The sequence below is a fragment of the Abrus precatorius genome, unplaced genomic scaffold (genome assembly GCF_003935025.1).
Source record: "Abrus precatorius isolate BTA unplaced genomic scaffold, Abrus_2018 Scaffold2, whole genome shotgun sequence".
Classification (NCBI taxonomy): Eukaryota; Viridiplantae; Streptophyta; class Magnoliopsida; order Fabales; family Fabaceae; genus Abrus; species Abrus precatorius.
In genome coordinates this window covers 1,763,716-1,888,234 of record NW_020874362.1, presented here as the reverse complement: position 1 = coordinate 1,888,234, position 124,519 = coordinate 1,763,716, and the positions used below count along the sequence as shown (strand labels likewise).

At 30.0% G+C, this 124,519-nt stretch overlaps 7 protein-coding genes across 14 annotated transcripts; 2 read left to right on the top strand and 5 right to left on the bottom strand.

Annotated features, from left to right (window-relative positions):
- Positions 1-7,764: 7,764 nt before the first annotated feature.
- LOC113858282 (probable LRR receptor-like serine/threonine-protein kinase At4g37250) lies at positions 7,765-11,026 on the bottom strand. Of its 2 annotated transcripts, XM_027490842.1 has the most exons (3): positions 9,418-10,903; positions 9,040-9,369; positions 7,902-8,590 (listed from the first exon to the last, which is right to left on the bottom strand). In XM_027490842.1, exons 1-3 carry the CDS (start codon positions 10,679-10,681, stop codon positions 7,911-7,913), a joined length of 2,274 nt encoding a protein of 757 aa, XP_027346643.1. In that variant the 5' UTR covers positions 10,682-10,903; the 3' UTR covers positions 7,902-7,910. The 2 variants fall into 2 exon arrangements, with proteins under 2 accessions (XP_027346642.1, XP_027346643.1); XM_027490841.1 differs by having other exon boundaries at positions 7,765-8,590; positions 9,040-11,026.
- A 4,173-nt stretch (positions 11,027-15,199) lies between these two features.
- On the bottom strand, positions 15,200-16,845 carry LOC113858869 (putative oxidoreductase TDA3). Its single transcript, XM_027491654.1, is given in 2 exon segments — positions 15,200-15,871; positions 15,962-16,845. Coding segments are annotated over 2 exon segments (1,227 nt in total). The 5' UTR covers positions 16,809-16,845; the 3' UTR covers positions 15,200-15,491.
- A 31,630-nt stretch (positions 16,846-48,475) lies between these two features.
- On the top strand, positions 48,476-49,704 carry LOC113857766 (transcription factor MYB44-like). The gene has a single exon (XM_027489952.1). The coding sequence runs from the start codon at positions 48,562-48,564 to the stop codon at positions 49,435-49,437; it is 876 nt and encodes a 291-aa protein (XP_027345753.1). The 5' UTR covers positions 48,476-48,561; the 3' UTR covers positions 49,438-49,704.
- Positions 49,705-66,543: 16,839 nt separating this feature from the next.
- On the bottom strand, positions 66,544-84,246 carry LOC113858806 (probable cadmium/zinc-transporting ATPase HMA1, chloroplastic). 5 transcript variants are annotated; one of them, XR_003503444.1, is made up of 15 exons: positions 83,435-84,183; positions 83,195-83,345; positions 82,912-83,096; positions 81,801-81,947; positions 80,525-80,720; positions 79,419-79,531; positions 78,570-78,811; positions 71,118-71,223; positions 68,992-69,156; positions 68,524-68,740; positions 67,772-67,959; positions 67,608-67,694; positions 67,383-67,469; positions 67,071-67,184; positions 66,880-66,914 (listed from the first exon to the last, which is right to left on the bottom strand). XR_003503444.1 is itself a non-coding variant. In XM_027491562.1 (14 exons), the coding sequence occupies exons 1-14, from the start codon at positions 83,939-83,941 to the stop codon at positions 66,897-66,899; spliced, it is 2,430 nt and encodes an 809-aa protein (XP_027347363.1). In that variant the 5' UTR covers positions 83,942-84,225; the 3' UTR covers positions 66,600-66,896. The 5 variants fall into 5 exon arrangements, 4 of the variants coding, with proteins under 4 accessions (XP_027347362.1, XP_027347363.1, XP_027347364.1 ...); XM_027491562.1 differs by lacking the exon at positions 67,383-67,469 and having other exon boundaries at positions 66,600-66,914; positions 67,071-67,178; positions 83,435-84,225; XM_027491561.1 differs by lacking the exon at positions 67,383-67,469 and having other exon boundaries at positions 66,544-67,178; positions 83,435-84,246.
- Positions 84,147-97,459, bottom strand: LOC113858807 (protein MRG1). Of its 3 annotated transcripts, XM_027491567.1 has the most exons (12): positions 97,203-97,424; positions 96,251-96,304; positions 96,005-96,018; positions 95,444-95,589; positions 94,460-94,495; positions 93,064-93,104; positions 92,600-92,701; positions 86,930-87,009; positions 86,678-86,847; positions 86,132-86,216; positions 85,995-86,044; positions 84,767-85,160 (listed from the first exon to the last, which is right to left on the bottom strand). In XM_027491567.1, exons 1-11 carry the CDS (start codon positions 97,338-97,340, stop codon positions 86,014-86,016), a joined length of 897 nt encoding a protein of 298 aa, XP_027347368.1. In that variant the 5' UTR covers positions 97,341-97,424; the 3' UTR covers positions 84,767-85,160; positions 85,995-86,013. The 3 variants fall into 3 exon arrangements, with proteins under 3 accessions (XP_027347366.1, XP_027347367.1, XP_027347368.1); XM_027491565.1 differs by lacking the exon at positions 85,995-86,044 and having other exon boundaries at positions 84,147-85,160; positions 97,203-97,459; XM_027491566.1 differs by lacking the exon at positions 85,995-86,044 and having other exon boundaries at positions 84,147-85,160; positions 92,600-92,698.
- A 14,974-nt stretch (positions 97,460-112,433) lies between these two features.
- Positions 112,434-112,772, bottom strand: LOC113860105 (PAMP-induced secreted peptide 2). Its single transcript, XM_027492757.1, has one exon. It carries the CDS (start codon positions 112,770-112,772, stop codon positions 112,434-112,436), a length of 339 nt encoding a protein of 112 aa, XP_027348558.1.
- Positions 112,773-116,076: 3,304 nt separating this feature from the next.
- LOC113858167 (UDP-glycosyltransferase 84B2-like) lies at positions 116,077-123,331 on the top strand. Its single transcript, XM_027490666.1, has 2 exons — positions 116,077-116,090; positions 121,945-123,331. The coding sequence occupies exons 1-2, from the start codon at positions 116,077-116,079 to the stop codon at positions 123,329-123,331; spliced, it is 1,401 nt and encodes a 466-aa protein (XP_027346467.1).
- Positions 123,332-124,519: the final 1,188 nt, after the last annotated feature.

Below are 124,519 nucleotides of genomic sequence, written 5' to 3'. Positions count from 1 at the left end.
TCTACCTACAATGGATATGCATATCAAGATGAATGCAACGGCATTTCATTTTAAGTCGAAAAGCTAATCATGCAAGTTCGAAATATGGACCACTTAGAAGAAGCAAATTGCGTATACATAGTATACTGATCTCACTCAGCATCTTATGGAGCCCATCTCTGGCTTCGGAAATTTCTATCTCTATCATTACTATCTTACTCAAAGACAACACCTTTTCTATCATGAAAATAGTGTCTCCACAATGATCGAATAAAACTGGGAAGAAAACAGATCACCGTAGTCTACTTGTTTCTTCTGTAAAATATGTAGCCATAATTTTACTCACAAACCTATATATAATAGTTATACATAATAGCAGAAAGTACATGTTTACTGGCAAAAGCTAAAATACTTAGCGAAAATACACAACTACATCCCTAATATTAAGGGTTGAGGCCCATAAATCACAAGTTGTACCTTGTCCTATCCTCCCACATCTCAGACAATGAAGCTGACACCTTGTACTCCGTAGTTTCTACGTTGAAGCCTGCTTCAGACCAGTTTGTTTTCTTAAACCCTCTCTCAAGCACAAAGCAGCCTTAGGAAGAGTTTATCTCAACTTATGAAAATATGTTAATACGTAAGTAATAGAAGTAGTAATATTTGCCTTACACGAGAATGAAAATTTTAAATAAAAGTGTAATAATATTTAAGTTATAAAGATAAATAATTTTTTCACACTTGAAGTTAAAAAAGTTATATAAATTATATTACTGTTTAAATTATAAAATAAATATTACATAATAAAAAGGAGGTAAAAACTTTATATAAAAGTGTATTAATTTATGAATTCTGTGGATAAATATGTAATCATAAAAAATTGAAATTTTACATAATATAAATTAATAATTAAATAATATAACATATCTATATTGCATAACTGAAATTATTTTAAAAGCATATCAATATAGATATTAAAAAATAACATTTTTACTTTCTATAAATTAGTTATATAAAAATAATTTCTACTATATACAATCTGCATGATTATCAACGGATGGCCTTGGCTACTCTAACATGAATTATATTCTAATATTAGTCCATTAAATTTCTAATATATTGGTACGCATAATTTTTTAAAGTTCTTGTCTACATTAAATTACTCTTTTTGGTACCACTTTAGTCTTTTATAAATATTAATATGATAAATTTTAGATTTGTTTAAAGATTTAATTTATGATTAAGTTAAACCCTTTTTTCAAACACTTTTAAGAATTAATACAATGACATTTAGATGTTTTTATGAACTAGTTTGTTGATAAATTAAAAGACTAATTTTTTTTAAAAAGATTAATGCAACAACAGTTTAAATCATTAAAGACTAATTTAGTGGTTCAAATCATTAAATATCAAGTCAATAATATCTTCTTTTTTTTTACCCCCTCTCAAACAAAATTAGCGAGGCCAGCCCTTGGGGAAGTGAAAATGGAGGTTGAATTCACATAGAATGTTTGTAAGAAGTGGTTCTCCGTACGATGCTTCCCCACAAACCCACCATTCTGTTGTGTCCTACGAGTTACGATGATTTACAAAATTATCTGTCTTGATTATTTAACCAAAGTACCAAATGAAGTACAAGGAATGGAATCCTTGTTAGATACATATACTTGGTCAACATATATCATCAATTACGCTTCTTGTTAAAAATTAATGAGAGGCAAACTAAGAAATAAACAAGTTTTCACAGTGGCTGTTTTTGTTTCCATATGGGAACACGTACACTTCAAATTTCTCACAGCCTTTTCCTTTTGGATTTGGAACTCATCCAAAAGCAATAAAACGAACTAGGCAATTATGGTCCTTGTAAATTCTTTGCATCTATAATTGTGACCATTTACAATGCACACTGAGAGACAGAAACGAGACAGGATGGCAAGATAAGATTTTTGTACTGCTCTAGAAACTTATTTTGAACTTTTGTTCTTAGTTATTCGTTGTTTCCAACATGAGATTTCTTGCAAATTATCCCAGATACATTGGTAAGAAATTGTTTCAAAAACAAAGAAGAGCAACTTGGGGATAGAATCAACCGCAAACACACGCAGATCAGGTGCTTATAAACTTATTTATTTTGTAGTATTTTTAAAAAAAATTAAAGATTTTTTTAAATTATCAATTTTTTAAACATGTTCCTTAAACTATTAATATTAATAATCATCCTCTCTTAATATTATACTCATATTTTGGCCAACACCACCTTTCAGATGCAAATTACTTTACTGACCCAAGTTTCATATACTGCTGACCTAGAGATGAGGCTATTGAATGCATGTTTGGTTTAGATTAATTTTAGAAAAATAATAACATTTTTTTATTTTTCTTAAGAAATTAATAAAAATAATTAATTAATTCTTGAAAGAAAACTAAATTAAATATGCAATAAGTTTGTAATTTAACTAATCGAGCGTCAACTTTGATCAACCAAACTATAAATGACTTGGACAATCCAAACACATATGTTGAAAAAGCTTCCACATAACATCTAGCAAACAAGACAAAAACTCATTTTCAAATGGATAAAGATAACTCTCACAGATCATTATAAATACCTATTAGCTAATCACCACCTCCTCCTATTAATATATGTGCATCAGTGGTGAAAGACGTCTTTTCTTTCTTTGTATTAAACATAAATTTATTATTAACTTAAATACCAAAGTGTTTTGTTTTAATTTCTAGGTCTTTCTCTACATAAAAGACCTCTCTTTAATCGGTGTTCTAATATTTCTAAATTGGTGACGAAACCTCTCCTTTGATAGAGGGTGAAATATCTTATTTGCTCCCCCAATATACTTTTTAATTTAGATTCTTTGCGGTCAATTCTTCATCAGTCCCTCTATAGCAAAAAGCAACTAATCATATGCTAACATGTCTTATTTAATTTTTCAATCACAATTTTGTTTTATTTTTACCAATCTTAACCATTCAATATAAAAATTAAGTTGCAAGATTTCTCTGAAAAGAAGATGGAGAGATTTCTGTTGGAGAGGATCATTTGCATACTTTTTACATCCATAGTGAAAGGTATTCACTTCTTTTTGTTTTGAAAATTTTTGGTCGTTATTCTACTATCAATTTGAAAATTTTTGGTCGTTATTCTACTATCAATTTGGGTGCCCAAAATTTTCATTTATTTTGTAAGCCCCTTTTACATAGTGGATTACAACCACCAAGTCCAATGGACTTGGATTCCTTGCAATATATTGGCCCTACAATCATGATCCCTGGTCTCAATATGTTGACCATTTTTTGTTGTTGCTTTTTTAATAAAACAGGTGGAGAATTGAAGATACAGTAAACGGTTTAGCAAGTCATAAGAGGTGACCCGCTACAGCGAAACATGGGATATGTGAAAGCTTTTGCATCGGAGGCAAAGCTGTTATGCCAGCAGCATCATAATTGCTTTTCCTGCCAACCAAAAAAAGAAACAGAAAATCACAGCCTTAGCACAGCGTTCCATTTAGATGATGATGATGATGGAACATTTAGAGTTATATCGGTTTAATTGGTGCAACAACCCCAAGCATAATGACCATTATTATTGCTGATATAATCTAGTTGTTATGGGATTACTTTTTCATTGGTCAAACACAACAAATAAAATAGGTGTTTTCTGCGGATGGTTCCCAAGTGTTCTTTTCAATCTATGGAATTTGGTAATGTCCCTCCCTTTTTTCAAGTTGAAACCCCGTTATTTCTCAATGTTATAAATGGATAATTTCAACCCCGTGATTTGCAATGACTTCATTTTGTTTTAGGGTTTTGATTTCGCGTTTCATCACTACTAATTATACTTTTTATGTTAATTTGACATTTATTAATTTTTTAATCGGGAACCGAAACATATATTACAATTAGAACCCGTTATTCTATCCTACTAGAGTAATATAATTACTGTTCCAAGAATATAACTGAGTTAGATGAGAAAATAAATGATAACAATTATCTTTCTAAAATATTTTTAATTTATTTTATTTCTTCTCTTATTTTTATCATCTCTATTTTTATATGTTTTTAAAAATATAATAAAAAATTTAAAAATATATTAATTTTTTTTTTAAAAAAATAATATTTTCAATTGTTTATATATTTTTTTTATAAATTTAAAATAAATAATTAAAACAAAGTAAATAAAATAAAATTTAATTTCGTAAATATAAAAAAAAGTAATTTTATTATTTTTTATATTCATATCATATTTTTTTATTAAAATTATATCAAATATTAAATATGAAAAAAAATTATCATTCTTTTATCATATGTTACTCTTATTCTATTTTTATCTTATCTTATCTTGATTGCCAAACGTACCTTTATTTGCTTTTCAGCTAACTTAAATCAAAACTGCATAAAATTTTCTTCTTCCCTCGCATGCATACAGCTAAAATGTGTAATAGGATAAAAGGATAGTGAAAAAAAAAATGACTTACAAAGCTGCATCTTAAAAATTTGTGCTCTTGGATGAAGATTAATTTTTATATATTACCTTTAGAAATAATATGTATAAAAATATGATATTTTTTTAAAAATTATAAATATAAAGTTTAAAAATTATCAATGACAATTTTTGGTCTAGGTACAAAATTTTAGAAATAAAAGAACGTAAAAAATGTAATTTAAAGAAAATTTGTATAAGAAATTTAAAGTTACATATCTTTAATTTATATTATTTTAAAATATTTGTTTAGATAGAATAATTAATTTTTTAATTTAAAGTTATTTAACTTAAAAGTTATTTAACAGAATTGGGCTTATGCTTTATCTTTGAGTCAAATAATCAAAATTCTAACGTGAGGAATGACGATTAAAAGTTATTTAACTTACATTTTGATCCAAATTGGTAAACCCAGATATAGTTTGAAATATGATTTATGTATAAAGAATAGAATATCTCATAACTTTATATTACGACAAAAAAATGCACATAATTTTTATTGGGAGCTGCAATTGATTAAAAATGAAGCAAAGCTATTTTTATTAAAAAATGTATTCAAAATTATTGAGGATGTGTTAAACATTTAGAGTAAGAACTTTATCGTATTGTTTTTTTATTTAAATAAAATGTCTTTCAGCTTGTAGTTTTTTTTATAAATAAATGACATATTTATATTTAAATATTAATTTTATGCAAATATTACAAATAATCATGAACTGTATATAATTAAGTCATATGGTCACTCTGTTAGTTAAAATAATAGAAATATAAATTATTAGGAATTTAATATTTCAATGACTAAACAACTAATTATCATTTTTAAAAAAATTAATAAAAAATAACATTAGGATATTAATATGAAGTGATCATCTGCATCATATACGTTAATACGAAGAGGATGTTTTTAATCAGTACTCTCCATTTTTTATGTTTTGTTATTTTAACATTTTAATTTTATCTCAAAAGTTTTGTTATTTTGTATTTTCAAGATTTATTTAATTTTCTTTTTCATCTGTGCTCATATTTAATGATCATGGATGGATTTTAATTTAACTAATCATCTCATTTTTCTTACCTTTTTCTTCTTTTACCATTATATGAAGATATTTTAATCAAAATTTCCTCGTCTATTATATTAATTAAAACCTTCTTAATATGTACAAAACTTTAAACAACAACTAAGGAATAAAAGGAATGATAGTGTAATTTTATAATAAACATTTTTTAAGGGAGTGTTATTCTTCGATTAAAATCATAGTTTCATTTTAATAATTAAATACGTAATCAATCGAGATGCTCATTATTCATTAATATTAAAAAATTTAACGATGAATAACTTTAAAAGTATAAGGGTTTTTATAACAGATTCAATTACAATTATCCCATATATTAACCCATGATCTTGCTTAGAATAACAAAATCATAATTGTGCACATTACTCCTGTGTTAATAAAAAACACATGAATTGAGATTATGCTTAATTTAAAAATAACAATTAAAGGTTTAACTTGCGCTTTGATCAAAATTGGTAAAGTCAAATAAAAATTTAAAAAATGATTTGTGTAAAAGAAAAAAAAAAGGAAAATCTCATAATTATTGATTACCAAAAAAACAAAAAATAAAAAATTGTGTACAAGTACTATTGAGAGCTGAATCAATAAAAATGAAGAAAAACAATTTATTAAAATTTGATATTTAAAAGTTTTATCTCACATTCAAATACTTAAATGACTGGGTGTTTAAATTTGTAAACTGACTTTATGTAATATAAAATGTAACGTAATATTATGAATTGAATGTTTTTGCAGTGTATAATATTTGAGTATAATGAAGTTATATGGCGGCTCAATTAGGTTAAAATGAATAGAAATGTAAATTTTTTAGAATTTAATATTTCAAAGACTAAACACCTAATTATCATTTTTTATAAAATTTATAAAAACGACATTAGTGTACTAATATGAAGTGATCATTTATATTCATGCATTAATGTGAAGTGCATTTCTTTAATTAGTATTTCCGCTGTTCATCATGTTTTTTTATTTTAATGTTTTAGTTGGGTTAGAAAAGTTTTGTTATTTTATATTTTCAATACTTATTTGTTTTTTTCACTTGTACCTTTATTGATTGTGGATGAATAGTCATCTCATACTATCACTCACTTTTTCTTCACTCTTAACATTCAATGAAGATATTTTAGTTAATCCTTTCGCACTTACTATATTCTTAATTTATGTGCAAAAACCTTGAACAAGAATGAATGGAGAGAATAGTATAATAATTTTTTAATGAATCTTTTTTTAAAAAAGAAGTGGCATTGTCTAATTAAAATTAAAATTTTATTTTAATAGTTGAATACACAAGAAAAATTATAATGATTTTTATAACCGATTCAATTACAATTCTCTCAGATTTTAACCCATGGTTTAGCCTAAAATAACAAAATCATGATTATGCACATTAATCCTATGTTAATAAAAGGACATGGGTGGGAGATGGGGAAAGGATCTTTAGGATCATCTTCACACGTCAAGGATTTTGGCATAGAATTGAAATTGTGCTTGGTTTTTTAATGAGATGACTAAAATTTTAATGTGAACAATAATAATTAATTAAGGTTTTATTTAAGAGATAATTTTAAAAGAGAAAGAGAATGATAAAGTTTGTTTTATAAAAATTTGTCTTTGATTTTTAAAAAAATTAATGTGAGTTTTTATAAACTCTAGTTTATACTTTAGTTTTTTTAATTAATTCTCATTCTTCTTTCTTTTTTCTCTCCTTGCTTATCTTTACTGTCAAATTTCTAAACAAATTCTAAAGGTTTAACTTGTATTTTGATCAAAATTGATAAACTTATAAAAATAATAATAGAAAATTTCAGTGAAGTACAAAAAAATAAATTTCATTTTATTTAAATATATTAATAGTATAATTTTTTTCATTTTTGCATTCAATCATAAAATGTTATATGAAGAAGAATAATTAATTTTATAATAATTAATAGAAAAATTACATCAATAATATAATTTAATTAGTAGTGCATTAAAAGTTAAAATCTAAAAAATTTAGTTGATTTTGAAAAAAAATTTCCTCGTTTTATTAGAAGGTGTCTCACTTTTTCTTTGGGTGGATATTAACATATGGAGACTGGGATGATTCAATCCTTAAAAGCTACGATCATATGTTGGGAAAATTATGGTTCCAATATCTATCATAAGAAGATAAATAAAAAAATAAAATGATTTCAATAGGAGGTATCGGAAGGAATCAGGATAGAATCTATTCCTTGAAAATTAGCAAATGAATTAACAAAGAGAAAGTCAATGGACTTTGCACCATTACATCACACGACATTGAATCAAACACAAAAGCCTATTAGTCAATATAAATACAATTTTTTTTTCTTTCTACAAAACGAGGGTGGCAAATCACAGCTTCAGAGGCTATAATAATACGAGGATAACGATGAGGATGAGACCTTTTCAAGAGCTTGTAGTACCTCTTTCATTGGGGGCCTTTTCGTTGGAACACTAGACACACAACTATACCCTAACTTGAAGTAAGCCAACAAGGCCTCCTCCTTACCCTCCATGTCAGCACGAATAGCCACGTCAACCATCCGCAAGGCCCGGTTCTTATCCTCAACCAAAAGCCCAGGCCCTTGGCCCACGTCATCCAAAATCACAATCTTCCCCGTGAGAAGCTCAAGAAACATGACCCCGAAAGAGTAGACATCCCACTTGGGGTGAGGCTTCAGGTTCCTGAGCGACTCCGGAGCATGGTAAGGAGATACACCACTTATTGAGCTGGGGCTCGGGCTTGGGCTGGGCCCAAATGTAATATCTTGGAAACTATCTCTTGAGGCGGTGGATCTCTTGCTCCCAAAAATACGCGCTGATCCTCCAGCCTTATAACTAGTATCCCCCGTCACAATTCTCTCGAGCCCGAAGTCTCCAATCTTGGGCTCCATGTCGTTCCCCAACAGAACATTGCTAGGCTTCAAATTTCCATGCACGTGCTTCTTCTCGTGGAGATACGCAAGGCCACGTGCCACCCCTTTCGCTATCTTGAGCCTAATTTCCCACGGTAAATGACTCGGCGAGGAGCCCACCTTCCCTGACAGTCCCAGCACAAAAAATTTTACTTTATCATCGTCACAGAACCATTGACCAAAGATAAAAAGAAATAAAAAAAAAGTTTTTCTTTTCTACATAAAAATGCTCAAAGAACAGTTATTTGGTGTAAAATAATGGCAGGGATATAACTAATAGAGCAGAGGAGGGTTCAACATGAAATGGTCCTATTTTGAGTTTGAATTGATGAGAGGGAGAAACGATGTGAGTATGGTTAATGGGCACGCCTATCGCTATCAGAAAGCCATGGGACGACCCACGGCACTGCGTCTCGACATCGTTGACTAGAGATTCATCATTAAAATAAAGGGTTCGGTTGCAACTACTCCACCGTCAACGTCATACATTATGAGCACGGCGCATTCTAGTGAAAAGAAAGGCAGTGTGCTAACGTGCACAAGAACAATGAAAGAGAGAGGAAGAGAAACTTACTGTAACGAACATTGGCAAGGCAACCATTTGGAACGAAATCATAGATGATGAGTTTCTCGTCAAGTCCCCAATAGAATCCACGAACGCGAACCAGGTTGGGGTGGACCAGTTTAGCTATGACCCGAACCTGGTTTTCGAAGTCCTTGAATCGCTCCACGCCACTCTCCCCGATTCTCCGAACCGCCAACGAAGTTCCATCCTCGAGCACAGCCTTGTACATTATGCTGGAGCCAGTGGCACCCAGTATATACGCCGAAGCCTTAAGAAGCGTTTCCACTTCAAGCTCTCGTTCACCATCAACAGTAACCAAAGTTCCCGTTTTGTCTTGTCCTTGTCTTTGATTTTCGTTGCCCTTCTCGTTTTGCCCCTCATGTGCACCACCTTCTACATCACTGTCAGAAGAGTTTGTTGATTCTGAGAATTCTTCTTCTTCAGCTCTTTTTCTCAGACACGACCACCTCGTAAATCCTCTTGACTCTGAGGTTGAAGATGAACTTTCACTCTTTGCTATGGCTGCTTCGTGTTTTATTTCACTCTCTACGTCCTTCTTTCTCTTCAACCTGTAAACGTACACGAAGATGGTAGCTAAAATTCCAATGCCAACAATATCTCCCACCACGATGCCGATAACCGTTCCTCGTCTGAGACCACTTTGTTTTTGCTTCGAAGATCCATTTGGTGCCATTGGAGAATCAAACGTCTTTGGCATAGCAGCAATTGCAGGAGGAGAAGACGCTTTAGGTTCAGATGACGGCGAAGAAGGAATGGGACACGGATTCTTAGTTGCTTCTCCACATAGATCAGCGTTACCGGTGAAGGACTTGGGATTCTGATTCAACAGCACAGCAGAATCGGGAACCTGGCCGGTGAGGTTATTGAAGGAGATGTCAACAGTGGCATTGCTGGGAATTTTCTCCGCGAATTCCGGTGGAATTTTCCCAAAAAATCTGTTGTAAGAGATGTTCAAGTAAAGCATGATATCACCACCGAAATCTAGAGGCAGAGTCCCGTTCAGCAAGTTCGAAGACAGATCCAAAAACTGCAATCTTCGCAGCCCGCTGGGAAGAAAACCGGACAAGTAATTGTTCTTCAATGATGCAACAGTTAGGTTTTGCATGTTCGACAAATTATCAGGTACTTTTCCCGCCAAGGCATTGTCGGAGAGATTAAGAAACCCAAGATTCCGAAGCTGCGTTAAGGATTCCGGAACCTCCCCTGTAATCAAGTTGTTAGACAGGTTCAGGAACCGAAGCTGGGACGCTTGGGAAAGCGAAGAAGGAAGAGACCCATTGAGAGAGTTGTTAGAAAGGTCGAGAATTTCAAGGTGCTCAATGGAACCCAGATCGGAAGGAATCGAACCCAGAAGCTGAGAATTCGGTAGCGACAACGAAGTCACGCGATTTTGGGTACCATTGGTTTCACCTGCAACGGTTGAACATGAAACTCCCCTCCAGGAACACGGAGTTTCGTCGCTGTAGTTCCAATTTGCAAGCGTGTAAAGAGGGTCGTTCAGCACTGCGTACTTGAAAGAAAGCAACAGAACACCGTCTCTGCTTAAGCCATTGCATTTGTTAACAGTGAGGAGAAGAGCGAACGCAATAATCAGAGGTTGAAAGAGGAGACCAACGCTGTGGTGGCTCATGATTTTACACAGTGATGCAACATTTCTGAGGGTAAGAACGGAGCGAGAAAGAGGGGTAACGGGGATTTATTGTGATGGGACACAGGGCCATGTGGATGGAATAATAATATTAATATAGAGATATGGTGAAATAAACAATATATGAGGGGAACAAGAAAATTGAAGAAAATAAAAGGCTGCAAGACATAAACAGCTCACCAAAAACCCAACCTCTTACAAATATGCTCTGTGCATCTACGCTGCTATAATTTATGGTTGAGCTCGAAATAGTTAATTACTTAATTGCTTGTATTCTCTCTCTTCCTATTGAAAAGTGATGTGGGCAATGGGTATAGCATCTTTTTCTACTGCTACTAGACATGCAGGTGGAGTTGGAAGATTTGTAATGCAACTCTGGGTGATTGACTTCACAAACTCTCTAATGATCGAATTCCTGTGTGAAAAATAATTATTTAATACGACTCTTAAAAGCTTTGTGTGTAAAGAATTGGCCACTTTATTGTAGGTATATGGACAAGCTGTCATTTGTTTTTTTCCACTTTCCTCTTAATTAAGGATGGAAAATCAATAAAATTCTACGGCAAATCGAGCTTCCCCGTCTGTAATTGGATACCATAATTTTCACGAACAGGGAAGGGAAGAGATTGAGAACACACGGGGAAATGTTTTTTAAAAGAGAAACAAAAATAATCACAGTATTTATTTCTTCTATGTAATAATTTATGAATCGGCATAGCATATAGTAGTAGTACCATTATTGAAGAGGGTCCCAAAACGTAATACTACTACCCCGTCGCAACGTCATTATTGGAGAAATTAATTGAAATGAAAAGAAAAATATGATCTGAATTCAATGTTCCCAATTTCCAATTTGACTGGCGGTCACTAATAATCGGGCTGTGCCCTTCCATGTATGAACATGTTAAGGACCAACCCACATTGAATTTCCTTAGCGCGAGAAGATATGGACCCATTAATTGGCAAGGGAGACAATAACTACATAGTACCATATCTAATCACCGTGGTATTCACCTTGTTTTTTCTTATAGTTGTCGATGAACTCAAGTCCACAACCTTGATGAAGTTGGCTCAAAAACAATTCTATAGTACAATTATTCTGTGCAAAAAAGGCGTCCTTATTTTGACGGTGGACAAAAACCAAACGGACCCCTATATCTGTCTGTTTACATCTTTTATGAAACATAAACAGATACTGTAGATTCGCCATTAGATTATTCACAATCACAACGTAGCACCAATCCAAATTTTGTGCAATAGTTTTTGTCTTGCATAGTACAGAGCAGCTATATTTCAGACTTGAGGAACTAAGCATTCAGCATTCAGATCACACATGGAAACGCATGATGATTTGCATCATCATCTTATTTTTTATTTATTAGTTTGGCTCTTTCATTTTTAATATTTGGTGGCAGCTTTACTTACCCCTTATTTAAAAATCTTAAAGGTAAGAAAGTAGGCAATTCCCTTTTTAAAAAATTGATCAAACCCAAGATTCAAAAGGTTCAGTACCTGCTTTATAAAGTGGAAAATTCACTTGGCAAACATGATCCAGGCTAAAGTTTATTTAACTTTTACTTTCTGGCTCTATTAATAGTAAAAGTTGCTTTAATTCCTTTTCATTAAGATCAACCCTTTTATTCTTTGCTAGGGATAAAAGGTTTAAAAGGCTCTTAAAGCATATACATCATCTTGCTTTTCTTTAATACAAATATTCTCTTCCCTCATAAAAATATGCCAAGAGCTACTAGAAAGGAGAAGGTTGGGGCCATGGCTGTTTGAGGAAGATGACCAAAAAAGTAGCTTCAAGAAAGGTTAGACTATGGACGTCCTATGGATGATCTAAGACACACCAAACCAACGGTTAAGATTGTGACTGCATGTTAACTAAAACTTGAGCCCATAATACTCTTACTGAACTTTGAAAGTAACATATGCATATATGCTTAAGCCCAACCAACCCCCATCCAAGCGGGGAAATTTAAAACAAGGACTAGTAAACATTAATACTAGCCAACTCCACAGCAATAGCAAAAGCGAAAACAAAAGATGTAAAAGGGACATGCAAATTACATAATTTTAGAGGTTGATTTAGTGATGTCTATGTCATTGCTTAATTCTTTCATTTAAGACCTTTTGTAGGTGATCTCAAACTTTGTGAAAAGATTCTGCGCCCAATGCCTTTAAGTTGGTGTACAATGATTAAGGGCCAAAAGGAAATTTGACTATTCATTGAGCCAATGTAACACTTTGCTCTGTGGCGCCTAGCAACATTATGCTTGTTTTTATCTTTTCTATTACCAACATTGAACAGAACAGAATGTGGCTGTCCCTTTGAACTCACAAGCCTTTTACAAATTTGCTACCCCCAATAAACGGATCGTGTTTGAAAATTATCCCTTTCTTCTCCAATAAGTTAAACCATGGAATCTTTAAATTTCTTGACATTTTGCTCGGTTGATCATCAACCAAGTATTTTTAACAGATAAGGTACAGAGACAGAGAGAGAAATGGTGAAGACTAATTAGTTAATTTGACTAAGCCAAAGAGAACGAAAATCAATGGGGAAAGTAGGCTGAAAAACTTGTCAACAAAGCTAAGGATCAGTTGAATTGAAGCAATGAATGGGTGGTTTCAGCAGTTGAGCTTCGGTAAGCGGAGTCGACCCCGTGAATGGTAAGGCATGGCATAACTTTGTCCAAAGTCTAACAAATATTAAACAATTTGTCTCATGGGACACTTGGATTCAACACCTTAGTGGCTGCTTCTATACACCAGGCTCATTAAGGTTTGTTTCTCATCACTGGCATTTTGTCTTGTGCTTTGTCTAACGTTAATTCAGATTTGTACAACTTGATCCACACATGCATGCACAATCTAAGTTGAGAATATATGTATATTTTACTTCAGATCATGTTTTAAATAAAAGATACGGGTCATTGGATTATTAAAAAAAAAGAAACACTAATCCCAAATTGTTGTAAGATGTAAAGTGATCTTAGTTTGATTATGAACAACGTTATGGTTAATTAGTTCCAATGACCTAATAATTAAATAATAGTGATAATTTGTAACTCCCAGAATTCCGACACTGATGCTTACACATGAAGCCAGCACATGGTCGACTGGGCGGGCATCGGAATAATGTTAACGACATCTTCACTTCATTAATCACCACCGTGTGATTCATCAATTTTATATTTGGGATTTTACTCAGTTACATGTAATTGTTAAGACTCAAGAATCAATATGCTCCCGAGTGGAATGCTCCTAAAAATAGTATTAGTGTGCCAATAACGACTTCTGCTCTCACAGTATTAGAGAAAATAGTAAATTTGTATTCTTTTCTGAAACTCATATCTACGTTTATTTTTCTTACAAGTTTTTTATGGAGACTAAAAAATTAAAGGTAATTCAAAAAAGTATATTTTTTTAAAAATGCAACTTCTCCTTTCTGTTCTTTGATAAATAGACAAAAATTCAAATGAATACATTTTCTGTTCTTTGATAAACAGACCAAAATTCAAATGAATACAATAATGTGCTATGGCTGATCATGACCCTCACATGCCACAAGTAATTTAAGTTTAATTCAATTTTACTTTTTATCTCTAAAATTTAGATAAGTACTATGGTGAGTTAAAAATCAAGAGGTTATTTTATGCTCGTGAAACAATTATTATTATTATTAATTTTATATTAATAAATAATATAATTCATAATTTATTTTAAAAAATATAAATATTTTTTAATTTCTAAAATATTAAAAAAATCACACCCATCAATTCAAAGAGAGAACAATAATTTTAGTTTCATACTTTTTAAAGTAAATTATGTTATTACATTTTTAAAATTTAACAAATTTCGTGTCTCATTGATTTCTTTTTCTACCTAAAATTTTCAAACTCTCGTGCTCTATTCAAAGTGCTTATAAATTCAATTGATTAGACTGTTTTTTTAAACAAATCTCACCAACCGTAATAAAAAATTTCACCAAAAATAAAATAAAAAGTCAAAATTTTGTATAATTATAAAAATAAATAAACTCAATTAACTCAAAAAATAATTTTTAAGAGACAAAAATCACACACAATCTAAACAGAGGAGCAAAAATAAAATTGAACCAATAATGTACCATCAAATAATTCAAATGCATGCTTTCTAATACTTTTTCATAGGATGCAATAAATTATTCTTTTGCTATATGTAAATGAAATCATGTTATGCTTTATTTGAAATGTTTTTTACGTTATTTTAAATCAACCTAATCAGTCATCAATTTAGTTCAGGATACATATAAAATTATGACTAAACCACCAGATCTTTGAAAGATGATGCACTCTATTGAGAAGCTAAAAATCACCCAGCATGTGTTTGATCCAGCCAACATGTATCCAATGAAATAATTGGAGAATTCAAAGCTATTTTGCTAGCAATATCTCCGCTTTCACGGCCTTAAATTATTTTACAGTCATCCACACATGATCACAATAACCTGCTTGTTTTTGAAACTTGTAAAGGGGGCACTTTTATCGTACAAAATTGGTCATAAAAATGATGGGACGCAAATGCAGGTCTCAGCAAATCAGGAAAAGAGTGTTTTGAATGGGACTCCAACTACACGAATGACCTTGGCCGAGTAGTTACTATACTTTTGTCTACTGATCCCATAATTATTTGAGACTCATTAAAAAGTGACGACTCACAGAATGCAGCTCAAATTACCAATTAATTAATCATTCCTCCTCTGTACAATGTTTGAACATAGCATGCAACAGTGTCTTCAGTCATGCTACTTGCCATGGCGAACGAATCTAGCAGGACTAAACCGCTTAAGATCAACAATGGTGGAATGGCCATCGACTACAAGCTCAGCCAAGGCAGCTCCAGTGGCAGGACCATTGAGAATACCCCAACAATTGTGCCCAGTGGCCACATAACAGCCCTTCACCCCAGGAACCTCTCCTATTACAGGCACCCCATCATCTGTACAAGGCAAGAAGCACGCTTGCTCTGCCTTCACACGTGCCTCTCCTTCCCCTTCCCCAAGATGGCTTGACACAGTCTTAGCCACTCTCTTCAGCATCCCAATCGATTCAGGGTTACCCCTTATCTCCTCAGGATCATTCGGTACCTCTTCCTCCTTCGACATCCCACACACATACACCTCCCCTGAAAATTCAACCAACAAACAACAAAACTCTTAACTCTGCAAATCAAACATCAACCTCTTAATTATATTCCTAATTTTAATTTCCATACCTGTGGGCCGAGGATACACTTCTGGGTCCAGAGGTGTTCCTCGTTTGGACGTATAGTAACTCAGAAACAAAGCATGTGGGGTTATGGCACTGGGCTCTCTGGGCTCCAAAACAACACTATGGGCCTTAAGCCCATAAACTCTAAAAAACGATGACAACAACCTTAACTTACTGGACCAAGGGCCCAATGCTAAAACAACAGCATCAGCGTCCAAAACTTCCCCTCCTTCGAGAACTACCGATCCAACTCTCCCTTCTTCAACATTCAACCGTTCCAACTACGCAATCACGAGCTTCACCCCATGCTTCTCCACGGCTCTATCAATGAGGGTACGAGTGAAGAGCTGCGGGTGGACCTGCGCCGTCGTTTCAAATGTTCCAATGGTTCTGGCACTACGAGCTGGTCCATCCACCCAAGACGGCAAGGTGGAGGAGTTAGCAGCAGAGCCTTCGAATTACGAAACCGTGAGGCTCAGAGTGGTTAGAGCTCTGTAACCGTAGGATTGAGGACCGTTCAGTTCTTGAGAGAGTGAACGGTGGAGATTGAAGCTCGCCCGAGCCAACGCCTCCAACGGCCCTCCGTCGCACCAATCCAGGGCGAGGAAGCCGCCGGCTTTTCCGGAAGCGGCGCATGCCACGTCGGACATCTCGATGAGTGTGACGGCGGCGCCCTTCTTCGCGAGGAAATAAGCGGTGCACACTCCTATCACTCCGCCGCCACAGACAACCACGTGCTTCGACTGTTCCATCGGCGATGATGACTCAACTAACTTCGTAGAAGGGATAGGAATTCTGTGTGGCTGAAATGTGATTAGCGGTTGCTGTGGAAACCCAATCACTTGGTTCATACTGACCCCTTTTTTTAAAAGAAATTATTTTTTCAATCGACACGTGTCTGCTACATTGGTTCTTCACGTTCTGTAATTTACGAATCTTCTATTTTTTTGTTTGGTGCATTATGGGCCATTTCAATAGAACATGTTCATGTTAATAAGTCCAGTCCAGTTAGCCTTACTGGGCCTACGCAATTAATAACTCCTGATGTTTGGGGCGTGGCTTTAGCTCTAAAGTATCTCTTTGACCAAAAACAAAAAAAACTCTTAAGTATCTACATCAAGTTTGAATTCTTGCAGGGTTCATAAGGTCTGTTAACATGGTTGGAGGAACTTATTTCAAAGAGAATAATTTTCAATTTTTTAAAAATAAGTTATTAAGTTTTTGGGATGAGTTAAAATCAAATACATACTATCTACACGGTCTCAATTTTCAGTACACACTACATAAAATTTGTCCCTTTAAACCCTCGTATGGTTCAGTAAGAAAATTAGATAAAACTAATGAACAATAAAATAATCGAACAACAGGTAGTAAAATGACACCTTTTATGATCTTGTAGAATTATTTGAATTTTTTTGTAAACTTAAGAATTTTTAATGTAATAGTTTGATTAATAAAATTTGATGTTTATAAAATAAGTCTTAAGTAGTATTCTTAGGACATTAATTAAGGAAGCAATAAATTATAATTTTTTAATAAAAATTACTTGTGAATGTATTACAAATTACAAGAGTAAATATAATAAATGTTTTTTTAAATAAACAAGTAGTTTTAATTTCTTAACTAGTATTCTAAAAATAGAAAAATTGATTCAATATCACATTTTATCAATCATACTTCGAGCTTCGAGCTAAAGTTGTGAGCACGAGTATTGTTTTTCTTAATTATAAACCTAAAATCGCGACCGTTGTTTTGGTTATGGGCAAGGGCATACAGCCATAGCTTGAGTGTTATTTTCAATAGTAAATTCCTTATCTTAAAATTATGGTTGGGCATGACCTTTTCACTAACTTGATCAACATTTTCATGATATAAATCATATAAATCAAGTAAGAGCTGTTTAATAATTTCAAAAACTCTCTCACTTCAAAAAAAAAAAAAGTTTGATATAAAACTAGATTACTAAAAACTAGTGATGACTTAGTTAGATTTACAACTAAAACTTAATGAAAATTTATCAACGAGAATTTCTCCTAGTTGAATTATATCAATCATATAAATTTTCACATTTTGAGGATAATAATTATCACTTAAAATATGATACATTTTATTCACAAGTGAGGATAAAAATTATAAACAACATTAGAACTCTCATTTGTTGTAGTTTAGAATATACATCAAATAATTTGTGATCATTTATACAAACTAAAGAAGAAGATTCAAAGATTATTCATCTATAAAACATTGATATATCTTATGATAAATGAAAATTCTCCGCAAATAAAGAGAAATAGATAAGAGAAGAAAAATAATATACATGCACGGAGAATGATGATAGTAACCGATAACAGTGAACGATAATGATAAATAATGATAATGAATGACGACACTGAAAAGAAAGTGGCGCACAGGGATGATTCTTTATGCTTTATCCATGGAGAACTTTCAAATTTAGGGTCTTGTAATTTTCAAAATGATCATGAATTAAAATTTTAATATTTTGATAGATGTATTTTTCTCTAGTTTCATTTTACGGGTAACTTCTCATGAAGTTAAATTTCAAAAAAAAAATTCAAAAACTTTTTTTAAGGCTTTATTTAAGAGTTTAAAGGGAGAAAGAAGAAAATAATTTAAAAGATAAGAGAGAAGAAGAGAAAGGAAAAAGAAAAGAGTTAATATAAAACTCTTTATATTAGAGGAACTTAAAAATATAAGATTAGAAAGGTTTTGGAAGGTTTATAAACATTTTTCTCTCATCTAAAAACTCTCTAACATGATTAAACATTACATGAGCCTTCCATTCTTTTTAAAAACTAATTTTCAGACAAAAAATAAAAGAACTTCTAAAAGTTTTTGTACAAATCATAAATTATTTTAATAAATTATGTAAACAGTATTTTTAAATTGTAGAAGAACTTATGTTAGATTATTTTAATAATCCTATTATAGTGACTTATATAACTTATAGCATGACTTTAATTAATGATTTAATGTGATGGTGGTCAAATATAAAATATAGAGTCATTGAGGGTATAATTATAAATACAATTATAAAGAAACCCTTCCCTCTCCCTTCAGATAAAAATAAAAGAGCGGTTACGATATTCTCTATTCTCTATCACTTTCACGGTCTCTAAGTGTGCTCACGTTAATCGCAAGAAAGAAACTTTCTCTCAACCATCCGAGAGGAGTTAAAGGAGGAAGGAAGAGTTAGGAAAAATACAAAGGGATAAACGATATCAAAGAGAGAGTTAACATTAAGAAACAATAGATTTAGGTTAGTACTCTCTAAACCATTAATTGTGTGACTACCATGTGTTGTATTGTGAGAACAACATAATTCAAGATCATATGAGAAATGGTAATTTCATAATAACTGTATTGAATAGAAATTACATAATGAAATAAGAAAAATCTAACAGTTGGTATCAGAGAATTGATTGTGAATTTCGTTGATTCTCCATAAAAGATTAGTTTTCCATTAAAGTTTTTCCCAAATTATGTCAAATTTGATGTTAAATAATTATTTTGGATTCAATAATTGAAAACTCTAAGTTTTGGAAGCTAGAAACGTTAAGTTTTGAATCTATAATACGAGCAAGGCCATGTATCAAGAAGCAGGGTAACGCATCAAGAACAAGCACGACCATGCATCAATTATAAGTACGGCCGTGCATCAGGAAGTACGACCATGCTTCAGGAAGCAGGGGCATGCATAAGAAATGAGCATGGCCTTGCTTCATCGAAGCACGACCATGCATCAAGTAAAAGTACAACCGTGCATAGTGATTTCACAACAGAATGAGAAACATAGTTTATAAAAGTTATAGATTGTTTTAGAGTTATATCAAAGTGGATTTTACTCATCAAAGTAATTAAATTATCAAATTAATTAATTCTAAATTGTATGATCATAATGGAAACCTCACAATTTAGTGCTTATTTTGAAAGGTAGCTTGTTAGTCACCAAAGTGGCCTGTCTTTAAAAGTTTGTTTAAGCATTTAATTTTGTATTGTAAATTGTTCAAAATTGTTTGATGCTATGTGGTAACATAAAGGGTGAACAATTTAGCTCATTAATTATAATGCTAGGTAATCACCCAAAAGTGGATTCTTGTATATGATTAATGACATTAAGGAGACATGTAAGCACTTCATAATATGTTTGTATATCCAAAGATGACTTGTATATTGGTTTGAGTGACTGGTTGTCAATTAAAGTTGTTTATTTATTTAGCATCATTATAGATAAATTGTGTATTTAGGCATTACCCAAAGGTAAACTTAGATACATAATTGATGATGGTTGGCTATCTGAATCCATCAAGTTTATTCAAAGCATAAATATTTAAGCATGTGTTAAATATTTCAGTCCCTATGAATACGTATGGCATGAGCAATGGCGTAGTCAAGTTCAATGGGCTCAATTATGATGATTGGGCTGAACAAGTTCGATTCCAACTAGGTGTTATGGACTTAGACCTAGCAATTATTATAGAACAAGAGCCTACAGCCATCACAGAGACCAGTACTGAAGAGGAAAAGACTCTTCGTGAAGCTTGGGAGAGGTCGAACAGGCTGAGCTTGAGCTTGCTGAAAATGTGAAGCCATCAATGCCAAAAACTGAAAATGCTAGGAAATTTATGGCAAAGGTAAAAGAGTATGCACAGTCGAACATTACTAACAAGTTTGTGTCAGGTACCCTATTGACTAAGCTGACTACTAAGAAGTTTGATTGGTTATGGCCCATGATCAATCAAGCAGTAAAGTTGAAATCAATGGGCATGGAGGTGAAGGAATTCTTTCTAGTACAGTTCATTCTGAACTCACTCGCTCCGGAGTTTAGTCAATTCCAGGTGAATTACAACACCGTTAAGGATAAATGGAACATATAGGAAATTAAGGCCATGCTGGTTCAGGAGGAAGGGAGGCTGAAGAAGTTGAAAGAACACTCCGTCCATCTCATATTTCATGAAGGAGCTAGTAGTAGCAAGGGTAAGTCAGGTAAGAAGGACAATAAGGACAAGAAGGATAAAGCCTTATTAAAGGTTTGTGAAGGCCGAATCCAGAAGGGCCAGAAGTGCTTCTTCTACAAAAAGACTGGTCAATTCAAGAAAGATTGTCCAAAGAAAAAGGTTTAGTTCGAAAGGAAAGTGATTTTTTTCGATTCATTCCATAAGCAGAACTGAAAAGTTCTTGTACATGAGGAACAAAATAAAGGCATACTGGTTGCTGCATAGATCTAGAAAAATGTCTTTATGTTCCTGAATATGCTAGAAATTTGATTTTTGTTACAAAGTTGGACGAATTTGGTTTTAATTTTAAGATTGGAAACAGTACTTTTTCTTTGTATAAATACTCGTACTATTTTGGATCTGGTACATTAATTGATAGTTTATATCGTTTCAATCTTAATGTTAAATTTGTTGAATCTCTGTTTCATGTTGAGAATGTTATTAGTAGTAGTTTGAATATGCGTAATGAATGCTCTGCTTTCTTGTGGCATCAAAGGTGAGGTCACATATCTAAAAAAAGGATGATGATGTTAATGAAAAGTGAAATTTTACCTCAATTGAATTTTGTTGACTGGGATGTATGTGTGGATTGTATTAAAGAAAAATAAACTATACACACATCAAAGAATCCAGCCACAAGAAGTAGTCAACTCTTAGAGTTGATACACATTGATATTTGTGGTCTGTTTGACATCCCATCTTGGGGTGGTAAAAGATATTTCATTACCTTTATTGATGACTACTCATGTTATTATTATCTGTATGTGTTGCATGAAAAATTTCAATCAGTGGATGTCTTACAGGTATTCATTGATGAGGTAAAAAGACAACTAGATAGAAAGGTAAAGGTTGTGAGGTCAAATAGAGGTGATGAATATTATGAAAAATCTGATGAAAGTGGACAATGTACAGGTCCATTTGTGAAACTTCTAGAAAGTTGAGACATATGTGCACAATATATGTCTGGTACACCACAACAAAATGGTGTGGCTGAAAGGCAGAATCGTACTATCATGAAAATAGTTAGGAGTATATTGAGTTACAGTTCTGTACCTATGTCTTTGTGGATATACGCATTAAAGACCGCTGTGTATCTGCTTAATAGAGTTCCTAGTAAGGCAGTTCAAAAGACTCATTATGAACTGTGGACAGAAAAGAAACATAATTTAAGACATCTGCATGTCTGTGATTGTCTAGCAGAAGTAAGAGTTTATAATCCACATGAAAAAAAGCTTAATGTTAGAACCATTAGTGGCTATTTCATCGGCTATCCTGAGAAATCAAAAAGGTACAGATTCTACTGTCCTAACCATAGTATGAGAATAATTGAGTCTGGAAATGCAAGATTCATTGAAAATGGTCAGTTTAGTGGGAGTGGTGAAATACCAAAGGTGGAGATTAAAGAGACGTATGCAGAAACTCCTGTAGTTAGTGTCTCTTCTCAAGTTGTTGTTCTTTTTGTTGTATCACGGTCACATAACATAAGGAGACAATAAGTTAATGTTTCAAAGCCACAAAAATAACATATAGAGAATGAACCAGCTGACAATGCACAAGTCACAAATGAGCAAAAGGAAGGTGAATCCCACGAGATAGCATTGAGAAGGTCTATAAGGCAGAAAAGACCTGCTATTTCAAATGATTATGTAGTTTACTCACTTGAGCATGAATGTGACTTGAATATTGATGAGGATCCAATCTCATTCAAGCAAGCCATGGAATGTAGCAATTCTGAAAAGTGGTTGAATGCCATGAAAGAAGAGTTAAAATCAATGAGTAACAACAAGGTATGAGATCTAGTTGAGTTGCCTAAGAGTTTAAAACAAGTCAGTTGCAAGTGAGTATTTAAGACCAAACGTGACTCAAAAGGCAATATTGAGAGATACAAGGTTAGACTTGTTGCTAAAGGATACACTTAAAAGGATGGCATAGACTATAAAGAGACCTTCTCTTTGGTTTCAAAGAATGACTCTTTAAGAATTGTTATGACTTTGGTGGCTCATTATGACTTAGAGCTTCGCCAAATGGATGTAAGACCGTCTTTCTTAATGGTGACTTGAAAGAGAAAGTTTATATGGATTAGTCAGATGACTTCTTGACCACAGGTAAAGAAAGTCTAGTGTGTAAGTTAAAGAAATCAATATATGGGTTAAAACAGGCTTCCAGACAATGGTATCTTAAGTTCAATGATACCATCACGTCATATGATTTTGTAGAGAACACCGTTGACCGGTGTATCTATATAAAGGTCAGTGGGAGCAAGTTCATCATTTTAGTCCTATATGTTGATGGCATTCTTCTTACTACTAATGATGTTGGGTTGTTGCATGATGTAAAGGAGTTTCTCTCTAAGAACTTTGAGATGAAAGATATAGATGAGACTTCCTATGTGATTGGAATAGAAATATTCCGTAATAGATCACAAAGATTACTGTGATTGTCTCAAAAAGGCTACATCAACAAAGTATTAGAGAGATTCAAAATGCAAAAGTGCTCATCAGGGGTAGTTCCAATTCAAAAAGGAGATAAGTTTAGTGAAGTGCAATGTACCAAGAATGAGTTGAAACAGAAAGCAATGAAATCCATTCCCTATGCATCAGTGGTCGAGAGTTTAATGTATGCTCAAATATGCACTCGGCCTGATGTCGCAATCGGGCTGTCGCAACGGTACAACAAAAAATGTTTTCAAATATATCAAAGGAGTCGCCACCAAAATTTATTTTAAGAAAAAAAACATTGGAAAAACTTAAATATAATACGATCTTTGAAACTAAAAATGAGTTCGGGAGTCATTTACGTGTAGGGAAAGTATTAGCACCCTACAACATCCGTTTAAAAATGGTTACCTAAAATTAATTGTGCAAATTCATTCTAATTTTGAAAAATATTTATTTAACCCCCAAACATTAATTATTTTATTTTAGAAGAAGAAAAACTATTTATTGAAATATTATTTGGGTTATTTTAAAAATTATTTTTGACTTGACGGATTCGGTTCCCGCTCCTACGTATCCCCAGGTGCAATGGGGAACTCAAAGCCATGTAGTTCTATCTAACAATTATGAAATTAGTTGATTATAATTAAGTTTAGTAAAAGAAAAATTTATTTTAAAATTAAAATCATTTTCGTAAAATTATAATGTTTAGGATACAAGATAATGCAGTTGTACATGTACCCTACGAGAAAACAATACAAAAAGTGAAGGAAGATCACACAACTATACTGCAAATCGTTAAGAAATATTTTATTCGTAAATGGAGTATTTTAATTTTAATTTTGATTATGATTAATATTGAAAGAAATTTAAGATAGCGTAAGCTATACATAAACCTCTTATAATTTATTAGACTATCAAAGGCAATGTAAATTACACATCAATATTATAAAAATTTATAAAATGAAGAAATTATAGTAATTTAATTTATCAAAATTTGAAATATGACTTAAGAAAATTTAAAATATGAAATTAATTCTATTTTAATAAAAAATAATTTTATTTGAATTGATTAAAGAAGATACTTATTTAATAAAAATATTAAAAATTTTATTTGATAGATTTATATTATATAAAACCTAAGGTAACGTTGGTACACATTGATTTTGATAATTTGTAACGCATAAAAGTAGAGTCGCTACACATTAGCATTATAAATTGTTTCTTAATAAAACAATTTAGATTTAAATTAGTTGATTGATTTGTAAGTTAGTATTTAGAAAAGAAATACATCTTGCATTATTATTAAAGTGGTTAACTAATTAATTAATAACAATATGTGATAAATTAATATTGCATAAAGTATTGGTAACGTAGGTACACATAAACTTTATCAATTTATAATACATGACGATAGAGAAGCTATACGTTAGTATTATAAATTGATACAATTATATTATTATTTATTAATTAATTATACAAAAAAAATAAGTAATTTAGTATTCACAATATAAGATAAAGTAATCATAAATATAAAATTAAATCGCATTAATATGATACAAATATATAATAAATAAAATAAAAGATAACAATCCTAAAAAGTAAGATATAAATAATGAAATATAAAAAAGGAAATAATTTATTGTTAATGTTAAATTGAGATAAAAAAAACTAACTCAAATATGATATTGTAAAGTAAACGGTATCAAGAGATTTTAAATAAATAAAATAAAATAAAATAAAATAATTTAAACAAGGTTAACATAAAAAAATAAAAATAAATAATAAGAACTCATTCATTAAATAAATTAATAATTATCATAATAACAAATAATAATGATGATGAATAAATAAATAAAACTAAAACAATAAATTATATGTTGAACTAAATAATGATAAAAATAAAATAAATAAAAAATTCAGACAAAAAAACAATAAAAAATAAAAAAAAGGGTAAAATAGTCCCAAATTTTAAATTTTTAGATTTGAGAGGGAAGGACTTTAGGGTTGGGGGGTGTGCTTTTCTCTAAGAAAAACAAAAAAGTTATGAAAGGGTGGAGGTGAGGTTAATGGAGGCCATGGTTTTGAGTGGTGAAGGTTATTGAGAGCAAAAGAAAGAGGAATGAGACAAGGTAAGAAAAGAGTTTTTTATGGTGAGTTTTGTTTTTGTAGATGATGATAGATGGAGGAATGGGTGGAGAGGTGGTGAGACATGGATGTTTGAAGTGGTGGTTTGAAACTTTTTTTTGTCATTTGTGATTGATTTGATATAGGAAATGTTTATTCAAAATATAAATATGTATGAAGAAGAAAAATGTATAAAATGTATGATGAACCTTACTTGATGTTCTTAAAAATTTTTGCTTGCCTCTTGTTCTTCCTCCTTTCCACTAACCTTCCTTTCTCTATATTTTCTCTTTTTCTCTCCAAGTTTAAGAATGCCTCCTCTCAAAATTTTTTTTAGCCTCCTTTGATCCATGATTCTTTTTTCTTTTATTGCTAGGGTTTTCACAAAAGGCCAAAAATTCTGAATTTTTTCCTTTTTATGTATAAAGTAGCATTGGTTCAAGAGTTTGATTATTTGTCATGTTCTATTTTCCTTTTAAAAATTAATTCTGAAATTTTCCTATTTTATTAAGACAAATTTTTGTTTTTTTCTTTAAAACCTTTTGATTCCATTCTTCTTTTGTAATATTAGAATTCAGATTTTTTTTAAATAAAAAATTTTAAATCAAAATTTTGGTGTTTACACCTGATATCAATTTTGCTGTTGGAATGTTAGATTGATATCAAAGTAATCCCAGAATGGACCACCGGAAGGCTGCAAAGAAAGTCCTTAGGTATTTACAAGGCACCAAGGACTATATACTTACTTATAGGAGATTTAGTCACCTAGAAGTGATTGGCTACTCGGATTCAGACTATGCTGGATGTGTAGACTCAAGGAAATCAACCTTTGGCTACATCTTCTTGTTGGCTGGAGGTGCGATTTCATGGAAGAGCGAAAAGGAATCCATTATTGTTATGTCTACCATGGAAGCAGAATTTGTGATATGCTTTGTGGCTGCGAAACTTTGTCTTAGAACTTGCTATTGTTGATAGTATAGAAAAGCTACTAAGAATGTATTGTGATAATTCTGCAGTCGTTTTCTTCTTTAAGAATGATAAGTATTTAAAGAGAGCAAAACATATGGACTTAAAATACTTATCAGTGAAAGAAGAAGTGCGGAAACAAAAGGTGTCTATTAAGCATATTGGTACTGATTTGATGATAGCGGATTCGCTAACTAAGGGATTGCTCCCTAAAACATTTTCTGGCCATGTTGAAAGAATGGACACTATAGACAAGTCATTGTTAGCATGATTGTGTGATTCATATATGTGTATAGATTGTTTTGCTCATATTATTATAGACATTTTGGGAATTCAATAAAAGTATTGTTTCTGTTTCTTTACTTGTTATTTGAATTGTGTTAATGTACATGTATGGTTTATGTTTGATAACAGGTTGAGTGTTAAAAATACATCAGAGTTACAGTATGTAGTATGACTGATTAAAGCTATTATAGGTTAAGTGGGAGATTGTTAAATTATTTTAATAATCCTATTATAGTGGCCTACATAACTTATAGCATGACTCTAATTAATGATTTAATATAATAGTGATAAAATTTATGGTTTATGTTTGATAATAGGTTGAGTGTTAAAAATACATCAGAGTTATAGTATGTAGTATGACTGATTAAAGCTATTATAGGTTAAGTGGGAGATTGTTAAATTATTTTAATAATCACAGTGGCCTACATAACTTATAGCATGAGTCTAATTAATGATTTAATATAATAGTGATAAAATATAAAATATAGAGTCATTAAGGATATAATTGTAAATACAATTATAAGGAAACACTATTCTCTTTCTTTAGATAAAAATAAAAGAGCAGTTACCAAATAGAAGTTACGCATTCTCTATTTTCTATCACTTTCACGGTCTCTAAGTGTGCTCATGGTAATGGCAAGAAAGAAACTTTCTCTCAATCATCCGAGAGAAGATAAAGGAAGAGTTGGAGAAAATACAAATGGATCAATAACATCAAAAAGGAATGTAATATCAAGAAACGATAGATTTAGATTAGTACTTACTAAACCCTTAATTGAGTAAGCACCATGTATTATATTATGAGAATAACGTAATTCAAGATCATATGAAAATTAGAAAGCTTTCTCATTGTATCTAAACATGCTCTGGATCAAATTGCTTTGAGCCATAATCTTTGCATTTTCTTTTCTCTTTTCTTCATTCGCACTCTTAATCCACGATTGATGTTCTTCCAGGTTCTTTTCTTTTATTATCTCTTTCTTGCACAATTTATTTTATTTACTTTGCTTTCAATTAATTTTATGTTTCTATCAATCGAGGCCACTGTGGATTTTACATTTGTTTTCCAATCTCGGCCATTAAAGCAGACTATATAGGCACAGTGTCAACAAACTCAACTCACTGCATTTGAGTGATTTTTCAATTTATAAATTGCTATTACATGCATTATGTTTTTTTTTCTCTAGTTTCTATTCCAATTTGGTATTAAATGAGAAGTATTAAAATGTCATAAGTTCAAATTGTCCTGGTTCTGTTATTGCCTATGAGTTCAAATTTGTTTTTATATCCATTGGTGACTTAAAATTGATTTACATCGTTATATAACGTTTTTGTATTTTATCCTCGACTAGATTCAAGAAGACTGAAGTATCTTTTTCTCTGTGTTAACTTCTTTTATATCTTCAGGTACCAATTTTTTTCTATCTAAATGGTGAAAGTGGTATACAGGTTGGAATTTGTTCTTAAGCTAAATTCTGATCTACCTGTAGTATGGAATTAATAATAAACAGAAAACATAGAATGCCATTTCTTCAGGCCACATTAAGCTTTTATTTTGAATCCTAAATTAGCAATGACCAAGAGAAAGATAAATTCACACAATCCATGGGCCTGTTCTAGCGGGTTGATTTCAGGAGCCTGATAAAATAAACAATTAGGCTATGATTAATTAGAAGTAAGCTAATAATTATTAATACTAATGAATTTAATTTTCTTTCTTGCTTTTTATTTTTTTGCCGAATAAACGAGACCACAGGGCTAGGTTTCGGGTTTGAGAAAATCAATGCTTATTCTAAAGATTGTGTATTGTTTTGGAACAAATATATCAATGATAAAGTATGCCAAAAGTGTGGCAAGTCAAGCAGAAAATTTTATTTTCATGTTTTTTAAATTTGAAGTCTTATTCTTTATATATATAACTTAAACAACAACAACAAAAATTCTTTGAACTAATCTATCAGATTTTTCCTTTTTTTACTTTGTTGCACCCCAAGCCAAACTAAAACATATTATACGAACATTGTTTTGATTTAGTAAAAATAAAAATTCAAACTAATCGATCCAAATTTTATTTCTAATTTTCAGAAGTAAAAAATATATTTTAAATTGGATAAACTAAACTAAATTCACTCAGTTTATTTATACTTAAAAAGATTATATCATATCTGCAGAACTCATGTACTATTCACATAAGCATTGAACACTTTTGAAATGTATAATTCACCTTGCCGTTACCAGTCAACTTGTTAGATTGATGAGTAAACTGAGTTAATTGAGAGCAACAGACAGTTACAGATTTTATATGATTATTTAAAGGAAACGGCACTGTTGGTTGGAAAGATGTCAATTGATGTTTAGACTTAATTAGTCTAAATAAATCCAATGATCTTATCTTTAAAGTTTGGACCAATTACTCTTTGACTCCAAAAGAGCAAAAGGAAAACACTTTTACTCGGTCAAGCTTGGTGGAACCAATCAAACTTCCCTGGCTGGGCTAAGCAAGTGACAAAAACAATGTGAAATTTAACAGTTAGTAGTCGTTATCATGAGTAAGAACACGACCACATCAAAGGCAAATACTATATTTATCAATATTCATACGAAAAATGCTTTTAACAATTCTCAAACACTCTTTTAAGAAATAAACAAAATATGTAATACAAAATAAGAATTCTTAAATTTTTAATATACTTTAAATGCTTAATTTTTATTTAATTTTTTAACAAATTTCCTTAAAAATATTTTCCATGAAAATTTTAATTTATATTATAAATTTGAGTCCTTTATAGTACACAAAAGAGTTTTTAAGAATTATTTAATTTTTTATTAACTCATGCAATTTTTTATACTAAACTTTTATTTTATTTTTCATTTGTAATCTCAATTTTAAAATTTGAATTTTCACATAGTATGTCAACAAAAATGATATACTATTAGCATAATTTTAAAAAACTTATTTATTTATTTTGATTTAACGTAACAAAATATTTATTAATAATGATACAAATATCCCTTCCGTTACTTTGTATTTATAAACTTTAATTGAATATAAAATACTTGTATATATCATACAGGAATATTTGTTGATTACTTATTATATAATTAACAAATTATATTAGTAATTACAAGGTCGAGGGAGCGACAAGAAAGAGCCAGGCTAAGCAAACCGACATTTGAATTAAACCCTCCATTCTTAACAAAAACAAAGAAAGAAGACTAAGAAGAACCGAAAGTTAATCTTTGCATTCACACTGTGCTCTGTTCCACCAAACTAACTGTCCAATAAGTGAACGTTGAAAAATTAGAAGCCATTTCTCAGTTGGACGGCTTCATTGGGTTGTTGGTATATCCCTTTATGCTTGGTTGATAGGAGGAAGGAAAATGAAACTTTATATGATTTTTTTTTTTCAATTTAAAACTTTGAATGATTATCAATTGGTATAAACTTATTACTTATTCGTTAACTTTAAAACTCTGTCGATCGTTTGGGTCAAATCATTTTGGCAATGTGAAATTATTTTCATCAAGTGGTCACTAAACCGCTACAAGAGTTTGGATAGGATTTGTTTCCAAAAGAGAAGTCATGGTAATCATATTATTCAGAAATTTGAATCTTATCTAAATTCTTGTGACTGCTTTTTGTTTATGTTTTGTGGTTTGTGTTAACAGCTTGATATAGAACTGTATAATGACCAACTAAGCTCCAGAAAACGAAGGATGGTGACCCTCCACTAAACATTGGCACCTTAAGTGGGGATCGTTGGGCTCCACACCCTAACGAAAAAACCCATATTATTGCAGGCGCTTAATGTCTTCAAGATGAGTTTTTTAAAATCATCCTGTTTATTAGTGCTTTAAGAATGTTACTTTTAAAAAATCAATACATAGAAATATTTTATTTAAAATTATGTTGCAAATATATTTATATTTTTTATAAAATTCAATTTTGAAATTATACTTAATTATTTAAATATATTAAGTTTAAAGTTTATAAACTTAATGTTAATAACTTGTATATGTGTGTATTAATTACTTAAAGAGCTGTGATTTTGTCTATACATTTAAATGAAACAATCAACATCCTTAAAATTTCACGATCTCCATTATTGAAATTTTTTATATTTTACTCTTGAGTCTTTTTTATCAATGAAAATTTATAGTTTATTTTTCCTTTATTTTTTAGTATAAATATGCCTAGTGAATACTGAACTAATAAGCTATAAATACGTTAAATTTAAGTTTCCTATTAAAAAAAATTAATTCCAACCTTTAAATTTTATTTATTTTAAGAAATGAGCAATGCTTAAGTAATATAGTTTTTTTCCCAAGTTAAATTTTAACTACTTTATGTATTCCATCGGTTTGACTTTTCTACAACCCATCAATTTTAGTGTACGAAAGAAAGTATTCTTTTGGGGCAACGAAAATAAAATCATTTACCTAGTAAAAAAGATATTTTAAATTTTAAATACTTTTGCTTAATTTATAATTTATATTTAAATTTATTAACTTGTGTTAATTAATTTATATAAGGATAAATGCTTGAAAACCTTTTAACAAAGTCGTCCTTTAAACTTCAACTATGAAGATTTTTTATATTATTTTTAAATGGATTTAAAATTTACCTAGTGGCGTGAAGATTCTGGGTAGTATTCAATGATTTATTTTGGAGAGTAAAAAAGAAACAGAGGAAGAGAAATTAAAATGAACTAAACTAATCTTTTTTTTCCCCTAAGAGCAAGACTAGTAATACTTATTCAGCTAATAGGATTACTAGAGTAAAATATACTTTCCTAAGAAAATAGGCTAGTAACAATTATTCAAGCAATGTTTTTAAGTTGAAAAAATCATGTAAATATTATTAGATTGGTATTTACAGGATTCTTGGTGGTAAGCACTTGTTTCCTCTTTTCAGAGAAGAAATTTCCACTGCACCACTATAGAATCCCTTAGACCTTAGGATACATTTTACCCAAAGATGAAGTCATAGGAGACAAGAAACCTCCTCACCCCTCACAAGGAATAAATTAACTATTTAGAGCAAATTTATGCCGAACAGAGTGTAACAAAGAACAAAATCAAAAATAAATTTAGAAAAGAACCCAAATATTTTAAAAGAGTGGTCTCTTTTTTGTTGAAATAATATAACAATTTTAATAGATGCTATTATTTACAAATAAACACGGTCTTTTTTTCTCAATCGGCTGATTAAAAAATTGTTGATTTATAATTAGCTGATTTTCAAACTACAGTAATCAAATTATTGCTGATTTATTAAGTGGGTACTAGGCAGGAAAAAAACAAAAGACAAAAGTCCTATTCTTATTTTTATATAGATCGTTTTAGTTCGATCCAGCCCATGATTGTCCCTCATCCTTGAGCAATGATGAGAAATTTTTAGGTTTCCGTCCCCTACTTATGATAGAGTAATAGACTTCTTGAAGAGGGTGAGAATCAAACTTCCTTCTTTGAAAAAGTAGATGGATTTTAAATATTCAAAGAAAAATCAATAATTTAATATATATAATTAATTAATGAAGGTATAAAGCATCAATCATAGTCAATTTTTATAAATTACGATCCTCTGTTTTAGATTGAAGTGAATTTGTTAAGTTTTTTTTTTTTAACAAAAATCAATGTTGACTTTTTTTCTTTGTCACTTAAACTTTCTCTGTTTTCCAACAAAGAAAAACAATACAAAAGTTTTTCATCGATACTAAATTCAATTATGTGAAATCTTGATTATTTTTTTTAGTTGAACATTGTCTTTATAAGGGTTTATATTTTTAAAAAGCATTACTTAAGAACTCAAAATTCAAAATGGTGAGGCTTATGAGGTATTTGAATTAAATCTAGGAAAGATCTTCTAGCTTTATTGGTATCACATGATTAAAATGTGAACACTGCTTTCATGATAAAAAAAAAGGTGGAAATTGATATTTTGAGGAGCATACCTTTGGGGCAAGAAAACAAACATGCTTCAATTTGTTAAGGGAGTTTATTTTAGTTGACAGAAATGCACAAATAATTGAAACAATTCTTACTCATGGAAGGTTAGTTGGGATGTTTTGGTAACAATTTGTAATAGAAGACAGCGGTATTTGGAAGATGTACTGTGCCCTAAATTTGTGTGTGAGATGTGTGGAATTGTTTCTTCTAGAGGAGAGAAATATATTTAAAATAGTTTAACGTGCATGTTAGTTTAAGAATAATTTTGTATAATTATTATTTATTTATTTATTTTGTTTGAATTCTATGCTGAAGAGAGAAAAGAAAGAGAAGGAAAGAATTATTAATAATTAATTTTTATTTAAAAGTTAATTAAATATAAAAAAGAGTTAAAGATAAATTTTCACGCTCTATTAATTTTCTTTTTTCTTTTTTATGAATTTTAGGACTCTAGAGGTTATTATTTATATTTTTATTTATTAAATTAAATATATAGTATAGTCTAGAATTTGAATATCAACAAAATAAAAAATATTAGTTTAGAGTAAGAATTTTTTTTAAATTATGAAAATAAAAATTTTAAATATTATTAATTTTTTTAAAAAAATATTTATTTTTTATATTTTTAAAAAATTACAAAATATATAAGTAAAAAATTTAAACAGATAATAATATCATTTATATTAAATCTTCAATTGTCATTTTTTTTAATATTAAACATTGAACTAAAGAAGGAGAGATTTATCCCTCTAAACTCTTTAAACCATTTTTTTTTCTCTAATATCTCAAACAAAACTTAAATGTGTATTTTTATGAAATAAAATTAAGTTGAGTGAGATTTTTTTTTTCTTTTTCTTACTTTTATTTTTAAAATTACACCAAATATATAAAATTATAAAAATTCCTTTTCTTTCCTTCACTTCTTTTTCACTAAAATAAAAAAACATAACATGATAGTTTTGTTTTATCTTATTTTATTTTTTGTAGTTTTTGAACGATCACATATGATAGTTTATCTCGTTGAATCATTTTATCTTATTATCATAATTTAAATTTTTAACATGAGAGAATGATGGGTTAAAAAATCATAGAATAAAAAATATATTTTTCTATTAAATTATTGTTAATACTTTATAATATTTTATATTTTATAAAAATATGATTATTTAAAATATATAATTTTAATATTTTTGCTAAAAGAAAGTTTATATGAACATTTTTAATATTTGTTAAAAAACATTTTACTCATTTTATAAAATATAATTTTTTTAATTATATTTTATCATAAAAAATAATTTTTTTAGTTGTGAAAAATTAAACAATTATTATAAATTAATATTTTTATATTATATGTAATAAAAAAATACATGTAAAATTTAATATATTTTTATTAAAAAGTGAAAATTTTAAATTAAAAAAATTATATTAATATTGTTAAAAGGGTTATATTTAAATATATTTATATTCAAATATTTTTTTATCTCAGATATTAAATATAATAATATAATATTATATTTTTTACTATCTTAAAGGATAAGAATTTATCCTTTTATTATTATATTTTATTTTTGTTTAACTTATATATCTTATTATTTTTTTATCTTATCATATTCACTAAATAAGGAGTGGGATGTAATAGATAGATTTTTTTACTTTACAAATTAAGAGACAAAAATCAAAATTTAATATATTTACATGATGTGAAACACAAAAAAAAAAATTAAAATGAGCTGAAGATCATCAGACACGTTAATAATTAATAGATATATTACAACGGAGAGACAAACTAAAACTCAGACTTCAAATATATTGAAGTAAAACTTTAATATACCTGTAAATAATGCACATATATTTTATTAATAAGTGTATAAAAATATTAGTTAAATAAATCAATAAAAAATATTTTTATTAGAAACTACAATAAAAATATATAATAATTAAAAAATATATTTTTTTATAAATAATTTTTACTTTTAATTTTTTTAATTAATACTTTTTGAACATTGATTAATATACTTCGTTTTATACACACATATAGTCAATATATGTGTGATTTTAGTTTTTATTTATTATTTTGTTAATAATTTTCTTAATTAATTAAAATTTTTATTCCAGAATTTTATTTAATAATAATAAATATAACAATATTTGACATATTATTGATTCATAAAAATTAAAAAATATAAAATAATTAAATAAAATACAAGGCTCTTATAATATTTTAACCATTTTATTTATTCAAATATTTTATATTTTTTGTAAACTATTAAATAAAATATGGAGGTGAATAAATAAAGCTTAGGGTCTTACCTATCTTTCTATTCATTTGACAAAATCATGGGAAAAAGCTGTCCTAAAAGATGCTTTTTTTACTACATCATTTTAACTTTAAGAAAGCGATATTTCTCAATGTCATACCCAATGCCGTATACATCCATATGAATTATTAGATGACAATTCATGGGAATGCTACCATACAGTAATAATCATACGTAGCAGCTAGCTGCAATTATTGGCATATCAATCATAATGACCGTAACTTTCAGCACGTTTTTTAATCTAATTAAACCTTAAAAAGTTTCAGGGTTATACTCCATTAATATAAGTCTGGAAGTTAACTCATTTTGATCTAAAATGCGCCAACTTGTAAAAGGTAGCAGTTATATATACAGCGGAATATGACCATAGAACAAAATAAGATGCAATTAGCACTATTCGGGGCTACTTGGGGGGCCCTCTTCTGTTAACGTTATCAATGACACCTATTCTGTTGCATAAACACTTATTTAGGTATCTAAAGACCTGTGTGGAACGCTCCACTTTTGAATGGTAAATATAGGGATAACGAATAAAACAAAGAAATCAATCGGTTGGGCCAATTTCCGAAGAACTTGGGTAATTGTTCAAACACATATGTGAGAGAAGAAAAATATGTCCACAAAGTTAAAAACTACTATTGTCTTCACTTGCCATTAACCTTGGAGTTTTGGGCACTGCATAGTAGTAGTAACATACAACATAAAGCTCGTGCTAAATATGAGCCACAATCTGAACAGTTAGGAATATATTTAATTTTCCATGACGAGATTCTCAACACAAAAAACAGGAAGAAAAAGTCAAGGAAAGGAAAACAATTATGTGCCATGTATTACCTCCGGGAAATAAAAAAAAAACGAAAAGGTGGTGAGGAGAAAAATGCAGCGGAAAATAAAGAAATTAAAAAAAGAAAAGAAAAGATGGAAACAAAAGTGATAAAGATGGAAACAGGAGAGAGTAAAGATTGGGTGGTTGGACAAAATCAAACTCCTCTATCTCCCGTGTCTTGTATTAATCCAAGGGATTCCAATGTTCTTAATTTTGGTAGCAATCTGTTGGGAGATCGCAGTTTTAAATTAGAACACGGCTTCATTGAACAGTTCCTTAGCACTACTAATAATTTGACAATAAATTAATTAAAGTAATCAACCTCTGTTCAGTTTGTTCCGTTACTTTTACATATAAATAATATGCACCATTGGTGTTAAACTAAACCAACGTCACATCTCACCTAACCTATGCAAACACATCAATTATTAAGATAATCAAAGGGAATAAAGTCAATATACGCTTTAAAGTTCTAACCATTATCATATGCACATATACATCCCCTCCTCGTGGGGGAAACGGCATTTTTTCTTTGTTGATGAAACTGAGCTTACGTTAGATATTTCAATCAACAAAATTAAAAAAGTGCACACATATGAAAAGAAAGGTTGTTCTTCTTCATAAAGCACGATCTAGTGCAAGCCCTTTATGGTAAGAAAGTTGGGCAAGCAACTGAAGCTGGAGCCATAATCACTTTATCAATAAACCTGAGGAATTTGTTGGACAAATAAAATAATAAACAAAGAGCATAATGTGTAGTGTAGTACTAATACAAATAAAGAGAAAGGGGACAGAAAAGGAAGGGTTATGTATATAGTCTTAGTCCTTAAGCAGGAGAAAAGTAGAAAAGCGACGTCGTAAATATCAGAAGGAAAAGCAATTGAAGAGATGGAGAGTAGAGTGGAGACCACCCCAAAACGGTGCCGCGCGGATGGCTTTACAACAGCGAGAATCATGGGATTGGGATATGAATGAATCAGTGTCACTGACCATCAGCTATTTTGCGAATCCCGAAGCGGAAAACGTAAACTAAAAATTAACCAAGTAGGAAAAAAGAGTAAAAATAATGCGTTATAGCTGGCAAAAGTGGCCCATGACGCAGACTCCCCATTACCTTTTATTTTATCAAATTCACCATTGACGGTTCCGAAGGAAACACCAACAGTTTTCGCCACACAAAACCAAGCCCACGTTTCATAACTGTTTCTTCAAACACTTCTCAACTTTTATAAATAATCATTTCACCATGTCTTATTTAGTAATTCTCTTATAAATTTAAATATAAAAACTGTTTTTAACAATTAAGCAACATAGAACAATTTTTCACGTTTTTTATTTTATTTTCAGGAACAAATTAGAAAGATGCAGAATCTGATTTATCCTTTCTCTTGTCACTTGCGTATAATCTGCATTGTATTATGTTTCAACAATCTTTTCCAATTTTTGTTCTACAAAATAACTCTCTAAAACAATTATAGAAAATAAAATAAAAAATCAAATAAATCTCAACTCTCTCTTATAGGGAAATAAAAACAAGAAAAATAGATGTATATACTCCTGAGAGAAATAATAATTAAAAAATAAAGTGAAAAATTTATTGGGTGTGTACTATAACAAGAAAAAAGAAATAAAAAAGTATTAAAAAAAGAGATAAAAAATAGTTAAAATAACGATTTCTTTTTAAAAATTTTTTTATCACCATATTTAATTGATAAAAAATATTGATTTTTAAAACAATTTTAACACATTAAAAACACATTTTTATTTAATGTTATCCTTTTAAGGAATTTATGGATACATAAAAACTTATAAGAGAATATATTATTATTTTCAAGGACTTACTAATTAGTATTCTTTAAATATTACTTAAAATTAATACATAATTTTTATTTAAAATTATTTTAAGAAACCGTTAAAATCATGACAATAGTTTATTAATATTATATTTAATAAAAACATTTTTTTATTTTTTATTCTTTAACAAGTACACTCACGACTTTGGTCAGCGTTGATCATACTTTAAAACAAACCACTTTATTACAAAGTTAGATATTGATAATCAAGACTCTTAAGAGATAATTGATTTATGTGATACGTGTTTGATTCTTTGTAAGGTGAACTTTTGGAATTGAATTTTAGGTGTAGAAAAAAAATGTTAAGACACGTATGTCATAAGTTAAAAAATAAAATAAAATAATTTAATTATATTTATTTCTTTTAATTTAAATTACACGTGATCTGACTTCTTAAAATTTATTTAATAAAATTATTTATATATCTAATTAAAATATATTAAATAGTTATAAGATTTATATAATATTAATATTAACATTAACTAAAAAAGCTTTTTAATATATCATCATTATCCATTGAAAGTGTGTGAGGTCTAAAGAGGTTTGCTGAGAAAAATAGATTTAACTTTTTAGCCTAAAATAATTTATACAATAATACTTTGGATATAAGGTTGTTGTATTTATATTCAAACCGGCTAATTAATAAAATCTTAAGCGTCATGTTGCGGATAGTCATTGTGTGGTTAATTAGTGAAAGTCATAAATAATTTTAGTATATTAGTAAATCGATTTTCTTACTTATATTTTATTTGATAAAATAAATAAAAGTTATAAACATATAATTGAAAACTTATCACAACAAGTAATTTATAAAATTAAAATTATTTGACTAGTTAAATATAAAATTAATTGATTTATATTATTATATTAATATAATATTAAAATGGTGAATCATTTGCTGCTCTAAAAATTGAAGGATCAGCTAATACTTCTTTTAGCTGGACCAATAATAAAAAAAGTTTAATAATTTTTTATTTTTTGAAAAATTATAAAAAAAATCTTATAAGTTTAGAATAAATAAAATCCGAATATTTTATACGTACGCGGCGTCGCCATCAAGTAGATATGATAGTTGTCAATAGATTTCATCTACTTCCTCATAGATTATCCTTCCCTCTAATGGTGCACGATGTTTTAGGTTTCTCTTACATCATGGAGGACCTTACAAAACGGATTTATGGTGTGAAAACTAAATATGAACCTTTTGGACAGACTACAGTTGTTGTTTGTGTAGAATATTTGATTTTTTACTTTGTAAACTTGCAAAATCATTTCAACCTATCATCGCTCATCCTCGACGTCTTATGATCTGGGGCAGTTTCATTGAAAACTCCTCCAAAATTACACTACGTGGTAGGACTGGGCAACGAGCAAATTTGGGGGGTTTCAGACTACAAAATTCAAACTTGAAAGAATCAAGTTGACGAGAATTTAACACTGCTTTTGTCCGAATTTTCTCTTAGGTTTAGCAGGTAACAGGTTGAACAAGTTGTGAGTTTAACATGTGGATTCAAATGGATCAAAATTAAATACTGGTTCTGCAATTGATAAATCAAAAACTAGAGTACAAAGCTTTAAAATATAAATTGCACAAAAGAGAGAACTAAAAAAGAGAACTTAACTTTTACACAATAAAATAAGTATACGTAGTTCGTTCTCATTATACGTTATCTGTTGGTGAAGCTTCTATGCTTCTTGACTAATTTTAGTCTAGCCGCAAATTCCTTATTTTCAGTCTTTGATTAGAGGAAGAGATCGAAAGAAGGCCGGACGAAATTAGTTCTATTAAGCATCCCAAAGTAACCTTACCATCTGAACCTTTTCTAGAACATTTTTTCTTTATTTTCTATTTATGACATGTCAAGTCACTATTTTTTTTTTTCTCTTAACATCAATTTTAAGCAATATTGTGATTCGTTATGTTTTTTCATTTCCTCAAGGCTCAAGATAGCCATGATGCAGCAAGGAAATAGTCAATGAGAAAAAGGCCCTTATTCATTAGAATAAAAGCTCATTTAATTTTAATTCAAGTTTATTAAAATGTGTTTCATAAAGACTTCGGTCGGGTTTGGATTTTGATGAATTTAAAATCATAAAGCTACTGTAGATGATCAAATAAATATATTTTTAACCGATTTTTTTTTGGACTAATTGACTCACTATTTATCTAAACTAATTTTAAACTTATTTTTCATTCATTAGATATATGATAGTTTTGATCGGTTAGCTTTCTTTTACTTACTGCTACTATGTGATACTTGTTTTGAATCTTACGATTTAAGGTGAAACTTGTAACATTTATTTAAGATGCAAGCTTTGGATTTATAAATACATAAAATTTTAATAAGCCTTTAAATATAAATATACTTAGAAAGAGTTTTGCATACCTATCAATTCATACGGTGCTATAAATTTTACCTATTAAAATTAGATATCACTTAATTTATTTGTTTACTATAAATTAATTAATTAAATAAATATATAAAAAATCAAATTTTTCTTCATATATATTTTGAACATGAAATATTATAAGCTATATATATTTTTAATATAAAATACGTTTGAAGAGAAGATATAAGAGAGTAGAAGAAACAAAAAGTGTCTTGAAGGTGAGGAAAATGATTAGATTAACATATGTATATTAGATTTTAATTGTAGGAAGATAAGTTATTTGAAAAATAAATAAAAAGTAAAAATATATTAGAAATGTTAATAGCTAATTCTCAAAGACTAGACACTTCTTTAAATAATTTTTGAAGAGTTGATTTTAAAAAATGCAAATTTCTTTCGTTTTTTATTTTATAAACACTTTTACAAATTTCTTTCAATAAGTTAGAAGTTATTAAATATACTACAAATTTTCTTTACCAAATGTAATCTTAACTAACATTGAGTGTTTATTATAGTATTACTCCCACGTAAAATTTATGCAAATAGAGAAAGTTATAGATAGCATTTTGCCTTGGTTTTCTAGATGTCCTTATAAAAGGCATAGAATGTTTTAGATCCTAAATTCTATTTTAAATTTAAATGTAAGAATATGAGTTTTAAATTACAGTAAATAACGTTTGGTAATTTATATTTTTTAAGCTTAAAAGTTACATTTAATTTGAAATTGTTGAGTAATTTATTCTTGAATCTTCAAACTTGGAGTAAAGTTTTTTTCCCAAAAATTACTTATCTAAAAAACATTTTGATATTTAATCTACTAAAATAAATTACTTTTAGAAGAAACATTTGAAAGAGTACACAAAATTTATTTAAATTTATGAAATTAATTTACAATCATTATAAAATTTTAACTATTTTATTAAGTAATTTTAAGTAAAATTTATTAAAATAAGTTTTTTAAAATAAAGCGTAGGATACATTTTTCATATGATAAAAACATATCAAATAAATGCTTAATCAACTACTTTATTCAAATATTTTACACAAGTGTGTTTACCATGCCCCCTTTAAGGGAAAAAAAAGTGAAAAGATAAGCTCAAAATAAATTAGGTTAAATATTATCATAATAAGATGAGTGATATTTTATATAAAAATTGCATTACTATTAATATTAACTATATTGTTATTTTTTAAAATATCAATAATAAATATTTCTTTTATGACCTGAATCGATAATTTTACGCACTTTAAAGTTGAACTAGGCTTGCTAAAAGAAATAAAAATATATATATATTGAAGATCGTATTCTAAATCTATATATTATTTTAATTTGATAATTTTATTAATTTATTTGACGCGATATGAGTATTTATTTCAATCAAGAAATGAATAATAATTTAATTTAAATAAATTTTAAAGTGTAACTTTTGTAAATAAAGAAACATTGAAAGAATTTTATTCTTATAATAAATAAATCAACTTCAGCTCAAATTAATTAGACTAAATGTGAATTTTTGGTATAATTTATGAGGTCAAAAGAAATAGTATTATTCTCGTGTAGCATTATTCATTTCGCAAACTGTTGTTTTCCACGTGCCTTAAATACAATAAATAATCGATTTTTTTATTTGTTCATAACTCTTTTTATCAGTACGTCTTTACAGCTTGTCTGTTACTTTCCTACTTTGCGGTGCAGATGACTCCCAGATCAAAATTTTCTCCATCCAACATGTTTCTTCTCTTTGTCGTATATTCATGCTTTCTTTTTCTTGATCATTAAAAATTTATTATATTACAAGTTTCTAATTTATTCTTAATTTAATTATTTTTTAAATTCAAACCAAGTCCGCAAGGAACCAATTTGATATTTTTTTAAAAAAAATGAACCCAAATTTACATGAAATATCTATGTGCACAAACGGTGAAAAAAAAATATAGTTGAAATCACACAACTATCAAATTTAAGAAATTTGAAGTGAAGAATGTGTTTCGATAATCAATTCTAAGGTTATTACTAAAAAAATAATAAATAATAAATTTTTACTATAAATTACTTTAAATTAAATTTATAATTATAAAAGTGAATAATGTAGTGGTTATTATTTTTCAAAAAGTATAAGTAGAAACCATCGTAACATCAAAATAAAAACCAATACGATGGATTGCAAAAGAAAAATAAATCCCACAAAGAAAATATGGAAATGAGGCAAAAAGGCGTGGCATCCGAACCCTCGATCAAATAAAGTAAGTTAGTCATCAATGAAGCAGCAAACCAATTGAAATTGTTATGATCAGTTCATATCCACTAATGTGTTATGCAATCTTGTTAGATATTGCATGAAACATGGGCATATCGAATTATCGATTAAAACTTAATCTTATTTCTTACTATTGCATGAAACTTGAACTTGTTTATTAAATGATACCTTGTTTCTTACTGACATATTTTATCATTTTTCATATGATATATCAAACCGAAAAGATTAAAAATGGTTTTAGGATTTGAAATTATATCAATCAGGATGATTTAATTTTGTAAATTAAAGATTATATGAATATAGGGATAAGCAACTAATAATGATAATTTTTTGTTAAAAAAATATTTAATGTATTTTTATAACTTTAATATAATGTGTGTTTTTTTTTATAAAAATTTTCTATTTATAGATATTTAAATTCAAGTTGACAAAACCTATTTAAGATCAATTAATGTATTTTAAAGAAGAACCAATTATGAAATTATACCGTGATGTAGGTTAAAATGTGAATTGTTATTGCAATTTGCGTATGAATTATATATTTAAAGGATGAATGCATTGCTTCGATATTAAAATTTACTTGATTCAAGGGTAAATATACTTTATGGTGGTTTAGGATCATTAATATAGATAAGTTCTTAGCTATCTCAAAAATGATTCAAGGTTAAATATTCGTGACTGTAATATTATGTGTGTTTATTCATTGGAGATGTTTTATACTATGAACAAACTATAATCTCAGTTAATGTAAGATCCTTCCATATGCTAAACCAGTATCACAAAACTTATTTCATCATGTTAACTATCTGTCATATGCTTATTATTTAACTTAATTAATTAAGCTTTGTGTTTTATTGTTTTATCTTTAGTATTTTTTAGAATTCCATATGCCAACTTTTCTTGACGATAGAATTCATCAAGAGCAAAAGAAATAGTGTGCATATTTGTACTATAGATATTTAAAAGACATATTAAGCACAATAGATTCGTAGTGTTTTTTTATGAGACTTAGACAATTTTCTTTCAAGGCATTAGACAAAAAGTGTATATATGAGATTATTTTTTTCTTGACAATGTAAACTCTATGATTATAATATGTACAAATGCAAGACATTAAGTCTTCAACGTTACATTTGATTTGTAATTGAATAATGTAATGTGCAATTACTTTAAAATTATGGTATATTAGACTCTGTTTGTAATTTCTATTCTGATTGTACTGGTTATGAATACTGCATGGTTTATTAGGAATGTTAAAATTTAAAATATTAACAGTTTTATTAAATAAATTAAATTTTTTTTCTTAACTTTGGAGAGCAGTTCACAAACAACCGCTACTTCTGAGAACAGTCTTAAGTGTACTTCTGAGAGCGGTTCACTCATTAATCACTCTCAAAAGTACATTTAAGAGAGCAGTTATGGGTGAACCACTCTCAGAAGTGAACTTTGCAGCGGTTACAAAGGATCACTCTCATAAGTTTAAGATTAGAGATCAGTTAGTTCTAAATCGTTCTCTTTTGTCCATCTTCCGTGAGTAATTTCATGTGGAACTATTTTCTAATATTACATTTTGAGAGCAGTTCCACATGAAATTGCTCTCCAAAGTGTCGTATATAGAGAGCAGTTACGTGGTTAACTATTTTTTAAGTATACTTCTAAGAACGATTAAATACAGAACCGTTCTTTAAAACAAATATTTGAGAGTAGTTATTTAACCGATCTCTTAAATTTAAGACATTACATTGCGTGAAATTTTATAGTACTTATAACTGTTCTTTATATTCAACCGGAACCAGTCTAACATTTCATTTTTGATGTAGTAATTTTAGAAGAAATTAATTTTAATTGATGTGAGCAAATTAGCTAACATCAACATAATTGTGCAACTTATAAAACTTGAACAAATTCACGTCTATGTGAAGAAAAAAGTGTTGAGTCTCAAGAATGTTATCTTTGCTTACTATAACTCTACCAATATCTAAACTAATGAAGCAAATAAATTATATGACAAATTATATTTTGATATTAATGAAAAAGAGTTAAAAGGAGTAAATAAATAATAAATACTTCTATTAAAGAGGAGATAATCTTGGTGATAAAATTCTCATGATGACATAATAAAAAAAATTAATGAGAGAAATAAAGAAATAATCATATTATAAAATAGGTAGTCCTGATGAAAATTTTAAAACGAAAAAATCTGGGTCTCTCAAATAGGATTTGACTCTCAAAGTTTAAGAATAAGCTTAGATTATATTTTTTTAGATAATTAATTACTTATCCAAATTATCTTATTATGTTATGTTGAAGTTTAGGAAATTACATGGATTTAAAGTGGAGAACACGTTAAAAATCGTAGCAAATTTTTAATGTATACTTGCATTTATTAATGTTATTTTGTTAAGGATAAATTATGCTGATAGGTTCTGAAATTTAGTTCATTTGCATTTCATTATTTTAAAAGCTGTTCTCAGTTTTTTTAGAAATTCAATCATCGTTATACTTTTGTTCCCTTTAACTGAGGTGATTACAGTTACATTCCAGTATTAATTAAAAAGATATTAAATATTACTTTAAGAATAATATATTAAAAAAATAATTTTTTATAAAAATATGATTACCTTTACTTCTTTAATAAATATTTTAAAATTACGGATTTACATTTATTTTATTTTGTTTAATTCTTTAATAAATATTTTAATAAGAAATATTTTAATAAATATTTTAATAAGAAAAATTTTAATAAATATTTTAATAAGAAATATTTTAATAAATATTTCTTATTGTTTAATTCGTTGCGTTTATAAGATGACATGCACGTGCATTTACACAGGGCAATTGTGAATATCTTATATAAGTGAATTTTATAGCCTAAAATAGAATAATTTTTCTTGTCTATTAAAAAATAATTTTCTTGGAAACAAAAGTTGTAAAGAAGGATGAGGATGAGTAACATTGGCAAAGCATCACGTGACGTGAGAGAGGGAGCTATGAAATGAAATTATTCAGCTTCCGTACCTCGTCATCGTCCGGTATTAGACCGTTTTGTTTTCCACTAAAACCAAGACAACGATGAATCGACAACACGTCGTCAGATTCAACGGTTTTAGACTGGACTCATTTGATAAAAACGCACCGCCACCATGGGCACTTTCGTAATTCACCAGTGGAAACCAAGCTTTTGCTGCCGCTTCAAGGGGAGCAAGTGCCACGTGTGTCTGCTTTGCGCGACGCTAGTCACGTGATCGAGCAACCAGCCCACGTGACTGCTGGAATGCGGATATGATTCGAAAGGATTTTTTTTTTAATTAACCACGAGCTCTTAATACTAAAATTAAAAAATATTGCAAAAAAGGGAAATTAAAAATAGAATAAAAATTGCTTCCAAATTATAAAGTAGACAAACATTTACATATTAAAACTATTTATTTAAACGGTTGAAATAGTTAAATTAAGAGCTATATAAGAATTGGTCTGCGAGGCAATTGTTAATAACTTTTATTTTTGTTTTTTAAAAGAGAGTGAATCAGACTGTCGTCTTAATAATTACAATACAGCTGTCCCGGCCCAACGGTTTCAATAGTGCAAAAGTACAATTCTCCGTATCCTTTTCCTTGTTTTGGGAAATGCTATGCCGAGTCGAGTGAAAAACTGCTTTTTGAAAACCCATCTCTTAAAGCATTACTATCGTCACGGTTTCCCTTGTGTGAATACAGCTGCAAAATGCCAATTCAAAATGATGGTTACTGTAATTGTACACATCACTTTCATTTTGCTGTCCACTACTGATTCTACCGCTCCTTCTGTACAAATATCTATCCATATATTTTATAATCCCCGTAATTTTAAGACAGATATGGTGGTTAAGGTTTTTCTTTCCTAAAATAGTAATTTTAAAATTTAAACCTATGACATTACAAGTAAAATTCAGTTTATAATCTACTGTTTATTCATTTTTGTGAGGTGAAGCTCGAGTGACAGACATAGCCTGTTAATCACGCTTATAATCCGATGATTATTGCATACATTGCATAATGACATAACTTTGATATGTTAATAGTACTTTTAGTTTGAATAATTGATTTTTAAAATAGTTATGTCAGAATGTCTACATCCGATTTTGATTTAGAATGACATTATTATAACGTCCCTGTTGTTCATGTTATAATGTAAAGAAATGTGAATTTAAATGTATTTTAAACTAAAAAGAAGTATAGAGGGACACTAAAAAAGAAAAGAAATGTTTCAATAAAGATAAAGAAAAAGGAAAATATTACGGTGCATGGAGACGGAAGCAGTAGGTAGTAGGTAGGAGGTACAAGTAACAGAAAGGGATTGGATACGGATCTGTTGGATCATACATTTAGCATTTGAATAGTGAGTACCATACCCCCATCCTACCCGACAACTTTCTCCCTCGCCCTTTCCGTATACCTTGCTTCAATTATACATCCCCTAATCCCACACTTTCTACTTGTTAATTCATTGTTGTTTAATGCTAGTCCTTTAATTATTGGTAAATGTTATAGCACTTCTTAAAAAAGAAAGATGTTAGCTTTAGCTTTTCAAATTAAGTTTAAGAAATTTTTATTAATTAAAATAACAATTATGATAACTTCATGTTTTTAATCAATTTGATTAGTTTTAATTCTTAAAAGTGATTTTAAAAAGTAAATTACATAAAAGAGTGTATAATTATATGAATTGTGAATAAAATAATAGATTTAAACTAGTTGTTAACAAGATATAACTGACACAAGAGACATAAATAGTAAAGAAACAAGAAGCGTTTGAAAACAGGGGATATAAGCAGGAAGGGTTGAAGAGGAAGATGCGAGGAAGTGACCGACAGGTGTGTGTGGAGGAAGACGATGGAGGCAGGTAAAGAATACAGGCTGGACTGACAGGAAAGCAGTAATGATTCGCGCTCCGATTCGGCTACCGATCTTGTCGTTTTGTGCCACATCACCACACTGGTGGGACCCTTTTCTCCTATTTTTTCCTAAGAAAGGGACCAAACTTCAAAAATTAAAATATCCCAACACCAAATGCTCTACAGCCTGGAATAGTCCTCAGTCAAACTCAAGCAAGCAAGGAACCTCACCCATCATCACCCAACCGTTATCATCGTTATCTCTCTTTTTTCCTTCCTTTCCGTTTTTTCTTCTATCTTTTCCTTTTTAATATTTTATTATTATTTTAACCTCTGATTTCTGGTTCTCAGCGTCTTCTTTGTCCACATTAACTTCCAGAACTGTTCCATTCACGTCCACATCCCCAACTCGCCCCTAACGCCTCAATTTCACTTTCCCTTTCCTCCAAAAACACTTCTAAAGCCCAAACAAATTCTTAAATATACATTACACCACCCCTCTAGAAAATCGCAAAATATACACACACATGTCAAAAGTGAATTTCAAAATTGGAGGCCATAATTCAGTGGAGCGTTGCGTCTGCAGTGGACGCGCTGTTGCATGAAGTGCAGTCCGCAGTCCGCAGTCCGCAGTCCGCAGTCAGCAGTGCAGTTAAAGATTACTACTAAAAATATCAATAAATTTAAATCATATAATATTTTACATATTTATATGTTGCTGTTGTATTTTTTACTGAATATATTTATTTTAAGGTTTTATTAATTAATATCATAAAAATTTATAAATACATTTGCGTCATAAATTATGTTAAAACGCATTAAAACTTATAATAAAGATATAATAATTTTATTTAATAATATTATTTTTATTAATATTTATCTTTATTTATAATTTCAAATTTTACGGACAGCAGTTAATATAATAGGAATCATTACGTTTGTTTTAATTTTGAGTTAAAATAAAAAAGATAATTTGAGAGGATAAATGAGGAGAGGAAGAGAAGGGATGACTTGCGTAAAGGGGAGCAGCTGAGAAGCGACGCGTGTCCAATTACAGCTGTATCCCAAAACCGAAGGCAACCGCTTCCCGGGTACAACCGGTACCAATAACACAACGACCGACGCTGAGACCCCTAAAAGCATAACCTCCTAAACCGGTTCCCTCATGCCCCATCCCACACAGATATAAGAAAATGCAAGCATGATCGAAAGAGCCAATGCTCCACCACAATAACTCAATTACCAGTCCTCCTCCATTTCATTCCCTTCATCCACCATAACTAACACAAACATCGCAGAAAGAGAAGCATGATGGCCATAACCCGAAAGGACATGGATCGGATCAAGGGCCCATGGAGCCCGGAAGAGGACGAGGCCCTGCAGAAACTGGTGGAGAGGCACGGGCCCAGAAACTGGACGTTAATCAGCAGGTCCATTCCGGGACGGTCCGGGAAATCCTGCAGGCTCCGATGGTGCAACCAGCTATCTCCTCAGGTGGAGCACCGGGCCTTCACGCCCGAAGAAGACGACACAATAATCCGGGCCCATGCCCGCTTCGGCAACAAGTGGGCCACCATAGCTCGCCTTCTCTCGGGCCGAACCGATAACGCCATAAAAAACCACTGGAACTCCACCCTCAAGCGCAAGTGCGCTTCCATCGTCATCGCAGACGATCCAACCACCGCCGCTGCCGGTGGTTTCAGCCCGCAGCCGCTCAAAAGGTCTGTCAGCGCCGGCGCAGCGGTGCCGCCGGGAAGCCCCTCCGGATCCGATGTTAGTGATTCCAGCGCTCCCGGAGCGGTGTCTCCGTCGTACGTGTTCCGGCCCGTGCCGGTTCGGCCGGCTGTGGAAACGACGTCGTCTTGCGACGACGGACCTCCAACCTCGCTGTCGCTGTCTCTTCCCGGCGTGGACTCATCGGAAGTGTCGAATCGGGCGACGGCGGTGCCGGCAAATCCCTTGCCGGTGATGCCGGTAACTGCTGTAACGGCTCAGTTGGCGGCGCCGGAGGTAGGGTTAGGGGCGTTGAATTTGAGTGCGGAGTTTATGGCGGTGATGCATGAAATGATAAGGAAGGAGGTGAGGAGTTACATGGAGCAGCAGAATGGGATGTGTTTTCAGGGTGTTGATGGGTTTAGGAACGTGTCGGTGAAGCGAATTGGGATTAGTAGGGTCGATTCCTAATCCAAGGGATTAGAACGTAATTAGTGTTCCTATAATGAAATTTCGGATAAGTGAACAAAAAAAAAAGGAAGCTATTTTCCTTTTGTTTTTAGGCAATAATAGTGTACAGTGGGAGCGAGATGAGAATGGAGGAACAGCATGGAGTGATGGAATTTGAAATTTCATGGCAAATCTGAAATTTCTGCGCGTTTAGCCTCTAGATTAGTCCTGTCCTTCAGGCTTAGTTTAGTTGGAGAACAGATAAACGTGGTTCGGATGATAAAATGACCAAAAAAAAAAAAAAGAGGGTAGGATTTAAAGAAAAATGGAATATCCTCAAATTTTCAATATTCAGTTTAATTTATTTTCTTTTCTGCACAAGCATAATGTAAATACTTGTTTTGGTTCAACTCCAAAATTAGCAAAATAGTCTTTTTCACGCGCAGCTACTAGAAAGGGAAATCAGTCCTTCGTTTGAAAGTAGTTTGTGTTTCTTATCCTTTTATGCATCTAAAAAACAGTTCGATCTTCCTTTTTAATGTTTTATTTTTTTATTTTGGACCAAGAATTTGTTGAGTAAACTCTCACAGATTGTTGAATGATGGGTCGAGACCGTTTATTCAGATGTTGTGGTTATTTTATCCTTTTTTTAATTTGAATCACTTCTCACTTGGTTTGAAGTGATAAATTAATTTTATAAATTAATAATTATGCGTCGCTTTTACAATTTTTACACAAATTATTTACGTTTTACAATATGATTTTAAAGTAAATTGTATTAATTTTATATGTAATAATTTAAAAAATATTAACTGAAAAGTGTTATGTTGTATTATTAACATAGACAATTAAGTAAAAGCCAGCATTGTATTTGTTTGGCTTAACATGTTCTAGAAAGCAAATTACACTCACTGAAGAATTACCTTTACAGTTCAGATGGATATTGCTCTTTTATCTCATTCATAGGTGAGGTTAGGGTTTTTTGTGGCATTGAAAATTTAATTTTTGTGTTTTTTAATAAGATATATTTTAGATTAATATATCCATGTATTTTAGTTAATTTAATGATTTAAAATATTTTTTAGTAAAATTAATTTTATATCAAATAGATAATTGATGATGCCCTTTCGTCTGGGAAAAGTTTTAAAAAATATTCTTCATATTTGATGAAGGAACCGAGTTATATTTGTCAAAATGAATTAAAAAATAAAATTAGAAGCTTTAAACTATCGTGACTTAATTTGTGCAATATTTGTATAGAAAGGATTTATTTTAGTGTAAATTTAAAAAAAAATTATATTTAATTTAAATTTTTTATTTAATTTAATAAAATAATAAATTATAATTTGTTAGATATAAATTGAATGAAAAGTTTAAATAAATTTAAAAATTTATATTATATAAAAAAAATTATTTTATAAATAAATAGTAAGATTAATAAAAAAAGAGTTATTATATATTATAAATTTATAATAAATTTAAAATATATTTATATAAATAAATAATAAATGAATATTTTGTTAATATAAATTTTAAAACATTGAATATTTTTGTAATTAATGTATGTAAAATATATTACTTAATAAAGAATTTAGCGAAATTTGTTTTTTCTTTTTTGTTCTTTTTGAATTAATCTAAGTAAGTTAAATTAATAACAACCAAAATATATTAATCTTAAATAATTTACTATCCCGAGACGGTATGATAAATTTTAAATTATACATTATGGGAAATTAATTATGGTGTGGTGAATATCCAGTTATAAAAAAAAATAATTTGAGTGACAAAAATGAATAAAAAAATGTAACAAGGTAAAGAAAAAAATGTTAAATTTTTTTTATTAAACATAGATAAAAAAGATTCTTATAAAAATAATAAAAATTGCTATATATATATATATATATATAATTGGTTGAAATCAATCTTTATTTTTCTTTCACATAAATATTGTGAGCCTAATTAAAAATTAAATAGATAGATACAAATAGTTATGTTATAAAAGAATAAGTTAAAAGATTCATGTTATAATTTTAATATAAATTTTAAAACATTGAAACATTTTAGTAATTAATGTATTTAAAAATATTTTTTATAAATAAGATTTAAAGAATAAAAATATTATTATAATGAACATTTTTATTGAGCATATCTAAAATTAAATACAAATTAATCATTTTATGAACTTTAAATATACTAAAATAAAAAAAATAATTATACTTAATAAAAAATTTAGTAAAATTTTTTTTGGTCGTCTCTAGATTAATCTAAGCAAGTTAAATTAACAACTAAAACATATTAATTTTGAAAAATTTGTAGCGTCATGGACATAAATGAAATAATTTGAGTGATGAAAATGAGTAAAAAGAGAAAGAATATAACAAGATAAAAAATAAAAGGAAAAAAATCATCAAATGTAGATAAAAAAGATTCTTATACAAATAAAAAATATTCTTATATATAAAAAAAAAAGATCGGTTAAATTCAATTTTTATTTTTCTTTCACATAAATGTTAGGTTAGTCCAATTAAAAATTAAATAGACATGAACATAAAAATTTATATTCTAAAAAAGAAAGTTAAAAGAATGAGTGATATTATATAATAGGTTGATTAATGATATGTTTAAGTGTTTCATTCTAATTCTTGCAACCTCTCAAATTTCTTCACTAATGATGCTTTATGTTTCTTCAAAAATACTGTATATAAAATATGAATATTATAAAAGACGATACAACATTTCATTCTAATAATATTTAGTAAAAAAAAATTAAATACCTTTATATAAAATAGTCTACATTATTTATTTATAGTAAGTGTTGGTGAAATAAAATAAAGTGAGTTGAGTGAAACTCTATTATCATTCTAACAATTTTTATAAAATATAAAAAATTATTGAAGTCTGTGACTTTTAATTGTAAAGGTTAAATGTGTGACGCATTTAATTTATTATTCAATTTATGTAATAATTTATAAAAAAAGAAGAAAAGTAAAATAATTTTTTTTTTCTGCTTATAGCTTGCAAATTTAAAAAAAAATTCTAAAACTTTCATTTTTATTATTCAAGTCATAAAAACGTAGAAGTATTTGAAAGGATGTACGATAAACCTTGACCAGCACATTATAACTTTATAAATAAATTTATGATTGAATAGTAAAAAAAAATACACTTATGTTAAATTTCTATTTAAATTCAAAAGTTTGATATTTATAAATCATAATTCTAAAAATACATCACTAAATTGTGATGCTCCTATTTTTATAAACTATTTTGTGATAATTTATAAAAAAATTAATATCATAATTAGATTATTATTTTACCATTTTTAAAGTTTAATATGAGAAAACTCACAAAAATTTAATAACTATTTAAAATGATAAAATTTAAAACATAATAAACATCTCTTGTCATAATATAACATACTAAATGAAAATTTGAACAATTACTTCATTTGCACTTTTGAAATACATGAATATAATGTTTACAAATTATGACCAAAATACATTAAAGCTTAAATTAGATAATTACAAAAATAAAATAAAATCAGAATATATTAAATTTTAACAAGCATATCACTCCCACACCAAAACTTGAAGAATATGATTCTAGTCTTAATCAATTTAACAAATCTTCTTAGAATAGTCATACTTTATATCCTAAAAATTAAAAGTAAGAATAAGTTTTCTTTTCACCACTAAAATCAAATTGAAATAATGATTTAACGAATTTATAATGGATCAACGCTAAAGTAATCACATCAACAATATTTTATAATATATATTAAAATTATACTAACTCATACATTTTTACACTAATTATTTTGTCATAATACATGTATTATATCACACTAATTAATATGTCACGACATGTGTTATAATCACAATCATCGATGTATTAAAACACATATATTTTAATAATACCAATCAATATAATAGAATTCATATATTATAATCATACAATCATTGTGTTATAATACATATATCACAATTTCACAATTATTGCTCCTGAAATTCATTGAGGTCTTCCATATATTTGAATAGTTGTTGGTTAGCCGTAGCATCATTAGGCATCATTTAGCAAATGTATAGTAAAGAGTCTAGTCAAGAAATAAGTGTGAGGCATGTGATGCTTTTATTTTCAGGAATTCATGTGCATCCATTATGAACAACATTCATCACCCTCAATTTTCTCATATTTTTCAAATTATTTTTGAACTCTATACTCCAACTATATATCTGTAATTTTCTATACACATTTTTATCACCTTTCGTAATAGTACAACTTTCACCCTTTTTCATTTCTCATCATTCAGCTAAACAAATTTATCTAACTCAAGAAAATAACATAAATAACGTTTTACTCATAATTTTCTTTAGAAAACTCTGATTCAAATGACCCTTAGAGTCAAATACTTAAGGGTTGATATTCAAGAAATTTATTTTTAAGTTTAGATTTTTGAAATAAATATCATATAACCATGTACCAAATAAAGCATGTTTATGAAAATGAAAGGAAGTTTTTTAATTAAATTTATAAATCATGAGATAAAATCCTCCTTACCTCGATAAGATGAAAGCAAGTTTATAAAGTATGTTTGAATGACCAAGTTTTTCCTATATATCACAAGGTAGACTACTTTTGAAAAAAGAGAAAATAAAAAAATAAAAATGAGATTAAAATACTGAACTCTAAGAAACTTATTTAGAATTGAGTAGAATAAACATTCAGACTCGTACTTAAGGTTTAGAGTTGAAAGAGGTTTTGTTTGAGAAAGAAAAGAGAGAAAAGTAAAAAAATGTTACCTAACTTCTAATACATATTTTATAACAGAGAAGTTTCTAATTTGAAAAGTGTGTTGTTATTGTAAATTAATTATTTGTAATATTTTAATTACTTGCTAATTTAAATCTTCAAATTGTTTTTATCAATTTCTCTGGAAATTTATCTTATTCCAAATTATTCAATCTTTTATATATATATATATATATATATATATATATAGTTAATTAATTAATGGAATCTTTTAAAAATTTAATGTTAAATAATTTTTATGTAGGATGGAAATATAAAAACTTAAAAATTAAAAAAAAAATATTATAATGGAAATTTTAAATTGTTTATTAAATTTGATTTTATTATTATGAAAAAATTATGCAATATACTTATAGTTTTATTAATTTTTTTTACTTAGTTAAATATGTGAAGATAACTCTCTTCTCTCCTATTTTCTCCACTATGTTTATCCAATAATACATTTTTTACATAAATTTTTTGTTCTTAATTCTTTTCTTAGCTAAATAAAGTATGAGATCATACTTTTTTTTCACTAGTGTCAATTATTTATATGAATCTACACATCTAGTTAAGTTTATTCAATGTATCGAGGATAATTTAGTATATTTTACATTTCATTTCTTTTCATGTTTTATAAAATTACAAGATTCTTGTGATTCTTTTAATTCAATCTATTAGCTGAAATGAATTGTATTTATTCAAGGACATACTTGACTAAGGATTATATTCTTACCAATTTTGTTATTTTTTTACTTACTATAAATAATGTTGAACCTCTTATTATAGATAATGCTTTTTTTTTACTTGTTACAAATAATTATGAATTTATTATTATAAATAATGTCTTATCCACTAAACTCAATGCATGACATTTTTTTGGACTTCTATGCATAGATTCCTTCAAAATTATGCTTCAACATTATAGTGTTCCATTTAATTGGTAAAAATATTTTGTTCTATGTTATACTTCTATAAGTAAGGCTTATTTCTTGCTTTTTACATAATCTATTATAGTCTATTTCATTCCATTGAGTTGATATTTAGTGATATGCATGGTGATTAGCCCTTGTGATGCCTACATCTTAGCACATTTTATTTAAATTTTTTGAATGCTCACACACACTTCACACAAATTAGTTTAAGATTGAGAGTTTCACAAATCTTAGCAATTTCATGCATCAAAATGCAATTCAATTTTCAAATTAATTCTATATAAACAGATTAAGATAATGTAAATACTTTTTCAATAAGCCATTCTCATATCTAGCATTACACACAAAGTAATAACGCAACATAAAAAAAGAGTTAGCCAAAATGAAACAGACAAATTGTTGATGTTTTGATGAAATAATTTATTATGCTTTAGGTTAGTGGATTGAAGCACATTAGTTATTAAGTTTATTTAGAGTTTTATATTTTATATTTATAGTGAGCTTAGTTACTAAAGCCTTTTAAGATTTTTTTACTTAAATAATTGTTATTGAGCTTGATTCGTTAGTAAACTCTTTAGGATTTAACTTTTCATTATAAGTACTTATGTAAGATTCCTTTAGGAGACCACTTTAGTTTTTGAATAAAAATTGAAGATTACGTCTTAGAGTTCTTGAAAAGAACCATTACTTAGATCTTATCAAGGATTCATCATATTTATGTGGTAATTTTATGTTGAACTTATCATTCTTTATTTTCTATTGAATTGAGTTTGAGACACTTTCTTCTTTTTTTCTCTTTTTCATCTCTTTAATTTTTCTTATTTGTTGTATTTAAATCCTAATTTTTATTCAAATTGTCTCACAATCATGTATCAAGACTTACAAATCTTTTTTTTTTAGTAACTTTTTTATAATATTTCGTATTTTAAAATGTCATTTATCACCTTGTTGTGGTATTGTTAAAATCAAAATTTTCTAAGGTAATATAAGCTCTTTTTTTATAATGTAATTTTTTTTTTAGCCTAATTAAATTAACTCAAGGAAAAATCCTCATCAATTTCACATCAACCTTGTTATTATTTTCTTCTAGAGGAGTATTAGGTACATACTTTCTAATATGATTTTTTATTGGTTAACATTAACAACAAAAATATGAATGAGTATAATTAAATTAGAAATGAGATCCACATTATTTTTGTGACTTTTTATAAGTTTTATCTAATAATAAAGAACATCTATTTCTGTTCTTCTATTACCATATTCACCTTATTCTTCTTCATCTTTTCTTTTGCTTTCGATTATATTTATTTTCACTATTATTTCTCTCTCTCTCTTTTACCTCTTTCTCCTCCTCTTCAACTTCTAAGTATATTCCATAATTTTCAACTTAACTTTTAATATACCTCACTCATTATAAAGCATATTTATATTTGATATTGTCAAGCAACTAATCATGCCAACTCTTTCATTAGATCACAATTTTTTTTGTTAATTAGACAATTGCATATTCTCATTGGTTTGCAATTATAAAGGCTAAATATAATAGATTTTGTACAACAATATTTGGTCTTTGTTGTCATTATTCCTTCTTCGTTAGTTGCACATTCAAAATCTTTATGCTCCAACTTGAGGGAGAGTATTGGAAGAATTAATAGTTGTATCTTAGCATACCTCAGTTGTATATTCATGAATTTGGAATAACATATTAAGCTCTTACAATATTCTTGTATATAATTAGCATATCACGTACATAATTAGCAACTAATCTTAAGGCAAATAATTAGCAGAATATGTTGTATATAATCCTTGGAATACTAACACAAAGGAAAGAGTTGATTTCATAGTCTTTCTTCAAGTTTGTTAGGTGTTCCCCTATGCTTAAAGAAGGCATTGAGCTTGCAAGCATTTCTTCCAGAAGCTCATTTGCTTGTTCCTAGTAGGTGGAAGTCCACTGATGAATGCAAATTTTACTAGATTTTTAAATAGTTTTATATGTTGTTTTTGATAGAAAATATAATTTGAAAGGTAAAAACATCACAAAAATATATAAATGTTCAATAAAGTCAATATTTATCTTTAGTAACTCAAATTATGTGAATTTAATAAAGTTCTGATGTAATTTTGTTGAATGAACTGATTTTGCAGGAGATTCCAAGCTAAAAGTCTTTATAATAGAGATTCAAGAAGATAAAATAGAAGAAAGTAGTAGAATTGGACTTAAAAAGTGAAGAATTAGTTGATGTGTACTGAAAGTTATCACTATGGGCACATAAAGTAACAACTCTGAAGGTTCTTAGAAAAATTGGAATTCAAAGTGAACATTTTAATTTTTCAAAGTTAACACTTTGGAGGTGAAAATCAAAGAGGAGCTTGTGCGTTACAACTTCAAGTGTTTAAAGTGAACACTTCAGAGACAACATCTAAAAAAGAAGCATGCGCGTTAACACTTCAAACACTTAAAGTGTTAATGTGCATAACAAAGTTTTGCAGAATTACTTTAATTGTTAACTCTAAGCGTTTAAAGTGTTCACCTCAATCCAAGAAGGTTCTAGAAGACCTTCTACGTTAACATTTCAAGTGTTTAAAGTATCAACATAGAGAAAGATGAAAAAAAAAAGCCAGAAACCCAGATCTTTTGCAATCTTTTCTCATTTTTTCATTTGTACAACTTAGAAGAGTTAGAGAGAGATTGGGGGTGACTTCCAAGCTCTGGACCTTTAGGAATCAGGTTGAGAATTAGATTTATGAAGAAATTTTGCAGTTGCTCTTCATCTACTCTTTCTTTCACTTTTTTCTTTTAAGAATATGTTCTTATTTCTTTTTGTTAAGGATTGATAGATCCAATTTTGATATTATAAATTGATTGTGGATCTAAGTTTTAAGACTTTGATTGTATTGAACATTTAATTTTTTTCTTAATGCAATTGTTGGATTAGCTATTCAATTGAATTGACCCTAGAGGATTTTCATCAATGGAAGTTGAGTTAATTTCTCATATCTAAATTGAATGTCAAGGTTATGGATATCTTAGAGATAAGAATTCGTGATCTTGTGATCTCTTAATTTTTAATGCCTAATGAAATGTTTGATTGATTTATACCTAAGGAATTAGGGTAGTTAATTGAATATTAAGATCAATGAGTCAAAGAATTGAACTTTAATTAATCTAGTAAAATTGATCATCAATCAATTAAGGAACTTAGAGTTCATATCTCATTCAATTTCACAATTGATAAAGAGGTGAAATCATTCCTAATTTCGTTCACACATCATTTCATTTCTAAATCTGTCACTTTGTTTTGCTGTGATTGTTTGATTTCTACACTTTATTATTTTTTATCTCAAATGATTCAAAACATCTTCAATATTCATTTGGCTCAACTAGTTATTAATTTATGAAGTGATAATTGATAGAACTAATCCTTAAAGACGATATTTGGGACTCAAATGAATTCTAAATTTTATTACTTAGTACAACTACCTAGTATACTTACTAGTTAGTATTCTCTTAGTTTTGTGACATTCACATATCTAATGTTAGAGGTTGTTGAGAAATTTTAACTTACCTTTGAAAAACTTGAATTTAAAGATCGAAGTCATTTTGACTATTTTGGAGCAATTGGTCCCCTTACTAGTATAATTTGTGAGCAAACACTTTCATTTGTAAAATTTTTGAAGATTTTCTACGATGTCACTAATATCTTTTTAGCTTCCTTACATGTAATTATACACTATGCGTTCTATCATTATTTTATTATGAGTTGAAACAATCATACATGAACTCTAATTCTATTGTAAGCATTGTGGGTTGGGAGATGTTGAAAAAATATGGTAAATATTAGGGGAACATTATTAATATTAATTCATTACTTTATTTTGGTGTCATTCTTAACCCAACGTGTAATTTTAAGTACGTGGGTTGGTCATCTGAAGACATATATAGAGTTGATCCAAACTTTTCAAATGATTTTTCTAATAGTGTCAAGCATAACTTGTGCATGGTATACAACAACTTATAAGTGACATAATGGATTTAGGCAACACTTGAAGGAGAACAATTTTATTGATAAAAAATAAAATGGAAAGGTATTTAGCCGCAAAATATGTGGATGAGAATATGTGTTTGACTGATGAATGTGGTTGAAACAAAACAACTGTCAGTTCCCAATACTTTTTAACATGGCTAAAGATATTTTGATCATTCATATTGCCACTCTTGCTTCTAAGAGTGCTTTTAGTATTGGTGGTAAGTTTTTGAATATATATAGAAGTTCTCTAAGCCTAGAGATGGCTGGGACTCTTATATGTGCTAAAATTGGTGAAATTATTTCTCCAACAAAATAAAGATATTAACTTCAATGAAGAATTAGAGAATTCAAAAAAAATGTTTTAAGTTATATTTTTTTTGTTTTTTATGTTTAAATTTCTATCTCAATTTTTGTATATTTATTAATTTATGTGTATATATATATATATAACCCTTTTTTTTTCTTTGCTAAGATTTTGAATAAGGAGCATGGATTGAACCTACAAGAGTTGCATCTAAAACTGAAGTTGGATCTTCATTTCATCGGCAGCCATAAGTTGTTCTAACATAATTAAGTATGTATAACCTATCTCTTTTCTTTAATATGTTTATGTTATGCTCTAATTGAGCATGTAATAGTGTTTATACACTTTTGACAATTTTGGAGTTACATATTTTTTTATAGATTAGTTTAGTTGTATTGAATTCATTTTTTCTCATTTGAAATACTAATAGTTTCTTTTTTTTTAGTTATATTAAATTTATTCCTTTAACTTTATTTTAGATTTTGTGGTTTTATTGATTTTCTATAGTTTAGCCATTTTTTTTTGGAGTAATTACCAATTCTTTTCAATTTTCATGTAATTTTGTTTATAATACTAAAGGATTTTTATATTAACTATGTTATAAGAATGGTTTGTTTATGTTAACTATCTTAACTACATAACCTTATTTTGGTGGAGTGCACTACCTATTTTGTTCATTATCCAACACATGTAATATTCATAATTTAGTCTTTTTTAGGCTAGTTGTATAGTTCATTACTAATTTATTTGTATTTATCGTTTTCTCATTTTAATTCACCTAATCTTATTTTAACCATTAGATAATTTAACTTCTAATAATATTTGTAAGTACAAGTTTGTATGTAACAATTTCTTTTGAAAATATGCAATTATATGTGCATTTTATTTTAGATCTTTGGTCAAACTTTTTAGTTATATAATATATAAAGTGTCTGTGAGCAGATGTATTTGTAAAAAAGTAATAAATGGTTTTAAAAGTGATTTTCAAGTTATCATTCTACAGAGATTAGTTTTCAAGTATCAAGAATATATTGATTCAATTGTTTAAACGAAAAAAAAAGATGTGTGATGAATTGAAAGCAAATGGGATTTAATTTCAAAAGACGAGTAAACAAACAATAATACAACTCTTGATAGAAATTAGATGAGAAGAGCCTAAAGTATATGATTTCACCTAATACATCTTTCTATGTTTTTTTTTAATTTAATTCCAATAATGGTATCAATATGTTTGCTAACCACTCATACTTATTCTATTAACACTAAATGATCATGCAATGTTAATATTTTTTTCCTAGACAATTACCTCCAAAGATCATGCAATGCAAAAGATAGAGAAAACATAAAGGACCTATAAGTTTGTTAATTTAATAACGGTTAAAAGAGAAGAATTAAGTTTGATTCGCCTAACCCTTTGGCTTGTTTTATGCTATAGTTTCATTAATTATATATGGTACGATCGCCTATGATATAACTAATTATGAGATGCTAAGGGTGATCAAGTCTTAACATACAAAATATAATTTAATAGGATAAAGACTACACATGAAAAGGAAACTAGTATCGTCATTAAATATAAAAATCACAAAGAGTATGCAATAGGATCCACTGTAACTCTAGATATAATGAAACAAACAACGAAAAATATAATAAACAAATCCATACAAAGGAGAATTTGAAATGAGAGAACCAATGAGAGAAAGGATGAAATAAGCTCTCGTCTTTCAATGGATGTTCAATCACTCGCTCATATTTCAAAGGAACACTTATCATTTTTGTCAATAATCTCCAATAACTCTCAATGATTGATTAAGTTAGAACTTAGAAGAAGAAGATGGTGTGAAAAAAATATGTTCTATTAGGAGCATAAAATCTTTTTATATAGGGTGTGCACTGAGTTTCAAAATCGTCATTCGATCTTTAGTGGCTAAGTTTTATCTTTTTGAACAGAAATTGATTTTGTCCACCATCAAAATTTCAGCTAAAATCTTTATTTAAATTTCAAATATGTATTTAGATAAGAACTCCTATAAAGTTTAGAAATTTAAATTTAAACTCTAAACACAAACTATGCTAGATCACGAATCACGCCCATGTTTGTATTCATCACTCCTATGTATTAGTGTGGGATCAACTAAATTTATCTAATTTTTGTTTAAAATATTTTCATACTGTATTGAAAACTGTGTTAGGCTTAACTGAATTAATTAACCATAAAATTAGTGTTAAACGTCCACAAAATAAGCTTTAATTGTATAAGTCATAAAATACATTAAAATATGAATTTATCATTAAGCTATTGTATTGCATGTAGATTGTAATGAGTGACCTAATGTTGAATGTGTTTTATAAAATTATAATCACTGTTCATTTTGTATTTATGAAAGGAATTCTATGATTAATAATTACAGAAAGAAATGTCTTTCGTTTTATTTTTCCAAAACATAATTTTAGTTTAGGCTTTAACTTTGATAAATTTAAATTAGGCTAACTATGAAATGATGGGCAAAATACATTTTTAACCCAAAAATATAATAAATTTTGAATAAAATTATAAAATTAACTTAAATATCCAATCATGATTAAAGAAATTATTAGTCAAACAATGGCTCAAAATCAAATAAAGCCCTGCAAATTTGAGCTTACCCACAATAACTAAAATTTGATTATCCTGATAAAGAAGATGGACATATTTGGCTAAACACAAAGTTATATTTATTAGGTTAAGAATGAATAATATAAAACTAAAACCATTCGTAGCTGATTGTTGATCAACACTACTACTTTGTAGCTTACAAGACAAACTCAAAGTTTTAAATTAATTTTTACTAACATATTACACACTTAAGTTTACGGAAGAGAGAAAAAAAATGTAAGAGTATATATATAATTCTCTCAAATTTTCTTTTGTATTCTTTTACTTTCTTAAACTTTATTAATAAGATGATTTTGGTTATAATGAGTTTTCTTACTCATTTGGACTTTTTCTTTGTTGGACCATCTTAAAATTCAAATATTTATATTACACATATGTTTGAGATTTTTTATTTTAATGTTGTGATATAAGACAAATAAAATTATGATAAGCTTTTATGTTAAAAAATATTTTATTTCTTTTCTGTTGATTTAAATGAATATACAAAAATTGAAAATTCACCATCTATTTAAACAACCTATTAAATATAATTAAAATATGTAAATTTAATTGAATTAATAATAATAATGCTTATATCTTCATCAAAAGTTTTAAAAAATAGTCATTTTTTAAATAATTCTATAGAATGAATGTGCCATGTTAAACAAATAAAAAAAAAGTATCTTTTAAGTTTAAAACTAATGACTCTATTTGGTAAAATTAATAATTTTTTTTATAGTTTATAATTAATTAATAAAATTAGATTTATCTAATAAATTGTATTGTATAAATAGTTAAAATAGGTCAAATAATTAAAAAAATCACTTTATATGAATATAATATTTTAAAAATTAAGAATAAAAATAGAAAATATTAGTAACTAATTTTAATAAGTTAAATATTACTTGGAATATCTTTTTGTCTTCATTATGCTTTTTGTCCTAATAAAAGTAACACTCTTTAGAATTAGTCTTTTAAAAAAATATTTTGTTAGGATTTAACTCTTGATATTTTTAAAATTTTTGAAATTAGTCCTTACCATTAACTCTCCTGTATTAAATGATGGGTTGGATGATAGAAATTTAATTTATCACAACCATGTCATCATTATTTTTAATATTTTATTATTTAAAAATTAATTTTTATATACAAGTTCTAATCCTATCTCTTAACTTCCTTCTCTTTCTGTATCAACCTGTATCTAGATCAAGTTATAGGCGATTTCACAACATCTTAAAATAAGTCATTAGATATCCAATAAAAATAATGTCATTTTTTACAACGACAGAGAGAGTCATTTTCATTAAGACTACTATTAGTATCATCCTTGTGGTCATTTGTTTCCTAGAATTTTGTGCTCTTAACTTAATATCGTTCTTCTTGTTGCTCATTTTCTTTTTAACTTCCCTAATTTTATTGATTTAGGCCTAAGTCCATCGTTCTTTAGTGTCTACAAGTCATTCCTAATTCCTTCACTTGATCCTTCTACGCATGGAAAAATATGGCCTTGTCCAAAAAAGAGTACTATACAAATTTTAAAAGACATTGTTTTGATTGAAGATGCATTGTGTCTTAGAATTGAGTTTTATTTTATTTTATAGGAAAATGATGAACGCGAATAATTGGTCTTACTTAAAGGTAGGAATTGGAAAATAGAGTTTATAATTAAAAAAGTACATTCGATTTCATTTATTATTTGGCAATGCAACCAACAATAGGTCTTGTGAATTGGTTTCTCAACCTTTGGGCCACTAAAGAAAGGGTAGCACAAGTGTTGTAGCAGAGTAAAACAATATCGGAAAATTTTTCCAAAACTATTGTCTTTGACGGTGATACATGCATAGATTTAGACCTAAATCTATCTTAACTTTCTTTTACTTGCTTCTGATTCTTTCACCTTTAAACCAAAAAATGTTGCAAACCGAAAGACCAAGAAACCTGACCCACCAAATCTTAAATGATGAAAAGCTTATGTGTTGGAGAGTGGTGATGTTGGTAAGGATGAAGATGGTGGTTTTCTAAAGTTCCAAAGATGAAAAAAGAGAGAATATCAATGTAGAGAAAGGTTGAATAAAATAAAATAATTATTAATTTTTTTAATAATAATATAAAATTTTAAAAATTTTATTTGAAAATATTAATTTTAAAATAATAAAATATTAAAAATAATGATAATGTAACGTTTATAAGTTAGACTTCTATTATCTAGGTCATCAATTTACAGAAGAACAATAAGAATTAATTTTAAATATTTAATAATATGAATAATTAAATCCTAACAAAAGTTTTTAAGGACTAATTTTAAAAAATGCTATTTTTACAAGGATTAAAAATATAATTAAACATAAATTTTTAATAAATTAACTTTTAAGAATTATAATTTTTTATTTGACTTAACGGTTTATCAATTTTTTTAACATAAAAAATAAGTTACAAATTTCTAATAAGGTATAAATTTGATTTTTTTTAAAAATAATTTATCTGTCTAAAGTTTTTTTTTTTCACATGATCATAGGCCATATTATTGGAGTAGATGATATTTTTCTTTTAATCAGAATCACCACCAAAAGTACGATGTCAAGATTCCTTGAATTAGACACTTTTGGTGGCAATACTAATTTGTGTAAAATACCAATCTTGCTAACAATAGTGGCAATACTAACTAAAATTTGACGTGTTAAACTTCATAAGTCTCACATGGTAAGTGAGGAGAATTATTCCTTTTTTTTTTTTTTAAAGAAAAAAAGCATGCATCATCACCAAAATTGCAAAATTTAGATCTTGGAAAGTGAAGGTGTCTCAGGTTTTGCACTTTTGATAGACAAGTATTTTTTAAAAAGTCACTTCAAGTTGAGAAATTTTAAAAAAAAAATCATATTGTACTATTTTTTCTTTTAAAATATTTGAATAAAAAAGCCTATAAATTCGCGTTGCAAAATACATTCAATAATTTGTCTGTGTTTGATGCTTCAGGCTCCGGATGGTCAACCACCATAAATTTTGGGCTATAATTACCTTTCATATGTATCAGCAGCAGTAGAAGAGCAGCTACAACGAACAATGTACGTCTATACTTTAAGCTACGAATGGTCAACGACCATAAATTTTGGGCTATAATTGCTTTCAGATGTATCAGCCAAATTAACTCTAACGTAACGTAAGGTTCTGTAGTGACATGGAAGCCTTCGATGGAAAAACGTGCGAACATCTGATTGATTGTAGGAGTGTTCTTCGAGGTTACTAATGTTGGGGCCTGTATCCTGTCTAAATTTCCGAAGCATAATTGCTTAGGTGATTCTAAAGCACTCGCTTTTATGTCTTCAGCATTTAGCAGTGGTCCTTACATACACTTTGGGTCCATGTACATAAATATTCGGTTTTATATCAAGAACAAATTGGAGTTCTAGACTTATAGCATAGGTGTGCTTGTATTTTATCACAATTTAATAAATGATTTTCAAATAAACAATTATAACTATTTTACAGTCTAAAATGCATCCTTCTGATTGAATCAAATATGGTAAACAAAATGAGCCAAGGACCCCTTTCGTTTTCACATATTATAATGCTTTTCATCTTTTCATTTTTACTCTCCTATTTTAGGCTCTACAACAAACTTTGGGGGAAAAAAAAAAGGTGTGGCTGTGCGAAATGTATTCATGCCCAGGTGATGAGTGAACCTGGATATTTGTATTAACTATTCACTCCAGTTTAAAATAATTATTTTAAGATTGTTTAAAATTTTAAAAATACTCTTATTTTAAAAACCAAATTATTTAAACATATTATCTTATTATTTTACTTATGATTTTATTCAAATAATAGAGATACATAATTTAAGAATAAAAAAGATAAAAATAAATAATACTTTCTTGGTTCAATTTATTTTTAATCTTTATATTTTTGTAAAGTGTTGATTTTAGTCATTCAATTTTTTTTTATAGATTTAATCTACATTTTTTTTTCTAAATTTAACGCTTAGTCTCTGTAATGACATGGCTAACTACGAAACTATCACGTAACAATTTTTTTTGCATGCGTCAACTTTCTGTAGTAAGTCCAGAGACAAAAAGTAAAAAATTTTAAAAAATTAAGAATTAAAATAAAAAAAATACTTGAGAAACAATTTAAAATCCCACAAAAAGAGACAACATATTTAGGCATACTTTCTTTTTTAAAATGATAAATAATGTCAGACACTATTTTTTAATGAGACACTTTTTTTAAGTGTAACAATTATTTTAAATTAGTAATTGTATAAAACAATCAGCTAAGACGAGAACTTCAGTATACGTTGCAATGATACAAGCCATTATTAACTTGTTTTCATAATTTATTATAAAACCATAAATACATTATATGGATGTATTAAATATATTATATCCTAAAAAAATGCATTGACTGACTTATATTTTTAAAATAATACATTTTTAGTAAAAAAAATAAAAATTTAATTCGCCATTTTATTATGCATCCATAAACACAAAATATGAAAGGGAACCCGTTCTTATATTGTTTTCGTAAGTTGGGCGGTAATCTACCTGTCAAAGAAAAGACTCCCATCGCAAACGGATGTCGACAATTGATAGATAATGTAATGGCTCAGTTTGATGGCACCATATATAAGTCAATGTAGATGACTAGTCAGCTGATTTCTGCGTCGATATTTCTTCATAGAAATCTTATGACTGCGAAGTGCATATTCTTCCCTTAATATGCCATTTTTCTTAGAGTAAACGAGGTTTAAAGAAAGGGAAACTAGTCTCAAATAATGAGGAATGTTCAATTCTTCAGGATGAAAAAGATGCCTACAGATATACAAGGGAAGGGATATTAACATATTTTTATATTATACCCAACACAAATATGCAATGCACTACAACAGCACTACGTTACACATTCGCTGTTGTGACACTGCTTGAGCCCGTCAAATTTGTCGTGAGAGACAGGAATCTAGATTTAACCTCGCTAATCAAATGTAACATATCCTGCTTCCAGGACCAAGATGGTTCATTCAAAGCACGTATGGAATTGAGACAAACAAGCAGGGTTCCACCTTCGTGTAAAAGGACCTTCATGTATGAAAAAAACAAATAAGACTTAGTTGAAGAGCAACCATGGAAAAATGTTTAAAAGAAGGAAATTAAGCAATTTAGGTAGTGGCTTCCTTCGAAAGCTAAAGACCTATTCTTGTGATACAAGAATTCACAGGAATTCTAGCGAACAAACTAAGCTGAGTGTGAAAGAAGTACCACTTATCAATTCAATTTACTTATCTTTTAGACAAAGGGAAAGGGTGTTTCAGCACAGTGGTATTGGTATGGCCACAGCTAGAGGCAATCTTTACCAAAATGATCGTGAGACTTCTTAAGACAATCATTTAAAAATTGCTTGTTAAAGTCATTCACTGTATGATGATGACATAGAGCCAAAAGAAAACAAATGTACAGCAGAAGAATGGCAGAAAGATCCAGCATGAAATTTAAATTAAATTTTCATACCGTTAACCACAATGGCAGAAATCCCAAAACTGATGGAAGGGAAGCCATGACAATGCATGTCAATGCTAGAGCCACATTTTGTTTAATCTGCATGGGCATTCGCATATAAGGTAAACATTCAAGATCTGAGGAAATAATGTATTGTAACTGTTGATATTAAATACCAGTGAAGTTGTTTGGCGAGACTTGGCAATACAAAATGGCACTGCAGAAATATTTTCACGAAGCAATAATACATCTGCAACAGCTATGGCAGTTGCACTAGCACGATGAGCAAGCACGATCCCAACAGTTGCAGCAGCAAGTGCTGGGGCATCATTGATCCCTTCACCAACCATAATTAAGCCTCCCCCTGTCCACAAAAGTAAAAATCATCATGCAATTTAGGATGCGGTTGGATAACTGTTTATTTAAACACTTCAATAAACTCTTTAAAATGATAATTTATGTCATAAATTTAACAATGAAACTTATTTGGATTAGTTAAAAATAATTTATTTTGATAAGTTATATCAAAAAGTTTATGAAACAAGCTAAAAATAACTTATAAGAGTCATAAGTTGTTATTCATAAGCTCACCCAAACAGGTCCTTAGTCATTATAATGTAGGAACCTCGTTAAAAAAGCAGTCTCATCATAAAAATAAGAGTTTAATCACTGATCCACAAAGGTGCAGTAAAACTAGATTTGAAAGTAAGTGTGTGAGGTAATATTTTGGGCTTCAGTTCTTCACAATTTACTTGTACAGTTGAAGGGAGCAGCAAAAGAGGGGACGCGTGACACAGGAACCATTAGTGTGAAACTACAAAAGCGAAAATGATAAACATGCATATGCAGTACAGAAACCAGTCTGAATATAATATCATTGTCATCAAAGACATAATGATGAAAAAGAACCTCTGATCAAGGAATTTACCCATATCTCTCGCGATATCCTTTACATGACTCAGCTTATCTTCAGGCTTAAGGTTGCAATAAAACTCATTGATGCCTGCTGCACTTGCAACTCTTCTTGCACTAGACTCATGATCACCAGTTAACATCATCACACGAAACTTTGCTTCAGTTTGCAATTCTTGAATAACATTAAAAACCCCAGGCCGAGGTCTATCCTCTAGGTGAATCAAGGTTACCTGCATTACATGATCGGTGATCAGTCAGCTAGGTTTACAGATAGAGACTGTTGAGAATGAGAGAAAGTAGCATATCGTTTGCAGAAAGCTCAATGTGTTCTATTTGGGGAAAAGGAGAACAGGGTGGGATAAACAGGCCAGAGAAATTAGAAGATTTGGGTATGCAGTTGGTTTCTCCAGCTGGAGAGGTCTTTGAATATACTTAAAGCATTAACCCTTCTCAGAATGATGTGTAGATAATAGTATGCCACCTTCTGATTAACTGAAAGGGCAGCATGAACAAATTCACTTCCGTAAGAAGATGTATTAACAGCTTCCTTGATCTTCTTTGACTCATTTTCAGATTGAAAAAATGAAGTGATAAAATCTATCGACCCAAGTGACGCTTTCAATAGTTTAGCACATCCAGTTCCTGACTATAACAAAACAAAAATAAATTTGAGTCATTTATTCGTCATTCACAAATAAACTATATAAGAAAAAGTGAATATAAAAGTCTATCTTATTAGCAACTCAAGAAAATAAGAGAGATAAAAAGAATGATTTATTCTTGATTGAAAATGAATAGAACAAGGAGAACAATCTCTCCTCCAAGGCTTCCCCTTCACAAAGAGTTTCCCTTTCTACAACAGAATCAATGTTCAATTATCAATCGATACAGAATAGAATACCACTCGCTACTACCCCTCCTCCTATTAAAAGCTAAAGCCTAAAGCCCTACCCCTGTCCTTTCACCCACTTAAACTAACCAATTGTTCGAATTATTGATACCCTGACCTCTAAAGAGAAACTACTGCACGGGTACAAAACCCAATCCTTCATGTTTATCAGTTGCTCCTCTCTGAACTTTCACAATTATGCTATACATAGATATGGTTTCCCTCTCCTCACGTCCACTTTGTTATCCTGACAATGGTCTTCATAATCCAAATTCTCCACTCTGTTTTTCCATTTGTTTCTCCTTTATCATTAGTTGGTCTGCTTCTTGCTCCACCATAGCTATTTAAATGCCTTTTTCTCTCACTGATTTTGCTTCCAACATTTTCAGTATCTTGTCCCTAGTTCTTGATACTTTCTTGTTTCTTCTTTATATCCACTTCGTAGCTCCAAAGATAGCAACAAGTCACCACCAAACTGAAAACTGCTCTCTTTCAAATTTTCCACCTGCTTGGTTACGGGCTGCATTACATTTCTCCCGAAAGGGCTATTTATTCACTTCTTCATACTCAAGAATGATATCCTGCATTTACATCAACAGAGGAAGCATGTGCTTGAGCTTAGAAATGCTGGACTCCAAAGAATGAAGCTTGTAATCCACGATCAATAGCTCCATTGTTACAAAACAGAATGCCATTCCCTTTCTACCTAGGAATGGCAATGGAGAAGGTGTAAAATAGGGTACTGTAATATTTGTCCTCAAAACCACAATCCCCCCTCCCCCCGCGCATGGGCACCTATAACATTATCCACATTTTAGTTGAATAATATATGTTTTCTCTTTTAAATTTATCATCTTTATGATATATTAATAAAACAAAAAAGATATTGAAAGATTTTTCATATCTTAAATATAAAACATATCAAATAGAAAAATTAACACCAAATCCAAAGTAATAAAAGTAACTAATTAAAAACATACAGAAATGTTGACACTGACTAAATAATACAACAAACTTATAATGCATAAGACTCTGTTCAGACAATATGACCTGGGGTTATGAAATGAGAAGTTTCCAATCTGTGATGACTATGATCTGTTCCCAACTCATTTGTATTATTGTATAAGCATAACATTATTTTTTATTTTTATTTAAATTTAATATATAAAACAATGTGTGGGTATAGGACAGGATGGATGCTAAAATATCCAAACCTGCACCCATCCCTATAATTATTTTGCAGGTAATTACTTGCACTCAGATCCAAACCTATTTCAATAAGTAACTTCCCTCCCCACTCCCCAGTAATGGATAATTTTGCCGGTGTCCATTGGTCAAAATCCAGTTGTCATCCCTACTATCCAACCTCCTATATAAGCTAAACCTCTGTCCTACCCTCTCTAACTACTTGACTAACCAATTGCTCTAACTATTCATACTCTACTACAACAAACTATTGATATTTGGGAGTCTCCAACATGGGTCCCATTAAATATATAGTTAGCACTTGCGTTAGTGATAGTAAACAGCTGCAAAATAACAAAACAGAATTCTTCTAAGAAGTGTACAGGGAAACAATGGAAGTTCTCCATAAGAAATGTATGGAATGAGATCAAGATACTGATAATTCATGGTTGTGTATACTACAATACCTGGCTTTGTCAAGCAAAATGAATGTTTAAGTAATCGGTTTTGCAATACACATAATAACAAGGTACCTCAATGCTGTTAACAGTTGCAGTAAGGCCTCTACCAGGAAAGTACTCGAAACTTTCAACAGAAACAGATGGGAGGTCTTTGCCTTCACTATGGTCAACCACAGCCCTGCAATTCATGTTACAGGGTGATAACAAATAATCATGTTCGAGATCAACCTTTATTATACATTGAGATAATATTACTGAACATTCAAGAATTGAATAGGGTTGTAGGGAATCTCACTGATAGGAATTAGCATTTAAAGTGATTAACTGTAAATTTGTAAATTGATTGGAAATTCCCATTTGCATCCTGATTATTAGCTATTGTAGGTTAGGAGTAATTTCCTCATTCCTTTTTTTACCTCCTACAATTAGAGTAACTTCAGCCTATATTATGTAAATTAGTATTCTTGGACAATTAACAAAACTATTTCATCTCAATTCATACATATTGGGGTCCAGGCCTTCCTGCAGCCCACCTCATTATTAGATTGTCATCAAAAGGACTCAATCTTCATAATCCTATCAGCTGCTTGCTGGACTCATTTCCTATGATTCATCCACTTCATTCTCGACACCCAAAGATATTGGTGTGCAGCATTTCTTTATAATCACGAAGGGAAACTTGATCCCAAGGCACTCAAATGCATCTATCTATGTAGGATAGTAAGAGGTAGGTACAAGGAAAAATTGGTAGCTGAAGAATACATTTAGAGGTACAGCATAGATTATAAGGACAAATTTGAACTGGTAGCAATTCCCAAGAAAAAAGCAATGTGTGAAAACACAGGAATCCCTCAACAGCCCAAAGCATAGTTTACTAGATTCAGTTCAATGGTGAAGTTCTTTGAGTGATACATGGACAAGTGGACCAAATACTATTTATTAAACAAGGAAGCGCCAAGAAAAAGGGCTATCCTCATTATATATGAAAGTGATGATAATATGATATGGTGATTAAAGGTGATGACAAGGAGGACAGAAAAAGGTGGAAGGCTCATTTAATTTTAAAGAATGAGTTCCAAGTTAAAAACCTTGGAACACGGGTATTTTCTTGGTATGTAAGTACCTAAGAAGTATACAAGGAATATTTCTTACTCAAATGAAAAGTCTTTGTCTGATAGAAAGAGACTAGTAAAACTGGACACAAGCCAGCAATTACTCATTTAGAGAGAAATTAGAAGCAAGAATCCAATGAGGATGAATGGCCAGTAGAGCAGGGACAGTACCAAAGGACAAAGGTTGGCAGGAAAATTGATATATCTGACACTGGTAAGGCCTGACATTACCTATAGTGCATCTGTAATGAGTCAATTTCTTCATTATCCTACTAACAGGCTTCTATAGGAAGCCAAACATATACTGAATGTCTTAAGGGATCCAGGCAATGGAATTCTATTTATTTAAGAAAAGCAAGACGAGACATTGAAGGGTTTGTAGATGCTGATTGGGCTAAGTCAACTGAAGACAGTAAGTTCACAACCATGTATTGCACAATGGTAGGGGGAAACCTTGTTATGGAGAAGCAGAAAACAATCAGTTGTGGCAAGCAGCAGTGCTGAAGTTGAGTTCAGGGAAATAGCAGAGTATGTGAAATTATTTGGATAGACAGACCCGGCAAGACCTAAATTTCTCTAGAGAATCCTATGAAGTGATAGTGACAGAAAATCAGCAATAACCATGGTAGAACCCTGTCCAGCAACAGTGAACAAATCATTAGAATTAATAGATAAAATTGATTCTAGGGAATAAATGTCCCCAACATTCCAACAGGACACCTAATACAGACCCAAATGCATATGGGCCTAATGAGCCATTGATCCCAGAAGCTAATACACGTAGACAGGAAAGGATGTATGAGAGGAAGAAAACTAGAAAAAGTGACATGATAAGCTATGAGAAATAGGTTAGTTAGATGAGAGAGAAAAAGGGGGGTCTCCATTGTATTTAGAATCAGGCGTGGGGACCATTGAGAGGATTCTGTTTTGTTGATTGTTTTGGGTAAAGGGCCATTGTGGTTGCTCTAAAGGAGCTCACGCTCTAGGCAGTGAGATTTCTTATCCTTCTGTATTTCTTGCTTTCAATCAAATAGAATCAGTTCGTCATTTCTTCTCATTTGCTGTGCGTTCTCATTTTTATTGCATTGAATTCCCTATTAATTGGTCTGACCTCCCGCATAATCTCATCTGACGGGAGAGAATGCCTCCCAAGAAGAACAACACACAAGAAGAACCAGAAACATTTGACTCAGAAGATACGAGAGTAGAGTATGTGGCCGGAGAACATACCAAATTGAAGGCGGTGGTTGACGAACTAGTGACTCAATCTCTGCAGAACCAAAAACAGATGAAGAATGTGTCGAGAAACAGCAGAGAATCAATCGAAACTGCTTAATCTCATGTGAAGTCTTAAGAAATATAGCAAAGAAGAGAAAGTAGAGGGGTCGATTGAATCGAAGAAATCGGGAACAAAGGGACGAAAATCTGGAGGAACACCGAGTATGAAACCGCTCGAGGGTGATGCATTGAATGAATTTCGTCAATCCATGAAGAAAATAGAGCTCCCTTCATTCTATGGCGAAGATCCTGTGGGTTAGATTGCTCGGGCAGAAATTTATTTCAATGTCTAAGAAACGAGCGAGGCGATATGTGTGAATCTTGGTCACGTATGTATGAAAGGAGGAACAATAAACTTCTTCCACTCACCGTTGAATGATTACAAAGACCGAACTTGGGAAGATCTGAAAAGAGAGCTTTTGGAGAAATATGGAGGTAGAGGCAAAGGAAGCATCTACAACCAATTGGCATCGTTATATCAGATGGGGAGCATGGATGACTACATTCGAAGCTTCGAATGTTGGATCGCTCAAGTACTAAAGCTGCACGATGATCAGTATTTCTCTTATTTCACCCAAGGCCTCAAGGATGACGTCAGAGCAAGAATAAGGAGTGTGCACCTGGCGAGTCCTCTGACACGAGGCAAAATGATGAGTGTGGCAAGAGCCATGGACGCTGAATTTTCTGGGCGCAGCAGATTGTGGCAGGGAAGGGGAGACACACGTGGAGATGGGAAAACCCATCCAGGAAACCGACCTATTTCGAGTATTTCGGGTAGACCCGCCCTACGTCAGAATAGTGAAAGCTAGGGGGGAAATGGGCCAGGCCCAAGTGCAAAAGAAGAAGGGGGTGATAAAAGCAAAAACAGGCCAAGAAACAGAGATGTACACCAGCTCTCTTACCAAGACCTTCTAGAAAGGAAAAAACGTGGGTTGTGGGTCTTATGGCCCACTCCACCAATGCCCGATTAAGCAGCTCTAGGTCATTTTGATGGATGATGATTTACGGGTTGAATGTGAGGATGAAGAGACGCAAACAAGAGAAAGCTTCGGTGAAGCAAGACAGACTCAGATGGAGCTTGCAGGCAATGATGAAAGGAGAAGATCCTCCGAGGACGATGAAGATACAAGGGAAAGTGGGTGAGTTCTCTTTGTTAATTTTGGCTGATAGTGGTGCGTCCCATAATTTTGTTTCTCGTAGATTGGTTGATGCTCTGGGTTGGAGTTGGGAAAAAACATGAAGCATGAAGATTTTAATGGGAGATGGTCATCTAACTGAGACACATGGAATATGTAGAGGAATTACAGTGGAGTTGGATGAAGGAGAATTCCTGATTGATGCTTTTCTGTTTGATCTTGAAGATATAGACATGATTCTGGGTATGGCATGGCTAACTACTCTAGGAGAAATGGTGGTTGACTAGAAGAAGCAAGTGATGAAAGTAACCACTCCGCAGGGAACAAAAATATTGAGAGGAGTTCCTCGTGAAGAATCATTGCTGACTTCAGTTTTTGGGTTGTTAGAAGAAAGCAAAAAACAAGAGGAGCCGGAACTCACATTAGAACAAAAGCGGGCGTTGGAAGCAATATTACAGGAATTTGATAACGTATTTGAGGAACCCAAAGAATTATCACCGGTGCGTGTTAAAGGACACAAAATAAATCTGAAACCGGGACAGGAAGCTATCAATATGAGGCCATATAGGTATCTCTATCATCAGAAAAATGAAATAGAAAGGCAAGTGAGGGAGTTGATGGAAGTGGGTCACGTTAGGCACAGCCAAAGTGCATTTTCCAGCCCAGTTATTTTGGTGAAAAAGAAAAACAATAAGTGGGGTATGTGTGTTGATTACAAGGCCTTAAACAAGGCTAAAATTATGGATAAGTTCCCAATTCCGGTAATAGAAGAACTACTGGATGAACTGCATGGATCTCGTTATTTTTCAAAGTTGGACCTTCTCTCTAACTACCATCAAGTGAGGATGAGGGAGGAAGATATACCGAAAATCGTGTTTAGAAGGGGCATTACAAATATCTTGTTATGCCATTTGGGCTCATGAATGCACCATCTACATTCCAAGCCCTTATGGACGAGGTATTTCATGCTTTGCTAAGAAAAGGAGTATTAGTTTTTTTTTTATGATATACTCGTGTATAGCAAAAGATGGGAAGAACATATGCAACTGCTGACTACAGTGTTGGAGATTTTGAGGGAAAACATGTTGTTTGCTAATAAGGAGAAATGTTCTTTTGGTCAAGAGAGCATAGAATATCTTGGCCATATTATTTCTATTCAAGGTGTAGCTGTTGATCCATCAAAAGTGAGGAGTGTCATGGAGTGGCCTGTGCCAAAGAATGTCAAGGGAGTGCGTGGATTCTTGAGCCTAACTGGGTACTACTGGAAATTCATTAAAGATTCGGTAAAATAGCAAAACATCTCACTGAATTGACCAAGAAAGAAAATTTTGGGTGGAGTGACAAAACTCAAGCAGCTTTTGATGAACTCAAGAGGACAATCACTCCAGCTCCCGTTCTGAATTTGTCAAATTTTAAAGAGGAATTTGTTTTGAAATGTGATGCGTCTAGGATTGGGATTGGGATTGGAGCCATATTAATGCAGCATAAGAAGCCTGTTGCTTACTATGGTAAAGCCATTAGTCCTCATAACTTAACCAACTCAGTGTATGAACGTGAATTCATGGCTGTGGCATTAGCCATTCAGCACTGGAGGCCTTATCTGTTGGGGCAAAAATTTACTGTCTTTTCTGATAAAAAAAAGCCTCAAACAGCTACTGCAACAACGTATTACCACAAGGGACAACAAAATTGGTTAGCCAAGCTTTTGGGCTACAATTTTGAAATAGTTTATAAACCCGGAGCTAAAAATCGAGGGGTAGATGCCCTTTCACGAAGTAAAGACCATGTGGAATTGAACAATATGGTTTATATTCCTGTTTGGCTTGATTGCCAAGAATTAATTATAGAGGTCCAAGAAAACAAGAAATTTAAGAAGATAATTGAAGAAGTGCAGAGGGGAAATAAAGGTAGACCCTATTTGGAATTTTCCTATAAACAAAGGGTGTTGTTTTACAAAAATAGAGTGGTCATTATAGAGAATTAAGCTTGGATTCCAAGGCTCTTAAAAGAGTTTCATGCTACTCCTATGGGTGGGCATTCCGAGTACTATCGAACTTACAGACGTGTTGCAGCGAATTTCTATTGGAAGGGAATGAAAGGTGATATTCAGAGTTTTGTCCAAGCTTGTGAAGTTTGCCAAAGACAGAAGTATATCACTGCTGCCCTGGGCGGTCTGATTCAACCTCTACCAGTTCTTGACAGAATTTGGGAAGATGTGAGCCTTGATTTTATTACAGGATTGCCCAAATCCAAAGGCCATGAAGCTATCATGGTAGTAGTGGACAGATTGAGCAAATATTGTCATTGTGTGGCACTCAAGCACCCCCTATACAGCCATAGCACTTGCCGAAATTTTTGTTAAGTAGTGAGACTCCATGGCATACCAAATTCGGTGATAAGTGATCGTGACCCGCTGTTTATGAGTTCGTTCTGGCCGGAGTTCTTTAAGATGCAGGGAACTAAATTAAAAATGAGCACAAACTATCATCCGTGGACAAATGGACAAACTGAAGTAACAAATAGATATATTGAAACCTACTTAAGGTGTTTCATCTCAGATCAACCCAGAGATTGAGTAACATGGCTGCCATGGGCAGAATATTGGTTTAACACCAATTATCATGAATCTATGAGAACGACACTTTTCGAAACCGTTTATGGACGTCCACCACCAAAGATTGTGCAAGTCATTCAAGGAGAGGTGAGAGTGGAATCAGTCCAAAGAGATCTCTTGGACCTAGATGAGGCTTTGCGTCAGTTAAAGAGCCAGTTGCTGAGAGCTCAGGATAGAATGAGAACTCAAGCAAATATTCATCGGAAAGAAAGGAAGTTTGAAGTGAGAGATATGGTTTTCTTGAAGCTAAAACAGCACCGCTAGAAATCATTAACAAGCAGAATCAGTCCTAAGCTTAGTGTCAGGTATTATGGGCCATTTGAGATTAAGGAGAAAATAAGAGAAGTGGCATATAAGCTCAATTTGCCTCCAACCTTGAAGAGTAATCCTGTATTCCACGTATCATTGCTGAAGAAAGTTGTGGGAGATTATAAAGTGGAAAATGAATTACGTATAGGACTTGAAGATGATCGAGTTGGTATGATTGAACCTCAAATTATTTTAGCCACGTGTAACATTACAAAGAGAGGAGAAACACTGTGGTCAGTATTAGTGCAGTGGAAAGGCAAAACTGTTGGAAGAGGCTACGTGGGAAGATGAGGTGGGTATCCGGAGTCAATTTCTAGAGTTAAGCCTGGAGGACAAGGCTTTATTTCAAGGGGGAAGTGTTGATACAGACCCAAATGCATATGGGCCTAATGAGCCATTGATCCAAGAAGCTAATACATGTAGATGGGAAAGGATGTATGAGAGGAAGAAAACTAGAAAAAGTGACGTGGCAAGCTATGAGAAATAGGTTGGTTAGATGAGAGAGAAAAAGGGGGGGATCTCCATTGTATTTAGAATCAGGCGTGGGGACCATTGAGAGGATTCTGTTTTGTTGATTGTTTTGGGTAGAGGGCCATTGTGGTTGCTCTAAAGGAGCTTACGCTCTAGGCAGTGGGATTTCTTATCCTTCTGTATTTCTTGCTTTCAATCAAATAGAATCAGTTCGTCATTTCTTCTTATTTGCTGTGCGTTCTCATTTTTATTAAGTTGAGTTCCCTATTAACACCACAAAGGAGATACACTCTTTAGACCTAGCTTGGAAATCTTAATTGGCCAGCTGTGAATGAAAATCTTCACTAGCTTGAGGGGAGTCTTGAGAGAATCTTAGTATTAGGAATTACTGAATTAGCAATCAATGGAACAAGCAGTAAATATTGTAAATTGACTGTAATGTTCTTGTATCTTGATTATTAGGTACTGTAGGTTAGGAGTAAGTTCATCTCTCTCAAGGGATAAAAAAGTGATGAAAATAATTAATGACAGCCACAGGTGAAACTGATACAAGGGAGGTTAAAAGAATCAAAAGTAACAAAAATGCATCTGTTCAATATGATACCTTCCAATTGGGTGAGTAGTACCCTTTTCCATAGCTGCAGCAACAGCGAGAGCTTCTTTTTCACAGGTGGGAATGCAACATGAAGAAATGTTTGATCCATTGTTTCTTACATGATGACCATAAATGGGCTCAATTGCCTTGAATACAAGTCCACCAGTTGTTAACGTCCCTGTTTTGTCAAATGCAATAGTATGACAAGAAGCTAGAGCATCCAGAACATGTCCACCTTTGAGTAATATCCCCTGCAAATTGAGATAACTGTCAAACCCACAATAAAAGAAGCAACCTACGCTTTTTTTTAGAAAAATTTGAATACTTTATACTTCACTCAGGCCAACAAACATAAACCATGTGAAGGACTTAAATGATGTAAAAAATAAGAATAATTACAAGATAATCAAATTATTCCCTCCAATTCAGTCTATGGCGCATGAATACTTCAAAATTGGCAACATATTTGTATCATACCCGCACCAAATACTCAATATGTGTATCATATAGCTACCCAAGTATCAAAGCTTGATTGCATTATCTTCTAGTCTCTTACTATACATTTTTCTTTGGATAATAAGGGAATTGCTAGCATAACTTATAATAGATAGTATACCAGCAGGATTTTCAAAGGTCAGAGTTATAATTCTTGCAAATATAATGATGAACACAGATGAAGAACATGAAATCATATTAATGGTGCATATACTTCATAATTGAAACACTAGAATAACACTTGATCAGTAATTAGTAAAAGGAAAAAACTAAAAGAATTGAATAGAAATTTCATATATGATGTTAAATTTGAAATATATTCAGACGTTGTGTATTTAGACACTCCATGTAGCTAATTGATACCTTTCTGGCACAGGAGCTGATTGCTGTTGCATATGCCAAGGGGGCCACAGCCAAGGCACAAGGTGATGCTGCCACCATAAGCCCTAAGGCTCGGTAAATTGAACCTCTGCAAGCTACATCAATCAGAAACTAAATAAGCTGACATATGAGAGTTAGAAAATATTTAGATATTGTTAGACCTTTAATTAGGAAAGTATATGTTAGGAAAAATAAAAGTGGGGCCCAGGTCAGAAAAAAATATTAACTGACTCTGATGTAACTGTTACAATGGTTTTTACTAATTGAGAATAAATAGGACAAAGGAAAGTGGAGGGGGGCGGGTATGGAGTTAGTCACCTAGGTTTGGGCTAGGAGAGATCGGGCTCTCAAATTCCTGTAAGTGATACTGTTGTAATCATTTTTTTCCTGTGTGGGGTACCAAATCCCTAACTCAGAGGTTCAACACCAATAATACACAATTCTTTTCTTGATTCCGTTTTTTGTTCTTCTTTCTTTGGTCTAGTTCTATCGGATATGCAACAACATATTTTAGGATACTATTTCCTTTTTTCATAAAAACAAAATGGAGAACACAGGCATTGAGAACTTTATAAAATTAGTGATTTTGGCTGTAGTATAACATTAATATATATGTAGGAACTTCATAAGACTTTAGTACCACTTGTACAACCGTGATACACCCCTGCCCAAGTCTATCACTATCAAAGACAGACATAAGAGCTAGTGTATGGAGGCACAAGACGGCTGCATGTGTATGAAAGGAAGAATAGGGAGGGTGGAAAAAATGTGAGGGAGAGGAGTGTGAAAGGCGTAGGAAAGATTTAAGAAATGGTAATGTTTTGGGGAGCAGTGAGATATTCTGTGTAGCTGCAGAACCTCCCTCGTAACTTTTGTTCTTTTCCCTACACTTGATGATTTCAGTCAAAAGGCTACCACTGTGTGAAACTTTTAAGGAGCTTCATCTCCATTATTTTCTACTTTAATTCCAATTTTTTCTCAAATGATTACTAAAGGAGAAGAGTAAAAGGAAATGGCATATAGTATACTTTAAAAATTTATAAACAATGTTATGCAACACTACAAGAGTAAAAGAATTCAAAAATTACCAGAAGTACTAATGAATGGCCACTTAAATACAAGTGGCCCAATAACAGCAATAGCAACTGATAACACCACAACAACTTTGCTATATTGTTCACCAAATTCATCGAGCCACCTTTGAAGTTTAGGTTTATTTGACTGTGCTTCTTCAGTCAATTGAACAATTCTGCTGAGAGTTGATTCCTTCCATGTTTTTGTTACCTGATCAATTAATTTTGTACCTTGTGGTCAGTTTCCAACAAAATCACACGTTAAACAGGACAAGCCCCAATTCAGAAACAAGATGAAGTGTTGAACAAGACTAACTAACACTAGCAACCTAGCATCAATCTCTAGCAAGTTATCCATACATATCTAAGAACTAGCAATGAAAACAAAAATTCTCAAACCTAGATATGATTAATGACGTGAAACTCGCAATTAATAACCAAAAATATAATAAAGAAATTTATTTCCAGCTGAACCATACAACAACTCTAATTAATCAATAACTCCACCAACTCAAGCCATCATCTCAATCACCACCTACCAATGGCAGAACTAGAGAAGTTTACAGTTATACTACTAAATAAAGTGTTGAGAAGGAAGAGGAACAAGAGACATAAGATGAATCCGTGTGTTTAAACTACACAGCAGAATATATATTTATAATAAGAAACATTAATACAAGAATTAAATAAGAATATATAGTTACCTAATTATCGCAAGAGTAATGCTAGCAACACACTCTTTAACACATATTGACTAAAATTTATTGAAAACTAAAAAAATCATTAGGAGTGAGAGAGTATGACCTACATGATTTTTGTAATTTTCAATAAATTTTAGTCAATAATTTTCGATAAATTTTAGTCAATAACAAAAAGAGTGTGTTGTGTGTTGCTAGCATTACTCTTACCGCAAATACAAAAAAATAATCTTCTCTATTTACAGCATTACTATAATTACATGTTTGTAACATAAATAATCAGAAAACCATCATCAAAAGTGTAACAAGATTAATTATACTACTGTAGCCTCTGCCACCTTTTTATTACTATTGATTCCCACCCATTACACCAAGAGTTTGACCTTATTCTTTTAACTGAATCATCCATCACCATCATGATAAGTCACCAAATTATCATACATTCCAGCTACAATTACTGCCATTGCCATTTCTGTTGTCAAACTACCAACATTATTAGCACTTTTTCCAACGTAAATATGAACGCAAAACTTAGAAATTTAATAAAATAGACAATAATTGCTGAAATACCCTAACATTGATGTGCAACATACCTTCACAATTATCCTCCCATCTAAGTTCCTTGCACCACCAGGAATTCTATCTCCAGCTTGGGCCTCCAAAGGTTTGACTTCCCCTGTCAAGTGCTCGATAGTAATTGTGGCACTGCCTTGGAATACTTCACAATCTACTGGCACAGACTAATCACAATACCATCCCCATTATACTTCAATAGTCTGCTGTGTAAAACTTGAAATTCCAAATTGTTCATGTATGAGCTTGTAGGAGTCTGTGTTGTGTACTAGAATATACTTGAGGTTTTAATGAAAATAATACTATGTTGTTATTTTTATATATTTATTTATTTTTCTCTTTTAGGGGAAGGGTAGGGTTAATAATGTAAAAGAATCCTATATTAAGAGAAAAAGGAGACGTAGAACATGAGGACAAGGAATGCTCCCAAAACAACAGAGGAAAAGAGACATTGGATTTTACTATCTAATGAAAACACAATATTGCAAGGGAGTTGACTGAAGATAACTACTGAACTGTGAGAAGATTAGCAGGCAGTCTTTCCAAAATAAATTTTCCAATTGTTGCTCCGTAATGTTTTCAGACCACAGTGATATAAGTACTATAAAATTGTCAAAAACAATATCCTTCATAGGCAGTTGACCACATGTTTTTAGATGCATTTTAACATCCTTAGACTAATTAGATGTCTTGAAAAACATTTATACTACCAAACTAATTTCACAACTTAATTTGATTCAGGGTGCACACTTGACTTGGTAAATCTGTTTGTACCAAAGAAAGATAATATATACCACTGAAGCCCATTAGTTAAAATATCTCAATAGTTTAGGGCTTCAATGCACACAAGACAAAATTACTTATAGTTTAAAATATTTCTTTCAATTTTTGGATACGTATAATGTTCTATATAAATTTTTTAATCATAATTTATTTATTTTGGTATATTGTAATGAATTCCAGTTAATGATTGCAGTAAAAACTTCTTATCTATTTTGAAAGCCTCTAAAACCAACAAAAGACAACTGACATGATTTAACCTTCCTCTAGAATATGAAGAAAATTTTAGTAAAATTGAACCAATTCAAATTTCAAAATTGTTGGAGGCAACAAATGTACTAAAAAACTTACCTCACCAGCCCCAACCAGAATATATGATCCTACAGTTACATCATGCACAGGAACCCTCTGGTATGCCAAGTCGAATGTTTTGGGAAGTTTATCATCATTCGTATCTAGAACAAGGGCAAAATCTGGATTATTTTCTTTCAACTCTTTAACATCAACCATTGAACGGCTGGTGAAATACTCTTCGGCTGCAGACACCATGCACGTAAGAAAATCTACACTGAATCGTGAACCTTACTTTGTTAAACGCATTTCAACGATAGTGTTAGTTCTATTACTAGCTCACCTATGTGGGCGAGATTAAACATGGCAAGAAGTAACCCTCCTTCCAAAGAGTTTCCCATGAATATGGACGCAAAAGCTGCCATTGCCATTAATACATGGATGTTCACCTTTCCACCACTAATCTCAATAAGAGCATCAAGCGATGCAGAAACCTGATACGAACACACGCAGGGTGTAAAAATAGTCAGAAAGAAGCAAGAAATAGAGCAAAAAGAGAATGGAGGGAGATATTGTTTGGTACCCCAACAAAAGGAAAGGCGACGAAGATGAGAGAATTTTGGAAAGGCTTGACGAGGGGCTTGGGCAAGGTATGAGGGCAAATGGCGGCGACGACAAATAAAGCGGCGGAGAAGCAGCAGAGATGCAAGTGCTCCCTCAGGACATTTGCCAAGTCCATCCATCTGGTGGCTTTGGCGAACGCGATAATCGCTCTTTGAGGCCCTGTAAGATTAGTGCCATCGATGCCGTGCGAGTGGTGATGGTGGTCATGGTCGTGTTCATGGTCGTGGTTCTGATCAGTGTGATTGTGATTGTGATGGTGATAGTGATGGTGGTGGTTACTGGTGGATTCAGCGACGCAACGAAGCCTGTGGTGATGGAGAATGAGAAATTTGGAGGAATACAAAGGTTTGATTGAAATTGGGGGCGAGCGAAGAGAGAGCTTGGAGGATCGAATTCTCGTAGCTCTGGTGTAAATATGAAGCGGTTGGAATTTGGTAGAGGGGATTGGATAAGTAACCGCTTCCATCTTGAGATTGGAACTTGGAAGAGGAGATACTTCAGGCCATCGTCGTTGAAAGAAAAGTGAGAGAGAGAGAGAGAGAATCAGAGACCTTTGGCTCTGGCGCAGTGGTTAATTCTTGTTCCGGTCCTTCACTCACTCTGGGACACTAAGGCGTGAAAATGAACCATTAAGTTCGTCGTTACTCTTCACGCCATCCCCACCACATAGTGTGCTCATTCCAATAGTTTGGGTACGCTGCTGTGAGGGCCGTCCCTGGTAAGTAATCGGTAAATTTTAGTGGGAGGCCTAACTAAAAGGAATGATTCCGTGAAAACTCTGAAATTATAATACTACACCATTTTAATTTTTCTTTTTCATTGATAAAAGACGGGTACAGGAAGGAAAATAATTATAAATAAAAACACATTAAATATGGCAACTTGAGTTCATTAAACGATAACGTAATATTATGTTCTTCTAATCTTAATCACCAAATCTATGATTTTTCATTTCATTTTACAAAACTTATGAAGATACAAAAACATGTAAAAGGGAGAAGATCTGTTTAACCTAAGTTTTTTTATTTATTTTTTGCTACTTCAATTAATTGTAAAAGTTTCAGCATATTTTTACTCTTTAATTATTAAATAATTTTAAAAGAAACAGTAAAAATAATGTAAAAATCCATCTTTTCATTTTTAAATAAATATTTAAAGGAAAAATAAAATAAAAATGAAATATTTTATAATTATAAAAAAATGTAAAAAATTAAACTAAACATACTTGTACTTTTTTTCACTCAGTTTGTGTGCAACCCGGTTAAAAATGGGTCGGTCTAGCCCCACAACATTATTATTCCAGGCCAGCAATAAAACAACCAAGCCAAACTAGATTTCACTAGTCACTATTTTTGCTCATCCCAGACCTAAAATGGTCATAATAGAAACATCTATCAGAGTCATCAAAGGTTTCAACTGTATAGCATTTGCAAGATACGTAAACTTGAAAAATCAAAGAATGAATTAGTCAATGTTCTTAAAGTTACAACAACAATGGAGTTTCTGCCCTGAATTTTTCAAGGGAAAGATGACATTTGTCTACATGCCAATCAGTAAGAATACAACAGATGAAGACTACATTGTATGTTGCTTCTCATTCATCCTTCCCCTTTCCTTTTCCTTCGGAGACTTTGATGCCATCGTATGCTGAATGAAAGAAGGTACTTTGATTCTTCTGCAAAAACCTGCAATGAGTTTATTTACCAAATCAACAGCAGTAGCAAAACCCTATACAGAAACATAACAATCAAAATAAACTTTTACCCTATTGAGCCTGAGGAAGAAATGAATTCCCCAACCAAAAGGGGAAGAATGTAAGGGAATTACGGTGGGGAACGTACTGTACTGATTTATTCACTTAATCACCAAAATATGACATCATCACCTCATATCGGTATGTAAATGGGGATAAAGTAAAATTTCTGACATTATGTTCCAAGAAGAATGCTAGCAACATGTTCTCTAATACACTATTTACTATTGACTAAACTTTATTGAAAACTACAAAAATTATGTAAGTCTCATTCTTTCTCACTCCTAAATTAATATTTTATCTCATACTTTTTTAATTTTCAATAAATTTAAGCCAATAATGAAAAGAATGTTAGAGAGAATGTGTTGCTAGCATTACTCTATATTCCAAATCCTTGCATCTAGAAAAGCTCACCTGTTCATCCTTTACACAGATGTGGATCTCAAGATGTATGTGGATGACATTCGTTTTTATCACAGAATGACAGCATATTAATAGATCATTATGAAATAATTTGTACATGGCAGCATACTTCTTTCTTTTCCAGGATAACAAAGCAGCAAAAGCCTGAGCTGATTGAAAATAAAATAAAATAATACAACCAAAGTCCCTACCTAACAGATAGGAATTAAAATTGAATTTTTAATCTCTAGCTGGAAATTTAATTAGATGGTAATGCCATCATGAGCCGTAGACAAGGTTAGGAAGACTAGATGTACTAATTACTAAATACATTAGTATATATGAATGAATGTGACAGTTTCACCATATTTCGGCTGAGAGCACTAGTGCAGTATGCCAGTGTGTATCAGAACACTTCAAAAAGTAAAGAGAATTCAATAAGGATTCAGGACAACAGTATTTAATTTTCTAAATATAATGAATTAGGCTTTTGGTTTTTACTTGAGAAAGTCGAGCAATTTCTGCTGCAAGCGATTCAATGTTTCCTCTTCAATATTCACATAAGCCAAAAGCTCAGGTAACTTGACTGCAAGCACAATGAAAGATCTATAATTGTTTTGCAGAACATATTATGAAAAATCCAACAGGTATGTGGATCTAGGTAATGTTAAGTACCAGATTGTAATGGCTAGAAATACAAATTCAAACATTAATGGATTGGAACCCAAAACTAAATTCTTGCAACTTGCCAGGAAACATTAAAGATAAGAAATGTTAAAATTTTACAGCTACATAAAAAGTTCAGGTAACTCAATACCAGATGATTATTTAGTAGATATCACATTAATGGGATCAAAATTGAAAATTCCACATAATATTAAATACTAAGAGAGGTTAAAATTTTATACTTTCATCAAATAAAGATGACAGCATTCTTCCAATACTAAATCAAAAAGAACCCACAAAAGAAACAAGAAAAAAATACCCCAAGACAAAACGAAAGCACAAGTCCACACACACTTGAGCAGCAAAAAGCAATAAACATACCAAAGAGGCGTAATAAATGTTCAGCCCCATATATGGTTGAAGGAGATACATTATCAACAATTGCTTCACTATATTGCTTGCGTTCCTTTTTGTATAAGAGCATCATAGGCAATGCTTTATCAAAATAACATCTTATTCCTTTCAAAATTTCTCCTATTGAATCAGCTGCCCTGTATTCAAGAGAAAGTAATGTGTCCACAGTTTACTCGAGGTACTTTATATTGAATTTTTAATTTATCAATCATTTCTTACATGCCATCCTTCTTTGATTTGTAGTCAAGGTACTTTGTCAGAATTTCATCAACAGTAGGTGAACGAGGAAGTTTTACAAGCTGCAGGGACCAATATCAACAAATCAACACAATATGGGCTGGTTCATACATTAAAATATGGCTTAATTTTTTAAAGTGATAGCTAAACATTAAAAGGTTAAACAACCAATCAGTGCTTTGGAACCAAAACAATGCCATCGACAAACTTTGTAAGCCAGAAAGAAAAGCTCATGTATTCCTTGTGGAGAACATGGGTGGGGCAGCAATCTAATAGTTCAACCATAGAATTTGACTGCAAAAAATATCTTTACTTTGCACAGAAAATTAAGAAATCAGAATATTTGCATTTCAATACAAGGTATGATAACACACCAGAACCAGAAAAACTAAGCAGATTGTGGGGCAAGGAAGTCTAAATAAAGATTATTGTTGCTAACTTGGTTAAATCCAAATTGTTCATTTCCAAATCAACATAAGACAGACTGGATATGAGGATGGCATCACAGCCTTTTGTTGACTTGTTTCAGTGGAAAACTGTCCAGCACTTCCACCCTTATGGGTCAGACTATGTACCCATCAAAATCAACATTCTGAGGGTACAAGAAGATGCAAAACCAAAAAGAAAGAAATTATTCAAGTTTGAAGAGTTCTGGGTCAAAGAGGAAGGCTGCATGGATTGCTTCAGGAATGCTTGAAAGAGACCAGGAATCAATTTAACAGAGGCTGGAAGCCACTAGAGAAGCCATCACTTTTTTGTACTGAAGTGGGTAACCATCATAGGAAAGATTAAGGATGTGAAGAAAAAGTTACAAACAGCACCAAGGTGGAATCCAGACCAAGAGAGCATAAAGAGAAGAAAGGACTTGGAAAATTCTATGGAGGCAATGTTCATGTGCAACATGGCTCCAAGAAGGAGATAAAAAAACCAGTTTTTTCCATCAAAAAGCCAATGCTACAGATGTGCAACCATAATAGACAATCCCAGATAGCAAAGCAGCGCAGCTGACCCAAAAACACTATAGCAGAACAACGAATAGTAGGATGACCGCTATTATAAAAATTTAAAATGCTATAGTTGCATAAAAAATGAGTAAGTAGAAGATGGGAGCATTTAGGGTTCAAGAGTACCGAGTTTGAATGATAAAACGACATGCAGAAATTGACAATGTAAAGGGAGAGTGAAATCCCAAAATTGCCACCCTTAAAAACCTTCTAATGTCAAATAAACAAGGGTAAATTTGACATTTCTGTCATGCATCAAATAGCAGCTGCCTGTCGCGATTTTCTGCAATTTTGGCTGTGATTCACACTGCTCCAGCAACTAAACTGAATCGTGGCACTATGCACTTGGAATAGTGGTAGGGAGCTGCTATGCTGCGATAGCAGCAGCTATTGACTACTACGTGTACAATCAGATCAATCGTATTAAAAATGAAGAATGAAACTAGGTCAAACAGCAAAGTAATAGAAGTTGCTCTACAATCATATTATTTTCAGCACTGTTCTCCCCATTAATATAGTATATGAAATGTGATCAAGGATAAAATCACTTCACATATGGAAGAGTACGTCCTAGACCATCCCTTCATTGAAGAATAAGTAAAACAAGCACTGCTCCCATCAAGGAAATTGGACCTGATGGGTTTCCTGCTCTCTTTTACCAAAAATATTGGAGCCTAGTAGGAAAGAATGCAACCCACATGGCTCTAAACATCCTCAACAATAACACAGGGCCAGCAAGTATTAATAAAAGCTTCATTTCCTAGGTAACAAATTAAAAAACCAAAATGCCCCAAGGACCTGAGACCTATTAGCTTGTGCATGTACATTATCATGAAACTAGTAACTAAGTGCATATCAAATATGCTTAAACCTTATCTAAATGATTTTGTTTGCAAGGAACAAAGGGATTTTATCCCAAGGAGGCTTATAAGAGACATCGTCTAGCTGAATTTTGAAACATTCCATCATATGAAGAAAAGAAAGGGTGGATAGGGAACTATAGCATTGAAACTAGACATATCTAAGGCTATATACAAGGTGGAGTTGAACTTTTTGGAGGATGTCCTAAGGCAATGAACTTCTCTATTCAGTTTTTTTATTTAATCATGATATGTGTTTCCACGGTCTCACACTCAATCCTCCTTAATGGGCAGCCCCAACAATGGTTTGTCCCTCACAGAAGATTAAGATAAGGAAACAACCTCGCTATCCCCTTACTTGTTCATTTTGTGCGCAGAATGTTCTTTCAAGTATGTTATCTGTACAAATAGAGAGGGAGAAGATCCAAAGAGCAGTGTTGTTAAACCCCATAGCAGAATGGTGCAGCGGATTTTGAGCCATATGCCATTCACCATCCAATTTTGTGTTTTACATCATTGTCTGCCATTTAAGGTCTTGTGGCTGCCATAGCCACGGCACACCATGGCTAGCTACAGCAGCCATGAAGAAAATAGACTCTTTTTTTTTTCTCCTTTAGTCATTTTCTAGAAGGTCCAATTAGGGTTTTTAAGGGCCTATTTCGTCCATAGTCATCATACGATATCCCATTCTTCTCCTTACTCCCCGCTCCTGCTACCACACCGGCATCCACTGTGTAACCATCAACGACCACGAATTGAGTACTTTATATTTTATTTTTCTCTTTTGTTCTATTCTTTTTTTTTTACTCATTTCCTCTTTTCTTTCTAGGTACTTGCTGTGGTACCTATAAACTTAAGAGGGTATAGAATTCGAAAAAAAGTAAAAGGTTGGAAGGAAAAAACACTTTCTAGTGTTAGGAAGGAAACCTCGCTGAAATCTATGGCCCAGGCTATACTGACATATGTGATGAGTTCTTTCAAGATCCCAGTTTCAGCATACAGAGACATGTCATCCTTGCTAGTCAGACTCTGGTGGGACCAGAAACAAAATGTAGAAAAATCCATTGGATTGACTGGAAGTCTGGAATACTCTATGCATACCTAAATCCAAGGGAGGCCTTGGTTTCAAACAGTTGGAGATCCAAGATTGGCATCAAATGAAAATACCTTGCTAAACCTTAACCAGTGTTATAATCCCAATATTTCTCAAATAAGTCTTTCTTCAAAGTGAAGATAAAGAAGGAATAAAACAAAAGGTTTAAAAGTCCTATGACGAGAACAAAAACAACAAAAGTCAAAGAAGCCCTAAATCTAATCGTGATGACTATGTTCAAGGCACCCCGCACCTGAGAATGTAGAAGAGAACTCAAAGTTAATCACTTATGTTCTAATGGAAGATTAGGGTTAATTTCAATCCTTATTTTAATTTGTATATTGAGTCAGAATTTTATGATATAATAAAATAATTTCTTATGTCTTAGGTTAGTGAGTTGGACTATATTAGTTATTAGGCCTTTTTAGAATTTTATATTTTATTATATTAAGTGGATTTAGTTATATTATTTACTAAAACTTTTTAGAATTTTTACTTAAATTATTATTATTATTATTGGGCTTGATCAATTGATTACTAAGCCTTTTAGAGTTTCACTTGTCATTATAAATATACATATTAGACTTTTAGGAAGTAACTTTAGTTTTGAATAAGAATTAAGGATTTACCGCTTTGAGAGAGTTTGTGTGCCTCTTAGAGTTCTCGGAAAGAATCACTAACTAGATCCTGTCAAGGGTTTTTCACACTGTTGTTGCGATTCTACACTAAGATTATCATTCTCTATTCTCCATTGAATTAAGTTTGTGGCACTGTCTTCTCTTGTTCTCTTCTCCATCTTTCTTTTGGTTTTCTTGATTGTTTGCATTTGAAATCTTAATTTTTGTTCTAATTATCTCACGATCATAACTCTCGTTTTATGAACCATTTTTTAGTGTTTCTTGACCTAATTGAGCTAACTCAAGGAAAGATTGCATTAATGCACATAAGAAATGCTTTGGAAGCCAAACATCCAGCCAAAAATTAAGCATTTCATAGACAGATAGGAAAGAAATATTCTACCTTGTAGAACTAATTCTCCAAAAGAGTAGAGGATCAAGAATATTGCAATCATTGCTCTGAAAACATATGTAAATCATAGAAGCATATCTTCCTAGTGTGCAATTTTAGCAAAGCTTTGTGGTTCATGTCACCTTTGTCTTTACCATAGTTGTTAATAGCGCACTATAGCAACACAAGTGCTAGTGCAATGCAGAGCGGCCATCTGCTGCCACGTCGTGGTGGTTGCAGGTGGTTCACGGCCAAAACAGGGAGAAGTCACAGGTGCAATTGTGCAATTATGGGGAAAGGAAGAAACCCTTTTCTTTTTCTTTTTTTTTTTTAAATGCGCCTTTTTTATTATTTTTAAGGGTAGAAAGGTTATTTACCCTTAATAAAACATATATTTCATCTTCCTCCACACTCTTCTTCTCTGCACGAAAAGTTGAAACCTCAACATAGCAGTTTCTCTCCTCCTCACCTACTCCATTTCGCTGGGAAATCAAATTTTCCAGCAACTCTGCTTTTCTGTTCACAAGAGAAATCAGCTTTTCCAAAGGTTCACTTACTCCATTTCGCTAGAGAGATCAGGTTTTCCGGTGTCTATTTTGCTTTTCTGTTTGAGCTCTATTATACTATTCACTAATCATTCTTGCTTTTATATTCACGATCTGTTTTGTTGTTCATCCTTTGTTTTGCTGTTCAAGCTTTGTTTAGCATTTTTTGTTTAATATAACATCTATGCTGTAATATTTTGCACTTTTACACTATTACTTGGAATGATGATTATGTAATCTTGAGAATTTCTTGAGCATCTATATTAAATTTCTGTGTACATAAATATTATAAATGCATATTATAAATTTTTAAATAACGATCATCCTACTATAAGCTATTCTGCTATAGCATTTTAGGGGTCAGCTGCTATTTACCGCTATCCGAGATTAACAACTATAGTCTTCACATATGGAAGGGGTAAACAACTGTAGACGCTGGTTGGCAACAGCCTTTCAAGTGAGAGATTCACCCAACATGGAATTGATTCTAATGATATTCTGCCTGGGCCATTTGGAAGCGCTGAAATGACATTCATTTCAAGAACAAACACCTAATCTAGAAGAGTTGAATATGGACTACATTTTTAAGGACTGGCAGAGTGAAAATATAACTGGCAATTCCCAAAACCAAACAAAGTCTGTAAATGAAACTTGGAAAAAACCACCCCCAAAAGTATGAAGTTGAATGTCAATTTGGGTTGGGCAGGTCCAATTGTGGTGTTTGGCTGGGTAGTTCAGGACACTGATGGCAAGTTTCAATTGGCAGCAACGGAGTATCAGAATAACATGTGGGATCCAACTTTGGCTGAATTCCTACTCTATGGTGAAGTATCCAAGGTGGACAATGACAATGGAGTCTCTACCAAAAGAACTAAAGTGTCCATCTAACTAATTTTCCCTTGCCTCATTCCTAACACAGTCAAATGGTTTCAAATTGTTGAGTATCATGTTAAATTGTACGAGCACTGCACAATACTATCATTTAATTTCAAAAGAAATGACTTGACTCAAGGTTATGAGTTATCTCTTTCAGGCTACCGTAACCTTTACATGAAAGGTACATAAAATCTAACTCTAAATGTTCATTTTAAGCATCTATGAAAGGACAGCCACAAAGAGCGAATTCAACAACTTTCATGTACCTTATCCTGCTGTGTAACAAAGTCCCAGTCATCCACAAGCTGTTTCTTTAATGTTGCAGGAATTTGAATCTTGACAAGCTTCTCAACAGTCCCACTGCCCTTCTAATGATTAGAAAACCACAGTGAAAAGAATATTTTCAACTAAAAGGTATAGTGGCCAAAATGAGAAATTCCCATCAAATCAAATATCAAACAGGAAGGGTATTCCATGTTAAGGAAACAGAAGAAAGATTGAACTCCAAATTTCGTCATCTTATTATTACTTATAGTTTCAGCCTTAATTTAAAACAACTGATATGCATTTTGGTATTTTGTCTTTATCTTATGAAGTGCAAAATGAAAACAGGTAAGCAAAGCAATAATTTATTATATGAAGAGAATTTCAATGCAAATGGTAATTTTCCAGGATTTTAGAAATAAAAGAAACATGCAAGCATATAATTAAACCACAATATAAACCAAACCTCAACTCCTGCATCATTCTTTCGTTTCTTCCCTTTTGACACTGCACAGTATATGATATATTAAACTTATTAGCACATACAAGTCATAATATGGCAGGAAAATAGAACACACCAGTTTGAAAGTTGAAACTCAACAAATCAACAACATTGCATTCAAATGAGAATTTGAGAGGTCCAACTGGCTAATTACTGCATAAAAAAATGGCAAGTTTTTATATTTTAAAAGAATGCATGTCTTACATTTTTGTATTTTACTACTTTTAATGTAAGAAATGTTTTTTTCAAATGAAAGCATACCACATTTAGATGTTTAAAACTAATCCCAAGGGTTAATATTAACAAAATCGATAAAAAAAAATATTGGGCTAGCCTGGACCAGGCCTATATATAAATGAGATGGCCCAAGAACTAATTAAATATTCAATTCTCAAAAACAAAATAAAAAAAAAATAAAGATTCCTTACATAAAAAATGCATATAAAAATGAAAAATAATGTACAGTTGAGGAAGTCAAAAACATTAAATTTAAGTGAGAACAGACTTAAAGAAAATTCATAAAATTGCATTTGATGTTAAAATGTAATTTATTATGTAAAGGCTGGCTGGATTGCATTACTCATTCAGATTTGGCCCAAATGGAACATTTCTGGGCCAATTATTGGCCAAGCCTTGAGCAAAATAATGGCCTATAATGAACAGTAATATTGTCTGATCAGATGAAGGCAGTCATAGTTTCTATATAAAAGATCTTATTAACAAGGAAGATTGATAGAGCAGTATTTAATAAGATAAAAAATTCCGTAGATTAGGATGTGCAGCTCTGGCTTCCATTGACAACCTAAATGCATTAAGTATTGTTGCAATCAATCACATATTGAAATTCAGGTTATAATTGGAGCACATCTGTGAGAAAATAAAATGCACCAATATTTTACATAAAGCAACAAATAATGATAAGTGATGCTTTAGAAAAGAAATAATGTGGGAAAGAAAGAACGATGCCAAACAACATAAAAGGTTTTCTTAATATGAATTTTAGAAAAAGGTAATAGCCCACTTAACATATAGAGATTATTCATTATTGACTGTTATCTCTTATCAGGGCTACATCGCTAAATTGAATGCAGAGATTACAGTACTAATTCAACAATCAGCCAGTACATAATAAGCAACTATGTGGGTCACCTTTTCAGTAGAATATTAAATCCATACAAATAGAAAAAAACCACTTTAACCCAGAATACTATAAATTCACTTCTTAATATTTAAGACAAAAAAGGAATTCAATCCAATTGATCATGAAGAAAAAGGTTTATATCTATTAATCCTATATCTGCATAGATATATAAAAATATTAATGCAAAAAGGAAAGTGAAAGATTGAATTTAATGAATACCATTATTCTTGATGTCCTCTTTATCAACTTTGGCATCTGCAGAATCCAAAGCAAATGTAAAATTTTCAAGCTAACAAAAAGAAGTATCCTCAGTATAATCTTTCCAAGTCCAACAGTTCAGGAAAAAAGAGCAAAATGAGGATTTGGTCCCTGTGCAATTGTTCACATATTTTGTCAAGCATTTAAAACAGGGGAAAACTTGTTTCAATAGAATAACTTACTTACGAAGGAAGTTTGCATATCCTGTAACAATGTCAAAAGGATGTTAGAAATGTTTTAGAGCTTGTTAGGAAGGCCAAAATTGATTTTGGTCAAAGGTCACACATTTTTTTCCTATAATTAGTTTTGAAGGAAATCAAACTTTCTTTTAATGTTATCAAAACATGCTATTGTTTATACTCTATAGTAGCACTTTGCATCCAAGCACCCGATAAGTGTAGATTTTTATCTCAAACTTTTCCCTTTGGAACAGTCTAGATATCTTTTTCCGAATAAAAACTACAATCAAAATAAAATATTGACCAAAAAATCCAGAGCTCAGTTGATGAAGGCCCTTTGAGAACCTCATTAGTCATTACTCATCACACATCAAGTGAACTGGGATTAAACTAATGACAAAGACAGAACATAAGACTAATATTAAATTAATGACAATGGTCTTCCTTCTACATAAAGAATTCCAAGTTAATTCCTTACTCTGTGCCGCCTGCTACTCCAAAAACCCCTAAAGAACCAAACTAATATGGTGGCTTTAAGGTGTACAAGCAAGCGCCTTTAGTAAAATTTAAAAAGCAGTTTGACAATTGAATTTATAATCCAAACATGCTGCAAAGTAATGAAAAGAAAACCTTTTATCTTTTCAATCACAAACCAGGAGACTTCAGACCCCCTTTCCAAAAGCACATTATGCACAAGCTAGATAAGCAGAAGCTTGAAGAAACTGTCATAATAAATTGTTACCACTTGAAAGAGTGCATTACATACCCATAGAATTTTTGGCCTTTCCTTGAGTTGAACGCCCAGATTTAACATTCTTGTCTACACTTTGCTTTTTGTCTAGGGCCAGTTGTTTTGTGACATTCTCTTCAGTATGTTTCATTAAACGGTCCTCACCTACCCATTCATCCCAACTGTTGGAAATACATTGAATCCATGATAAAGATTCTGTGTAACCTTTTAGAAGTAATAATTATCATTTATAGCAAACAGTTTTGGCAAAATTAACCATAATGAAGATGATAATTCTCTCTAAAATCTATAGATCAATTACTACAAGGACCCTGTAAGCAAATTGTTACACAAGTTCCAACAAGTACAATATGCACCACTTTCAGTGCAATTTAAATGAGAATTTGCCATTGGAAATTTTCCAAGTTTTACTCTGCTTCTTACTTGATGATTTTTTACCAATTTTGGGTCACACAAGAACATCTGTAGTATTTCCGAGCACATGTTGTAAACTAAAAGATTGGACCATCATCATCATGATGTTGCAATTGTACCTCTATTACTTGAAATGAAACAAAGGAAAGATAAGAAACTCACTTTTTATTCCAGCCCTGCAAAATAGTAAGTAAAGCAACCAAAAGTCAATAGCATATCCTGTAATCACATGAAAGTTTCAAATTAACATTTTAAGTGATTCTAGTCCTAGATTTCAAATCTCTCAAGCTAAAACATTAATTTGACAAGTTTAATTAAGGAACATTCCAGAGATGAAGTAACTGATAGAAACGACTAATGTTCTTAAAACAAGATCTATAAGGAAAGAAATATTATGCCTGAACTTACAAGGTAGTGAACAAAGTATCTCCATTCATTCTTTCTGATCTCAGCCTTTTGCACCTGACGATCAAAGCATGCAGTAACTTAGGTCAAAATTTCAAAAAGATAAATGGAAAAAAGATTTATTAACACACTCCACCTAAATAGTGATTAATTACTATTTACTATGAATCCTTACATTAGGTAAACAAAATAAATAAAGACATAAATTGAAAAGGGTAATTTCTGTGGTGTCCTTAAAGATTAAAAGGGAATTCTATGCTTGATACGTGGAATAATCATTACTGTTAATGTTATATTTAATATGTAATATAGATAGTGGAGTTACCAGTTCATTTGAAAAAGACATAAATACCCTTTAATTTTTAAGGTATCAGAACTATTATAACCGTTAATTTAAGATAAGTATAAAATGTCCTTTCAAGATAGCAAGCATCAATGAAATAACCAGAATTATACTCTCAATTCAACATCTCACAGCAACCTTACGTTTTATAATGACAGGAAAAGCGGATATACCATATACCAATCCCAGGAGCAAACATTAAATCAATCACACATAAGAAAAATTATAGGTAATACAATAAAATAACCAGTATTTTTACATATTAAAGTAAAAGAGAGAAACTAGGGAAAATGATGAGAAACCGTGAAAGACCTTTCGAAACTTATCCTTAACAAGAAAAACCGTTAAGTCACAATTCAGTCAAAGCAAGAAGAATTGGCTATTTTAACAAACAAATAGAATTAAGAACACAAAAACAATAACCAAATCCCTAACACAGAAAAAGCCCAGTGCGGGACGATCACTAGGCAGTGAGCAACTGTAAAGGTTCCGTTTCCTTACGGTTACGAAATTGCTAAATTCCAAACGAGAAACAAGAACAAGAAAATCGAGAGAACAAAACATCGAAAGACAATTTTTAATAGGAAAAGGAAAGCGAGAGGCAAGAGGTGCCTTGGCTTCGTAGATGCGAGGGCCATGGTAAGCGAGTACTTTCTCGCCCTCGGAGTAGAAACTAGAATTTGATGGCTGAACATCGCCGGCGGAGGCGTCGCCGGAGGTGGCGGAATCGTCCTTGGACGAGTTGCCCATGGTGGAGTTCGAGCGAGCAAAATGGAACTGGGCGGGAACCGGAAACGACACGCTGTTCGAGAACAAAACCAGTGCCTATTCGACCGATTGGGGACCGTTTTTGGATTTTTCGGTCGTTTGCCTTTTTTACAAAACGATGAATGAAATACACGGTAGGCCTGCAATTGAGTACGGTTTAGAGTGATTAAATTGGCCCAAGCCCAAATACAGGCCCGCTCCCCAATCAGTGTTCATAAAAAAATTCACTTTCCTGAAAAATCAAATCCATTTTTTACATAAAAACTTAAAAAGAAAATATAGCTACATATTTACTTGTTAATTTTAAGGTGCCTTGTCAATTACGAAAATATTATATACTTTTTCACATATAAAACAATTATTACTATTTATTTTATATTAAACATGTAAATAGACAGTGAAAGTAAATAATATATTCAAAAAAACATAAATGTCATTTAATTTAAAAAATTATAAATGTTAATTTTAACAAAGTATATAATATTCATTAAAGTTTATAAATATTATAATAAACATCATATTACTTAATATATGAAAATGCAATACGTCAAGTTTATTTTTTACCGATCAAAACTCGTTAGTTAGTTTGAATTGAAATTCGATTAAGATAAATCAAATAAATAATATAATATTGTTATTTTTAATGAATGTTTTGTAAGAAATACACAACTATATGTAAAATACGAATTATCTATAAGAGGTCTAAATTATAAATTTAATATTTTTGTTGATAAATAAAAAAATTAATTTTAATTAGTATAACATTTGTTTTACAACTCTAACAGAGATTTAGGAGCTTTTTGATATAAAAATAAATATATAATATATCAAAAATAAGATATTTTAGATCAAAAATCGTTAGTGACGTTTTTTTAGTATTTTAAAATTTTTTATTTTTTAAAAAATTGTTATTAGTAATTTTTATTTTAAATTATTATTATTATTATTATTATTATTATTTGAAAAATTACCATTAACAATTTTTGACTTTTTATAATTTTTTAACAAAATTTCTATTTATAATTTTTGAAATTTCATAACTTTGCATTATTCCATCAATATTTATACTATAAATTGTCATTGATAATTTTTGAATTTCATATTTTTATAATTTTTTCAAAAAAATCATATTTTAATATATATATATATATATATATATATATAATTTCTAAATCTTATATATAAAAAAAAAAGCCAGATTTAGGCTAAATAAAACTATTATCTTTTATTAGTTTTTAAATTGAGTGTAAATATAAGACAATGTCAAAATATTTTATAATAGATACAAATAAATAATAATGTCATATTATTGATAAATAAACAACAAAATACTAATAAATTATTTATAAATTAATTAATTTTAAAACAATAAGTTAATAAAAAGGAAATATACTAAAAAATATATTTTTATCCTTTTTCTTTTATCACTTGTTTTATTATTCTTGTAATGAATTTATTAATATGTATTCTTATTTGAAAAAAAAAGTTCATAAAACATGAGACTAACACAATCACCAATAATTTATTTATGAGGTTTGGATTAACACAAAAAGAGTGAAAAAAATAGTAAATAAAGACATATGTAACTAATTAATTACATTGGCATGGAATTGGCCAAATTTAACGGCTACCCACTCACTCTTAACTTATTGCATTACCAAAAATAAGTGTACTTAATTTATAAAGTGAAACATTTAATGAATTTTATAATTAGTTACATGTATTTTTAAAATAAAATTAATTTAAATTTATGTGTAAATTATATTTTTTTATTATAATTAATTTTTTTAGCTACTAATTTTGTTTAATGCATTCTAAATTTTAGAGATTAAAATTATTATTTAAATTTTTTTATTATTTTATATAATTTTTTATGAATACTTATGATTATATTTATATAAAAAAATTAAAACCATATATTTATTTTTTAATTTTTCATATATATATATATATATATATATATATATATATACATGTTTATATTTATAAAATTTTTCTTCTTATTTTATATAAACTTTTATATTTTTTATAAATATTTATATTTATACGGATTTGAATCCTCTGCAGTTTTAGCGGGAACTGCACCTGCAGTGCATGTTCGCTTAAGCAAATATGAAGTGGATTCGCTTCAGCATGGTAAATGGCTTAAGCGAATGGGGAGAAGGCTTGAAAGCACTCCCAAGCGAGCCACAAGAAATCAGAAACATGTTTCACTTAAGTGTGTGCTTTAGCTTAAGCGAATCAAATTTAGCTTAAGCCTCTCCAAGCGAAATTAAATAAACCTAAGCGAAAATGGACCAGAGAGACATGTAATTGAGTCATTCTTTTCGCTTCAGCTAATTATGAATTGCTCAACCTATTGTGGATTCGCTTAAGCCGTGACAAGTAATTTTGATTAATATTAAGTGAATTTAAGGCAGAGAGCAATGGTTTCAGACATACAAAATAGCTTAAGCTAAAATGAAATGGCTTAAACAAATGTGAGTAAGGCTTGAGCCTAGATTTAAATTTCTCAGCGAATCAAGATCTGCTTAAGCAATTTTGTTAGCTTAAGCGAATATATTAGAAATTGAAAAAATTATGCAGACATAGACAGCATGCAGGGGATCAAAAAAACTTGATTACATAAATTTTTCAACCTTCATTCTTACACAAAACGCACTGTGTTTATAAATATATATTTAGCTTAGAAACAAAAGAAGTTTTGATAATTGCATAATCAAATTTCATCAAGTATTGAAGCATTGGTATCATAAGTTGTCCCTACAAAATAAGAAGAGACATTAGAACAAGAATGGATGAAAAAAAAAAAGGAGAATTGGTTTGATGTAAGTTGAATAGTTTTATTGTCAACAAATCTGTGAAACTTAATTGATTGACTAATGATTGAGGAAGATCATAACATGGAGGTGCTGAACAATGTACTTCAAACAAATCACAGAACATTTGTTGATATTCCTAACACATTTAATGACAGTGAAATTTATGTTATGGTTATAATAAGGAAGTTAAAATAAATGCATTCATTGATTAAAAAAAATCATTATAACAAAGCACCTGAGATGCTAATTGACCTAAAGTTAGAGTTTTGTTCTTCTTCTTTTTTGCTTGTAGCTCAACCCAACCTTTGAATCTTTTACAACCTTTCCTCTTGGTAGTTGGTTGTTGCCTGAATCCCTTAAGTTGTGTACTATGAATATTGACCTTATTTATACCATCATCATTATTGTTGTCATTATCTTGTGTTTGTAAGCAAAGCTTTGTAATTTGACTGATTAAAGTATTAATACTATCATCCACTAATTGATAATATTCTTCTGAACTAGAAACTTCAGAGGTCAACCTAATCATTTTACATGCTAGGTGTTGAAAACTATGTGTAGTACTTAGTTTAGGATCTCCTTCCACTTCTATTATTTTTACATTGTGAATTGTCCCACAACAGCCTTGTGTTATCCATCTCTTTAGTATGTATTTGTCAGGAATAACTTTTACATCATTGGCTTTAAAGACTTTCAAAGCATGACAACAAAGTATGCTAAATGTTTCAAACTTTTTACAGGATTAATTTATAGTAATCAAGGAACAATCAAATGTAATTGTCCATGATCTTTGTTGATTGACTTTAGTAATTACATATTGAATCAAAGAAGGAGTTCCAATCCTTTATAATATGAAACAAACTAAGAATTGAGCAAACTCTTGTTAAAATAAATTATACACTATATGTGCGTAAACCTTAGCCATTTGTATTAGTATTGGTGATACCTCATATCGCAACATGGCTAGTTTATAATGAGAGTCATACTCACACTTGAGCTCGTTGTAACGTTTGTCTTCAACCACTCATTCAAAGTTTTCAAAGAATTACTTGGTGTCAACATTAGATTTCATATATACCTTGAAATCATAATTTAAACTTTTACTTAATTGAGTACTTCACATTCCAAGGGTTAAACAATCATTGAGATAACATGATGCCCATTTATCCTTTATGGAATACAATGAAGTAATCCAAGTAAGTTCTTCGATATTGTATTCTGTAATCAACTTTGTCCAAAGCCTCCTCAAAGTCAATTGAAGTATCAAAGTCATATATGTATCTTTTCAAATATCTTAAGAAATGACTTCCTCCCTTCATCAAATTGCCTAGATGCTTTATTCCATTTTGCATTAAGTGTCAGGTATACAATGCATGATGTGTCTTAGGCATTACTTGTACAAGTGCCTTGGTTATTGCTTGATCTTGGTTTGTAAAAAGTATTTGAGGTTTTTTGTTGTTGTGTGCTTCCAAGAAAATCTTAAATAACTATTGATAATAAGGCTGCTCCAAAGATAACAACATCTCTATAATGGTTAAAACTAGAAAATAATGCTAGAGGTCTATTAGCCCGATTGGTGCAATATGTAGTGTCTAGTGACATAACTTCACCGAAAAACCCATAATCAATAACCATCTTTGCATCTGCCCAAAAAATATTTGTGATTTGCTCCTCCACATCTATTTGATACGCATGAAAAAAAGATGGGTTGTCTACTAATTACTGTTGAAAGTATTGCATTAGACAACCGACTTCTCTGTATACCATTCCCCTTTGTCTCTTTGCCTTCAAATAATTTTTTGCGTCCAGGCAAGTATACCCAACATTAGCTTGGTGTCCAACAAGTGTACTCATTAGTTGAAATGATGCCTTTTGTCACAATTCAGATGTCTCAACTAAATCAATATTATGAGCTTGAACTTCAGTTATATTACGATGAGAAGCAAACATGTTTATTGTTTCTGGAAGTTGTAATGGGTGATTATGTTGTTCAACAAACTAATAAATGACATATTTGTTATTGTTTGCCAAAGATAATGCTATTCTTGCAAGACATTCAGTTCTAGTTTCTGGTCGATGCTTTGTGACCTATGCATTCTTTTTATCTTCTTTTTGGTGACCATTTTTTCAACAAACATACCTGTAATCTATAATTACATCATTTATCTTTCGCTTGTTATAATATTGTTTCCTCACTCCAAATCCTATTAGCCTTTCATATTCACACTAAAATTGTCATGCGTGTTCAAAACTCTCAAACTCTAACCTAACACTTAGTTTCCTTGCGACATCCATATTTGTGACTATCCCTATACTCCAATAACATGACAATAAACATGATAAATATTAATTCCAGTCATCTTAAATTTTACTCATTATAAAATACATGTGTACTTTTACGCTTTCTCTGTTTGAAGATGATATTTGCCAAAGAAGTAAGAGAGAATGATGTCAAATGCTATGAACTTGTCAAAGATTTTCCTCACCAATGAACTTCCTTCATCAAAGCTTCCAATAAGATTTGTTACTTCAATGTTTCATCAATCACAAGATTAAGGAAAGTTTATTTCTTCAGAAACATGTCACTACACATATATTTGGCGCCAAAACATATGCTAAACTCGTTTAAGTGCAAATATTCGCTTAAGCGCCCATTCGCTTGATACTTCGCTTAAGCTAGAAAATTTGCTTTAGTAATTTTTGGCTTAAGCAAAGTCATTTGCTTAAGCAAATTTGGTGACGTTTGGAATTTTATAAAATTGAATTTTCTCCTTTCATTTTCATTTTTCACGTTTCAGTTCTCTCTCTCTCTCTCTCTCTCTCTCTCTCTACTCGCTTATGCACTGAAAACCTTTGCCCCTTCTTCCAAAGCTTCAAAGGCTTTAAAAATTTATTTCCTTAGGTATAATATGTAACCCTAAACCCTTCTATATTTCTTGTACCTCTTTTTTATTTACATTGCTTTAATTAGAGTGTATGGTGTTAGATTGTTGATAGATTTGCATGGGATTATAACCCTCAGGCTAGGGAATTGTAATATATGCATTTTTAAACTTTTATTTTCATGTTAGACTGATAGAAAACATTGTCGTTGGATTAAATGCCTTTTATCCTTTGTGTTTTGTGTTGTAATTTTCACTTAAACGAAAATACTCGCTCAAGCGAATATGATTGAAAATGGTTTTCTTGTTTTGGTTGCAGGATGTCACCAAAGAAATCTATTCCTTAAAGAAAGAGGCAAAAGGCAAAAGTTGGCCAAAATTCACAGCAACATGATGAACCTATTGATCAACAAGAACAATCACTAGTTGAAATTTAAACACAAACATAAATCATATCATGGGATAGATATAGGTTCAAAACTAGGGCCAAGGCTCAGAGATTGAGATTTCTTGACTTATAGGCTAGGGAATTGTTACCTGAGAGGAAGATGGCTTTAGAAAATGGAGAGTACGAAGATTTTATAAAAGAGATAAGGAGAAAAAAAAGCGAATTCTTGACAAATCTCTCTAACTAAATTCATAAGGTAATTGTCAAAGAATTTTGTGCAAATGCGTGATCATTGATACCAAACAGGTGATGAACAGTATATTTGCATAAAGATTTTATCGTTAATCCTCATCAAAATATGCAGAAAAATTAATGTAGTCTAGGATGCAAGTCTAGATTGTCTCTGATGACATTAGTTGAGAATACATATCAAACATGTTAAAAACATTAACTAAAAAAACAAATAATTAGAGGAGGGAGGGTTTTGTGTGATTCCAAATTCAATACAAAGAGCAAGAACCAAAATTGTAAAGTTCAATCAACAAGGTGCAGTAACCCCTAGTTTATTCATGTAGATTTCATCTCTATTCCTGTCAAGATTTAATACTCTTTCTCTTCTTTTAGAATTAGGTTAATTTTACAAGAGAAAACCAACCTCAAATTTCCATATGAAATTAAGCAATTTGATAGACTCCAATCCCTTATCCCAAGATTAAACAACCTTAGAAATAAACTCAGAATTAACCAAACCAAGTTTAGAATCTCATTAAAATGAATTAGGGTTAATTAAGTAATGTCCTCCTCATTCAACCATTAATTCAATTCAAGAGATTAGGAAGAAGAAATTCATGAAGAGAATGATTTATATTAACATTCAAAACCCATGAATTCAAGAATCTATGTGACTCATTAGGGATTATAATAAGTTTAACCCTCTATGAGGATAGGTCTCGCAATTATAAAATGAAAGTGAAGAGAAATCAATAACATCAATGTAAAAATCAAAGAGGAGTAAGTAAAAATTGAAAATCAAACCCTAAGTTGGGTCATTGACTATTACCCAAGGTTCTGCAAAGTGTTCTTAAAATGACAAAAATCTAAAAGTGTAAAAAGATCCTAATCCTAATTTTTAAAAATCTATTTATAGTGAAGTTGACGTCTTCTATTGTAGCTACTACCATAAATGATAGTAGCCACGCCCAACTTTCAGGCCTTTGCATTCTTTTTATAGTAGTTACTATTGCAAGTGATAATGGCTACGCACATCGCGTGTAGCTGCTATGATAAACGAAAGTAGCTATGCGCAGCTTTGCGTCAATTTGAACTTGCTGTAGTGTCTACTATCGTATACGATAATAGCTACGCTCAGGTTTGCAACGTTCTAAGTTTTTTGTAGTGTCCATTATTGCTTCTAAAAGTAGTCACTTTGGTCTGTCCTTTGGAATTAGCTTGTTGTAGTGGTCACTTTCACCTCAAAAGCCAAAAATCTATAGAATCAGTTTGAAAATTCCTGCATAATTATTCAAATGATCAAAATTGCAAAATATATCTATATAAATCAATGTAAATTAATTAAAAATTAAGAAACCTATGATATTTGACCTAAATGAGATTTTTATCTTATTTAGACTTTCTAAATCTATTTTTTCTATTAAAGGACAACAAAAAGGTAAGTAAGAATTCAATAAAATGTGGATTCATCAACAGGTCAGAAAGAAGGTCTTGGATTCGAAGGCACCCAATAGCTTATGATAGATATGCAATTTCAGCATTGTTAGACAACCATCTGACCTTAAAAGAATGAGAGCTATACCAATACTAGCAACGTTGAAAGCAATTTTCAAGTTTTTTGGATCATAGGGTAGCTAAGACCTTATGTATCCTTGGACAATCCTATGAGACAAATGCAGTTGGGAAGCCAATGAGGTTCAAGAGACAATCTTTGAATACTTTGGCCTAAATATGGACATCATTTCCCTTTGCCAACATAGCCCTAATAATACACACCTCAGATCTTTGGATGCCTCGAGTATATCTCATATACAGCATCATGCAAGGGATATCTGTTGACATAGCAACAATCATTTTAGATGAGCTACACTAATTTGTAATCTCCAATACCTCCAATACTGCATTAGCAACAAAACCTCTAGAATTTTCAGCACTCATCACTGCTTTATGTGCTTCCCAAAACGTTATCATCCCAGATTGCTGCAACCAAACTATCAGTTTGAATAAACCAATCAATTTCCAGTTCATTAGAAATTATTGCATCAATCCATTGGAATAGCCTGCAGGACCTTCCTCTCAAACCTCCTCATTTGTGCCACCTACATCACAACTAAGACAACCACCAACACAACCATCCATGCCTGACATGGCACAAATAGATTCGGGCATCCTGTGCCATTTGAATCACATAAAGCAATAGTTGGCAACAAATAATGACGTTTACACTCAGCTGAACAAGTCCTTTTACAGGTTAGTCTTCTTTCATTTAATAGTTTAAAATATCTAATCATTTATGCAAGACATTACCCTGATATTCTCTTTCCACAGGTTCACTCTACATCAACATCATGGTGAGACATTTGTTTTTCCATGGCCCATACTAAAGGTTTTTGCAGCAGTTGTATCATAGCCTGGAGATAACTTTACCTTTTCAGCTCAAGAAGAAACTCTAGAGGATCATGTCTCACAACCAGATGAAGGAGCCAACTAAGCCGATGAGGACGTCCCAGATATTGATGAGAATGAAGGGGGAGATGTTTAACAAGGTGAACACTTAAAAGAAGAAGGGGACATGATGAGGGAGATGAGTCACAACCCATGCAAGAGGAGGAGAGTGTAGGAGACCCATGATTATAATTATGATTTTATTGTAATGGATTTTAATGATTCAACATTTTTTGTTATGTAATGAATTTTATTTTTAGTTCAATGCTGCATTCTATGGTTTTAGTTGATGGATTTTAATATTTATCCTTTATGTTGCCTTATATTATAAACTCTTTTTTTGTGTAAGAATGACTGTTGAAAAACTTATGTAATCAAGTTTCTTTGGCTTTCTTGCATGTTGTCTGTATCAACATAATTTTTTTAATTTATGATATGTTCGCTTAAGCGAACAAAATCACTTAAACAGTTCTTGATTCGCTGAGAAATTTAAATCTGGGCTCAAGCCTTATTCACATTCACTTAAGTCATTTCATTTTAGCTTAAGGTATTTTGTATGTCAAAAACCATTGCTCTTTGCCTTAAATTTGCTTAATATTAATCAAAATCGCTTGTCACGACTTAAGCAAATCCACAATAGCTTGAGCGATTTGGCTGAAGCAAAAAAATGACTCAAATACATGTCTCTTTGATCTATTTTTGCTTAGATTTATTTAATTTCGCTAGAAGAGGCTTAAGCTAAAGCGCACGCTTAAGGAAAACATGTTTCTAGTTTCTTGTGGCTTGCTTGGGCATGCTTTCAAGCCTTCTCTCCATTCGTTTAAGCCATTTACCGTGCTTAAGTGAATCCACTTCATATTCGCTTAAGCGAATATTTTTTGTTTAAGCGAAAATGCATTATAGGGCGCAATTTTTGCCAAAAGTGCAGAGGATTCGAATCCATATTTATACTTATAGAAATCCTAAACACATATATACACACAATTTTTTCAACCCTTTGACCAAATTAATTATATTTATTAGGATTACATATATGTCTTGCTTAGAGTCTTTTGATATCAAAATAAATCTAATTGTCATTTTTAGTTAATTTATTTCAAAATAAATCATCAATGATTGTTGACTATTTTTCTTTCTAAAATGATTGTTGACTATTTTTCTTAATATACATCCTTAGTAAGGGAGATATCTTTATACCATCTAAAATTTGCTAAGATTTTGCATCTATGATTTGATGGTAATTTTGCATTATATATATTGTAGGGCAAATGTACTTATCGAAAAGTAATAAAGAAGTTCTCAAATTGAGTTTCTAAATATCATCCTACAAAAATTATTTCCAAATATCGAGAATATCATGGTTTAGTTGCTTGAACAAAAATAGTACATAATAAAACAAGAGAAGTTTATAAAAGATTTAAACTAAAAAGAGTAAGTAAAAGAAACAAGAACACAACACAAAATTTAACACATAAACTATTTGAGATGAATTTAGGGTATATGACTTCACTTTTACATCTTTTTATTTTTACTTTTAGTTTGATTCTAATCCTAATTTCTCTATAATTGTCAATCATTCATAATAAAATTAGTAACACCCAATGGTCATGTAATATTAACATTATTTTCCTTATACTATATCACCTTTAATGGTAATATAAGACAAAAAGAGAAGAAAAATGTAAATAGCCTATGAATTTGTTAATTTAATAACAAATTAAAAGAAAAAACTAAGTTTGATCTATTTAATTATTTATTTACTTTTACCCTATAGTTTCATTAACTACATGTAATACGGTTGTCTATAATGCAATCAATTATAATATGTTAAGATTGATCAATTCCAAACATATAAATATAAAGTAAATAACGAAAACCAATCTAAAAAGAAAACCACAATTGTTATTAATCATAATTTTCACATAAAATATTCAAAGGATTCATCATAATCTCAACTATGAATTTAACTACTCATAATAAAATAGAAAGAAAAAACAATTGTAAAGAAATCTATATTAATTTGAAAGGAAAAACACAAACTAAAGGAATCACAAAGGAAAAGATATGAAAAAAGTTTTTGTTCCTAAAAGTGCTCTCAATTACTTGCTCAAATTTCAAAAAGGTATCATTTGCCTTTAACAATGATTTACACTCCCAAACAACTCCAAAATTTATCAAAAGTTGGCCAAACCAAAGTCTCCAAGTGTTAAAGTGTCTCTATATTTAGTGTGTAAAGCCTTTCATATAGGGTGTAGAATCTAATAAAAATAATAATTTGGCTTCCAAAAGATATGTTTTATTTCTAATAGAAGATATGACTTATCTAAAGAGAAATATATGATTTTCTAATACCAAATTTGAATTTCAAATTCACTTTCACAAACCCTTAAAAATCTATTAATTAGTTACATTAGGAGAGAAGCATGATCTTGCATACCCTCAAGCACAATTGTGCATGTCATAAAGCACTCTTAGACTAACTGTAAGTAAGGTCGTATTTCTTGTTGAACATGACCCTACTTACTAAATTTCTTCCAATCGGAACCAAAATACTTCTGCAACTCCTTGATTATCGATTCATGCAAAAATGCAATACTTAATAACAAAATTAGTCCAAAATCTCCATCAAATAAAGGTCACACATATACAAATAAGTTATAAAAACACCCTAAACTATAAACACACACATCTTTATTTAGTGTGTTATATTTGATTAGTACACAATCGTGTAAAATTCTCAATTTTTTTCTGTCACATATGGTCTTTATGCAATGTTCATCATTTTCTTCTCAAATTTTTGTGTACTATTTTTCTTCTTTTTCTTTAGATTTTTGATTTCAACTTTTTCACTACTTTTTCCTTTTTTTCTCCCTCACCGTCTTCTTCAATCCCTCCTTTTCTTCATCCTCTTTCTTTATCATCCTTTTCAAAATCCTGCATAGTAGGGGGTGGTGGCCATCACCCTAAGGCATTACTATGACCCTAAGGAGAGAATATTGTCATTATTGCTAATGCACGAGGCATTGCTACTGATGAGTGGATTCTTGAGAGTGGTATAATGTTTTAAGTTGCAGTAGAGGGGGATAAGTATGATAATAATGGGAAACAAGAAGGAGGAGGAGGAGGAGTAGTGGCAACAACAACGTGGCAAAATATTAGTGGTGTTAAGAGCGCATGTTAGGGTAAAGAGTAAAAAGGATGAAGAAGAAGAAGTAAGAAAAAAAAAAGCTAGAACTGAATATCTAGAAAAAAGAAGAAGACAATGAACAATGCATAAAGATCTAAGGAAAATGACAATGAACAATGCAAGAACACCACATATGGCAGAAAAAGACAAAAAAATTTAATGAATTTAATGTTTATAATGAAAAAATACCTACTTGAAGCGTTTTAAAAGTTAGATGACAAAAATAAATCAAAATAAAGTTGAAGAATGAAATTATGATAAATTTAGTGTATTTTACCTACACCACAGATTATATATTTATATTAACAAAGATAATCACAATCATAGTTACATATAAAGAGCATATTTAAATATATTTAATAATTCTCATGCAAATCATTAGATTTTATTTCTTTTTATAAGATAACTACTAGTATTAGATCAGTTTTCTCATTAGATTTAGACTTGTCATGAACTAATCACAAGTCCATAATACTTCAAAGAGTAATTTCATGAATTCACTTTGAATCACTTAACAAAAATGTGTGTAATGCTTCAAATAAAATAAAAGACATAAATTCACATTGCATGTCTCACAAATTTTAATGTTTCACTTCACTCTCAAGTATTTAAGGATATTGTTTCTCTCAATTCCTATCATAATTAAAGTGTATGGTAATTGCTTATACTCATGTAAATAATTGAAAAAAAAAAACACTAATTTTACTTATAATATATTACAATATCTCAAATTTATAATTTTATAAAAACATGTTTTTCACTTAATCTATTAGTATTTATTTTTTTAACATATTTTTTTATCTTTTAAATAAGTAGCATGAGTTAATAGTCTTATAATATTTTATTATGTAGTTTTTAGAAGCTATTTTAATATATAAATCAAATTCACATACTTGTTTTATTGGATTTAACTATGTAATTTTTTTAAGAGTCTTATATCTCAAATTTATAATTATTAATACATATGAATATTAACATTAAATTAAAAATTAATCTTGCATGATCAAAATATTATTTAATCTCATTAAATATTTTTACTTTGATACATGCTATATATATATATAGTTAAATTAAAATAAATTTTAAATAAAATTTTTCATAAACATAACTTTGTTATATATACAATTATTTAAAATATAAAATACAATTATTTAATTATTAATCTATATATATATATATATATTTATTTTAAAATAAAATACCTTTGCTCATAAACATTGATTAAATGAATTTTTGTAGATGAATTACGTTTCCATGATGAAACCATTGCTTATAAGAAATTAAAATATTAATCCAGGCTTATATATGTAATATTTTATTATTTTTTATTTGAATACTTTTTTTAAAATGCAAGCTAATGTGAATTATGTAATTATATGATATAAATGTTAAATTTATTTAAAACGTTATTACATAATTATTACAATAATTATATCATATAAATAATAGTAACTTTATTAAATTCGATTTTTAAAATATTCTTAAACAATACAAATTTACAAAACTTACTCTAAATAGTCTAATTAAAATTACTAGATCCCTTCTCTCTGTATACACAGAAAGAGGGAGAGATCGGTTGCAGCAGACAGGAAGTATATATGCTTCCTCAACCCAGTCAAAATGTATTGTAATGTAAGACATCACTACTGCATACCCTGTTTGACCTCTTTCTCTTGCGTATGGACAATATAAATTAAACAATTCACCACAATTTGTTTAATGAATCCAATACTCGTTGATATAGGATATTAAATTTGGTAATTTATATTATTTAACAAATGATATTATTTAATTAATTATTAAATTATTTTATAATTATATATATTAAATTTTATATAATTTAATATTTATTTATATTTTAAAATATATTATTTATTAAAACAAAATAATTTAAGTATATCTTAATTTTATTCTTATATAAAATTTATTTACATATAAACATATTTTAACTAGTAGTTAAATTTATTAATTTTATATATTATAAAAAATTATAAAGTGATATAAGTATTATTGTCGGACTATTATGTGATATTTTAACCATTTTTTAATATTTGAGTTTGTATTATATAATAATTAAAAAAAATATTTTTAAAATTTAAAAGAGTACACTGTGTTTTTTTTTTTGGCAGAATCATTTTGATGCGTGCTATGTATGTTGATCCAGGATTATGCTAGCATAAGAATTTCATACGCGAACTAAGAAAAATAAATGTTAAGTTTATCACTATTAGTATACATTTTGTCAAATATAAATTGATTTATTTAAGATAAATGTTTTAAGTTTATGTTATCATCAACTTAATACATTAATGAGATATATTAATTATTTACACCATTAAATCATTAGTATAAAAATTATAATGTGTATATTAAAAAAAGAACTTTTGTTAGATAAAATTTTATATCAATATAGACCAATCTAGTGATTAAACATTTTTGTTTAGTATATAATTTTGTTTGTTTGTGAATATTACTTCAATAAAAAATGTATTTAGTATTTATTTTCCAAGATATTTCCTTAACATCACATCAACGTCCTTAAAGGCATAAGTGAAAACAGATTCTCTTAGAAAATTGTTGATTGAAAATATATAGATTAACGAAGATATGAAATTATAAGGACAACATAATTATGAGATGAAATTTAAAACAAAAATAAATTAAAGAAGTTTAATTATTTCATCATAAAAAATCTGCACCCGAAAAAGACCCTCATTTCCCGAGTCCCAATCAAATCCATGCAGCCAAACTTCCATTACAAATACACATTCATTACAATTATACACTAATCATTATGGCGGGAAGCAAAATAATTATTGACTAAAAAAATACAATAAATAATTGTATGGGTAATAAGTTATTTTATTCTATACTGCTAACATTTTTTGGGTAAATTACTCTACTTGTACTTTTCCGGTTCACACCTGGGAAAAGAAGGTACAGTATCTGAAGTATAGTATAGTACATCAATCAATTGGACTGTTACAGCATGAATCATTATGAAGTGAAAAAAAAAAGTTGACAGAAAAGAAATGAAGGAATCAATAAATTGAAACTTATTTGCCAACTATACGTGAATGGGTAGCCGGTGTCACCAAAGTGAAGGGTGCAGGGAACATGTTAGTGTCCTTGCCCAGGGCTTGGACCCGAGTCCTTAATTTGGCCAAGGGTCTCACTGTTGGTGAATTCATGACCCTTCCCACCCGAACTTGGACCCGAGTCCTTGATTCCACCAAGGGTCTCAGTGTTGGGGAACTTGTGTCCCACACCTGGGCTTGGCCCAGATTGCTTGATTGATCCCAAAGATAACCAATCAAAGAAATCAACCACTTCCCCTTTTGTGGCTGAGTTCCCTGTCTCAATGATACCCAGTGGACGGGCTTGTAAGCCCATGAAAGCTGAGTTCATCAATAAGAAGAGAACCAACAAGGCTTGAGTTTTGAGGACGTTGCTTGTCATCTTTTTATAAAAACAATGCAAAGTTTGTTTAGGAAGAAAGAGGAGGGGTTTTGTGTTTGATGTTGGTGTAGCATGGGGATATATGGAGTCCCTTTTATAGCACGGGTAGTAGTGTTTGGTGTATTGACTAAAATGTTTCCTAGTAAGCACATTCAAATGTGGAAGCAGACTTAAAGTATGTATATTATTTTCAATGTTCAAACTTTCAAACAACGTGAGCATATCATTTTCTCGTGGGGGAAGCAACTTAGAAGGTTCTGATCGATGAAAGTCAATTTGGATTTTAGATTTGGAGAAGAGTGTATGTAACAGTATACTTATTCAAGGAAGAAAGCAAGAACGAAATAGAAAATGAAAGAATTACGGGTCCAAGTTGTGGAAGTCGGTAATAAAACCCATGTTAATTAGTAGGTTTCTCTTGGTGCCCACGGCTTTGGAGTCGTTGGGAAGTTTGTATGAACTGGGTGTAGTCAAAGACCAAGACTATGTAGTAATATAATAATACTTAAAGACCCAAAAGAAAATGGCCCGTAGAATTTGAAAAATATGTATATATTCAAATATTTAAGATAGATAGAAACTTTATATTTAAAAAAGTTGAATTTATGGAAAGCTTGAATGTTTGAGATTTGAGTTTGTGTCCTGAATTAAGAATTGAGTGTAATAAGAGAAAATGAATAAATATGTGTCAGAAAAGATGGGAGGGGGCTGCGTTCGCAGATATCATAACGACCAGTCAAGCAGACGTCTATACTACAACTATATAAAGATTAATTAATTAATAGATAGGGAAGTAGCTAAATTTATTAAAGACAGATCCTTCTTTGTTTTTTTGGTCAACTTAAAGACAGACCCTTGACTTGTGTTTCTGACTTAATGGAGTCCAATACTAAAACCCACATACAAGCACTACAATTAGCAGGCCCTCAACAGAAAAACATGGTTCATAGGCCACTCAGCAGTCAGCATGTTCAATTTCATCTGAAGCCCAGTTACTAGGTTGCATTGGGCTTATTTCCTTCCTAAGTTTAGGGAGTTTTTTATTTTTATTTTTATACCCTCTTTTTTTTATTCAGAAATTTAATTATTAAAAATTTTAATATTATTTTTGAAATTTAATTTTAAAATTGATTTATAATTATTTTTCTAGAATTAAAATTTTAAATCATATTAAACTCACCTTCAAAATTTATATTAACAAAAGCTACACTAGACATTAGCTCACAATAAACTCAAAAATGATAAGCCTAAAACTATTAAATTCTAAATTATAATAAACTTTTAGAATTTGAAATTTGACTATCTAATAAAATTGTAATTTTATGCCATGTAGGTTTTAAAGTCCAATTTAATCTAATTTTGAATATATTAATTTTAAATTATTAGATATTTCATGTAAATATATTAAAATAAGTGTAATATATATTTTTGAAATATATAAAAATAAAGATCTTTAACTATATTTTTATAATTATTTAATTATGACAAAATTTGATATATATATATATATAATTAAAGTAATATATATTATAATATAATGATTAGATAAAAATATTCTATATTTTATGTAAAGTTATCGACACTGTAATATTTTGTGTAACTTAATATATATCTATATTAACTTTATTAAAATTGTATAACTACAAAAATATAATCAAATCATCCTTATTTTATATATTTTAAAAGTATATATTACATTATTTTGTAATATATAAAATATTAAATAATTTTATATTACTTTAAAATTTTACATATATGATCTATATGATAAAAGCTCTTAATCCAATGATTAATTCATGATAAAAATTATTTATAAAAATTAATTAAATAGTATAATTTTTAGTGTTATTTATCCTGGTGTAATTTAATTATATATATATATTATAATATTATTTATCAAAAATTGTTATATAAATGATAATTATTAATTATTATTATTATAATTAATTAAAAAAATATATTTTATCTTGTATTCTAATCCGTTGATAATATAATTTTTTTTAACACTAATAATATATTAAAAATAGATTCTTAAATTATTTATAAATGTATTTATTATCATGATTTTGTTTATAAATAAATACCCATATTCAATCTCAAACCTATTTAACGAACTAGTTTTGCAATTCATATGTATTTTATTTTAATATATATTAATAATTAAAAAAATAAAGTTTTATAATTTTTTAAAATAGTTATATAAATATATGCATAGCAATGCCAAAGAATACATGCCATAGAGAATTTTACTATGATCTTAGTCGAATGAAATAGTCCTCAACATTGATCTTACCTTTGGAATTTGTCTTTTTTAAGTATACTAAAAAAAATTTAAAAATAATTTTCAAAAATAATTTTAAAATTTATTTTTAAAAATAACAAAAAAAAAAGTTTACAAGTTGTAAATAAGAAAAGGGAGGCCATGAAAAAAAATTTCCATGCTCAAGTTAGTAGTACTATAGTAATTCATTTGAATTTCTCATGGATAGAGAGCTTCTTTCAACCTTCACTTTTTGGGATAATGTGTAGATATAATGTGTAGATAGTCTTTTTATTGTTTGAAATTAAAATTAGTCTAATTAATTTTTTTTTATTGAAGTTCATTAAAAATTAAAGCAAAATTGTATATATGATGATTTTATGAAGTTGTAAAATAATTAATTTGAGACTCTTTTAATTTTATGCTTAAAAGGAGCATCATAATAAATTAAAAGAGGTCCAAATGGCTTACAACCAAAGACAAAGTAACTATACAACAACTAACATATTAACAAAAGCTATACTAGACATTAGCTCACAATAAACTTGAAAATGATAAGCCTAAAATAAAATTAATCACAAAAAGTCAATGTATAAAAAAGGAAGTACATTAAAATCTACTTTACAAGGTAATATCTGAACTTAGATCTCATTTTGTATTACAATTTTTAAATTAGTTTCTATATTACATTGATTGAGAAACAAGAGTGATGTTTGTTCTAAAAAATTTGTCTTTTGTTCAAGTCAAGAGCTAGGTTTGAGATAAAATTGAGACACAAGGTATAGTTAAAGATAAAATTGAGCATATTTGTTCAAAATAAATATTAATAAGTTTTGACAGTGAGAGGGGTTAATAAGTACTAAGTTTTAGTAAGTTATAACATGAATTGGGATGCTTATTTATTTCAATAAATTTAATTTGGATTTTAATTTTCTTTTAATTTAGAAGAATTTGAATTAAAACATTTCTTTTGGTTTAGAGATTGAGATGAAGATATTAATTGATCTTTTTTTTGTTAAATTTTATTTAAGGAGCTTAACGAGGATGAAGGCAAAGGAGTTTGTAACAATTGACTTTAATCAATTTTTGTTTAAGCAATAATGCATGAAGCAGATTTGTGTCTTTACTTGTTTTTCACTTAAGCGAGGGATTCTTACTTAAGTGATAATGCCTTTTTAGCTTGGTCGAGAATTTCTTGTTTAAATGAGAAGTCATTAACTCCACTTTATGAAAGAAGAATCAAAGGAGATGGGTAGGAAGAGGAGTAAGAACATAACTTCAACAAGGAAAACTAAGGCATTTGGTGAATGGGCATTGAGACACTATTTTTCAACCATTTTTTCTTCTTTCTTTTATTATAATAGACGCCATGAGTAGCTAAATTATCTTTGAAATTGGATATAATTTTTAACTATAAAATATTTTGATTGTTTATATATAGTTTATTCATTTCTATAGATGTTTGTGTTTCATTTTATTTTTAATGTTTGATTCTATTTTAAATGATAGTATTTTGATTTGGGATTCAAGGTTTAGCTAGAAAGCAAATTTTAGAATCAAATTAAATGAAACTTACTCAGTGTTTTGTAATGCTAGGAATATATTTCAATATATTGATTGCTTTTTAACTTTTGTTTTTAATGTTGGAACATTCATTGAATATATGAGTAATTGTTATTTATTGAATACTCTTATGAACCTTGTGTTTGAGAAATCAATATAAAGGAACATTAAAAGATTGCATTTACTTATATAAAATAATTTCTATGTATTTATTCATCAAAATATGGATGAGGATGAATAATGAAATCCAATCCTAGTTCAAATTTTAATTTTTTTTTGTATCTTAGACAAATTCAATTCTTGAATCTTTAAAATTTTTAACCCTTGAACATTTGTGCAAACATCAATATTTGTTATTAAGAATTTTAATTGGAATAATAAAAATTATGAATGACAACCCTTATTTCTTTACTAAAACAAAAACTTGATACATTTGCTAAAATCTCAATAAGGAGATAAAAGACTTATTTTGTTACTAGTGCTTTAGTGGAGACAAAAGAAGCAACATAATGAGTCATATGATTACCTTCTCTGAAAATTCAGGTAAACTCTTTATTCTATATTTGAGAAAAAGTTTTTAGAGGGGAAGAGAGGGAAGGATATATTTTTTAATTTTAAACTAAAAAATTATATATATCATTCATGATGATAAATGTATAATTAATATAATAAATTTATGTAATATATCATTTTATATATTTTATTTTAAAAATTATTAATTTTAAATATATTTATTTAAAATATAAATTTTGCCCTCTCCTTTCCTCTCTTCCAAAATTCTTCTTCTCAAATAACCCCTTAAAGACTAGGCTAGACACTATATGTTGGATATCTTGTAAAATGACTTTAATTTGAAAGATTTATTGTTTGATTCTGTTAGTTGAAATCATTTGTAAGTTATCTAATTTGAAAAAGACATTTTTATTTGAAATTAGTAATCAAAATGAAAACAAGAACCTCAACCATAAGGGAGGAAGGGGCAAACATCTAAGTACTTTACCAGTTAGTAAAGAACTTGTGTTGTCTCAAGCTATCACTGCCAATATTGAAGCAGATTGAGGATGCTTCCATAATGCGTCCAGATTGATCTTGATGACTCTTTTTAGGAGAGGTCTCTAGCAAGTGAACCCTCCTTTATGTGCTTCTTAGTCCCTATTTATTTATGCTGCAACCAAGAGTTGCAATGAAAAAAATAAAATAAAAATAGTAAATCAAAAATGAAAAAAAGAAAAAAATATAGATTTAAGGAGTTGCTACTAAAATTTTTAAAAAACATTAAAAAACTAAAAAAAATTATTTGCTCAATCAAATTCGAGTTCATGAATCTAATTATGCGTGGAGAAAATATTAACATTTCATGATGTCTATAAAAATAGTTACTTAAATTGTGCAAAAAATAAAATTTTATTTTATTCTTAAATTTAATATTTTATTTATTAAAATAAAAAGAAAAAGAAACATAGGTTTTAAAATAATTAGCAGGTTTCTGATCCTTGCTTAAGTTGTTGTTTTTGTATTCTTGTGTTTTTGTTTTAAATTTGTACTAAACTTTTAGACTTTTAAAAGCCATTTAATCGTGCAAGCTGATGGGCTTTTAAATTCTAAATTATAATAAACTTTTAAAATTTGAATTTTGAATATTTAATAAAATTGTAATTTTATGCTATGTAAGTCTTAAAGTCCAATTCAATCTAATTCTGAATATATTAATTTTAAATTATTTGATATTTCATTTAAATATATTAAAATAAGTTTAATATATACTTTTTGAAATAAATGAAAATAAAGATCTTTAACTATATTTTTATAGTTATTTAATTATGATAAAATTTGACATATATATATATATATAATTAAATTAATATATATTATAATATAATGATTAGATAAAAAATGTCTATATTTTATATAAAGTTATCGACACTGTAATATTTTGTGTAACTTAATATATATCTATATTAAATTTATTAAAATTGAATAACTACAAAAATATAATTAAATTATCCTTATTTTATATATTTTAGAAGTATATATTACATTATTTTGTCATACAAAAACTATTAAACAATTTTATATTACTTTAAAATTATATATATATATATATATATATATATATATTGTCTAATAAAATCTCTTAATTCAATGATTAATTCATGATACAAACTATTTAATAAAAAGTAATTAAATAGTATAATTTTTAGTGTTGTTTACACCAATGTAATTTGATTATATATATATATATATTATTTATCATAAATTGTTATATAGATGATAATTATTAATTATTATTAAAATTAATTTAAAAAATATATTTTATCTTGTATTCTAATCCGTTGATAATATAAATTTTTAACACTAATAATATATTAAAATTAAATTCTTAAATTATTTATAAATACATTTATTGTCATGATTTTATTTATAAATAAATACCAAGTTCAATTTCAAACCTATTTAACGAACTAGTTTTGCAATTCACATGTATTTTATTTATATATATTAATAATTTAAAAATAAAGTTTTATAAATTTTTAAAATAATTATATAAATATATGTATAGCAATGCCAAATAATACATGCCAAAAGGATTTTACTATGAATCTTAGTCGAATGAAAAAGTTCTCAACATTTGTCGGATTTGCCTTTCTTAAGTATACTAAAAAACAACAATTCAATGTTTGAAAGGTACTAATCATCGAAGACGATTACTCCTATTGTGTCGTGAACTTGAGAGAGTACAAGGAATAGCGCAAGTTGCCCTGAGGGAACTGATTTCTTGACCTTAATTCTTTGCACATGGGCAATAGTATCTATCAATTATTCGATGTCGATTTGGTCCATGTGTTATTAGCGAAAGGGGTACACGAGACACTCGCCCGCTTTTATTTTAAATTATTTGAATTTAACTCTATAACCACGGAATATAAAAAAGTAATAAAGATTTATATAAATATTCACAAAAATTTATAAATTTAATATTAAGTAATAAAAAATATTAAATAATAATTTTTATTTTAAAATTTATAATATAACTAAAAAAGTAGATAAAAATTAAATAAATTGCAATAAGAGAGGCTCTAGTTCAAATATCATGTTCAGTCAATTGAAAAATATAAAGGAGAGTGGTTCTATTAAAACTTTCACTTCCAAAACAAAGAACTCTAATTTATAATTATTAAAGATTGATAATACATTTCTCCATAGTAACTAATATCGATTTTATTTTGCCAACATTATTGGAAATTTTATTATCTTACTGTTATTCAATGTTTACTGATACTAATTACTCAAATAATTTTACAACCAATAATTATCATACATTGAACGTTAGATTGTTCATAAGTTACCGTGGAATTGGATTAAATAATTGATATTTTATTGAATCCCTTTGACGGGGACTAATTTATCTGTAATTTATTTTTGGTTTGTATATTATATAAAGGAAAATTGTGAATTGTTGGTAATCTGACAATGCCTTTAAATAGCCGAATAATGAACGATGTCCGTTATATATATATATATTAACATTATGAAAATATTTAATGTCAATAAAATAATAAAAAATAATTTAAATATATTAACATTATGAAAATATTTTACGCTATTATTTAATCATAAATTATAATATTAATAAAAATTATTAATTTTTATAATAATTAATAAAAAATTATAGTCATAATTATTATAATAATAATTGATTATCAGTATAAAAACATTTAGATTCACATGACACTAAAATTAAGCTCAATAAATACTTATATTAAAAATCATGCCGACCGAAAGAGGGGGTTGGGACAAAATGCATTAAAGAATTATAGTATCAAGACATTATATCGAATAAAAATCTACTTGACAATTATGAATATTTTTGGGCTCAAGAATATTAATCAATAAGATTAAATTTATTTCCATTTATAGATAGCAATAAATATTTGAATTTTGAATTGCTTATAAAAAAATATTATATACATGATACACATTTCCCACTTGTCATGGCATTGTTAAAGCATGATTATCCATATTAGCAAGCGCATAACTCAGCTAACGATAATTATTTTATAATCAGAATCTTGAAAATGCAATTGCAATAAAAAAAATTTTAAAAATATTTTTATTATTCGTAATAATCTTATTGAACTTAACTTAAATTTGTTATGTCTGATATATTCTCAATGTTTTATTCATATACGTTCCGTATGGTACTGGACAAATAGGGATGACAATTTATTATTTTTATACTTAAAAGTAATATTACTACTATTAATTTATTTGAAATTTTAGTGGATAAATAGAAAGGAATCAAAGTTATAATGAATTAATCAATCAATTTTTGTATTATAATGATAATCTACTATTTAAAAAGTGAAACTTCAATAAAGTTACTTTCCTTTACAATATGCAAATTTCATTTTTTTTATTCTTTACACATATTTTTATTAATTCTATTCTAATTTTTAAAAATTAAAGTTATTACTTAACTTTTCTTTATTACTTTATATAAACTTTTATATTTTTCATAAATACCTATTTTTGCATTTATTATTTTGATGCATATTATTCATAATTATAGAATTAAGTCAAATAATTTTTAAAAAATTTATAATTTAAATTAATTTTATTATATATACATAATTATTTACAAAATATAAAATTTTACCATTTAATTATTAAATTACATAAATATTTATTTTGAAATAAAATATCAGTGGAATTGCCCGGGCTATTAAATTAAAAATTAAGTATAGTTAATGATAGTGAACCGTTTTCTATAGATACTAAGATACAAAATTTGGGACGGTGAAATTAATATTGCTAATAAATTTGAGCATAATAAATGGTATAAGAAAGAATATTGTTGAACTTATCCTTTTGTTTTTCTTAAGATGAAAAAATGTTACACACCGTAACAGTTATCTTATAGAAGAATCAGACATGTGTTATTATATAATTAATTAGTTAATTTAAATTAATTAAGAACATTTCTTTATCATTTACATTTTTTATTTATATTTTTAAAATTTTACTTAAAAATTTTGGAAAAATATTCTTTTACGGAAATTATTTAATTCACATTTGGCTAATATTGATGGCATATATATATATATATATATATATATATATATTTATATATGTAAATATATAGACAGAGGAAAATAAAAAACAATAATTAATTATTTAACGTTTTTTTTTTGACAAAATTGAGTAATTTCTTCATCTGTGTGTGTACACACATACAAAATAAATAGTGTCCTCACATCGATCTCTAACACACCAATCCTTTGATATCACAGTCACACCGCCATTTCACTTCTCTCACACACGCTCAGAAACAATGTCAGGAGATAAAAGAGTGAATGTTCTAATGGTGTCACTTGCCTTCCAAGGCCACATCAACCCCATGTTAAAGTTCGCTAAACACCTTATTTCAAAGGGTGTTCATGTCACTATCGCCACTACCGAAGATGGCCGTAACCGCATGCTGAAACACACAAACCCAAATAATTCCTACAGCCCAGAAATAAAACTCGAGTTTTTTTCAGATGGCCTTAGCCTTGACTTTGATCGTTCAGATATCGAGTCCTTACTCAAAAGTGTTCGTGAAAAAGGTTCCAAAAACTTGTCCACTCTCATCACCAACATTACCAAAGTTCACAACTACTCGTGTGTTATTGTCAACCCCTTTGTGCCGGGGGCTATAGATGTGGTTGCTAAACATGGCATCCCTTGTGCGTTGCTTTGGATCCAGGCTAGTGCAGTGTATTCCATCTATTATCGTTACACCAAAAACATTGATGCGTTTCCCAGTTTGGAAGGCCCGAATAATAAAGTGCAATTGCCTGGACTACCAATGTTAAAGGTTAGAGACCTTCCTTCTTTTATTCTTCCTTCTGCCCCTCTTCACTTCAGGCAAGTTATAAGCGATTTATTCAAATCTTTGGATAAAGTGAAATGGGTTTTAGGTGCTTCGTTTTATGAGATTGAGGAAGAGATAGTGAAGTCCATGGCTTCACAAACCCCAATTTACCCAATTGGGCCATTGGTCTCACCGTTTTTGTTGGGTGAAAAGGAAACAAGTGATTTTAATGTGGATATGTGGAATGCTGAAGATTCATGTTTAGCGTGGCTTGAAAATAAGCCACCTTCTTCTGTTACCTATGTGTCGTTTGGTAGCATACTTGTGTTGTCACAACAACAGATGGATAACATAGCTCTGGCTTTGAAGAATAGCAACAAACCGTTTTTGTGGGTGGTTAAGCCAGCTGATGGAGGATCTAAACAAGACGCTGCTGAATTGCCAAAGGAATTTGTTGAAGAAACTAAAGAGAGGGGTTTGGTGGTGAAATGGTGCCCTCAAGAGAAAGTGCTAATGCACCCTTCTGTGGCTTGTTTTATAAGCCATTGTGGGTGGAACTCCACGCTTGAGACTGTGGTTACTGGTGTGCCTGTTATTGCTTGGCCTTCTTGGACCGATCAGCCAACAAATGCTATGCTTATAGCCAACGTGTTTCGAAATGGGGTGAAGGTGAATTTTGGGGAAGATGGGGTTGCCACTGCAGAAGAGATTGAGAGGTGCATTAGGGAAGTCATGGAAGGGCCAACTGCTGGAGAGATTAAGAAGAGGGCAAGGGAAATGAAAGAGTCAGCAAGAAAAACTTTACAGGATGGTGGCACTTCTAACAAGAATGTCAATCAATTTATCAGTGACTTGATTGTTGAGAATCCAGTCAGGGATTAAGGGCGTATATGTGTTGATCATCTATGAAAAATTTACTGGTTCACATGCATATGTTGCTGGCTTCTACTTTTTTAGTTCGATGGCTATTGTAACGAATAAAGGATAAGTTTATAATATTTTATGCTTATAAATAATTAATCGTTTACAGCTTATAAATAATATAATTCGATAGTTTTTATTTATTTGATTTTTTATTATGCGGTCAAGAATACACAATTAAAAACTAATAAATAATAAGTTCTTATTAAAAGTTATAACATTTTATCCTATTAATCTATGAAATCATGTGATTTTGAATAAAGAATTAATACATATAAGTTTTTATTGGATACTTTAAGATCTACTTAAAAAATCGTTATTTATAATAATATATTTGTTAACAAATTTGTTTTATAAATTATATATATAAAAACTAATGGCTTGCTTAGTACTTTAAAAATTCACTTGATATCAATTTTGTTATTCAAACATTATGACTGTAATAATAAAAAATAAATAAAAATTATAACTTTAAATATACTCCTCTAACATCAAGTGGTAAGTCTGTCCCGTTCTTATAATTCAAAATACGGAATATTTTTACATCTTTGAATATTTTAAGAATTTAATATAAAAATATCTAGAAGAATATATTATCATTCAGTAAATTTTTTAAAATTAAATCTAAATGTATCTGAAAAGTTAAAAATATAAAGCGTGATTTGTAACGCCTAATTGTATATATAATAATTTTTAATACATATAATATGCTTGATTAATAAAATGAATTATATTTAAATATTTTACAAAAATATTTATTTATAATATGTTCTCTAAAATCTTATTAAATAATCATAAAAGATTAAATTTAATACAAATTTATAATTTAGTTTTATATAAGAATAAATGGCTTTAGATATAACTTATTTTAATTTATTTTTATATTCATCAATTTTAAATTATTATTAATAAAATTTAAAATTTTAATTAGATAAAACAATTAGTTTCAATAATTCTTTCTGCTGTTCACCTATTACTGTTATCAAAACTTCTTTTTTTTAATAAAATTAAAGCATTTAAATGATACAAATGTTTATTTTATGTTCTATCATTTAATAAGTAATTATAATATTTTAAAACTTTAATATTATACAATAACATCAAGTCTCACGTTTAATAAACCGACACTGTTAATACATTTTTATACAA

Excerpts from the sequence above, each read along its gene's own strand:
- LOC113858282 (XM_027490841.1), bottom strand. The coding sequence starts at position 10,681 with ATGAGCCACCACAGCGTTGGTCTCCTCTTTCAACCTCTGATTATTGCG. Across the intron at positions 8,591-9,039 it reads CCTTGCCAATGTTCGTTACA|GGAAGGTGGGCTCCTCGCCG; the intron begins GTAAGTTTCTCT and ends TGGGACTGTCAG.
- LOC113857766 (XM_027489952.1), top strand. The coding sequence starts at position 48,562 with ATGATGGCCATAACCCGAAAGGACATGGATCGGATCAAGGGCCCATGG.
- LOC113858806 (XM_027491561.1), bottom strand. The coding sequence starts at position 83,941 with ATGGAAGCGGTTACTTATCCAATCCCCTCTACCAAATTCCAACCGCTT. Across the intron at positions 80,721-81,800 it reads ATGGGAGGATAATTGTGAAG|GTAACAAAAACATGGAAGGA; the intron begins GTATGTTGCACA and ends TTAATTGATCAG. Across the intron at positions 67,179-67,607 it reads TTCTGCCATTGTGGTTAACG|GTCCTTTTACACGAAGGTGG; the intron begins GTATGAAAATTT and ends TCATACATGAAG.
- LOC113858807 (XM_027491565.1), bottom strand. The coding sequence starts at position 97,340 with ATGGGCAACTCGTCCAAGGACGATTCCGCCACCTCCGGCGACGCCTCC. Across the intron at positions 92,702-93,063 it reads AGAATGATGCAGGAGTTGAG|AAGGGCAGTGGGACTGTTGA; the intron begins GTTTGGTTTATA and ends TCTAATCATTAG. Across the intron at positions 87,010-92,599 it reads TTGTTACACAGCAGGATAAG|CTTGTAAAACTTCCTCGTTC; the intron begins GTACATGAAAGT and ends TGGTCCCTGCAG.
- LOC113860105 (XM_027492757.1), bottom strand. The coding sequence starts at position 112,772 with ATGACAAGCAACGTCCTCAAAACTCAAGCCTTGTTGGTTCTCTTCTTA.